At 36.6% G+C, this 144,179-nt stretch overlaps 1 protein-coding gene across 1 annotated transcript; it reads left to right on the top strand.

Annotated features, from left to right (window-relative positions):
- Nucleotides 1-54,153: 54,153 nt before the first annotated feature.
- ankrd50 (ankyrin repeat domain 50) lies at nt 54,154-120,134 on the top strand. The gene is made up of 5 exons (XM_030145536.1): nt 54,154-54,397; nt 55,720-56,842; nt 86,392-86,624; nt 114,578-118,110; nt 118,414-120,134. The coding sequence occupies exons 2-4, from the start codon at nt 56,337-56,339 to the stop codon at nt 118,105-118,107; spliced, it is 4,269 nt and encodes a 1,422-aa protein (XP_030001396.1). The 5' UTR covers nt 54,154-54,397; nt 55,720-56,336; the 3' UTR covers nt 118,108-118,110; nt 118,414-120,134.
- The last annotated feature ends 24,045 nt before the right edge of the window (nt 120,135-144,179 follow it).

The raw sequence follows: 144,179 nt of genomic DNA, 5'->3' as shown, positions 1-144,179 counted from the left end.
TAAGTCTATATATTATTGTAAGCCTCAGAGTAGTGACCATAAAATAGAGATGGTTTTTCCTTTCAAACCTATGAGTAGTGCTTTGTACGTACTAGTCTCTGTCATGTCAGGCCTTGTAATTAAATATTTAAGCCGTGTTCCAAGTCCAGCATGACTCTGTGTCATTAATGTTTCATTTTTATGGGATTTTGGGCTGTCCACACTAGACCAATCCATGCTTTCAAGTGAGACTTCAAAATTTTATAAGTGTAACTTTGTGAAATCAGATAAAATTGCAAGTCTGTGTTAGGCAACTTTAAGACTAAAAATGCAACTTCATTTGTAAGAAACATTTACATTCATAAATATATTGATAAATAGTCGCGGAAAAAATTATTAGACCATCCTTGTTTTCTTCAGTTTCTTGTTAATTTTAATGCCTGGTACAACTAAAGGTACATTTGTTTGGACAAATATGATGATAACAACAAAAATAGCTCATAAGAGTTTAATTTCAGAGCTGATATCTATCCATTTTCCATGTTTTTTTTTTGTTTTTTTTCATAATAACCAAAATCACTTCAGTTCTTCCATCAATATCTATGGCATTGTACTGACAAAAACAGTGCTTTTAGGCATTCCATGTTTTCTTTTCTGTCTGTTTTAGTCACATGATACACACAGGAGTTAGTACTTGATTGCATAACCATTGTTTTTGACGACTTCTGATGGTCTGATAATTTTTTCCGTAACGGTATTAACCCATAAAGACTCAAACAACCACTGGTGACCAAAATCATCTAACAACCTAAAATATTTAATACCCATTGATCCACTAATCTCATCAATACCTGTAAATAATTGGTGTAAAATACAGTTTGTCATCTTTTCATGGTCATCAGATATGACCCATTCGGATGTTCAGAGGCTCCGTAGTTACTGTGGATACACTGTCATCTTCTACAACATTGATTCACCAGTAAAACCCATGGAGTTTGACAAATGAAAGTGGTTGGAGACACTTGTTTTATGGCCAATTATTGATATATTCATTGAAAAAGTCACTTTTTATTCAGTTTTCTCTGTTCTTGATTTAATAACCTTTGATTTTACTCTGAGCTTTAATGAACATCAACATTATCAATGGATTAAATATAGGAAACTATCTAATTTACACTGAAAAAATGCTAAATACAGAGGATAATATTATAATAAATGATGATAAATCACTTAAGAAAGGTTAAATAGGGAGAAAAATTAATTTATCTGCCACCAAAGAAGCGTTGGGTCTTTATGGGTTAATGCGTACATGGAGCTAAGCAGATGTAATAAACATCTTATTTAGATTTTTATTTCTGTTGATGAACAGATGTTGCATAGTTTCTATATGATGTCCACACACTTGTTTCCCTCGTAAATGGAACAACATGGCTCAAAACCTTTTTCATGTCTATTTTTTTATACTTATATCCAAGCCTTTAGCTGATTCCTTCTTATTTTTATACACTGATTCAAACGACTGCATTAAACCGCAGTTATCAGGGCTAAATATATGACCAAACACCCTGAACTACAATGATCTCATGCAGCAGAAAAATAAAATAAAATAAAAAGCTGAGGAGAGAAAGACTGGAGGGGATTAACTGCATCAGTGTTTTGATTGATTTTCGCTTCACTTACATCTCACACATTTTTCTCCCAGTATGTGGTTCTTTAAAATGTTAAAGAAAATAAAAAACATTTCACTTTTCACTGTCCCTGATTTTGTTTAATTACATTTTTTTTTTCTTTTACCCGCAAAGAGTTTCTTTATGGTGCATTTAATAGCATCTGTAGACTTTACCTAACATTTATGGGAAACTTTATTGCATGTGACTGCTGCCTCTTACAACCTTCTGCAAGTCAATTCCTTTTGCAAAGCATTAAGTCACCAATTAGTCCATGTGGAAAGAAAAAAAGGAGGCTCTGCTCAGGGTGCGATGACCTTTGAACTTCTCGGCCACTGCACACTTGGGTGAGTGTGTGACTGTGTGTGACAACAAGGGGTTAACCAAAGAATGCATGAAGTCTGCTGGTGCCTTGGATAATTGAGCCATTTGTTGCAAGGTCACTGCAGAACAACCCCCCCCCCCCAAAAAAACCCCTCTATCAACAGCCTTGACCAAAGAGCAAAGAGAGCCAAGCATTTGTCCCAGATAATGTGTATTAAAATAGTAAACTGCATTTTTCCAGCTCTGTCTCCACACTTTTGGATTATAATTCTTGTGTAAGTCCATGTCACAAATGTCACATAAGTTAAAAAAAATAAATAAAAATTCATCCTGTTGAGAATCATTTACAAAAATATGCAAGAAGGTTTTTTCACAGAGCAGTTCTGCACTTAAAAACAAAATGTGCATGTTTTATGATCACTGGACAATATGAAAAGGCAAGGCAAGGCAGATTTATTTGTATAGCACAATTCATACACAGGGCAATTCACAGCGCTTTACAAAAATGGAAAAGAGACAGATTAAAAACACACAATTACAATTAAAACATAATCAATGAAACATAAATAATAATTAATTAAAACAAAGTAAAAGGTCAGAGTGCAGATAGAACCCTTTCAGTTGTTCTGTGCACAGGTGAACAGAGCTGTTTTCAGTCTGGACTTAAACATTGTCACAGTAGAGGTCTGTCTCATGTCATCAGGAAGACTGTTCCAGACTTTAGCTGCATAGAACTGAAACGCAGCTTCACCCTGTTTAGTCCTGACTCTGGGCTCCAGCAAAAGACCAGTCCATGAGGTTCTCAGACTAGTCCATGAGGTTCTCAGGGTCCGACATGGTTCATACGGGACCAACATGTCACTGATGTACTTTGGTGCTAGACCATGGAGAGACTTATAAACAAGCAGAGCTGTTTTAAAGTCTATTCTCTGAGCCACAGGAAGCTAGTCGACAGATCTGAGCACAGGACTGATATGGTCATACTTCCTGCTTCTAGTCAGGACTCAAGCAGCAGCGTTCTGGATGGACTGCAGCTGTCTGACAGCTTGTTTAGAGAGTCCAGCGAGAAGGCCATTACAGTAGTCTAACCTGCTTAGGGATGGGAATCAAGAACCGGTTCTTTTTGAGAACTGGTTCCCAGTAGCTAGATTCCTTGGAATCGTTTGCCTGCCTGCTTAACAATTCTGCTTATCGATTCCGCCTTCGTTGTGCATGCGTGATGACGTCACACGTACGCATTGTATGCATTGTTTTGGTCAGAACGTGACCAACATGGTGTTGAGGCAGAAACGGTCTAAACAGACGACACCAGGTCCACTTACTTGGAACACTGTCAAAGCTTCCATGTCTTCAAAAGGGTGGAATCCCTCCAATATCCTCAAACATTTGTCCACAGCATGTGATTCATTTACAGGAATGTCACGTATTTGATACGCTACCTAGCGGAGCTTGTGAATGTAGCGGCAGAGTGAACGCCGGGCCGGTTCCAGTTCCGGTGTGGGCAACAAACGTCGTAACTCCTCAAATACAAGTTTCCAAAGGTAAGAAGGGAAAGGAAATGAGGTGCACAACAACAGGAGACGAGATGAGCTGGGCCAAACCGGTTCCAGGTAGTAGAAATGCGGCCATAGAGGAATTAGTAAAGAGCCTTTAGTTTCACTTTCACTATAGCCCCCCCACCCCCCCAAACCGGCCTGGCGTCATCTGTTATTATTTGTTTGTTATTATTTATTCATACTGTATATGTTATATTTTCTGAGCAGAGATGGAAATATAAAAGACAGTTAATGCAAACACACCCGTTTGTACTCTTTTATTCCCTCACCCAATGAGAATCGATAAGGAATTGGATCGATAAGCAATATCGATAATGGAATTGGAATCGTTAAATTCTTATCGATTCCCATCCCTAAACTTGCTAGAGATAAATGCGTGGATAAGTCTCTCTAAGTCTGGTTTAGATAGCAAACCTTTGATTCTGGCAATGTTTTTGAGAGGGTAAAAGGCTGATGATGTCATTGATTTAATGTGGCTAAAAACAGAACAGATCTACAAAAGGGTTTGTCTGTCTGTTAAATCGATTTTCCTTTATATCAGATGGTAACACAGAAAAGCAAAGCAGATACTTATCTATCATACGCTGTTTTATAGTGTATGTTTAGTACCAAAGTCTAAGAAAATCTGTATTTAGAACTGATAAGATGTAGAATAACCAAATCCATTGTATAATTAGCTACACTGGCTATTTGTTGTAAAAGATTATATGTCTAATAAGCATGTTATTGGTTGATAAAATATTCCAGATTAACATTCCTATATGGAGAAAACTGATTGTCCAGGTTTAGTTAGTATGAACTACTTGTATTGATTTATTATATTGGATAATGTATAGATGTTTCTTGTAATTACATATGCTAAACATATATTTTTCTACCCATGGAGAGATTTTTCTACTGATCAATTTAAATTTAAGCTAAAGGCTAAAGACTAACTAGATACAAGCTTGCCTTATACTCCTGCTGCTATACCACTGGTGATCTGCTTAATACCAATGGATCTGTGCCTCTGAACTTTAATAAAATGAAAAAAAAAAAAAAAAGAAAAGAAAAGAAACGAGGAAGCAAATCCTTCTTGTGAAGTCTTTGAGTGAATTCCAATTATCCAAACCTCCGTCAGATGTCAATTCCTTTATTCAAATTGAGGAAATAGCACAAGCCAACACAACAAAAACAACACAATTTGACAATGGTAATTCTAATAATTCCTGTCTTGGATTTTAATTCACTAGAAAGAAGCTCTGATGGTTAACTATTAAATATTCCTGTGTTTTTGTATTTGTTTATTTATTTTATTTGACCAGGAAAGTCTCAGGAGGCAGCAGCATAAATGATATGTCAGTTACAGTGTCAGTGTTGAACCAAACACACAACCAAAATAATACTGAAAAATGAGGCTTACGCTGTTGGGGGCCGACAGCAAGGATATATCCCTGAAATTCCCCCAGTCTTCCGCTATATATAAATCTATCCACAGTAATTGTTACACAATCGATATGAACTCAGTTTTAGCTACATTGACCTGATAGTGGCAGAATAATGGCAAGAGAACCAATTTTTCCCCACAAAACTCCACCTAGTGAATGAAAATGACACCATATGAACTCTGAATGGCAGACAGAAAATTAGACATTTGTAAGACGATCGATATGAACCAAATTTTATCTCAATCGGCCTATTATTGCTTGATTTATGTCCAAAAAACTGCTTTTCAACTACAGCGCCCCCATTTGAATGACATATAATACTGATAGAGAAGCTGAAATCGATAGGGTTCTTCCACTAGGGGTCCCCTATGTTGGTTATCAAGAGAGAAGAAATCCAACCAAATCTGTCCTAGTTATCGCGTTCACATGAAGGATATCCGGCAGCTGTGGCGGAGATGGTTGGGGTAAAACCATTATATCCCTAAAACTGGATTTTGGGGATATAATTACTGCACTGATAAATATGTGTCAACTGGAAATATGTTCTTTAACAATAACTGATAGCATAAAGATTGGAATGTGTTCCATTGTAAACAGGTCATGTGGTCTGATGACTCCAGGCTGACCCTGTTCCAGATTACCATCATGCCTAGCACCTACAGTACAAGCCTATGGGGGCAGTGTTATGTTAGAGAAGCTGAAATTTATAGGGTTCTTTCACTAGGGGTCCACTATGTTGGTTATCAAGAGATAAGAAATCCAACCAAATCTGTCCTAATTATCACGTTCACATGAAGGATATTCGGTAGTGGCGGTCTGGGTAAAACCATTATATCCCCAAAACTGGATTTTGGGGATATATTTACTGGATGGGTTCTTCCACCACGGGTCCCCTATGTTGGTTATTAAGTGAGAAGAAATCCAACCAAATCTGTCTTAGTTATAGCGGTGACATGAAGGATATCTGGTGGCGGTGGCGGTCAGGGCAAAAAAAAAAAAGAACATTATATCCCCAAAACTTGATTTCAGGGATATAAAAATCTAAAGGTTCTGAAATGAAGGATTCTCCGTTTAAGGAAAAGTGTCTACATGTTCTCTAATCTAAACTGTCTGACATAAGATGCAGTTTTTCTGAGCAGTTACACACGAATTAAAACGGACTCAGATCTCATCATAGTCTTTTTACAACAGTCAAACTCTCTCCGTCCGAGGAAGAGGATGTGCAATAAACAAGAAAGCCTGAGTGAAACCTCACTCTAATTGACTTTATGGCCTCAGCAAACACAAACTGCCGCTTCAGCTGAGAGTGTGTGTCCTTCAAACAACCAGTATCGCCGCTGTAAAAGCACACAGCACAGCTTTTCACAAACTACTCCCTAAACACAGCAACAAAATGCTGCTTGGAGGTCAACAAACTGTAAAAAGCCCACAACAAAAGTCCATTTCTATTGTTTAACAGGATGTAATTTGACGTTGCGTTAGTGCGTTACAAGCAGCAGTGCAGATTATAGCGTAGAGCAAAAAGGAAAGGACAGTCCTTGTTATTAGCATTTTGTTTTAACATCTGAACTACCTTTTTTTTGCATCAGTGTTTTGTTTTTCATGAAGTACTTTATAATTAGTGTAGGTGAGACATTAGTTACAATTACTGGTATTTGGTAAAATTATAACAAAGTGTCAAATTACCAACTACAATAATAATGTAGTTTCTTGTGATAAAATACTGTATGTTATTGAATTAAGGTCAAGTTTATTTATACAGCACATATTGAGAATTTCAGTGGTTTGGTGCATACATACAGTTGTGGAAAAAATTATTAGACCACCCCTTGTTTTCTTCAATTTCTTGTTCATTTTAATGCCTGGTACAACTAAAGGTACATTTGTTTGGACAAATATAATGATAACAACAAAAATAGCTCATAAGAGTTTAATTTCAGAGCTGATATGTATACATTTTCCATGTTTTCTTGATAATAACCAAAATCACTTCAGTTCTTACATCAATAGCTATGGCATTGTACTGACAAAAACAGTGCTTTTAGGCATTCCATGTTTTCTTTTCTGTCTGTTTTAGTCACATGATACACACAGGAGTTAGTACTTGATTACATAACCATTGTTTTTGATGACTTTTGATGGTCTAATAATTTTTTCCGCAAGTGTAATAGTTTTACCCCGACCACCTCTGCCACCACTGGATATATCCTCCATGTGAACACAATAGCTAGGACAGATTTGGTTGGATTTCTTCTGTCTTGATAACCAACATAGGGGACCCCTAGTGGACAAACCCTATCAATTTCAGACTCTCTTTGAGTATTATAAGTCATCCAAATGGGGGTGCTTTAGTTGAAAATCAGTTTTTTGGACATAAATCAAGCAGTAATTGGCCAATTGAGATCAAATTTGGTTCCTATTGATCGTCTTACAAATGTCCATTTTCTGGCTACCATTCAGAATTCATATGGTGTCATTTTCATTCACTAGGTGGAGTTTTGTGGGGAAAAATTGCTTCTCTTACCATTATTCTGCCACTATCAGGTTGCTGTAGCTCAAAGTGAGTTCATATCGATTGTCTAACAATTATCGGGGATAGATTTATATTTAGCTAGCAGAGGATTGGGGGGATTTCTAGGATATAAGCCTTGTTACTCAATGGACCTGCCTTAGACTAGACCAGACAAAACAAACCCTGACTTTTTGTTCGCATTGCTGTTATAACTTCATCCTTCGCAGGGTTAGACTCAGTTCTTGATGCTGTGGGCAGAGGTGGAGGCCACTAGATATTCCACACTGAACTTACCAGGACAACACCGATAAATCAAAGACTAAAGTAGCTTTTTATTTCACACTTATTGTCTAAAACTTGTCAAGGCGAATACTTCTGCTTTGACCAACAGCCCCTCTGATCTACTCCTCCTCACGGATCATCTGACAGTAAAGTGTGTCTTTCTAAAACATAAAAGAAAGGTTGACCTGAAGGACAAAAAGTTTTAAGAGCCTCACGATGTGTCGGCTTTATGTAAAGTTGAATATGTCATCTCTGTTTCTTATCTGCGAGGAGAACGCTTCCAGTCTGAAGGAATGGAATCTCAAGCAGCATAGCAGCTACTAAACATGTAGTCTGTAATGGACGGTGTTGAGGGGGCTGGGGCACCGCTAGCAATTTTGGGCCCCCTGAAACATAGCCTAGGCCTACTCATTGCGGGCCCTCTGCAACAAGGAATTCACTGGTAACTATCTTTTCTGTTTTTTCTTTTTTTTGAACCAACCACCACCTCTTCGGAGGACAACTATTTTTAATTACAGCGTGTTCTTAACAAGTGACAAGTAACAAATTCAAGTTTTGCACTCATATTGTCATCCATTCCTTGCTAGTATACATATACATAGAGGGAGGGGTTTGTATAGACCAGTGGTTCTTAACCTGGGTTCGATCGAACCCTAGGGGTTCGGTGAGTCAGTCTCAGGGGTTCGGCGGAGGTCAAGACACACACAAGACACTCATTAGTCGGGTGTGTGTGTCGGGCTAGGTCCGTGTATGTAAACAAACGGCTTCGGAGACTCTTTCTCTGATTGACATCCAATATACGCGGTGTATTGTTGTTGCTTATGGCACTACAACCCATCTGGAAGTGTTTATAATCTCTTCCACTCGTCTGACGATGAATTATTTGAGTATTTTCCACATCGTTGTTATGACTTTTGCTACTTCCTGTTAACCACGGAGGCAGCCATGTGTAGCGTTTGTTTACATTTTTCGGTCACCGCACTGGTCAGTTACAATCATGCGACGACCGACGCACCGTCGCGGATGGAGAAATTGTATTACGCTAAAGCCGTCAGTCACACTGATTTGCAGTAAATATTCATTATTATTGTAGCCTGATGGACATTAGGTGATGGGTGTGTGTTAAAATGTTAAAATGATAAATAGCATAAATACAATAAGTTCATTATTGGAATACATAAGGTTAAAAATTGAAACCATTTTAGTATGTTAGTAAAAAAGGTCATGTCTTTGTGAAAAGGTATGTAATTTGTTGCGAGTTCATGCACTGTATTGGTTTTGTTCTTTGAACACAGTGATGTTAATGCACAGTTCATTTTGTGCACCAGTAAAACATATACCTGTGTCTTGAATTTGAAAAAAATCACATTTTATTTTTTAATAAAGAAGGGTTCGGTGAATGCGCATATGAAACTGGTGGGGTTCAGTACCTCCAACAAGGTTAAGAACCACTGGTATAGACAAAAGTATACAGGGACAGGACGTAACAAAGTGACAGATTGACACAAGACAGTGGACAGAACAGACGTAAGATAAGACAGTGGGACGGACAAACTAAGTGGTTGCTGTTGGACACTGGTAACTATCTGTCGAAGCGGGGTGGGGCTGATACTACTAACAAAACCGAAAATGAAACTTAACATGCTTTACTAATTCCTCAAAGTCTCCCACTATTGTGCTCTTCCGTACCTTTCGACACTTCGCAAACTTTTAGTTCAAGGGCCACTTTGGACATTCAGATTGTGACGGTTTGAGTTTGATGCTTTAATTTATTTATTTTATATTATTTTATTATATTGATTTTTAGGGGTGCCAGCCAGGTCCCTCTCCTGACATTTAAGATGTTAAGTTAGTCAGTTTAAGTCAGTACTCGAGTCTCAAACCACACAAAGGATGTGAGTTTTAATTAAACTCACACCCCACACATTAAATGACAAAAAAAAAGAAAGCACACATTCAAACCACGTAAAATTCAAAATAATATATTAAACAATGAATGCACAATTTAAATTTCAAACACAGTTCAATGCCCAGTTTCCCCCCCAAAGTCCAAACTCAAAAAAATCCACCAAACAAGCAAAAATACAACTTAAATTTTTCACAATTTAACCAGTCTTTTGAAAGAAGAAAGTAACAAAAAAAAAAAAAAAAAAACAGTTCAGTCCATTTAAACAAAATATTCCATTCCGGGTTTTCAGTTTCAGTTGATCAAAAAGAGAAAAAAAAAAAAAAATTCAATTCATTTCAGTTCGTTTCAGTTGGTTAGTAAAAAAAAACAAGAGCACAGTTCAGTTCAAGGTTTTTTTCAAGAAAACAAGAGGGCAGAAAAAAAAAACTTAATTTACTCACACGCTCCAATGGTCGTAGTCAGTCAGTCCGTCAGTCAGTCCAGTCCAGTCAGTCGGTAATCCATTCCTGGTTATTGCTGCTGGTTTGCTGGGAAGTGAGGGAGACTGTCTTTCACTGCAGTGAGATGGACGGTTGTGATGCGCCAGAGGGAGAAACGGACGGAGATGAACAGAGTTGTTATCAGGATTAACTGCCGTACTTTTTGTCTCTACAAATGAGCTGTTGCTCCGACGCTTCCGTGTCGTGCCGACTTGAACGCACCACCGCACCGCCGAATGCGGATATGGGGGGGTATTTAAAAACTGCTGCCAACTCTGGGTGAATCAGGTGTTGATGCCATGGAGACAATTTCCGGGGTGGATCCGGAGGCTAATAGGCATGTTACGGGTGTGTGTGTGTGTGTGTGTGTGGTGCAACTTCCAGGTTATCACAAGATGCTTTACGGAACCTGACCCAGCTTCTTTGCCTCTAGTATATGTTGGAGCTGGGCCCACACCACTGCTGTATGGCCCCCCAAGAATGCCGGGCCCCATGAATTTGTCATGTTTACTCCATGTTTACCCCCTCTCCAGGTTAGGAGTAACATGTTACAAAGTAAAGCATTACAGTAACAGATTGCTTTTTACTGTAACGCAGTAGTGTAAGGCTTTACTAATCAATTTTCAGTAATATTTTACTTGGTAAATGTTCAGTAGCACTTGCACTACACCATAATTCAATTGCTCAAATGAAAAAAAAAAGAAAACAGCAAGACCATAAGATCTTAAGGAATCAAAAATACAGCTGGAAAGTTCTATTTCCTGTTGTGTTCAGCCAATGGGTGAAGACGGCAGAAGACAGTACACTGGCCGCATGGACGTATGCTCATTACTAACCCTAACTCTGCTTTAAGAAGCTAGTTAGCATTAACATGATCCCTGTGATCAGCAATGACAAAGTAAGCTAACGCTTCTATGACTAGTTAGAATTCTTTAACAATTCCAGATTTATCTACCGGTGTCCTCAGCAAGGTTATTATCGTTAACGAAAACTAATGAAATGACGAAAACTAGAATTGAATAAACATTTTTGTTAACTGAAATAAACTATGACTAAAAGAAAAAACGCTAACTAACTGAAACTGTATTGTGTGTTTACAAAACTAACTAAAATATATAAAAATTATGGATAAAATTCCCTTCGTTTTCGTCTTTGTCAATATCGGATTGATACGAAATCGATTTATTTCCCTCGGATAATTTTAGCTGCTGGCACCGTACGATATTTAACGGTCCGTCACTTGTGGCTTCCAGTCGTCTTCTGGTCCCCACTCTACCTGGAAACATGGAGACTAAAGTTGGAAGAAAGCAGCAGAGTCCTGTCTGGGATTTATTTGAATACGACGGAGAAGAAAAGATATGAAAAAAACTACAACTAAACTAAAACTAAGCATTTAGAAAATAACAAAACTAATAAAAACTAGCAAACCTGCTCTGAAAACTAATTAAAACTAATAGAATTAGAGAAAAAAAAAAGTCCAAACTAAATAAAACTGTTTTAACTGTTTGCCCTGTTTGAACATGTAAAACGTTGAAGAAAATGCAAGCGTTCCTACTGGGATTCGACCATTGTAGACATTAGCGCTACTTACTGAGCTATCCGTTCACATGTCCTTTTCGAATGTCTTCTTTTTTTATATAGATTTTTGTAGTTGTATTGGTTGTAAATGTTGATATTCGAAATAATTAATCAATTGCGTGTACTTCAGGGCACAAATGTATGCATCCCAAGGTTCTCGTATTGGGGCGGGGGGGGGGGGGGGATTCTACAGTGCACATGCCATTTATAAGAAGAGTCTGTATGTAACTCAATAATAATACTGGAGTCATGTAACGCTTTACAATTGTAAGTTAAGGAATTACTTTTAAATAACTGTAACAAGTAATCTGTAATGTATTACAGTTTGGATGTAACTTGCTGACACTGGCGATGGAAGAGAGATGTAATACATAAAGTAGCTGAACATTTTTGATGTTGCTGGAGAGAAACATAGAAAGAAAAAAATGTGTGTGAACGGTAGTGGAATATCGACTGAACATGCGGTTTTTTTTTTTCACTCCGTGCATCTCAGCCTTGATCAAATCAGACCAGTTTCCACTGAAATAAGATTTAAGTCAAAAATAACATGATGTATGCCTCGTCCTGAAGGCTGATGAAACCTGTGCGCACATATTACCTTCACCTTTTCATTGAGTGTTTATTGGGTCAAACCTGAGGGCTGCTGCATAAAAAGCAGCATTCGGAATAAAACTGAGTCCTTACACTGAAGAGCAGAACTCAGAAAAGAAAGGAGAGGGAAGGAAAAAAGGACGGCTGTAAGTCGTTCTGTAGCGTTATGTAACAGGAACACAACAGGGGGGATATTTTTACACTCGTTCCTGCGTTGAGGTAGAGGAACAAACATCACAGACCTCATTCACCTCCATCATCTCCTGCAGATTTGTCATTAATGAAGCACAAGCTATAGGAAGTGTTCTACAGCGCTCACTGTTCTGCTTCCACGTCCTGGATTTCTGGAGTTGCAGCAACATGCCTTCTCTTTTTTTTAAATTTTTTTTTATTTTAGGATAAATTATTCAAAGAGGTTATGAATTCGCAATGATTTTGTCTTGTATTGAAAATGAGAAACTGTAACACCTCATTGTAACGTGTCGGAATGTATCAGCTTTAGATAAGTTGTGTTGCAGCTTATTCATCTTAATTTGTGGTTTAATTATTTTTGGTGTTTTGCTTAGAATTTCATATCATTTCCTGTGTTATCAATAAGCTAGCATAAAAATGACAACAGCAGCTGTCACATCAAGTCAAATCTTAGGTGATCAAACCATCATGAAGACAAATTTCTGCTCTTTTGTTTTGTATTTGTTAACACAAGCACATTTATTAATAGGCGCTAAATACAGCATATTAGTGTGGAATCACATTTTGCAGATGATTTGGATCTAATGGCATTTGAATGTAGGGCTGTGCAATTAATCGAAATTCAATTACGATTTCGATTATTACACGCAACGATTACAAAAATTATGTAATCGAGAAATAACGATTATTAATTTGGAGTTGTTTTAATTCACGCGCACGCAAGCTACCATGAGCTGCTCTGCCCCGCCCCCCTCTAAGCTACTACTGCCAGCTAGCCGACAGGTCCACCCCAAGAGGAAAGTTGTACCTAGCGGTCTGGAAAAACGGCAGGAGAATCACAGCAGAAGTGCTTGGTAAACAAAAAAGGCAAGTCCAATTCAATTGTATGGAATCACTTTGGGTTTGATGAAGAAGACGAAGAGCAAAAACACATCACGTGCAAAAAGTGTTTCGTAGTTGTGTCCGCACCGACCGGTAACACAACAAACCTTTGTAACCATCTAAAGTTGAACCACCGCCACCTTTATCATAATCTTATGAAAAACTAAAACACATAAAAACAACTCCGTCTACAACTTCGTCCGCAATGCAATCTTCAGTCTCCGAATCTCTTTACGCTGCAACTCCCGTATTAACCTAACCCTAACCCGTGTAACCCTGATGTATACAGAAGGCCTGAACTGAAACCTCACGGCACGCCACTAAATTTACTATGTTTCATACTACATTGAACATACTTGAATTTATAATTTGCACTTTACGTGAGTTTTTTTTTTTTTTTTTTTTATTGCAACAGTTCTATGGCAAGTCTATAGCAGTTTAATTCCAGTGCACTATTTATTTACAAAAGGAAACATACTTGAATTTACAGTACACTTATTTGCATTCAAAGATTTTTTTGTTTCGTACAAAAGTGAACATACTTTGTTTTAGTGGTTAAAAGCTTTATTAATGTTTAAAGAGTATATTTTACATTGTTTTGCAAGAAAAAAATAAACAACTTTAAGGTTAACAAATAATCATTTTTAATAATCGTGATTTCAATTATTGCTAAAATAATCGTGATTTTTTTTTTTTTCTATAATCGAGCAGCCCTATTTGAATGATCATCAAAATTTGTCAAATTAATTGAATCTCAACTGTGATGGAATTCTTAAACCTTCAGTTGGAAAAATAATTCACTTTTTTGTGTTTTCATTTGCCTCAATAAATGATTTGCATATTTTCACAACCTCTAAATATGAATATTCTCAAATTTCTACAGGAGTTAAGACGTAAACTGGGCTCTCTGGTGTTACACTCCTGGATCTTGTAAATCAACCGCGTGCCTCAACATCCTCTTGTCTTTTGAAAAATGTCAACAAGGAGCAAAACCTTCAATGAGAAATAACAATGGAAATCTGTGGTTCACACAAACATATGCAACTTTTTATTGTAGAGTCATGGAGACAAAACGGACTTATCTGTGAGACGAAGCAAGGACAGACTGTACAGGACTATTATCAACAAACTGGTTTACCTTGGATACTTCATATATTACTCTACTGCAGTTGTATGCTTCTTTCTCCTACTTTTTAGTGAGAGGGAAATTAGAAAGAAAAAAAACAATTTATTTAAAAACACAATGGGAAAGAAATATAGACAATTATTGTTTTTTGTTTTTTTTTTTTACTAATTTCCATTAAGTTAGTGTGATTTTTAAAAGACAAAACAGTCTATAAAAAGTGTAACTTTTTTACTCCTTTACTCATATCAAGCAAAAGTCATAAAAAGAAGAAAATAACATAGCAAACTATAGTCTAATAATGCATGGTGATTGACAAGATTATTATTATTATTTCCCTGCCCACAAAGGGGAGGCAAGGGATATTGTTTTTGGTTTGGTTTGTTTCTTTTTTTTCTTTGTTTACACTCTAGCAGAAAAACTATTAGTTGAATTCATACCAAATTATGTTTATAGATTGCCAGTGACCCAGAATAGATGCCATTACATTTTGGGAAAAGTAGGTCAAAGTTCAAATTTTTTATGAATATTTATTTATTTATTTATTTATTTCGCATTTACTTATAATGGGAGAAATTTCACGTCTATAAAAACATTAATTTTGTTTCAATTTACCTCAAACTTGGCACATATATAGAGGCAATTGATATGCTGTTATCAGCACACACATAAACATGATGACATCAGCTGGATCGATGCCAAAATAAGCTACAATATGTGCGAGGGGCGGGGTTTGTTGTGCCTGGAACCACTTGTTGTGATTACACTGGTCAACAACAAATTTATTGTTTAAGTTTTTTGAGCTGATTTAGGATAATTTTGGTGTGCTGAATCCAAAAATCACATTCATTTTGCTCAATCAGGTCAACTTTCTGAACTATGCTACATATTGGCTTTTTAACATTTTTGCTTACATTTATGGGCATTTTCACATCATATGATACAAAATTCTTTCATATTTCTTGCAATAAACGAGTTCTGAAGATTTTACTTTTGCCAATTTATGATTAATGTTTTTTTTTTAATATTACAGGTGAATGAAATGGCTTCGACTAGAAGATCTTGCAAAAATAAGCCTGACGTATTCTGCTACATCTGCGGTGAATACACCATTGTACCTAACAGGAATACTGTTAGAAAATGATTTTTTTTCTCTTAAAACCTATTTTGGGTGTGAACTATATAAAAAATCAACTGATAAAGTCACAAAAATGTAATCAATTTTGTGAGAAGATCAAATTTTTCAAAATCAAATGAGCAAAAAAACCTGACCTGATTGAGAAAAACAGATGTCATTTTTGGATTTAGCGGTGCAAAATGGTCCTAATTCAGTTGAAAAAACCTAGACAACTTGCAAAAAACATTTTTTGTAACCCAGTGTTATTATCATTATTATTGCTTAAAAAAAGAAAGGAAACAGTTCTACCACTAGAACCCGTGGGCCATATTTACCTGTGCCTGTTCACTCTATTTAAAAAAGAAAATTACATTGAAGTTTGTTTATTTATTTATTTATTTGCACATCATAAAACAGCAAAAAAAACAAACAAACAAAAAAAAAACATTCAAACAAGTAACATCATTGTGCAGGAGAGGTTAGAAGCCAAAAAAGGCTTATATGAATACCCCCCCAGAAATGAACAATGCACAAGAAAAAAGAATTAAAAATACAATATAACTGAATTAATAAAGTAAAGTAAAAACAATAAAAATGCAAATCACATTACAATTCATCAAATACAAATCAAACGATATATAGCCTTACATTTTTTCCATGAATTAAAGTCCTTTTCAGATACTTTTTAAACAATGATAAAGAAGATATCAAAGTTCCTTTACTTTAAAATGTAATCAAAATAAAATGAGGTTATTATGATTTTACAAAAGATTATTAGAAATATAGGCATTTATACCCATAACACCACAGCGTTAATTGGATTGATTTCCACTGTGTTTATGTATAAACACTGTTGCTGATAACACTGTAATCATTTTGTTTATTCCTATTTCTACACATCAGTAATCCCCTTTGACCAAGCACAATGATACATGCCGAGTCCCACTTACACTTTATTTATCAAGAATAAATCACGTTGTCACAATCATTTCAGGAGAAGAGTAAAAAAATATTTGATTCCAACTTTATGGGTAACTGTGCACCAGTCCTGCCCACATTAACCCTTTCATGCATACTGGTCACCATGGTGGACAGCTATTCTACAGCTGCTCTCTTGTATATTCATGGATTTTGTTGTTCTTTTCGGATTTTTTGTTTGTTTGTTTGTTTGTTTTGTGTTTTTTACACACATCTTTATTAAAGTTTTAAGACACTACATATCTTTTCTGACATGAATTGGTAACGTTATGTAGATCTCTCCTGAGCATAAACCCCCTCCCCATAGTTTTCACACAATTTATCAGTAAATACATGTTTCTGTGTGTCAAAAATTAAACACATGGTGTCCAGTTGAGTGGACATTTTGGCAACTTGATGAAAAATAGGTCCATAAGATTTTTTTTTTTTTTTTTTTTTTTCCATTATTGTTTTTTATGTTGTTGTTGTTTGTTTTTTTTTTTTTAAATTTTTTTTATTTATTTATTTATTTTTATTTATTTTTCAGAAGAAAATTTTCAATCGCATTGTTTTTTTCATGCCTAAAGAGGAATAAAAACACTCAGGAAAAAATTTTGATTAAGGTTCTCATAATTTGTGCATGACAGGGTTAATTCAGACCTTTTACTAGTTATTAAACACCCACTTATGCAGCTGTTTGACCCATATTTGATGTTTCCTGGAACTACAGACTGTATGTAATCACTGGATGGAGAAAGCATGATGTCAACCATTGCTTGGTGAACTGCCACTTTGAATTGTCAACTGCCATATTGCCATGTTGCAGCAGGAAGTGATCATATTTGGGCAAAATGGGCGGAGCTGTGGTAGTGAGAGGGTCAGAGCCATTTCCAAGGATGAACTAATGATATTCACTTGCTTACAGATTTGGAAAAACTAAAATCTTCATCAAGAACTGTGTCATTTTACAGTCTTGTTAGTGGAGCTGTCTGTCAGCAAAAAAAAATGTGTTCTATTACATAAACCAGAACTCCCAAAGTCGGACTGGGCAGGTGGACATGCTGTCATACAAACCTGTCAATCAAAGTCTAACATAGCAGATGTCAGTGTCTTCTGTTCACACTTACATCTGATTGACGGAGGAAAAAGTTAAAGATGGATCGGAGAACAGAATGACTCCTGGACAAAATGTACTAGTGTATTAAAACATCAAATGGCTCGTTGGTCTGAGGATATGATTCTCACTGAGGGTGCAGGGTTCAAATCCTGAAGGAACCCTTTAATTCCCAGAGGGTCACAGGATCAGTAAAGTTCTACCGAATTACTATTTCCAGAAAGAAGTTGAACGTAAGTGTGTTGGAATCAGGGCCTTTGGGTTTGATTTTGGAGCTGAGGTCCTTTCCACCCCAGACATTCAAAACAGAGACTTTTTTTTGGCTAAAATTTGCGAGAGAGAAAAAAAAAAAAAAAAAAAGGCAGCCAATGAGAGTGAAGCATCACAGAACATCAGCCAATGAGATCGCAGCGTCACAAAACGTCAGCCAATGAGAACGCAGCGTCACAGAGGGTCAGCCAATGAGATGGCAGCATCACAAAACATCAGCCGATGAGAACGAAGCGTCACAGAATGTCAGTCAATCAGAGCGCAGCGTCACAGAATGTCAGCCAGTGAGAATGCAGCGTCACAGAACGCCAGCCAATCAGAGCACAGCGTCACAGAATGTCAGCCAATGAGAATGCAGCGTCACAGAACGCCAGCCAATCAGAGCGCAGCGTCACAGAACGCCAGCCAATCAGAGCACAGCGTCACAGAACGTCAACCAATTTCTTGTTCATTTTAATGCCTGGTATAACTAAAGGTACATTTGTTTTGACAAATATAATCATCTTGATGATGACCTTGATCTTCTGCCTGAAAATGAAACATTTTGAAGCATTTCACAAAAGTCATAAAGTCTTGTTATGTCCTCCAATAACACACTCAGGTTTAAATTTAGAATTTCAGAGCATTTTAATGGCTGCCCTTTAAAGGGTTAACAAACTCATTATGATTTGATAATTTCGTAAAACAATGACAGACTGTGTTCTCGTGCAGAGGTACATTTGCTTTTCCATGCAGTATATAGTGACTTGTACCCGTTGGGCTGTTTGTGGAACTCAACTCAACCCCATCCTGCCGAAAATCCTGAAAAAGTCTGCAAGGATTCCAGATCTGTGTCCATGACAAACTTGGTAGAAAAGTGTAGTGAAGGTATCGTTAACAGTGACAGAGAAAGAAAGCGCCTGGAGGCACACAGGGAAGAACCTTTGCTTTAATGCAGTTCACACAAGGCTTGGATGTTATGTTCTGCCACTTTTCCACACACACCCACTCGCACAGACCCACACAGACTCTCACCAGGGACATAAATATTTCAGAGAGTTGTTGTTAGTTCCAGTCTGTTGGGCCTAGACGAGCCCTTAGCAAAGGAGCAAACACCAGTTTCTACAGTAGAGGGACACCAGTTCACGACCCGTAGAGATGAAATAAAGTCGATGACAGCAATCTGCCCTAATGATTTTATAGTTTGTTTCATCTGGCGGAAGTATTTTGTGGCGAAATTCAATTTTAGAAAATAAATCAGAACCTCGATAAAGCAATAAAGGTGTGTTTGTGCTTGTGATAACTTCATTTATGCTGTGCTCTGGTGTGTGTTCTGTTAGTCGACTCAGATTGGCTTCAGTTTGACTCCCGTGTTGAACTCCAGTTTGTCTCATTAATGTTGTGAAAATGCTGAAAGAACAACTTGAGTTGAAGAGCTCAGCGAACAAAAGTGGTCCTTTGTGTTTTCAAAGTGTCTCACAAAAGAAAACCACACAGTAAAGACACTCCATACACACATTCATCATGTGATAACAGATGGTTAGGGCTGTGCAATTAATCGAAATTCAATTACAATTTCGATTATTACACTCAGCGATTACAAAAATTATGTAATTGAGAAAAAATGATTATTAACCATCTAAAGTTGAACCATCGCGACCTTTATGATAATCTGATGAAAAACCAAAACACACAAAAAACCCAACTCCGTCTACAACTTCGTCCGCAACGCAATCTTCAATCTCCAAATCTCTTTAGCTGCAGCTTCCTACTCATCAACATCAGAGAGACACCAAAAGAAAAACAGACTCCATTGAACATTACCTGGTTAAAGGTATGTGCTCCATTAACACCACTGACAGCTGGGGCTTCAGACAAATGGTGAATACACTGGACAAACGCTAGGTTTTGCCTTCAAGACATCATTTTACACGAGCTGCTACTACGTTGAACATAGTTGAATTTATAATTTGCACTTTATGTGAGTTGGGTTTTTTTTATTGCTACAGTTTTATGGCAAGTCTATAGCAGTTTAATTCCAGTGCACTATTTGTTTACAAAGGGAACATACTTGAATTTACAGTATACTTATTTGCATTCAAAGATTTTTTTGTTTCGTACAAAAGTGAACATACTTTGTTTTAGTGTTTAAAAGCTTTATTTATGTTTAACCCTGCGGTATCTGGGTGCGCCTTTTAGACACACTTTGCACTTCATGTTAAAAAACTTCATATTATTTTTCACAATTTAAATAAGGTTAGAATTCAAAAGTTGTTCATTTTTGCATGATCTTTAAAATTCTGGCCACCAACTAAAATTTGCACATTGTAAACAAAAGAAAATTACAAGACTAGCATCTGTCTCCCAAGTGTGCCTAAAACGCACTATTCCTTCCATTTGATATGTATGATTAGGGCTGACCTTGATTTACAAAAATGAAATCAAATTAGAGCAGAAAAATAAATCAATATACAATATGTAATAGTTTGATTTATAGGTGTGCCTTTTTCGCACACTTAGTGACAGATGCTAGTATTTTTGAACATTTGACCTAGCGCCAAAAATAAAAATGCAAATTAACCAGTGTTGGAGTTAATCATTGACATATGCCAGGATGAAAAAAATCAAATAATATGTGATCCACTTTTTATGTAGTATATTGAAAAAAAAGATTTTTTTGGGTGTTTTTTGCATTAAAAAAAATGGCTTGTTTACAATACAAACACAGGATTTAAAGGGTTAAAAAAAGGTGACAATTATTGAGTATTTGGCATTTTTATTTACGGCTCAAGTTGATGAAATAGAAAAAAGTGTAAAAGAATTAAAAACAAACTGTATGAAACATTTTTTGACATTCCACAAATGTGCCAAAAAGGCACACTTGGTGCTTAGTAAGGGCCTCACTGGACGGGATACTGGAGGGTTAAAGAGTATATTTTACATTGTTTTGCAAGAAAAAAATAAACAACTTTAAGGTTAACAAATAATCGTTTTTAATAATTGTGATTTCAATTGTTGCTAAAATAATCGTGATTATTATTTTTTTCTAGAATCGAGCAGCCCTACAGGTGGTGACAGAACAGATTCTTTACCAATTCCTGATTTGCTTTTCTGAGTACAGAAACAGTCGGTGTTCTGACAGAACAGGACAATATGCTGTGGTTATATAAAATAAACACACATTTGTGGGCCATGACTGCAGACACATGTCTTAAAGTTATCATACTGTTCAACAACACACACATCTGTTTGTTTTCTTGAGGTGGCAAGAACAAGAACAGAATGAGCTCTGGTTAGGACATATCATGTTTCATGAGTCCTGAACAAATCCTTCAAAAGTCATGAATCATTTAAAATCCGTGTATTATCCGTTCATTTGTTTTTCAATTTAAAACCAAGTTTGCCTTTTGTATATTTCAGTATTTCTTTTGGTTATAAATATGACTTAGGCAATTATGCTATGAGGCTAATGAAATGTTTTAGGTTTTTTTCTTTTCTTTTTTTTGCACATTATGTATGCCAGTGTTTCTCAAACTTCTTTTATGTTTAGTTAATATATTTGCTGGAAAAGTTACTTTTTCTTCATTTTTCTCTGTTTCTGATATTATGATAATTAACTTTAATCGGAGCTTTTAAGAACATCTACATGATCAGTCAATTAAATATGGGAAAATATCTGATTTTTATTGAAGAAGCACAAAAAACAGAGGATGCTATTATAAAAAATGGTAATAAATCACTTAAGAAAGGTTAAATTGAGAGAAAAATTCATTTGGGAACTGCCAGAAAAGTAGCAGTGTGTGTTTATGGGTTCAAACTCACCATATGGACACTGGTCTGATAAGTGATGCCAGCTGCGTCTGTGTCTGCTTGGCTTCAATAATGTCAAACTCATCTCAGTTTGACCTTTGACTCCCATCGAATCAATTCACCTCATTACCGTCATTAAGACAGACGATCATATACAGCTGTGACGGGTAGTGATTAATTTCCAAATGTCAACCACTAACTTCCTGGATCGTATTAAAACTCATCTTACCAAATGTTTGGAGGATTCGATTTACAGTTTGCATTTTAAAACAACTGCCAAAAATGAAATGCAATTAAATCCAAATGGAGCGAGCTGTCATTCATGTTTTAAGTGAAATAAGATTTTAAAAGTCAACATTAGATTGATGAATATCGGATTTTTTTTTTTTTTTTCCTGCAGTGCAATTCGTCAATTAGATGTAAAATATCAAATCTAAAAAGATTCAAACTGTCTTTCAAAAAGTATGACATTTTAATTTCTTCCTCCTCTTCTTAGCAGACGGCTCACGTTTCCCCCCCAAAGTAAATACCTAAACATTGTACCAAACTTCTGACACATTTATCACCACATCTCTTGGATCTGTGCTGGGAAACACAACATAATTTTCTGCTTTCAAACCCTGTGCAGCTCAGTAGCCTTGAAACTGCCAAGTGTGTTCCCTCATTTTCCGAGGGGTCACTCATCTGAATCATGCAGTTTGCCTGTCAACTGTTTGTGTATGGGCCCGAGGATACGGCACAAGGAAGACTTGTCCAATCTGACAAGGAGGAAAAAGAAAATATCCATTTACTCCAAAGGGCTTTGGGCTCCACAGCTGCTGTATTTCAAAAACTGACAGAAGAAAAAATATATATATATTCATAGGAGGACCATCTTCTGACAGAAATATATCAATTTACAGATGAAGTAAATAGTGTTGCAGCTGTATTTGTTTTCATCATTACTAAAGTGGAATGCATTCAGCGAAGGGAAAAACACAACAGACCCCAACCTCATAATTCTGACATCTGTATTAATTATCAGATATCGCTGTGGTCGTCAGGGACATACGGTCGTCCTCAAAATTATTGTGAATTCTTTGTATGAATGAGTTTCGTCAAGTTTGTTTGTAACTTCTATGTGATACACAACAAATAATACTTGAAGAGATCATTTATGTCAGGAGTATTTTATTCATGGATTACCAAAAAATACTATGTTCAAAATTATTCGTACCCAACATCCCACAGGAGACATGAGAGCCTGTGGACACAAACACGAACCATCATCAAGAACAAAGGCTACTCTATTGACGATTAAAGGAGTGATATTTTGCTTTCTTTAAATGGAATTATGCATTTTAAAACATTTCCCTGTGGTCTACATAAACTGTAAATGCTATGCTTGGGTCTGAATTCTTCATTAATTCAACTCCACAGGTCCATCTTCAGCCCTATTTCTGAGTAATGACACCAGAAAGGTCGTTTTGAGCGCTGGCCCTTTAAATTCAAATGAGCCACTTCATGCCCCACCCCTTCCAGGTTGTTGACTGTGCTGCTCTGTCCTGTTCAACAAACAACTGAACATTTTAGGTAATCGGCTCAAAGTTTGGACATATTTTCAGTTTTTACGACAACCGCTGCTGCTGACAAACAATTATGGCGTACTTGGAGAAATGTTTATCAAAAGTCTTGACCTTATATGTGCAAATGTTGTGACGTAACTAGTTATAAAATGTAACAAATTAAGCAGGAACTGAAACGGGTTGTAGAAATCCACACAATTTTGGCCAAAAATGAATATAAAGATAGCTTAGCAGCACCTGGAGGGTTCAAATTCCAACTTTATGAACCATTAAGGTCCAAATACACAAATAAATGAACCAAAGACTAATAAAAGTGGGTTTAGCAAAATATGACCCCTTTAAGACAGACTGATTTCATGAAATTGCATTGTATGTGTTGCCACTTTATTGCATTTGGCATGCTATATGTACGCATTTTCATCCTTTCGCGTGTTATTTAACGTCATTTGATGGCATTTCAATGCGCTAGCCACTAATCATGCTAGCTGCTAATCACACTAATCGCTAACCCTAACCCTTACCGTAACTTTAAAACTAACCCTAACTGCTAATCGCACTAGCCACTAATCGCGCTAATGGCATGCTATTTTACGCAGCGTAAATATACATGCTAAAAGCTTATAATGCGTACAGATAACACACCACTTAAAAGTGGCATTTTATCTGTACGCAATTCATAATATCACATTGTTTAAGAAAAAACATCGGATTTAGTAAACCTAGGGTATGAATAATTTTGAAGATGGTGTTTTTTTGGAAATCCATGAATAAAATACTCCTGGAATAAAGTCTTTCTTCAAGAATCATTTGTTGTTATTTACTCTAAACACTCAACTTTGTGTACACATGGCCTAAGAAACATTAATATTCTGCTGTGTCTCCATCCAACTAATAAATAAAAGCAGATTAAATCTGACATTGTCATATTCCCTACTGTCTGTAGCATGGGAGGGATTATTGAAAGACTTAACTTTTCTCATAATTACGAGATAAGGAGTCTAAAAATATATTTGTGCAATGAGTTGTCATAGCTAATACTTCTCTATGAGGACTCACACAGTGTTCTTGTCTGGTTAATACTGGTTAAAAGTCTGTCTCTAATGTTATAAAACCAAAATCCTGCCCTTGCTTGGTTACTTTTGTAAGAAATGAGAGAATTCTGCAGAAGTCGACTGAGGCCTGCAGTTCTGATCATATTAAAAAAAAAAAAAAAACTCAACAACGTAAACAAAAGGGATTTATGTTATGAAATGATGAAAAATGTTTGTATCTGCATTGCCATAATCATTGTTTTTGGTTTAACTTTAAAGTCAGTCAATAAGTTATAAGGAAGAAAAGTTCATTTTGAGCATAAGCGAACACCCACTGAAGCATAAATATTGTTTATATTATCACTGGACGTATGCCAATGTTGGAACCAACGTTCAGGCAGGTTGGCAGCACTTAAACAAACTGCAGTAGATGCATGTTTCAAGTCCCTGGGTTTAAGAAAATTGAATTTTAAGGAAACAATTATATAACCAAACACTCAAGAAAAAACACATGGCATGGCGCAACAAACCCCGCCCCTCACACGTATTTCACCCTTTATAAGTAAATGGGAAGATTTTTAAAAATCATAAAAAATTTGAACTTTGACCTACTTTTCCCAAAATGTAACGACATCTTTTCTGGGTCACTGGCAGTCTATCAACCAAATTTAGTATGAATTCAACCAATAGTTTTGCTGCTAGAGTTAACAAACAAATAAACCAAACAAAAACAATACCCCTTGCCTCCCCTGTGTGTGTGTGGGGGGGGTGATAAATAACAAATCCACGAAATTTACTTCATGGAAGTCTGACAGCTGCATGGTTATTATTAAATTAAACAAGTGGTTCCAGGCACAACAAATCCCCGCCCCTCGCACGTATTGTATCTTATTTTGGCATCGATCCAGCTGATGTCATCATGTCTATGTGTGTGCTGATGTCAGTATATCAACTGCCTCTATATATGTGCCAAGGTCGAAGTAAATTAAAACAAAATTGATGTTTTTATAGACATGTGAAATTTCGCCCATTATAAGTAAATGGAAAAAAAAAAGATTTAAAAAAATTCATAAAAATTTTAACTTTGGCCTACCTTTCCAAAAATATAAGGACATGTATTCTGGGTCACTGGCAATCTATAAACCCAGTTTGGTATGATTTCAACCAATAGTTTGGCTGCTAGAGTGTTAACCAACAAACAAACAAACAAACAAACTGAACCAAAAACTAACTTTTCTTTCTTTCTTTCTTTCTTTTTCTTTCTTTCTTTCTTTCTTTCTTTCTTTCTTTCTTTCTTTCTGTCTGTCTGTCTGTCTGTCTGTCTGTCTGTCTTTCTCTCTTTCTTTCTTTCTTTCTTTCTTTCTTTCTTTCTTAGCTGTTTTGCAGTGAAACTGTTTACCATTCTTTTGGGAGTGCATGAACCTGTCAAAAAGGTATAGGTGTCACCTTTTTTCAGTATCCACTATATATTTGTGTAAAAAAGATTCTGGCAGAAGTAAAAGACCGATTCAACTTCTTTTTTAAAGTAAAAGTGAAAAAGTACAGACTCTAAAATGTACAAAGTAAAAGAAAATCTGTTTACAGCAGCTGTGCAAAGCTGGGAGAAAGTGAACCTCACATGTATTAACAGAAATTGTAGGCTATTAAAACTTAACTTGAAATTAAAAAAAAAAAATAGTGGAAATAATGACTATTAACTTTGATCCAATGTGCAAATCAGGTTTAATATCAGCATAAGTCAAAACACAATGATGCCTTTTGTCACTTGTCTTTACTTTATTATAGTTTTATTGTGTTTTTATGTGTGAAATGCACTTAGGGATCACCTCTTCTATGTGTTATTATCTATTTTAGTGTAAATCAGTCTCAGAAGCTGTACCATTTGGCAAACTACAAATAATAATTGCACTTACATGCATCAAAACCTAACTTGTTTTGAAGTGCAGATATAAGAGTTGAAATGTAAGAAGTACAAGAGAAAAGTAAAGTACAAATAAGTGAAAACTCTGTGCACTGTAATAAAGTATTCATACTTTGCTACCTCCCACCTCTGCACTTCTTTTCATCGTGCCTTTAGTCGCTGCGTGATGTTCTGAGCCTTACATCTAAGTGGGACTGTATTATGGTTTATGAAAGCATGTGTGTGCCACCGTGAATCACTTCAATGAACTATGATTCTATAAATAAATGGACACACTAATCAGCAGCGAATGGTACCAAGGTACATGCCAGGTTTAATCTGTTTTCCCACAGCTTATCATCGCCTACAGTTTCAGAAATTGATCATGCATTTGAATTATTTCTTCACTTTCTGAGTCACACACTCATAGCCTCACACACACACCCATATATATATATTTATACCAAATGCATATCACACACATTACAAGCCAAGTCTTAGATTTTCAGTGCTGCCCCATCCTGTGATTGCAAATTAGAGCTTATAGGCCTGTAGCTTCAGGTTCCGTGATTGCCAATTATGTTTTACTCAGCTTCTATTCAGAGTCTGAGTGAAGTGCTGTTGTATGAGTTATCATGGTCAGCATCCTAATTGTTTATTATTGCCACATTATCATTCTGGGTGGTGAAATATTGATTTTGCTTGTCATTGTTTCGGAGTCATATTATGATGCAGAATTTGTTCTGCAGGGACGTGCAGGGACATGTTAAGGGGCTACTGAATCTAAAAAGGAGGGGCCCCCCCACCCCCCCCTTAGCCCTGTCTGGTGTTATTATTAAAGTGTCTGTGCCCTGTCAGGACACTTATCTGTCATATGTATGTGTACGCACACACACAGCAACACAACATTATACAACATGATGTCCACTGCAAATCTCTCCCAAATACCATACAGTATTTCCTCCAATAGTGGCCCAGGCCTTTATTACCTCAGCTACAGGACGTACCAGGCCTTTATTTGTATTAGAGCCATGCCTTTGTTTCAGTAATTCCCCTTTTAAGACTGCCATTAGGTGTCTTCATGTTTTCTTTCTAATAAAAGTGTCAGAAAATGTCTATTTTGCCCATTTTTTGCACCTTTGTTGGCTGATATAGTGATTTTTTTCAGTTATCGGCCCTAATTTTTTTGAAAGCAAATATTTGATCAGTAGTAAAAATGTTATAAGATATTTGATCAGGCACCTGTGTGGGCAGCACTTGAAGTTCAATAAATGTTAAAAGGCTACCATGTGTATGTTTTTTAATAATTTCATTTATATTGATGCATAAAAATCTTAATTATCAGAGTGTTTCAGCTGTATTTTACTGTCAATGTGCTTAAAAAAAATCTGCCTTAAATATCGGCCTCAAAAATCGGCTGGAGATATCGGCCATCAGCTGACCAAATTTTTAAAGATTGGCATCGGTCTTAGAAAAACCCATATCAGTTGACCTTTAAACATGACAGGCAGTTTATTCATGTTATTATTATTATTTTTTTAATCATGTCACAGGGAAATAAAGTATACTGTATGAACAAAATTAGTGGAAAAATTATATAGATAGATAGATAGATAGATAGATAGATAGATAGATAGATAGATAGATAGATAGATAGATAGATAGATAGATAGATAGATAGATAGATATACATATAGATATAGATATAGATATATAAATATATGGTTTATGTGAATGTTAAAAGAAGTTTCTTCATCATCATAATCTAAATCAACATGATTTCAAACTGTGGCAGTGGAATTATTTCTCATAATACTATTAAAATTAGAATCTGATAAAGTCATTTCTCTGGACATTTTGTCAAAAAACCTGAAAAGTTGTTGCTTCTCAAACTGTTTTTCCAAACACTTCCACTGTTTGTCTAACATTTGCTTCTGCAGTGACATACAGTGACACATGTTGCTGTCGTTTCCATCCAATATGACGTTTATATATTTATGTTTCTTGTGTAAATTCAGTGATGGTTACAGTCTCCTTATTGATCCACACATGAAGACACAGTTTCCTACATTTCCCAAGTACAAAACTCTTACACGGTTGATGTTTTTTGTTGGAAATTTTAGCATTTCCATGTGTTTTCTTAAGCCATAAAGACCCGGTGATTCTTCTGTGGCAGTTTCCAAATGATTTTTCTTTCTATTTATCCATTCTTAATTGATTTATTATCATTTATTATAATATTATCCTCTGTATTTTGTGTTTTTTCAGTATAAATCATGTATTTAATTTTCCTATCATGTAGATGTTCATAAAAGCTCAGATTAAAGTTGTGTTTTGTTTGATCAGAAACAGAGAAAACTGAAGAAAAGGTGAGTTTTTCTGACAAAAAGCTATCATTAATTGAACATAAAACAAGTGTGTCCATCCACTGTCATTGATCCAACTCCATGGGTTTTACCGGCGAATCAATGTTGCACAAGATGATGGTGTTTCCACGTTCACTACAGAACCTCTGAACATCCAAATGGGTCATATCTGATGACCGTGAAAAGATGACAAACTGTATTTTACACCAATTATTTACATGTAATGATACGATTAACGGATTATTAGTGTTTGGGTCTTTATGGGTTAAGCAAAAATTGAATAGGCAAATGAAACAATTACATGAAAGTATGCCTGGCTTAGTTAGTGTTAGGAAAAGATTGTGAAAAGGGCTGAAATAAAACCATGACATGATGAATATTGCAACACTTTCCTTTAATTGAAAATAGGATGCAGTCCACAGATTTTTAATTAATCATAAGCATTCCTACTTACCTCCTTTAACTACAGTTTTGCACTTAAAAACAAACAAACAAAAAAACGCATATATTCATGTAAGTACAAAACGTTGAATACATGAACACTGGTCATTTTTATCTCTATGAAATTGACCGGTACATTGTTTTCCTGGTGAGATCAGGCTGCATAGAAATACAAGCTTGCATACCCATTCCAAATGATTAATAATTCATCAGTTAATAACAACAACCATAAACCCCAGCCCTATCCACTGCAGTGCTCTTAGTGCCATTTATCTGAGTAATAAAACCAATTAAATAAAAGCCCTTAGTTTCAGCAATCGTACATCCACATTTGCAACCACAATAGCTGCCATCCATAGTTTTCCTGTTACACTGTCTGGAGCAGCAGCCAAGTCCGAGGGAAGAAGAGACGCAAAACAGAAAAGACACGGACCGCTCCAACTCAATTCTGAAAAGCAAACCTAGCGTTCCTCAAGCCAAACCCCAATCACCATACGTGCGTCATCACGCTGTTAATAACAAGGTGGAGAATATTTCTGCATATTCACAAAAGAAGGAATAATCACTACAACTCATGCTGATCCAGCCTCCTGGGGACTATGACTTGGAATAGTTGGTATTTAGTCGGCAGAGAAACAAACAAAAATAAATAAATAAAGCCATAATCATGAGAATTCATCAGATTTGTGAGAGTAGCTATGAGTGGAAATACACATTAAGCCTGGTGCGAAAAACTGGAATGAACAGAAACATGAGGCTTTGCAGGTTTCCTGCAGGGAGGACTGAGCTTGTAACTCGGCTCCTGCTGATACTGGAATGGCAGCCAGATTGAAGAGTACTCATGTTTTTCCGGACAAGAACTGGCAACATAAAGTACAAAGTGTGTTTGTGTACAATATTGGAATATAAATGTGACTGGAGATCTGGAGATGAGCACGTTTGTATAGACATGAAACCAAACTAAAAGTAAGAGTTTAACCCATAAAGACCCAAACGTCCACTGGCGACCAAAAGCATTCACTAATATAAAATGTTTAATACACAGTAAAAAAAAAAAAAAACAGTGGCAATTTACCTCTTATAGAGTTGAATTAACTCATATAACAATTTCAGATCATGTTTGGCCCCACTCAAAATTAGAGTAAAATTTACTCTATGACCAGTGTCAAATTTTTTGAGTTAATTCTACTCAATTCATTGTCAAAATTAACAATGAAATGTGTAAAAATATTTAACACTATGGTGTTTTCACACTGTTAAGGGTAATATGATTACACTTTATAGAGCCATTTTTACTAAGATTTTGTTTAAAAAGGACTCTGTGATGTTTTCATATTAATTTCTGCAGTGTTCTTTTCAATAACAGTTTGCACCCTCCACTAACATTGAAACAATGTAGAATTGCAGAAGTTCGTAAGGTGGGGGTCATGAAGGGCAATAGTTTGCTCTATGAGTTTCAATCACCCCAGGAAAGGCTTTCCCAATGTTACACATAAGCTCTCCCCACTTGTAACACACTGATAGCGTCACAACAACAATCAGGGTCAGCGTTGTTCTGCCAACAGGTTTGACTATTGGTGTCACATTAATTTAAAAAATAATAATAATAAAAAGGCTAATAAATGTGGTAAAACAGACACATTAACCTAAATAAACATTAACACAACCCCCCCCCCCCCCCCCCCCGTTGAACCCCTGCAGATAAAATATAAACACAATGAGTAAAATGTCTAGTACCCACAATGCATCACTCTGTAGAGTTGAATTTTACACTGCATCTGTGCAGAACTTTACACTGACTTTTAACTCTAGCGTTACAGCTGGTTTACTCTCCATAGAGCTATAAATACTCTGTCTAGGTTAAAATAGCTTGACTCTGAAATATTGACACTGCATTTTTTACTGTGTATCTGTTGATCCAGTAATTCTATCAATACATGTAAGAAACTGGTGTAAAATACAGTTTGTCATCGTTTCATGGTCATCAGATATGACCCATTTGGACGTTCAGAGGCTCTGTAGTTACCGTGGAAACACTGTCTTCTTCTATAACATTGATTCAGCAGTAAAACCCATGGAGTTGGATCAATGACAGTGGATGGACACACTTATTTTATGTTGAGTTAACAAAATATTTTGGAGATAAAATCATCTTTTTCTTCAGTTTTCTCTGTTTTGGATATAATAAACCTCAACTGTAATCTGAGTTTTAATGAACATCTACATAATCAGTACATTATATATAGGAAAATACCAGATTTTCACTTATAAATGCAAAATACAGAGCATAATATAAGAGTAAATCACTTAAGAAAGGTTAAAAATAGAGTAAAATTCATTTGGGAACTGCCACACTGAGTCTATTAAGTTAAGTTTCACACTGACCAACCTCTTGTCAGAGTATTTATCTAAAAAACATCCTGTCTGCAAGGAGTCGTGTCCAGTGAATAATTAAAAACCTCAAGATTTACAACAGTGTCAATATCTAGCACCAGGAAAGGAGGAGATGTACACTTTATATGTTACCTGTGAAACAGAACTTCATGTTTCCACCTGTGGACACATGTATTTAGAGGATTCTTTACAGACATCTGTTATGGATTTACCTTTTATTACCAGACCTTTTCCTGCTCCCAAGTCAATGAATCTGCACTGATACGAATATCAATGCAACTACTATCATGTAATATTGGAAAATACATGTTAAACTGTAGATGTCATTACATTCTGTGAACAGTAGGTCAAAGTTTACATTTTTTAAGAATTTTTAAAATCTTTTTTTTTTTTCCCATTTACTGATAATGGGTGAAATTTCTCATATCGGTAGCAGCAAAACTCTTGGTTGAATTCATACCAAACCAGGTTTATAGACTTCCAGTGACAGAATAGATGTGGTTACATATCAGGAAAAGCAGGTCAAAATTTCAATTTTTATGAATTTTTAACCCTTTCATGCATAGTGGTCAGTACAGTGGACAGCTATTCTACAGCTGTTCTCTTGTATATTCATGAGTTTTGTTGTTTTACTTACATATTACCCAACACAGTGGACGCTTAGGCACCATCCCATACACTGCAATTCATACCATTACTGTAACTTTGCTGTTCTTGATAATCCTGATCTGCACTAACATGTTTGAGTGTAAATTAATTGCTAATTGTTATTAGACTGTAATTAACAGTTTTCACAAGCAAAAAGTTTTTTTTTTTGTACAATATCTCCATGAAGTGAGTAATAACTAGTATTAGAGTATGATAAAATGTGAGGAAAAAGATTAGCTGCATCAAAAATGTTTTTATTTCATAGTTTTCGCAGTTTATCACTTTCTGATATTGTGTTTTAAATTCATGTTTCTTTGCTTCAGAAATTAAACGCATGGTGTCCAGATGAGTGGACATTTTTGTAACTACATGAAAAATAGGTTCATTTAAAAAAAAGTCAATCAGATTGTTTTTTTTGTGCCTAAAGAGGAATAAAAAGACTCAGGAAAAAAATGTTGACTAAGGTTCTCATAATTCATGCATGAAAGGGTTAAAATCTTTTTTCGTCTCCCATTTACTTATAATGGGCAAAATTTGAAATGTCTCTAAAAACATCCATTTTGTTTAAATTTACTTCAAACTCGGCACATATATAGAGGTAATTGATATGCTGACATCAGCACATGCATAGACATGATGACATCAGTTGGATCGATGCCAAAATAAGCTACAATACGTGTGAGGGGCGGGGTTTGTTGTGCCTGGCACCACTTGTTGTTGGCTGTTTTACCACTGATGCCAAAAACCTACCAAGCACTGCAGCTTTTACACTTTCCAAGCTCCCTGCACTGATCCTCAACTCTTTCATCTTTTTCTGTGCTGATCTTGAGTCTCATCCATGGCCCTTTATGCTGGAAGTAAGAGCAATGTGTGGGTGGCAAGTGGGTGTCGAGTACATCTGACTTTCATGCATGAGGCATTTGGAGTTCTTGTCTTGTGACAGAATTAACAATGACAATTTTTCATTACATTCAACTGCAGTTTTTCCTGTTTTCTGCTCTTCTATGGGTGCCATGAGCTGATACTGTAGGAAATCAGAATAATAGAAACACTGTCAAAGACCTTACATCTACTGATCTAAAATGATAACTTTTTAAGTATTAATCCCATGAATACATTGAAATAATTCTGGTAAAATGTAGTTTCTCAGCTTTTCACTGACATCAGATATGACACATCTGGACGTTCAGACGCTCTGTAGTGAACATGGAAACACCATTATCTTCTGCAATATTAACCCATTAAGACCCAGACCTACTTTTGTGGCATTTTCCAAATACATTTTTCTCCATATTTAACCTATTTTAAGAGATTTATCACCATTTATTATAATATTATCTGTATTTTGTGTTTTTTCAGTGAAAATCAGTTATTTTCCTATATTTAATTTGCAGATCATGTAGATGTTCATAAAAGCTCAGTTTAAAGTAAAGAGTTATTATATCAAAAACAGAGACAACTTAAGAAAATGGGACTTTCTCAATAAATTTATCATTAACTGAACATAAACCCAGTGTCTCCATTCACTGTCATTGAGCCAACTCCATGGGTTTTACTGGTGAATCAATGTTGTAGAAGATGACGGTGTTTCCACGGTAACTATGGAGCCTCTGAACGTCCAAATGGGTCATATCTGATGACCATGAAAAGACGAAAAACTGTATTTTACACCAGTTATTTACACGTATTGATAGAATTAGTGGATTAACAGGTATTAAACAGTTTAGATCAGTAGATGTTCTTGGTCACCAGTGGCTGTTTGGGTCTTTATGAGTTAATTCGCCAATAAAACAGACACAGTTTGATAAATGAGAGTGGCTGTAGGCACTTGTTTTTATGTTCAGTTAATGATCTACTTTGCTGAGAAACTCCCTTTTCTTCAGTTTTCTCTGTTGTGATTTAATAACCATTGAATTTACTCTGAGCTTTTATGAACATCTACATGATCTGTGAATTAAATATGAGAAAATATCAGATTTTGCACTGAAAATGCAGAATGCAGAGGGTAATGTTATAATAAATGGAGTTAAATCATTTAGTAAAGGTTAAATGTAGATGTATGTCACCACAACGGTAGCTGTAGATGCTTAATGGATATGGATTGGATGTAAAAGAGAAAAGCCTGAGGTGCTTTTACTACCTTTGTTAGCAGGTGAAAGATGTTTTCTATGTTGTCATGATTGCTGTAAAAATACATCTCAAACAAAACAGCATACGTCTAAAGTGATAAGCACTTGCTGCAGTGTAGTAGTAGTGACAGGAGTGTATATTATTGTATTACTATAATTGTATAACTGTAATTGTGAGTTGTATTACTATTATTGTATTGCTGTATGGTATTGTATAGTAGTGTAGTGATGTAATGCCTGCAAATGGCTGCCTGTTCATATAAAAGCACTTGTTTTTAATTGAACATTGAAGGGTTTCTGGACCTTCATTACCCAGTTATTGTTGTAAACAGTAAAAACAAGTGGTGCCAGGCACAACAAACCCCGCCCCTTGCACGTTTTGTAGTTTTTTTTGGCATCGATTTGGCTGATGTCATCATGTCTACGCATGTGCTGATGTCAGCATATCACAAGTAAATTGAAACAAAATTGATGTTTTTACTGACATTTGAAATTTCGCCCATTATGAGTAAATGGGAGGGGAAAAAATGTTTAAAAAAATCATTAAAAATGTGATCAATGATTTAGAAGAACTCAAGTGTACTAAGAGTGATAAATGGTTATTTAGATTACTCTTAGTGGCAAGTAAGAAGACTGACTAGAAAATGGCTGAAAAGAGACATACCCACTATAAATGACTGGATTGATGTAGTGTACAATATATATGTCATGGAGAGAATCACATTTAATTTAAGATGTAAAACTGATATTTTTACTGAAAATTGGCCAAAGTGGCTCACTTATATTGTAACTTTGAGACCGGACTTTGTATAATTTCATAGGATCCTCAAACTTTACTGTAAAGGGAAAAAAAAAAAAAAATAATAATATGGGTATATGAGTATATTGATACGTGTGTGATATATGTATATGTGGACTAGATGCTGCTCTAAAGCTGCCCACCCCCGTTGTTTGTTTGTTCTGTTTTGTTCTGTTAGTGTAACTATTTGTGTTATGTTCTTCCCAAAAACAAAATAAAAAGTAAATTAAAAAAAAAAAAAGTGATCTCATTTTCCCAAAATGTAATACCATCTATTCTGGGTCACTGGCAATCTATAAACCCAATTTGGTATGAATTCAACCAATAGTTTTGCTGCTACAGACATGTGAAATTTCACCCATTAAAAGTAAATGGGGAAAAAAAAAAAAGATTTGAAAAATTCATAAAAATATTTGAACTTTGACCTGCTGTTCCCAAAATGCAATCAGATCTGTTCTGGATCAGTGGCAATCTATAAACCCAATTTGGTATGAATTCAACCAGTAGTTTTGCTGCTAGAGTGTACATACATACATACATACATACATACATACATACATACATACATATATACGAGGGCCGTTCAATAAGTTCATGGCCTCACCCAGAACAGAACAACACAGACTGATAATTTATATTTTATTTTTAAACATAATCTCCATTTACAGCAATGCACTTGGTCCATCGATGTTCAAGCATCACTGTCCCATCACGAAAGAATGTAACATCCTGTATTATAACAACCAGTATTTCTGGGTGAGGCCACGAACTTATTGAACAGCCCTCGTACATACATACATACATACATACATACATACATACATACATACATACATACATACATACATACAGAAAGAAAGAAAGAAAGAAAGAAAGAAAGAAAGAAAGAAAGAAAGAAAGAAAGAAAGATCCATCCAACCAACCAACCAAACAAACAAACAAACAAACAAACAAACAAACCAAACCAAACCAAACCAAACCAAACCAAACCAAACCAAACCAAAACCAATACTCCTTGCCTCTCCTTCAGGGGGTGGAGTAATAAAATGAACTACCTTGTGCAAAGATGCTCTTTATGCACATTCTGCATAAACAGAAACACATGGGCTAATGAGTTACACTAAATATAAATGAAGTGGTATTTAACTAATTAACCTTTAAGATAACCAAATAATTGATGTGCGTGGCCAACACTGCGCTGCCTGTTGACGGCGTGGGCAGCCATCTATTCACCATCATGTTGAGTAAACAAAGGAGTTCAGACCTGCATCTTGAAGGGCAGTTTTAGTTTGTTTTTTGCGGTCAGACGCAGGAAATCCAGAGTTTTACACACATTTACCACATACAAACAAACTGCAGATGTTATGAGCATTTGTGTACAACCGAACATTCTTACTAGGAAATAAGTACCAGGCAAGAAATGTTGAGAGAAACAAATGTCAAAGCTCAACTAGTGGTGCATTTTTTTTTTTTTTACAAGTTAGGTCATTACATTCTGAATGATCGAATTATTTGGCTGATATTTTTAACCCATTCATGCATGAAGTGGTATTTTTGACCTTAAAAAAATATCCACTTTCATTTTTTTTAACCCATAAAAACCCAAATATTCACTGGTGACCAAAACCATTTACTCATATAAAAAGTTTAATACCTGTTGATCCACTAATCCTATCAATACATGTAAATAATTGGTGTAAAATGCTGTTTGTCGTCTTTTCATGATCATCAGATATGACCCATTAGGATGTTCAGAGGCTCCGTAGTTACCATGGAAACATCGTCATCTTCTACAACACTGATTCACCAGTAAAACCTATGGAGTTGGATCAGTGACAGCGGATGGAAACACTGGGTTTATGTTTAGTTTGTTGAAAAAGTCACTTTTTCTTCCATTTTCACTCTTTCTGATATAATAACCTTCAACTTGAATTTGCGCTTTTATGAACATGTACATGATCAGTACATTAGATATAGGAAAATACCTGATATTCACATGAAGAATGCAAAATACTGAGCATAATATTAGAATAAATAGTAATAGGAAAAGTTAAAAGTAGAGAAAAATTTATTTAGGAACCGCCACAAAAGTAAGGGTTAAATATCATATTTCTTTAACACAATACACTGCTGTTCATTGTAGTGGATTTTATGCATCAACAGTTCAACATGTAATATAAATATTTTAAGTACACACACATCCATAAAACATGTTGCTGCTTTCAGAAAACCAACCATTTCAGTGTAAAATGTAACCGTTAACTGTGGTAAATGAAACAAAATGACAAAAACCATAAGGATTAACCTGTGAACAAAGTATTCCCTGAACTGTAGGTAATTATTTCTTTGTAACCACAGGTTTTTGATTCATTAAACTATATATCAGGGAAAAATGTAACTGTATTTGGTAACACTTTACTTGAAGGTCTAGTTTATAATGCATTAAGCATACATTCATAAGACATTATAATGCATTTATAATGTATTATAAAAGTCATTACAACAGTTTATGATCATGTACAACAACTTATACCAAGGCTAATACAGTATTATAAGTGTAGGCATAATGTTTTATAAATTCAGCTTTCATAATGTTTTATACATCCACACCAAAGCAGTGTGAAGGAATTTAGTTTTTTAGGTGGGGAACTTTTATTAGGTTTTGTCACTGGTCCCTATATCCATTTATTTTAGGGATTTCATATTTATTAAAAAAAAAAAAAAAAGTATGTGTTTGAATTAACAAAGATTTAGAGCTGCCACATTATTTTTTATTTATGTACAAAGCTACATGTAACACTTCTATTTACAGTCTCTGTTCTTTTAATGTTTTTTTGTTTTTGCAAAATAAAGAGTTATTAAGAACACTGTGATGTATAATTTTTTGACTTACACTTTACTTAGAGCCAGCAGATACTGCTCATACGTCATCATACTTGTGTTATAATATCATACAATTGATCATGTGTTCTGTAACCCAGGACTTGAGATTCTTCCTTCAAACACTGTTGTCACTTTGGTATGGAGGTATAAAACATTATGAAAGCTGAATTTATAATACATTAGGCCTACACTTATAATACTTTACTAACCTTGGTATAAGTTGTTTTACATAATCATAAACTGTTGTAATGACTTTTATAATGCATTATAAATGCATTATAATGTCTTATGAATGTGCGCTTAATGCATTATAAACTAGACCTTCAAGTAAAGTGTTACCCTTTAGTTATCCCACAGTGGGGAAATGAATGTGTCACGGCAGTATTTATACACTGAACAAAAATATAAACGCACCACTTTTGTTTTTGCTCCCATTTTTCATGAGCTGAACTCAAAGATCTAAAACTTTTTCTACGTACACAAAAGGCCTATTTCTCTCAAATATTGTTCATAAATTTGTCTAAATCTGTGTTAGTGAGCACTTCTCCTTTGTCCTTTGCTGAGATAATCCATCCACCTCACAGGTGTGGCATATCAAGATGCTGATTAGACAGCAGGATTATTGCACAGGTGTGACTTTAGGCTGGCCACAATAAAAGGCCACTCTAAAATGTGCAGTTTTACTGTATTGGGTGGTCCAGGGGGGTCAGAAAACCAGTCAGTATTTGGTGTGACCACCATTTTCCTCACACAGTCTTCTTCATGAATTCTCTGAAACAGCTTTGGAGATGGTTTATGGCAGAGAAATGAACATTCAGTTCACAGGCAAAAGCTCTGGTGGAGATTCCTGAAGTCAGCATGCCGATTGCATATTCCCTCAAAACTTGTGACATCTGTGGTATTGTGCTGTGTGATACAACTGCACATTTTGGAGTGGCCTTTTATTGTGGCCAGCCTAAGGCACACCTGTGCAAAAATCCTGCTGTCTAATCAGCATCTTGATATGCCACACCTGTGAGGTGGATGGATTATCTCAGCAAAGAAGAAGTGTTCACTAACACAAATTTAGACAGATTTGTGAACAATATTTGAGAGAAATAAACCTTGTGTGTACACAGAAAAAGTTTTAGATCTTTGAGTTCAGCTCATGAAAAATGGGAGCAAAAACAAAAGTGGTGCGTTTATATTTTTGTTCAGTGTAGTAAAGTGAATGTAACAAATGATAGAAAACACAATGGTACAAGTAAGAGTTGGAGTCATTAGTAGTAATGTTGTGCAGGAAAGGGTTAATAATCAGATGTTTTTGTGATTCATGAAGCAAAACAGATGCATTCATAAATAAGGATTTCTTCATTTAGCTGCAGCTGTATGATAATAGATCCATAAATGAAGTAATTACAGCCTTTTTTTTTGACCTGAGCTGTGGTTGAAATACAGGAGTTCATCCGTTCGTCTTGTATATTCGGAGTGAAGAAAGCATTAGCAGATGAAGTATCATGTAAGGTCGATGGGTGTTTGTGATTACTCTGGAGGGCAGCTCGATATATGGATTTGTTTATCTGCTCTTTGCATCCACAGGGGACGCCTCCCTGCTCTGAATGGTTAAGATTAGCACAACAGGTTACGCATCAGACAGAGCGCAAACCGAATCAAACACTAACCTCTACATGTTTTCATTAATGGGCGCCTTCTGAAAACTCAATAATGTCAGTCCTTGATGTAATATTTACTGTTTTTAAGAGCTCTGCGGGGAATCCAGCGTGATTTGTTGCTGAATTGACAGCAGACAGACGCTAAGTACCGAGTGTTTTGTTTTCCTCAATCAGTGGGCGTCCTACCGTTATAATAGTGTACTGTGATTATCTTGATGGACTGCTTGTTAGCCTTACGATAAACGATTACCATTATTTCCCGATGATATTAGAAATAGGGACTAATATATTTGTGCCACATGCTTTTGAGAGACCTTATTAGGCTTTGGAGTTGTTCTTACAGACTGTTGGGTTTTCAGAGGTGAAGTGTTTGTTGAACAGGGCGCTGATTTCACACCTTTTGAACACAGGCACGGGGAGGTGTTGTCATGTTTTCATGGCCGGCTGAAGGCCTAAAGGTGTTGTTGCACAGCTGGGGTGAGGATTGTTGAAATCAATCAGAGGAAAAAGTAGTGTTTTACTGGCTGCTGGTGCCATTTAAGGTCCATTGTGTTAAAACTGGGAACATATAATTGTGAAATTGGAAAATAATATTCAAAGTTCTGTTTATTAGTTAGTATAGTTAGTGTTTGTTAGTGCAGCATTGCCGGAAAATAAGAGCCATTGTGGGGTTTTTTTTGTTTTGATAATAATAATAATAATAACACTGGTCAACAACAAATTTATTGTTTAAGTTTTTTGAGCTGATTTAGGATAATTTTGGTGTGCTGAATCCAAAAATCACATTCATTTTGCTCAATCAGGTCAACTTTCTGAACTATGCTACATATTGGCTTTTTAACGTTTTTGCTTACATTTATGGGCATTTTCACATCATATGATATAAAATTATTTCATATTTCTTGCAATAAACGAGTTCTGAAGATTTTACTTTTGCCAATTTATGATTAATGTTTTTTTTTAATATTACAGGTGAATGAAATGGCTTCGACTAGAAGATCTTGCAAAAATGAGCCTGACGTATTCTGCTACATCTGCGGTGAATACACCATTGTACCTAACAGGAATCCTGTTAGAAAATGATTTTTTTTTCTCTTAAAACCTATTTTGGGTGAGAACTATATAAAAAATCAACTGATAAAGTCACAAAAATGTAATCAATTTTGTGAGAAGATCCAATTTTTCAAAATCAAATTAGCAAAAAAACCTGACCTGATTGAGAAAAACAGATGTCATTTTTGGATTTAGCGGTGCAAAATGGTCCTAATTCAGTTGAAAAAACCTAGACAACTTGCAAAAAACATTTTTTTGGAACCCAGTGTAATGGATTAGATTTATATAGCACTTTTCTATGAATGCAAAGCGTGTACAGAGGATCCATTATTCATTCGCTCTCACATCCTCCCTCTGCTGGTGGTAAACTACATCTGTATCCACAGCTGCCCTGGGGCAGACTGACAGAAGCGTGGCTGCCAATTCGTGCCTACGGCCCCTCCGACCACCACCGAACATTCACACACATTCATACACCAGTGTCAGTAGCAGCACTGGAGGCAAGAGGGGTGAAGTGTCTTGCCCAAGGACACAACAGCACATGGACTGAGTGGGATTCGAACCGCCAACCCTTCGGTTATCTGAGCCATGGCCATCCGCTTTTTAGCACAAAATGAGACATTTATAGTCTCTTCTACTTCTCTTCTGTAGAAGGATGGGGTAAGGGGGTGGGAGTATACAAGTTAGCTAAACTTCATAATGCTCCTTTTCAAATACGTTTTTTATATAAATTTTTCTTGTTGTATTGGTTTGAAATGTTGATATTCGAAATAAATAATCAATTACAAAGTCACACATCGCTCAGTCTTCACATGTTGCATTGTTGTGTTTTTGCTGTAGTTCGGAACAACATTCATCTTCTTCTTTTATTCTGTTTCATAGCAGGTGGATGTTCAATGTTAGAATGCCTTACTGTCAGAAAAAGAACACAAAACAGACAAAACAAATAGAGTGATGGGGATGTACACATGACTGTAATCTGAAATATCACCACTAAATATTACACTTTGAACCTTTAAGATGTACTGTGTAATTTCAATTAAATGTATTTATACATAGGTCTTTTTCTTTTATTATACAAATGTATTTTTTATGTATATATTGTTTATTATATAGATTTTTATCAATGATTGTTTGTGTGAGAGGAGTGGTTTGTTGTATTGGTTTGACATGTTGATATTCAAAATAAATAATCAATTACAAAGTCACACATCACTCAATCTTCACATGTTGCATTGTTGTGTTTTTGCTGTAGTTCGGAACAACATTCATCTTCTTCTTTTATTCTGTTTCATAGCAGGTGGAAGTTCAGTGTTTAGAATGCTTTACTGTCAGAAAAAGAACATAAAACAGACAAAACAAATAGAGTGATGGGGATTTTCACATGATTGTAATCTGAAATATCACCACTAAATATTACACTCTGAACCTTTAAGATGTACTGTGTAATTTCAATTAAATGTATATTTATACATAGGTCTTTTTCTTTTATTATACTAATGTATTTTTTATGTATATATTGTTTATTATATAGATTTTATCGATGATTGTTTGTTGAGAGGAGTGTTTTGTTGTATTGTCCAAAACGTTGTTTAGTTTTATTGTCCACCAGTTCCATCGACCTGTTCCACGGACGTTTTGTCTTAGCTCGGTGTCTTGCTACTTTTCTCAGAGGGGTAGACTGTAAGCCTGGATAAGTTGACCTTAAACGATTGAGAAAAGTAGATTCAGTAATTCAATAATGATTAACAAACTTTTTAAGAACATTTAACTTAAAATCTTAGTTAAATTAAGTTAAACGTAAGTAAAAAGTTTATTAATCATTACTTAATTTTTTTTTAAAGCAACCACTTTTGTCAAATTTCTTTAAGCAAACTCAGCTTATCCAGGCGTACACTGAACAAATATGAACAAGCTGAAATGTCTTAAGAGAAATAAATGCAATTTTAACAATAGTCTGCCTGTTATTAAATGTTTTGTTTTTATTGATCCACTGTGATCTGTAAGTTGAAATGTGCACATGTAAATGATAAACTGAGGAATAATATTGTTAAAATTGCACTTTTTTTTCTTAAGAAATTTTAGGTTGTTCATGTTATTCAGATTTTTAAGGAAACTTTGTAGATGCAAACATTTTCATAATGTAATTTTATTTTTTAGCTGTTAATATTTCACTTATCCATTTGACATCATACTGGGCTGAACTAAAATGAGTTTGACACCCCTGCTGAAGGGTCACCATCACCAACATAATTCAACTACACTGAGTCTTAACCAGACCATAATAAAAAAGACATGGTCAATTTTAAAACCTCATTGCATCATGGGAAGCTCCTCATGTTGATCATGTGACCACAACTGAACTTTAACCCTTTCATGCATGAATTATGAGAACCTTAATCAAGATTTTTTTTTTTTCCTGAGTGTTTTTATTCCTCTTTAGGCATGAAAAAAAAAAAAACAATGCGATTGAATTTTTTTTTTTTTTTTTTTTTTTAATCAACCTGTTTTTCATGGAGTTACAAAAATGTCCACTCAGCTACACCATGAATTTTATTCTTGAAGCAAAGAAACATATATTTAAAACCCAATATCATAAAGTGATATGACAACAGTGAAATGAAACCATGTTTAATGCAGCTAATCTGATGTTTTCTCACATTTTAACATATTCTAATACTAGTTATTACTCACTTCAGTGGAGATAATATGCAAAAAATAATATTAACAATTGATGTCCACTCAAGAACCAATCAAGAACAGCAAAGTTACAATAATGGTATGAATTGCAGTTTATGAGATGATGCATAAGTGTCCACTGTGTTGGTTGATATGGAACTAAAACAACAAAGCCCATGAATATACAAGAGTAAAGCTGTAGAGTAACTGTCCACTGTAGTGACCACTATGCATGAAAGGGTTAATAATGACTGATTAAGTGGCAGAAAAAAAAGGAAGAGAAATGTAGCTATTAAACTAAGATGAAGAAAAGAAAAGAAAAAACAGAAAATAGTTAATATGTTTAAAAAAAGAAACATGTTAGTCATATCCTGTTGGATCCAATGTTCTGTAACGCAATATCCTAGAAACACAAGTCTTCCTTCTGCTGTTTCCTCCTATTGATCTGTAAAACACTAGAGTTAAGCAGCTGAAATTGACACTAATGATAAGTGATGGAGAGTTTAACGACAATACTAACGACCATGTAGTCACTCATTCCATCGTCAGTGTTTGTGTGTACAAGTGTCCTTCAGGTTGTTTTCATCTCCATTTCCTGTTTCCAGTACAAGCATTTTCTACTCTATGATGATAACCAGCTAATTTATTATGTATTCATTTCCGTCTGTTTTTTAGTTAAAGATGACTTTTATCGCTTTAGTTTGGCTTTAATCATCAGTTTCAAACTCTGAGCTATAATGTTACTGATCTTATTTATTTCTCTACATGTTCTGTTGTTTTATCTGTCGTCTTTTATTATTCACTTTCACCATCTTACTGTTTTATGATGCTTTAAACTCCGCCGCCGTCTCTTGTCTGTGATGATTTAATCTTTCAGTGCTGCGTTTTCTGTGAGCTGTGTTTATGAATAAAGCTGATTTGGGACTCGAGTTGAGTTATCAAATCAATCTCAGTGGCACGATTCTACTGCGTCGCCCTCACATTACGCTATGATGTTATGTGACTAGTGCACATGATGTTGTTTTGCAGATCCACCCTGTTCCTTCTATGAGTCACGGTCGTCTTTCTCACAGAGTCCAGTCCGATGTCAGTCATCTTCATGAAACACCTCTGTGACACTTTTCATTTAGGAGAAGTGAACAAGGTAAAGGGTTACACAGTCTTTCTATTTGCTGCCATTTTAACCCTTTCATGCATGAATTGTTGATAAATCAGTGTATTTTTGACATAAAAAAAATATCCAATTGGATTTTATTTTTAACATCTTATTTCTTTAACATAATACACTATTTATTGTAGTAGATTCCATGTATCAACACTTTCACATGTAATGGTATTGATGTTTTTAAGCATAAACACATTCAAAAAAATAGCAACATATTGTCACATTCCTGAAATAACTGCCCTAAGAGTTTTTTTTTTTTTTTTTGGGTTTTTTTTTTTTTTTTTTTAGCCAAATATGACTTTTTTTGGCCTAAATCATCACATACTCAAATTATTCTTAAGTTCATTGTGTTTCCTGAAAAAAAAACGAAAAAACAAAACAAAACAAAACACAAACAAATAACCAAACAAACAAAAAACTTAATCGACCCATAGAGACCCAGCGTTATCACCATTTATTTCTAATATTATCCTCTGTATGTTGTATTTTATCAGTATAAATCAGATATTTTCCTATATTTAATTTACTGATCATGCAGATGTTCATAAAAGCTCAGACTAAGGTTGTAGATTATTTTGTAAAAAACAGAGAAAACTGCAGAAAAAGTGACTTTTTCAGTAAAATATCTCAATAACTAAACATAACACAAGCATTTCCATCCACTGTCATTGATTCAACTCTATGGGTATGATTGGTGAATCAATGTTGTAGAAGATGACAGTGTTTCCATGGTAACTAGGGAGCCTCTGAACATCCCAATGGGTCGCATCTGATGACCATGAAAAGCTGACAAACTGTCGTTTACAGCAATTATTTACATGTATTGATAAGATTAGTGGTTCAACAGGTATTAAACATTTTAGATCAATAGATGCTTTTGGTCAGCGGTTGAGGTTTGGGTCTTTATGGGTTAATTATAATAGGAAGGTGATGATGTTGCTGCTTTAAGAAAACCTACCATTTTAGTGTAAAATGAATCAACTGAGGAGAATGAAACAAAATGACAAAAACCATGAGGATTAAACTGTGAACTAAGTATTCCCAAAACTCTTGGTAATTCCACAGTTTCTTTGGATTCATTAAACAATATATCAGTGTTAGAATAAGACTTTATTTATCCCACTGTGGGGAAATTAAAGTGTCACAGCAGCAGGAGCATAACAAATAATATTAGAAAACATGCATACATGTCATGCATGAAAGAGTTAATCTCCTGGCCTTTGCTGATATTAAACCCTTTGTAGACTACTGTTACAAAAAAACCAGCTTGTATAATGAGATGCTGCTCAACACTCGTTGTGAACATACATATGTTACCTGGTCATATATGATCCTGATGTTCATGGATCAATTTCAATGACCTGTTTCTGTAACGTTGTTATTAAATTCATGACATTCTACTGATTTTTTGGATTATTATTATTTTTTGTTTGGATTTTTGACTCAAATAACTGATCAATAAAATAATCTCCATACCTGAGATTGGAAAATGTGTTTAACCCTTAGATCTACGAGTTACACTCCTCCATAAATAGGTAAAAAATGATCCATGTCAGAATCAATGTGTTTTAATGCAACTTTTGTCATTTTGTCATGCTGAAATAAACATTTGCATTATATTTTGGTCCACAAAACAACGATTTCAAGTTTGAAATGTTGTTTTTATTTTTAATTTTTTAACATTTTTCAAATATTTTTGAAAACTTGAAAAGCAAAGTATATATAATATATAATTTGTAGCTAGTATGTAACCTTAATGGGTGCTTCTATGAAACTGGTCCCTAAAAACAGGACATGGGGGCTAAAAATTCTAACCAGATGCAGACTAATGTTATGAAGCAAGTTTGGAAGCTCTTTGGGTCTATTTTAAAATATATATTTACTGAGATAAAAGAGAAACAATTTTCAGATTTTTATATAATTTTTATACAAGAATCCGCGTGTAACATGGTAAAAACAAAAACAAAAAAAAGGACACGAAAACTCCACTCTACGTTTTAAATATCTTTTTATTCTCTCACAGGTACATTTTGGGAATCAAACTAATTATGCAAGGCAGAGTGTTTCACAAAAATGACCGCTGTTGCAAAATCCCTCGTGATTTATTTGTGTTTAAATGGGCAGGTTCTGCATGTAACATGAGTGGACACGATGGGTTATGCACGAAACCTGGAATGAGAATGAGATTCATGAAAAACCTGCATGTTTGGGTTAGAAAAACCACTAGGATTGTCAAATTTAATAGTGTCTTTATTTATAGCAGTATATAAGACCATTTACAGCCATGTTTTCCAGATCACATGCACTGACACCTAGGTAGCTTTTCCTGTCCCAGTTTTGGTCCTATTTTTGGCCCCAATATTTTATTAAAAATTCATTCATTCTGGGATGGCTCAGAGCAAGAGTATAATTTTTTTTGTATTTATCTGAGGTCATCATTAGGTACATCCTGGGGGAAAATATGTCTAAATTCCTCTTTTATTATTGGGTCTAACAAGCTGTCAAAGTGCCAGATACCAAAATAAACCCAGTTTCATAGAAGCACTCAAATAGAACAATGTCAACATCCATTTTTGTGAGTGAGTGAGTGAGTGAGTTCTTTGGTTTTGCTATATGAATGAATCAAAGGTTCAGATTAAATTCCATTGAAAATGAATACAGATAATTTTTTACCCAAATATGGAAGCTTGGGTTAGTAATACAAAAACTACAATTTCATAAAATCTATAAAACGTAAGTTAAAAATTTAAATACCATCATGTCAGTAGCAGGTTTTTGGAGGAAGACCTGGAATATGAAATAATAACATTTTTTTATTACGAGGATATTGGAAGAAATAACCTCATCGTGTCATTTTTGACCCACTTATGCGCCTAAAGGTTAATTACTAGTATCCCAATTATGCCAATATTTTATTTTATTTATTTTATTTTACCTTTATTTAACCAAGAAGTACCATTGAGATTAGGAATCTCTTTTGCAAGGGAGACCTGGCCAAGGTAGCAGCCATACAAAGCCCAAACAATATAAAACACATACATGATACACAATCAACAGTAAAACACAATAACTATAATAATATAATAACAATACTGTCAGTAATTTGCATCATAGTTATTGTAGATGTTAGATTCAGATTAACAATTTCAACTTAATTTAGCATCTGCGTCAAAGTGACAACACAACTATTTAGATTTTTTTCTATGATTGTAAGTAAATGTAGGCTGTAAGGGCTTGTGTCAGAATGTTCTTACAGCAACTTGTGTTTACCTCCACCGAATCTTAATCCTATAACCCCAACTTGTACTTTTTTTTTCTGCTTTTCTCAGCCTCAACCAGGGCAGAACTCTGTGAAAACATGAGAGGGAAACAGATTTTGACACTGGGCTGTTGTTTTTTTTTTTTTTATCTTCATGTGAGCTCTGAACATCAACGCGGTCAGCGATTACAACCTGCTGCAGCTATACCTGAAAGACAACTCTGTGAAGCAACTCCTGAGGGAGCGATAAATAAGTTGTACCATCAGCAGCTCTCAGTTTGATCAAAACACATCAGCCTACAAGCCCCATGTGTACTGGTGCTGGAGGGGGAAAAAAATCACTTTACAAAATGAAAAAGGAAAAAAAAACAAACTTTGCTACAACTGCTACAACTTGCTCACTTTTTTCATACACAGTCAAGTGGTTCAGCTGCTGTAGCATTAAATGTGAGTCAGATTTAACAAGCAGGGTGTGAGTATCTGATTGGAATTACAGCAACACGGTGACATTTATGTTTCCTGCAGCATCAGCCAAATTGTCTGACTCTGCACCAACCCAAAGAATGGAGATTTTTTTTGGAATTATTATTAACAAAAGTCACTTTTTAAGCTGTGAGACAGTGGAGCGTCATCTTCTATTTTCTGTCAAAAATACAATCTAATTCCACAGCACATACCTGCCTGCTGCTGTGACTCACAATGACAACATCTGGTGCATCAGCTGTACACTTTGAAACATATCACCGTTAACAGATTGACTGTAGATAGAACAAACTGGTTTTTATAACACAGTACTGACCTGGACTGTATTTTCCAGCTGGGGGGGGGGGGGGGTGTTACATGAGGGGAGTGTGTACCTCACACTGAGTACGTACACACCACCATACAACCGTAGAAAGTGAAACTGAAACAAGACGCTTTACTAATTCCTTTAAGTCTTTCGCTGTTGTGCACCTCATTTTCCTTTTCCCAACCTTCGGAAACCTTCATTTGAGGGGGCAGGATGTTTGTTTAAGGGGACATTGCCCACTCTTGCCCCCACGGGACCTGCGATTAACCCCCCGATCCGGGTTTTCTTTCAACCTGCGGGTCCCACTTTTGTGGAATTATTTGACTTGCCCTGCAAGTAAAGTGATACTGAAGGATTCTGTTGGGTCTCTGTAAACTTGATTTGATTCTGATTTGAATTGGTAAAGCACTTTGTGACTCTGAATGTGAAAAGTGCTCTATAAATAAAATTTACTTACTTACTTACTTACTTACTCTTTTGACCCAACCCACGGGTAACCCACTGATCCGTGCATGCTCTCCAAAGCATGCAGAAGTTGTGAATTCATAAATGGTGTAAATCAGGGGCGCCGCTATCAATTGTGGGCCCCATGAAAGCTATGTATCTTGTCGATCTGTCGGAGCAGGTGGGGGGGTACACGCGATCCACACATAATGTCACTTGCGCTAGCGTGAAAATGAAACTGAAATTGAACATGCTTTGAACGTCTGATTCTCGACTTCTATGTCTCTCTTAAGATGAAGACACACCAACCTGACTGCTGACGGTCACTAGAAAAGGTAGCCCCACTGATCACTCAGTGCCAGTCTCCCCGACACGGTCAAAAAAGTGTGAAGAACACACCAAATCGACTACCGACTCGAACGTACATTCTGCACTTGCGCAAGACTTAAACCCGGAAATGACGGAACATCCCTGTCAACCAAAACCCAGAGCTCGTTGTTGTCAGTGATTGTTGTCAGCAGAGAGTGTTGAGTAGTCCAGAAGGGTTGTTGTTGTTGTACTCGTTGAATGGATGGCTAGTGATAAGAAGATACTGGTGTTGTCAGCTCTCGGGCTTCTTCCTGTGGAAGAAGAAAAGTGTCGCACGCAAAAACTATGGAGAAATAGCACTATGCTAACAATGCTAACAGTGTTCACGTCATGGAATGAATGAAGTCCATAAAAGACACTGACTGGCACTCATTCAGATACGATATGAACAGTGAATGGCCTATTATAGAAGACAGTGATCGTGTAAAGTACCTTGGCATAGCTGGATTCACATATAAACTTCTCGTTCACTGTTATGGCCAGCTGGTTTACCACTGGTCAGGGCCATCACATTCACTGATTCACTAGACAAGGGCTATCCCTCCACCAATCAGACTGGTCCGACTGAACGATGGGTATTAGCCAATTACACATGTTGAATCGGCTGAAAAGACTGGCGATGGCATCAACAATGGCCGATCGAACTGAACACACCATGCAGACTCATGTCACTGACCTTGCCAGACTGCCTGACGACGTCTGACTGCCGAAAATCGGGTTGGTGTGTCTTCGCCTTTATACAGTGGAACTTACAGGACATTTTCACAATTTCTAGCCTGTATCCACTGGACCCCCACCCCACCCCTGCTCTATGGGCCCCCCACAAATGCTGGGCCCCATGAATTTGTCATGTTAATCAGGTCCATTCAGTGCAAGGGTTCATCCTGGGCTCCACATATGTAGAGACGCTTGCTTTTTTCCAAGGTTCTATTAGATTATTTTAAAGTAAAACTGGGTTGCAGCGTGTAATATGTACGGTCTATGATCATGTGTTACTAAAGCAGGTGGTCTGAGCCATGTCACAATAAAAATTGGGAGGGTATGATAATTTTCCTTCAAATATGATAATTTTCAGCTGCTAGTATGATATGGGACTCACTAAAAAACAGGTGTTTCAATCAATGCACCTGTTTTCATACACAAAACCTGGCAAATTTTTGCCCACTTTTCTTCTATTTCTAAAATAAATGTTCTAATGGGAAAGTTACGTTGCAATGTCTTGTGTGTTGTGTTTGCAAAAAAATGAGATTGAAATCAGCCAAAACTGGTGTCAGCCGTCCAAGCACCCTGCAAATCAGAAATCGGCATCGGCCGAAAAAATTATAATTGGTGCAAGTCTTCTCACAACATATTTTGTAATCATTTTATAGTCAAAATAAGACAAAAAGTCCAGATGGACCATTTTAGGCTTAGCGTTAATGACAGCATTAATCATTTTTCCATCACTGGATTGATTGACAAGCAGAACTACTGCCTGTAAACTAATCACAAAAGAGGGGGAAGATTTTACTGTGCTCAGCAAATACGGAATTCAACCTAGTTTTTTTATGGCAACAAAGTTATGTTGACATTTAATCTTTACAAAGTGATTTATCATCATTTATTATAATATCACAGTCTGTATATGCATTTTTAAAAAAAAATGAGAATCAGTATTTTTCCTAAATTTAATCAATTGACCATGTATATGTTCATAAAAGCTCAGCAAAAACCAAAGCTTATTATATCAAAACGGCAAAAACTGAGGGAAAAGTGATATTTTTGAGCAAAATATATAATTAAAAACAACCACTTAAAAGCACTCTCATTGTAAAACTACTTGGGTTTTATTAGTGAATTAATATTAGAGAAGATGACAGTGTTTCCATGTTCGCTATGAATCCTCTGAACGTCCAAATGTGTCATATCTGATTCTGTTGAAAAGGTGAGAAACTGCATTTAATCTGAATTATTTAACAGTATTGATAAAATTATAGTGGTCCAAAAGTTATTAATGATTTTAAATCAGTATTTGAGTTTGGTCATCTGAAGCTGTTTAGGTCTTTTAGGGTTAAACCATGAACCAAAAGAAGAATCATAATCAGAATTCAGTTTATTACATATATTATATATAATTGTAACAATATGAGGAATTTCTCTCCATATATTAGTGTAAAAAATAAACAGAAAAAAAGAGGAGAAGAGGAGACAGTAACAAACTCAATAACAGAGTAATATAGGAGTGAAAATTAATTAAGTAATTATAAGGTCTTCAAGGATCAGAAGGTTCAGCACAAAAACATTGTAAGACTAATAAACAAATTTACAACTCTGGCTTATTTTCAGTTTCTTAATTTTCTGTTAATTTTGATAAACACTGTCCCTTTCAAATAAGTCAATGAATACAAATCTTTTCAATTAAAAATCACCAAGTCATGCTATTTATTAAGGTGTTCCTAAATTTTACTGTGCAGCTGTATTTATAGATTATAAAATGTTCCAATAAAAATGCAGAATTCTTCTTCAGTATGGATTGGGCCTATTACATTGCATTTTGATGTATTTTTCCCTATTGTTTTATTAATGTCTTGGATCAATGACGACATTATCCCTCAGTTCTAGTTTCGTGTTTTTAGGTTGGCAAACTGTTGCTCATTTACAGTTTTTTTTTTTTTTTTTTTTTTTTTAAATTTCTGTTGAGTATTGTAAAGAGAATTTATTATTTTGTTATTTTTATTTTGTTGTTTTTTGGATGATGTTTTCTTTTGTTTAATAGGTTTGTTTTGTAATTTGGTCTTTAGTATTGTATTTGTATGGTTGTTTATGTCTAAGTACATGTTTATGTAAATGTATCATCTAATTTTTATTTTATTTTTTTTATTCTGTTGATTCTAATAAACACTGTCCCTTTCAAATAAGTCCATGAATACAAAGAATCAACAAGTTATGTTATTTATTAAGATGTTCCCAAATTTTATTGTGCAACTGTATTTATAGTTTGCTAAATGTTTCAATAAATACAGACAATATGTAAATTCAAAATGTTTTTCACAGGGTTATTGAACTTTTGTGGGAAAAATACATTCAAATGAAATAAAGTGGAGTATACTTATAACTGGAGTGAAGGGTTTTTTAAGGTAATTTTCTGTTATTATCAGTCTTGTCTATGCACCTCTAATCACAGATGATTTCATTGCAAAGGTATAACACTGGTCTACAAGGAAAATGCTTCCAGAATAAAAGTAATGAAATTTTACCACATGAGAGTCACTGATTAAGAAAATTCAAGTCAAAAATGCTGGTTGGCTAAACTTTCCAAGATACAGCCTTGGGTCAAAATGTGAAACTCTAGAATTAACAAGAGAATGGGTTTGACTCAAAAGGAATATTTGTCTCAGAGCTACAAGATCTACTTCAAAACACTGTCTGCACATTAGAATACATTCACTTTACAGCGCAGGTGTCAAACATGCGGCCCGGGGGCCAAATCTGGCCCGCCAAAGGTTTCGGTTTCGGTTTCGGCCCGCGGGATGAAAGTGCAAAAATTAACCTTAACAGTGGAGGTTGTCAAAAATCATTTTGGTTCAGGTTCCGCATACAGACCAATGTGATCTCAAGTAAAAATAACAACACAATAACCCATAAATAATGACAACTACAAATTTTCTTTGTGAAAAATTATGTGGAAAAAATTTAAGTGAAAAAAACAAAACATTACACTGTGAAAATATTTACATTTACAAAACTATTCTTTCATAATAAAATGCAAATAAATACATAAATAAAAACAAAGATGAACAACCTGAAATGTGCAATTTGAACAATATTCGGCCTGTTACTAAATGCTTTGTGCATTTATGGATCCACTGTGATCTGGAGTTGTGTTAATAATAAAAGATGGAATATTGTAGAAATTGTTCACATTTTAGTTCCAAACTCCAAAATTTTAACAATATTCTGCCTGTTACCAAATGTTTATGTAACATTATGTATAATGTATATGTATAAATAATAAGTCGAGGCATAACATTGTTAAAATTGCACTAATTTTTCAAATTAAATTTCTGTTTTTTCAGGTTATTCACATCTTTTTTGTAAAATGTAAACATTTTCATAATTTAATTGGGATTTTTTTGTTCTAAAACAAAAAGAAAAACTTGGATTTGTCATTATTTATAGCTTATTAAGTCATTATTTTACTGATCTGGCCCGCTTGAGATCAAATTGGGCTAAATATGGCCCCTGAACCAAAATGAGTTTGACACCCCTGCTTTACAGGTTCTATTTAGTGGAAGATTTCTAAAACTATTATATAAATGTACATAAACCAATATATATGTGTATAACACTTAATCATATACCTTGAAAACATTAGCAAACTGGCACTTTTGTCATTTATTTTCCAATTAATCTTATTAAAATACGTAACATTTTGCACATTTAATGTCTGAAGCAAATCATTTGTAAAAAAAAATTGTAGACCAGTGTAATTAAGGGGTACAGCTGTAAAAAAAAAAAAAAAAAAAAAACCTAATCTAATCTAATATGCACATTTCCCCCCCTTTTTCCATTTCATAAAAATGGTCAGCTCCTCTCTAGGCAGCTTGAATTAAATCTTCTCATGTAAGCACCATGCTGCCACTCCTGATTAAATGATAACGAGTAATTAAAAATCATTTTGACACCCCTTATCAAGCTAATAATAGGGGCAGCAGCAGATCAAAACACCTCAGCTCTGATTAATGGCCACGGAGGGTTAAACTACATATCCCAGAAGGCCTTGCGTCGCTCCGTGGTTCTGCGCTCTGAATGCAGCGGAGAGAAATGTTCGGTGTTTGTAGGCGGAGAGTCAGTCGGCTCGATGTGGAGCTGTGTCGGGCAGCAGGAGGAGCCGACGGCAACAGAAAAAGAGCGATTCAAAGAAAGACATGAACGCCGCTCAAATGCACGAATTCGGGATTTGACTTTTCACCGGCCTCTGCGGGCTAATGTTTAGCCGGACGTGTTTGATTTTAACGGAGACGCAAAGGGTGTTGACTACGGAAACTGCAACACCTAAAAAAAAAAAAAAAAAAACACAACACCAAGAGGAATCGGCAAAAGGTGAGAGGAAAACCGTTTGGGTGCCGAGAGAGACACTGGAAACTGTAACGAAAATGTAAAAACGCTCCAGAATTAGCTTAAATGAAGTTAAGGAACAGTTACATTTAGCTAGGATCGCGCGCATGGATGCATTTAAGTGTCTTTTTTTTGGCTTTGTTAGTTTCTACTCTGAATGCCTGCAAGTGGTAGCTAGTCTGTTTTTTTTTTTTTTTTTTTTTTTTTTTAAAGCCCCCATAGGTGTAAATTGTATCCCATCTGAAATGGGTGAGGTTTGTCTGACCATACAAAAGACTTGCTGCCTCAGTCACCGAGGTGAATTCATGTCGTTTGCTCTGATAGATTTGTCTCCTACCACCTCTAAACACAACTGAGAATTCATATATTTCGTTCTGGATGCGTTTTTATTTTGGAGCCAGAAAACACAAAGGTGAAAATGTATTGCAACCCGGTTTTTTTTTTTTTTTTTGGTTTTTTTTTAAACCTTGTTTTTTGGCAGCGTTGCAAAGTAATCAGCAAGACTATGTGCATGTGTATGAGTGAGAGTGTATGAGTGTGTGTTTTCTTGGCTTGGAGAGGTTTTGTGGAATATTTGCATTGCTTGCTGTGGGAGAGAAGCAGTAGTAAGCATTGATGAAGGACCAAATAAAAAGGTAGTTAAACTGTTATAAGTCAGAAAGCATCATGGAACCTTAAATCTTAAAAAGCATCATCCCATTTCCAAATCACTGACAGTCATACATGCATATATACAGATCCAGGTCTGCAAGGTTTGTGTTACCCCCAGAAGCTGTTAAAGACATTTTTAGGTTGTGCTGGCTACCACTTCCACACATGTAAATGACCCTGTGAGTGCAGGAAGGGGGTCCTCTTATTTGGACTTTTTTTTTTTTTTTTCCCCTACAGTTCAGGACGGATGTGGACTGTTTGGGATTTAAAGCCACATAGGAAGGAAGGGGGATCAGTGGATAGACTAGAGAAACTGGACGAGCTCCCTGCCAAGAATTTAGTTGCAGGGCAGGCAGTGATGTGGGTAGTGTAGGATAAAAGACAACCGACATACACTCCTGTTTAGCAGCCGCAGGGTTGGGACTCTTAGTGGATTAACAACATGTAAATTAGGAATGTGCATGTAGGAAGATGTCAAACTGTTGCATTTCTCATGTGAGCATGCTTCCAAAGACATTGATTTGTTTACTTTATTCTTGGCTTTTAACAGTACAGAATATTACTGCAGGCGCTTTCCTTTTGTATTTAATATGGGAAAGCGTGATTGAGCATAAACTTGTTTAATTTTGTTTCGTTTCTGTTTCTTTTATTTCCAGGGACAGAGCCAGGCTTAGGATGGTTCTGGAGAAACTGACTCTGCACTGGCAGCCTCTTCCATGTTAATGTAATGGAAACACGCTATGGTCACCCCGGTAGCATCTGAAATGCATCAGCGGAAATATATCAGCAACTCCCATGGCTAATTGTATCAAGCGGTGGCTTGAGTTTGCCAGTGGATGCTCTCAAGAGCCGGCTGCCCTGCCATGCCCAGCGCCATGCTAAAGCAGCACACTCATAATAACAAGGAGCACTCAGTACAACCAGTGGGAAAGCTGTGGAAAAAGTTGGTGGAAAATCTATGGTTTGAGCCTCAATTTTGATTTCCTTTTTTTATTTTGACCTAGATATTCAGTAGCGCACTACACCAAGGCTGCTTTTTTTGCCATCTGCAGCTCTGCTTTCTCTGCTTTCACTGCCTTCATCCTGGCCTCTTCCTGACATAAACACCAAGGACGGCTGAACTGTGATCAGCTTTCTCAAAGGCACGTTTGCAGCCGACATAATGGATGTTCAGATTTATAGCTGGGCTTTGTTGGAGTTGAAAATGTGATGGGTAGGATGAAGGGACCCCTATGAAGAGGAGGAATAGGTGGAACAGCAGCACTACATCAAAATGGCCCAAACCAGTTTGCTGCAAGGGAAACGTTTTTACTGCCGGGAGTGGGTCTTCCACAAGATCCAGCATTGCCTCCAGGAGAAAACTAACAACCTCAGTGGAGTGACCAGCACTCCATGTAAGCAGCCCCCACTGGCGCCCAGTGGGGGTGCGTCCAATCCCGGTACCCTCACAGCGGGGTCCTCCAAAGCGGGTAACTCCTGGGGAGTGCTGCTGGTGGGGGGACCGGGAAGTGGGAAAACTGCACTAAGCACGGAGCTCCTGTGGCCCACCTCAGCCCAGGGAACCCACCGCGGTCTGCATCAGCAGAGCCTGGCCTTCCACTTCTGCCGGGCGGACGACTCGGACACGCTGTGTGTCGGCGGGTTCATCCGAGGTCTGGTGGCTCAGATCTGCCACAGCGGGCTGGTTCCGGGATACGAGGAGAAGGTGCGTGACCCAGCTGTGCAGAGCACTTTGCAGCCTGGGGAGTGTGAGAGGAACCCCACAGAGGCTTTTAAGAGGTAAGCACACACACACGCACACGCACACACACACACACACACACACACACACACACACACGCTCTTGTCTTCACCACAACAGCCGACATCACTGATGACTTTCAGATAAAGAAAAATCAATGAATTGAAGCTGCAATAATTAGTTAATCAGCTGAAAACTCATTCATAACCATTGTCACAGTGCATTACTTAAAGGGAATCATCGAATAAAGCAAAACAACATCCAAAATGTAATGGTTTAGTGATGTCGAGAATGTCATCTGTTTTGACTGAATGTCTTTTAGTTCTGGACTAATGGTCTGATAGAATAAGCTGTTTGGTCTGTGTGTGTGTGTCTTTAAAATGCCTTCAGTTCAGTTTTACAAACATGAGGACGTAGGAGTCATTAAATGGTGTTAGGACTTAGATGCCACAAACCAGGGATTATTTTTAGATTTGTAGATGGTTTATGTGGTGTCATGGCAATTTGTTCTTGTTGTTCCACTAAAACTAGGCATTTAGACATACTTTTAGATTTGTATTATTTCAATATTTTGCCATGATTGATTAATTTGTTGTCAGCATTATTCCAGTTTTGATAACTTGTTATAAAATATGACTGTTGGGTGAAAATTTGATTTTTCTCTCTGGAGTTGTAGATAAATCTCATCAATTTTTTATTTTGTACAGCTAAGGTGCTGCTCTATCTTTTTCCCAAAGTGATTCAAGCTCTTCTGTGTGAATATTAATATTTCTGATGTTCCAAAATCTTAAAACCTACCAGTGACCCACTTACCTGTTGGAAAAATGTGGCTTGCTCTAATATTCTTACATCAGACCTTAGCTTTCCACAAATAAACTACTCACTCAGTATTAGAATGCAATGCTTGAATAAGACAAACATAAATTGTCCAAACATCAATCTTAAATGTGGTCAAAAATGATCTGTGATGACTGTGTGTCCTGGATTTGAATATGTTACAGGAGAATCTCCTTTTTGAGTAAAACGTCCAACAATTGATTTTTGTACCTTTACATGAAACCACCTGGTGTATTTGTTAAGGAAAAAGCCTGTTTTCAGAGGATTTTTAAAGATAATCCTGCAATTTTGACTCCATTGTCTGATGGATCCAGGTGTGTGTTGGACATCGAGGAATTTGGTTTGCCTGGAAATGTAAAATGCAAAGCCAGCCCCTCCCCCCTCCCCTTCCCATCTCCACCTCCTGACCCTGATGCACCCCTCCCCCCCTCTTTTTTTTTACTGCTCACACTCATCGCATAGCTCCGCCTCAGCAGCCTCTCCACTTATTTGATGTCATGGTTTTGTTGGTTTTCCCCCCTGGTGTGGCATGCTGGGTGGGACTGTCCCTGCTTGGCTTCTGATTCAAGAAAGGTCAGATATTTTTAAGTTAAGTTGCTGCTGAGCTCAGGTGGCCAGAGACTCATGAGGAAGGAGCATTGAACTACGACTGACTCACTGACTGAGTGACTGACTTACCGCCTGACCTGAGTGACTGTGCAGCAGAAAGATAATGTGAAACTGAAGTACAGTAGACCCGTGCACTTCCAGCTCCCTGTCCGGGCATGTAACGTGATCAAGATGGACTGTTTTTGTAGGCACCGGCTGCGTGTTTGTATATGGGTTACTTGCACGACTTGTCTACTCTGTATAGGTCAGGCAGTGCAGGCAGGAATGCAGCACTGAAAACACACGCTCACGTTTCTTGTCTGGCCATCTGGTGACGCTTATTGCACCATCTCAACATCACACACGTGGGGAAAAACTGGGTCAAATGTTCAGCAAGGTAAATCATCTTTTAAACGCTCACCACAGTCAACTGCTCAGAATGTTAATTCCCAAGGAAGTGAGCGTTCCTCTTGTCATCTGCTCGTAATCATGCAGCCTCCACCGGCGACTCTGACTTCAGTTTGACCCTCGGAGATAAAAGGCAGGTTATTGTAGGGACGTAAACAGAGAATGAAGTCAGAGAGGTCGGCGTTCTCACCTCAGCTCTGTTTTGTGTCAGGGTGGTTGGTGAAGACCTTTATAGCAGTGTCACATTTGCTCAAATACATGTCATCGGGGTCTTTCTAAGGCTTCAGAGGACTTTGGAGCTGCTCGGGTTCCAGTATTTGCTCTAAAATTGTTGAAAAATTGAGTTTCAAAGCATTTTGGATGATTATTATGCTTATATCTGTGTATTCAGAAATATTGAACCAGATAATTTTAATAATAATAATAACAATCTGTGTAAATACACTAAGGCATCTGCACCATTTGGTGAAGAGCTGTAATTAGTGGATTAGTTATCACAATCAGAATAATCAGAATATTTTATTAATCCATAAAGCCCAAACATCCGCTATCGACCAAAACCATTAACTGATCTGAACTGTTTAATACCTGTTAATCCACTAATCCTATCAATACATGTAAGTAATTGGTGTAAAATACAGTTTGTCATCTTTTCATGGTCATCAGATTTGACCCGTTTGGATGTTCAGAGGTTCTGTAGTTACCGTGGAAACATCGTCATCTTCTACAACATTGATTCACCAGTAAAACCCATGGAGTTGGATCAATGACAGTGGATGGAGACACTGGGTTTATGTTTAGTTAATGACATCTTTACGAACCTTTACTGAAAAAGTCACTTGTTCTTCAGCTTTCTGTGTTTTAGATATAATAACCCTAAACTGTAATCTGAGTTTTTATGAACATCTACATGATCAGTGAATTAAATATAAGAAAGTACTTGATTTTCACTGAAAATGCACAACGTACCTTTTAGTAAAAATAAATAATGATAAATCACTTTAGAAAAGTTAAATAGAGAGAAAAATTCATTTGGGATCTACCACAAAAGTCACACTTGGTCTTTATGGGTTAATCTTGGGGGGAAATTATTGGGTGTTACAGTTGCCTCATTCAAGTATAATAAAAAGTAGCTGGAAAGAATTATCAATACAACAGAAAAAGAAAAATGTGTGTGTATATATATATATATATATAGGTATATATATATATATATATAGGTATATATATATATATATATATATATATATATGTATATATATATATATATATATATATACCAAGCTCTAAATATATACAGTACTGTTTAAAAGTTTTAGGCGACCTTTAGATTTGTTTTTGCAGTGTTGAAATGAACATGCATATTTATTTCTCAATCTCTTTCCTTCAGATCCAACAAGAAAATATAGGAAATATGTGCACAACCTTAAATACCCCCACAAAAAACCAAACTAAATAGGTTCTGAAGGTTAAAGTTAATATTTAGTGTGACCCTTGACCCCATGACAAGAAGCAGCAAAAAACCGTTAGAAACATCTGGCATGTTGTTGAATGAAACTAGGAATAAAAAAATCAGAAAGTGAATGAGAAAAAATGTCATATTGTCTGAACAAAAGGATTAAAGACATGTTAAGTGTAAAAGGAAGGTCATGCTAAATATGACCACTTTGGTTTATAGAAGCAGTTTTTTTCTTTGAAATTTTTGTTTTTACTGCTTTTAAAGTATGAACAGCAGTAAAAAGAAAAGTTGCAGTGAAAAAAAAAACAGCTTCTATAAACCAAAGTGGTCGTATTTAGTGTGACCTTCCTCTGAATATCTATATATACCAAATATCGGCTATTAAATTATGCACAAAATATGTTCATTAGAAATTGGTTTTAATAATCATTTCAGAAAAAGCCCCACATTTCTCTGATTTCACCTTTGTTTCTAGTTTCTTCCTCTGTTCATTCTTCATATTAAGGAGTAAGTGAGGCATTTAAGGACATCATGTTGGGCTTTCTGAACATTTCCCCCATTTTCTGACTAATTCAGTAGGAATGATTAACAATAAAACTGACCTGTAGTTGCAGCGCTACAGTATTTTAAAGATCTAAAGTGAAGAGCACATTATAATGGAGGCATATGGTGAGGCCAGTCTGCTTTTAAAGCCTCTATATTCTGTTTTTCTAAGGTTTCTGTTTTGGTTTGGTGGATCACACAGATATTGGTATTAAAAAGATGGAGCTGTGCATATTAGAGGTCTTTCTGTCTTCCAAGTTTACCTCACTGCTCGTGTTAACTGATAAAAGTGAAGCTCATTCAAGACATTAATCAGTGAGTCTTAATCAAATTTAAATGTGAGGCCAGTGAAGATTCATAGCTCTACTCCTACCTGATTTTACATTAATTCATCTTACATGGTTCCAAAAAAGCTTAAATGCTGCCTGAAAGCCTTTATAATAGTAGAGAAGAGCCTGGTTCATGAAACAAATACTCTGAAGCAGCTAAAAACTGGATCCTAATTCTCTGGACAACAAAGACACAAGCTTGTTTCTGAGCCGTACAAACACTTTGCTGAATGTGCGATCGTCCTCTCGAGTGTAAAAGCATCCCAGGGAGTGTTGTACACAAATAATGTTTAAATCTGACCGATGTTCAAGATGCTAGATTTCAGGTACAGTCTGGCATTGACAACCGAGGGGAAAAAAATGAAATGGTGTAAGGAATGAAAAGGCTGTAAAACTTTATTATTCCTGTATTATGACCCCTCATTTGCATCAAGGTTAAAGCTTCACTGTGGGGTGCATCATCCAACTGAGCCAAATATATTCAAGCCAGTTTCTAACTCAATAAAAGTTATGGTTTTCATTTAGTTCATTTAGCTTTTGAACACCCCTTCCAGCTGAGTTTTTTTTTTTTTTTTTTTTTTTTACACGTTGGTTAGTGAATGAATGCAACAAACCCTGCCAAATTCTTTAGCCAAGTCAAAGACAAACAGCTCTGTTTGATGATAGTACTCGCCAGTCGTGTGTTAATACATTGGAGCTGGTTCAGACATGGGTTTACATCCTCTCTGTGCAATTTCACCATGTGTCTGCACAGATTTAACCAGGCTTTTGGCATTTAAATTTTAAAAAAATTATCATCGGTTCACATTATTTTTACTTCTGTGTCTTGGCACTTGGGGTTTATTTTTTTTATCAGTTGGATGATAAATGAAGAGAGAACTTCAGTGGTCTCTTCAGTGATGACAAACCCAATCTATAGGACGCAACGGCTCGCTGAACGGTACTGAGGATGGAAAGTTTGTCAATATTTTTTTGTTAGAATGGTGTTCTTCCCTTCAGTGGAGTTCACAGGCTGGAGAATCAATGCTGAGGAGCTCTGAAGCTGTTCTTGGTGGATGTGGTGGAATGACATACTATGTATAAGTCTAAACTGATACAGGGCCTGTCTGTAGTAGATTAAATGGATGTAGTTGGACAGTTGGTTATAGTGAAGGCCTGCACGATAGGAGGAAATCTTAGGTCAGTGGACTTGGTTCAGGATGAATGATATGAACTAAAGCTGGGTACACATGTAACGGATATCTGGCTGTTTTTGTCCTGATTTTCCCCCTTCCTGACCAAGGATAGCAAACGCCAAATTATTTTATGTCTTATAAGATTATCCTGTGGTCTGAGGTGTGTTAAGAGTGAATTTGACCCGGGCCGACAATCGTAAATATTCAACAAGTTGAATATTTACGACCAAAAATCTTCGTGTGTGTGGAAAGCCGACGACTCCTGAGTCATCACTCTGTGAACTGTGACATGGAATGGAATGTAGCCAATCAACAAGTGAGCTGACTGAAAAACAAGGAAGTACGCATAAATAAAAACAAGCATGGCCGACCTGAAACATAAAGTTCCGTGGACCAGCTTGTGGAACAGTGGGAAGCCTGAGAATGTCTATTCAACGTCTCCGCCAAGTCCTACCACAACCGATACAACATGTTGCGTGTTATGTTTTCCGGTTGTTGCTGTGTTTCTTCTTCGTTTTTGTTGATTTCTGGCTTGGAGGATTAGATTCTAGATCGGTGGTGGGACAGAATCGTTTTGTGTCTTGTTTGCTATGTTGGGATAATCGGAGCACACCACACACAGTATGCTCAAAACTGTTCATTGTCTGATTTTTTATCTTCATGTGTGGGGTCTGTAACAGATAAAAAAATCTCTTCAGATTTCGAAAATCCTTATGTGTATACCCTGCTTAAACTAACAGATTCAGATTCTTTATTTGTCATTTAAACATTACCTTCATAGATGGAATGTAAAAATGAAAAGGCGAAGCAGATACAACACTTGTAGACAGAATAAAATAGTCAGTATAAAAATCCTTAATAAATAATGCACATAATAAAATCTGTGATGACCATACCATTATCATTTCTTTCTCCATATTAATATTATTATATTGGGCTTTTAAATGTTCAGTATGTTTAGATGGGTGTTTGTGTTGGAGTCTGGTCTAGAGTTTTTATTGAATCCTGACCTCTACAGAGAAATCACTATACAGAAAGAATCAGCGTTTTAATTACCTTTTTTAAGGTGAATAATCAAACTAGCCTAAGTCTATTACCTGGTTAGTTGTAACATCATCATTAAATTGTGCCCTCCACCCAAATCAAAATAAAGATGAAGATGATGATAATAATGCAGTGAGTGAACCACAAGTGTACTGTTTTAATTTTTTTTTTTTTTTTAACACTGTTAAAAGAAGGATATATTCAGCTCTCTGGTAGAAAATTGGGCCATAAACATTAGGCTAGTTCCATGTCTCTATGAAGTAAAAGGCAAGTTAATTCATATAGAATAGTTTCATACACAAAGGCAGTTCATTGTAGTTCACCTAAGTTAAAGGAATATAGAGAGGAAATAAACAACAGAAGATCAAAATAGAATTAGAGAAGAGTAGAGGATATAAAATCATAATAAAAAAGATTTATCATTGTTGGAAAATCTTTATTAAAAGGATTAGAAGAATATTCAGACCTTCAAACTTGCATAGAATAAGAATTAATGAAGACTTACAGCATGATAAGAAAAGAGTGTAAGTGTAAGAGCTCATTCATACACATGAAAAGAAAAATATTCTCAACTTCGATTTGTTAATGTGTACATTTGGGTTAAATGTAAGCTTTGCTGATAGTTTGTTCTAGTTGTGTTTAACAGTCTAGACTATTAGTACGAGGAGCTGACCTGATCCATAAATCCGACAGTCCTACTGGTTTATATTCCTTTTATGTCTCACATACACACTTGTCAGAAATCACATGCTGCCATAAATAGAAATGATTCAACTCTTAAAAGACATTGATTAGGCCTTGATGTTTTGCTTCTACAAATGGACTATTAGATTATTTGTGCATGTCCCTTGTGCATAAGATGTTATCACTGATATAAGATACTTAGGCAGTTGTTGGAAAAGGAATGGACTTTGCTTTACTTTCATTCTTGGGGTCTGGCTTATTTTAACGTGGTCTTAATGTAATTATCATTTGTTGTCCCTTGTATTATATTGTGTTATGTTTTTTATCATGCATTTAACAAGTTTTCTATCGGCATTTTTAGCGATATCTAATGACTTATTTATTTTAGTTTGTTTTGATTATTTATTTTAGTCTTTTTTAACCATGATCAATGAGCTGCTGGGGGTATCTACCTGTCAGCGTCTTTGGTCTGTGCTGTGCTATGACATTGTCATTTAGAGAAGTTGCGGTTTGGTCGTACAGACAAAGACGTGAAACCGGTGTTTTCAGATGTATTCACTCTGGGACCTGGTTTCAAAATGTTGTGGTTTCAGTCACTGAAAACGCTAATTTCGTGTGGACTTTTGCGAATACAACCGAAACTGTCTTCGTATGGACAGGGCCAAAGTCACCTTGAACCTTCATTTCACTACCATCACCAAATGCCGCCAGCAGAAAACAGACTCAAACACAAACTTTATGAAAGCACATGAGCAAGAGGGAATCTTCTATAACGCACCTTTTTATGAAGTAATTATTGTTGAATCTCTTTTATATTCTGTTGTTACTCTACCAACTAGCTGGTATTTTAGGAATATCAAAGCCGTAAGTGAAGATTTCATTGTCTTTACTCCATATATCCAACAAAAGATTGAGAAAACAAAAAACTGTGTTAAACTACTTTATATTTAATCACAAGTGGAAGCATAATTCATTGTTTACATTCATTGTCTCTCTCAGAAACATATCGTGGCTTATTCTTAAATCTTAACAAACATGCTGAATTTATTTCCGTCCATAGAAGTACACATTCAAATCACTGCTTACTGCCAGATTTGCCAGATTTACCAGTTGTTCTTCGTTCAGTGCATGTGTAATGTGATGCATCAGTAAAGTACATCCCTGCCAGCAAAGGTCATGAGCCACAGTTCTCCAGATAAAAGCCAGTTTCACCTTTCAGTTTGCCTTTCTCCTGTGTGAAGCCCACCAGTTCAAGCCTCTGTCTTGTTCAGACAAACTTGATACTCGTAGTTTTTTTTCATCTGCCCGGACTGGGTCAAATTCAATACCATCAGAGGGGTTTAACACTTTAGATGTGGCGTATCATCAAGGATTTAGTGTCTAGACAAACATGCACGTTCCTCTTACTTTCTCTCTTCCTCTATCGAAGGTTGCTGCTCTGTTTTGTCTGCAGTCCTTTACTTTTTTTTGTGATTTTTGTGCATTTTAAACAACCAGTCGGCCTCCTGCCCTCCTACATGCCTCCCTTTCTGCCTTCAGGACAAAAGAGCTTGCTTTAAATAGGTGGAATTAACCCAGTCATGTGGGTCAAACCAAACACAAACCAAACAGCGTTTTTTTGCTGACGGGACAAACAACCTTTTAGCCTAGGTGTGACTTTATGTGGATCTGCTGTTGGCCTGATCTCCACCGAGGACTCACTTATTCTTCAGTTGCCTCTGGACAAGTTTCTATTTCTTTTCAAAGGGCAAAGACTTCAGGAATGATGAATGGCGGTGGATTAAATTTGGAAACAAGATTTGAAGTTTCTTGGCAGTGTTTTATTCTCGCAGCATGTCAGCGGAAGAAATTGATACTGCTGCTTGGATATTTCCTAGTAGACAAACGAAAATTGTGATTTTTCTGATGGCTCTATCAAACGGTTGTTTAGAACGTAGCCTCTATAGTTTATTGAGAAGGATTGTTGATAACTTTTGTAAGTAGTGGCATAAATCAAGGCCGAGACATAATTAGATTTAGGACGGCAGCTTTCATTGAACATAAGTATTGTTGGGTTCTTAAAGTCATCATTTTACATGACAGTGTAACATTACCAGCTGTCCACTAAATTTTAATGTCTATTTTATGTAAATTACAGTCACTGGCCTTTGGTAATGTTGTAAATTGTGAGAGACAAAGCTAGATATACAGAAAAATGAAGATGTTTGTCAAGACGCTGTAAAACGATGGTTGTGGAAGACAGTAATTTGTGTTTTTTGCTTGTGTCACCGTATGATTTCACAGAGATTTCAAAGCTGAACACATTTAACTCTCAAGTAAAAACCAACCAAGACATTTTATTCCTTCAGCCATGGAGCTTTGTGGGTTTTTCTTCTCCTTTGTGTTGACTTTCTGACTGTTGCACATTGGGCGGCCGTGCTTATTGGGGTTAAGGGACGCTAAATGAAAGCGACCCATGCTTTTCATGTGGTGCACGGCTGTGGAAAACTCACTGCAGATTAGGGCCACGTTTTTAGAAACAAAAAAAAAAAAAAAAAAGAAGAGAAAAAGGGGGGGAAAGCCTCCCAGTGTGACGCATCAAGTCCAGTTGAGCAGATGAAGAGAAACAGCAGCACTAGTGGGGCTGCAAAGATGACTCAGCAATCTGAGGCCAGTCTTTGTCTCCACATCACAGGCTGGTTGTGTGTTTATGCAAGGGTTTATTTGTGTGTGGACGTGCCTACGTGCTCATGTGGGCATATATAACTCATTCATATTACTGCATCCCACTTAAGACATTTAGTGGTAGTGGTAGATAGTGGAATTTTGGCCCCCCCCATCCACCCACAACCCTCCTTCCTGCGAGAAATGAATGTCTTTGGCTGTTTTTTACACTGGATAACAGTTGAACTAAGCATCAAACTCCAAGTAATTAATCAATAAACTGGAACTGGAGTTCAGACTAGCCATAGAAAGTAGTTAAGTGGGATTGATTTTAGTTTTTTGAGCTACTGTTTACCGTGAAAGTCAGTAATTCCAGTTGAGAAGCCTGATAGTAGCTTCCAGAGCCAAGATCTGCTAATACTGATGTCCACATGGGCAAAAGTAAGACTTAATTTTGTGTTAATAAATCTGCAAAACATTATAAATTTATACAAAACTAAAACAATAAAGCCTGTCGAGAGGTTTTATTGCCCCAGCTTAAGTGCAAAATAGTGTTTTTAACTTCCCAGGTTTAACAACCTTGACCATAAAATACTTTTCATTTCATCTTTTTGCAACATTCCGTCAAGCTTTTTTACAATATGATGTTGTCAACATAATAGGGTCAGACAGATCTTATTAAAATCTACTGTGAACACATTGCAAAATACAGACATTTTTATCCCCAAAGACGTTAAATTGAGACAAAAAGACTGCAATATTCCTGTCCAATAGCTGATTCTGTTTCTTTATTTTATTTTTGTTGTTATTTCTCAACCCATTAACAAAGATTTATTCATTATAAACATAAAAAAATGGTCACCATTTTTGACCCTTCAGCACATTATTCTTGAATGAACAGATTTTAACATGAAAAAACACTTAATATACCTGGACGGATAAATACCTGCCACCACCATTGGGTAAACATGTCTTTTAAGCTGAGACCTATATTAGTTGATGCAAGCAAATGTCAGCCGATACTGATGTATATCTGGCTGATATATTGGTACATCCTTAAAAGCAGGAAGTCGCATTTAATACACGAGCCTGATACTCAGTCAGATGGTAAGTACATCTTTAATCTTGTTTTGCAGTTTCACCAAATTGGGATTGGTTCCATTCTCAGTGGGATGACTTGTTTTTAAGGATTATTATAATAAATGTATACTGAAAAAATAGTCAAAAACGTAATATTCAACCTATGAACTGCTTAAATACTGTCTTTCTTATATGTAAATGGATCATTAGATAAAATGAGCCTCCCCAGATTGTAGTACATCAAGGATGTCAAACTCGTTTTATTTTGCGGGCAATATACAGCCCTATTTGACCTGAAGTGGGCCGGACCAGTAAAATAATAACTTATGAATAACTCCAAATTCTTCTTTTTTTATGCAAAAAATGGAAATTATGAAAATGTTTACATTGACAGAGTTTGTTTTCATAAAAATGTGAATAACCTGAACAAGGAAAACAAATTAAAATGTAAGAATATTATTCCTAAAGTTATCATTCATAACCATTAGCCTCATAGCATCATTGCCCAAGTCGTATTTTTGGCCAAACTGTCATATCTGCCTAACTTAAGCCTCATTTTATGCAGATATCACAATTTGGCCAAAAATATGATTTCTGCAATGATGGTATGAGGCTAATGATGCACCTGATGGATCACAGTGGATCTATAAACGCACAAAGCATTTAGTAACGGGCATAATATTGTTAAAAGTTTGGAAATAAAATTAATTTAACACCATTGACTGTTAATATGTTAAGTGTAATTTTTAGATTGGAGCCTTTGGTGGGGCAGTTTTGGCTAGCGGACCGTATGTTTGACACCCCTAATATACAGTCACGTAAAAAATTATTAGACCAAGCCATCAAAAACAATGGTTATGCAATCAAGTACTAACTCCAGTGTGTATCATGTGACTAAAACAGGCAGAAAAGAAAACATGGAATGCCTAAAAGCACTGTTTTTGTCAGTACAATTTCATAGCTGTTGATGTAAAAACTGAAGTGATTTTGGTTATTATCAAGAAAACCATGGTAAATGGCGAGATATGAGCTCTGAAATTAAACTACTATGAGCTATTTATGTTGTTATCATTATATTTGTCCAAACAAATGTACATTTAGTTGTACCAGGCATTAAAATTAATAAGAAATTGAAGAAAACAAGGGTGGTTTTTTCGGTGACTGTAATAACCACAATTATATGATGATTTCTATGTTGAGAGGGCAGGTTGCTTTCAAGTTCCTATTTGATTTTCTTGGTGAAAGCTATCAAAAATTAAAATAAAACATACAAGACTATAACATAATACCACTTACACAACAAACAAAAAATAGTTTAGGAAACCCAATCCATCTTTACCGATACTACTACATTTCTCCTCTTCTTACTATATCACACAACCTTCCACTGCATGGTAACGTGTCAAAAATTCCGAATTCTTATGTTTGAAAGTAAATCTTTCCTCAAGTTCTTTATTGCATCCCTTCTGCTCCTCTACAGCAGCAGCAGTGTGTAAATCTAACTCCCATTAGCGAAAAAAAAACAAACCTGAAAGACTAAAACTACAACAACAGTACCTATTGTCGTATATGTTTATCTATGCTGTGCTGTCATCGCTCACTGGACACATTTACCTGTTTTCGTTGAAATCCAGGTGATCTGTGGACACGTGCGTCGAGGTTTATGCGCATGTTGACGGACAATCGTGTTTCCATGTGTGAGGACTGAGGCGGCAGAGTGAGCTCTGGAGGCCTGAGTGGTGGCGTGGGGAAGAGGGAGGGTGTTGAAAAGGATGAAATTTCAGATTCCTTTGTAAGTATTGGATAGCTGGCCAGGAATGCACACCTCGTCTGGGTTGGGAAGAGCTTTGGGGATTTGGAATAGTTATCTGAGGTATGTGTGCAAGCCAGAAAACAAGTGTGCGGTGTTTACACTTTTGCAAATCATTAATAGATTGTGGTGCAGAGTAAACCAGGCCGATTGAAGCCTGATTGACCAGACAGACGACATTTTACCTCCTTATTTATAGGATCGTGGTTGACATTGAAACGTTTTTAGACGTAAATGCTTTGTTTTGTTATGTGGCTTTCATCAGGGTGACTGTATGGTCATATACCCAGATCTGAACGGACAGTATGTATGTGGTTGTATATGTCTGGGAGAAGCATTTTTAGATGCTTCCACAGCGTTTCTATAAGAGTCGTCTCCATTATCTTGAAAATATGATATCTCAGGAAGGCCTCAAGGGAACTTCTGGGAATTTGGTACAAACGCTCACTTGAACTCTGAGATAAACTGGTTTTATTTTGATGCCGGAAGGTTAAAAATCAAGGTCGTTGCTATCAGTTCTTGGCCACAACTTGTAGTAATTGAGAGAAATGCATGAACTGAATATGATGCGAAAATAATGGACTTGTCAATATATTTTAGCACTTTATTGATGGAAATGAATTGTATAACAGCTTCAGCTTTTCATATATAGAAAGTCAGGGTAAAGAAAGGAAACAAGATAATTAGATATTAAGTTTAAAAAAGGGGAAAAAAAGAAAATATAAGTCAGATAAAGTACAAACACCATTGATTGACATTAGATTTTTTTTTAAGGTAAATATTAGGATGTGCATGAATAATGAATTAGTTGATTAGTTAAAAAGGTAAGCAGAGTTCAGATTGTTTTTAAGAGTTGACTTTTTTTTAATTTGGGGTAGGTTTTCTGTTATCCTTCATTGAGATGCAGATCTAATGTTTATGGCACTGTTTATACCAATGTTAAGTAAGAGGAAAGTGTTTTAAAAAATTAAATACTATATTGTGATTCACTCTCTCCTTGGCTGACAGTTTTTAAAAAAAAAAAAATTCTAAGATACAAAATATTATAAGACATGCATATGAACATGTATGTATTGCATGTGTAAAGTATTAATATACATGAAACCGTTTGCGTTAGACCTATACATTGTTTATTTGTTTAAGCTGAACAGATGTAAAGGGACACTCTTGACTCGTGCGTCCCTGTGCTCAAACAGACAAAGAAACATCAAACAGAGTGGAATAAAGAGGATTTTGACCAAATAAGAGAAGTGGATAAGTAGGATTTTGACACATTGAAAGGAGCTCAAAGAAATGTTTTTGTGTGAATGAGGCTCGATAATTATTGAATGAACTTAAAGAACTGTGTTTAATATTGTTCTATATGTAAGTTAAAATACTGTTTTTACAATAGTCCAGTTTAAGGCCACAGCCTGAAACATGGTGATCTGACCCTGTAGTCATTCTATATACAGTGGTGGAATAACGTTTTTGAACACCCAATGCATTTGTGATATCTTACGTTAAGAATCACTCGTAAGTCATTGAACTCTGACACAATACTTCAGTCTGAACAATAACCTACTTTTGTTCCTCTCTCCAAACCCACTCCCTTCTGCATGCGCTCTGTTCCATGAGGTCAAAAGTGGATGTTTCAGCAAAATAATGAAACACATCCAGGGCATGACATGTTGGAACAGTCAAGAATTTTTTTTTTTTTTTGAACTTGTTAAACAAAAACAAGTCGTGTGCATTTGTTTGCATCTGTCTGATGCTGCCATACCTTTTGAAACACAAAAAAAAGATTTTACTGCAAATATTTGACATTTTACAGTGTGTATGATTTTTATAGTGTTCTTAATCAGACAAAAAAAATATGAATGCATCTGGATCACTCATCTTATGTGGTCCATGCCCGGTTATATTTAAAAAAGGGGATCCATGTGTGGACCACGGCTGATGCCTGTTACTGACTTACATTGGCATCACTTCTGTGGGCCCATCACGGAATTTTCGCCGATTCCATAATACCACCACAGATTTTGAGGTAGGGTTCTGTGGTCTTTACACGGAATTCTGTGAGACCAGGTTGATGGAAGTGATGACAGACAAGTTGAGGTGCTTTCTATTTTGGCAGGCTGTGGAAATGAAGTAATCGAAAATGTGAAAGATACATCCAATGCTTTTTGTCTCAAACTGCTAGCCATTAGCTAAGCACAACACCGGAACAGAGAAATCGCACTGTCTTTGCATTGATTCAGGTATTTGCTGCCACCTAGGGTATGGGAGTTACACACTGTAGCTTTAAGGGTGTCTGAAGCCTTTTTTCCACTGCTGTACTACAGGTTCTGGTTGGGTTTTGGCCTGTTTCAGTTTTTACCTTCTCCATGTGCCTTGGAAGTGAGTTTAGTGCCAGACACTCCTACTTTTGAAGCCTTGGAAAAGTGACAACCTATTAACAAGAGTTGCCTTGCTGAATTATAAATTTCAAAAAGTATGGCAGCAGTGTGGTGTGACCCAGTTGACGGGTAGTAAAAGGATTCAGTTTCAGATTCGGTCCTTTATAAAAACAGTGTGGTGAGTGTATGTGACCAGTCCCATGACGGGGTGTTGAAAGTCAACAGCATCATAAGACTGTCCCAGATCATCAGATAATAACATAAGTGTGTCATTTTAAGGGCGTTAGCAAAGCTTGATTATGGGTTTCCTTTTAATAATGATGTTTTTTGCGTGCGGGTCAAACAGATTTGGCTTTCCCCACCTCCCCCTGATCCAGTAGACTGCAGGACATTGTTTCTCAGACAGCTGGAGGCATTTGTCTGCCTGGTATCCAGCACAGAATTGATTCCTCAGTTCCATTAAACCAAGATCAGATTCTCTCACTGTCCAGAATGTTTAAAGAAATAAGCACTTCTCTGATACTTACCAGACTTCTCGAACATGGTCGGAGTGTTTTGCTGATGTACTGATGTCATTATATGATGCAATGTATGCAAAACACCTGCTTTGACATCAGTGATTGAGGTGTGGTCGTATGTGAACCACGCCACAGTCTCAGCTTGGAACGGTTGGAAATGTTGGAAACTGGATATGTGAGTTTTGCTGCCAGTATGAAAACAGCCAACGCATTTTTTAGGATCTTTGAGGAGTGTTATTGTGTCTTTTTGCAAACCAGAAATGCACAGAATCCTCCAAGTTTTCACTCTTTACAACCAATTTTGGATGTATTTTTAATAGAATTCAATAGAATTTGCTGCTGTACAGAAATCTTGTTTCATGATGTAGTGAAAATTCAATAATTACATACTTAACATAGAATTGACCTTGGGATCACAATTTCACATTACATTTGGAATTATATCATCTACAAGAGAAGGTACTTACTCATACTTCATTATATTTCTTCTCTTATTTAATACCTTTTTGCAAATTTTCAATTTGATAAAATTAAAGAGCTTAATTTGTTCTCTCAGGCTATTTCTAATTGACGAGGTTATCAATACACTATAAGACAAGACTTTATTCATCCCACTGTGGGTAAATTTCACAGTTAATAGCAGCAACATACAACAAGTGAATGCGGAGAAAAAGATGGTTAGAACCCCCCCACAAATGAGAAAAAATAGAAGGAGATAAATTTGGTACTTGTGCAAGTATTTGTATCAATACAAAATTAGATTTAAAAATTAAGTATTATTTACATATTTACATCATGGCTGCAAGTGTACATGGTGTGATATGGGAGGGGGGACGTCGGGAGGAATGACCTATATAAGATTAAATTAAGTAAAATACAGTGATGTAAAATTAAATGAATTAAAATTTAATGAGTAATCTATTATTTACAAGGAAATAGGGCTGTAGCTATTGATTCTTTTTGAAGTTGAGGATTCTACCTAATATTTCAGCAATTAATCAAATTTCATCATCAAGCTGTCATTGAAGCCATCATGGAGACTCATTATTATAGACTACAACAAAATTAGCCTACGTTTTAACCAGCGCTGCTGTGTTTCTCAGTTAGCAATCACGTTAAATTGGTTAATCCTAGGCTACTGTTGAGTGGAAGAAGGGCATTTACCGTGTGCTGCCTTGAGTTTCTGTGTTTTTTAAAGTTTGAAACTTTGGACATCTTTTGCCTTTTCCGGATGGTCCCCTCGCTCTCTTCTATAGCATCAACTTTTTGACTTTGAGTCGCATACATCACTGTTTACAGTCCCTGTAGAACACGGTCTCTGGGGCAGATCGCAAGTGACTTCTAAATCGAAATTAATAATTAAACGAATTCTCGAAGCAAGAAAAAAGGATTCGAGGATTTTTTGTACTTTAATTACTCAAGTACTCATAGTTCTACAGGTAAATACTTATAGTAGGAAGAAGTAAATATTATGGTAAGTCTTATTAGGTGCGGTACTGTACAGTGTTAAAGATAATTTCATGTGTTTTGTCAGTTTGTAACAAAACATAAAATGGATAAAAAGCTGAATATACAACAAAATACCGCCTCCGTCTGAACACAATGCATTCGAGGTTTAAGGTACTTTATTATCCCCTGGGGGCAAATTATTGCACAGCCAGCAGTTACGCACACATCAACAACAAATGACACATACAATTGTCCAAATGATAATAAATAGAGTACAAAGAAATAAACAACAGAGAATAATGAGAAACAAGACATTTTTCCTATTGTCACATAATCTATTTTGTCTGAAAGAAATGACCTGTAAAAGTACTGCCTTCCTCTTCTGGTAGATCATTGCTCTTTAACTTCAAGACGACCTGGATGTTTGGTACTTTTTGCTTTCTGTGACAAACAATTACTTTAAAAGCTGCCTCAGAATTAGAGCCTCCAGACTGCAACAATCTTCCAGAGCCTAAACCTACCCATGTAGCACAAAAACTCAGTGAGATGTGAAATACGGGCAGAGCAACTTCATGTCACAGGAGATGCTGATAAACTGCGTGTTAATGAAGAAACGTCAGACCTGGTTTGATGCTCATTTGTGTCTGGAGGAAATGCAGTTGTTGAAGCATAAAAAGCAGGGGTTTAGAAACGCTTCCTAATTCTCTACTCAGCCATTTTGAGCAAATGATTATAATGGGTTTTTCAGTATTTTTGAGAAGTAACTAATTCACTGCTGCTAGTTGGAAGTCCTCTGTGGGTTATCTGTCTAATGAAAGGCTCTCAGTACAAATTAATGTAAATATATCTGTCTGCAGCTTACATAACTGTGGTTCTGCTGCTGGGTAACCACTCTGCATCGCACTCTTGATTTGTTAAAAGCTTTAGAAATCAAGCTTTATTCAGTAAATGCCCATTTTGCAGAAACTACATCGAAGCCTCAGATTGGGAGTTTATATCCAATCAGTTAAAGCGCGAGTGAGATGATAACAGACTGAGTAGGGAACTCAATAACAGACTAAACGCGGAACAAGAGCATATGGTCGATGCTACAGGAAGAACACAGTGAAAGTGGCGGAGCTGTTCCGAATGTTTGCTCTCAGCACCAGTCGCTCTTATTGTCCTCATCAGTGTGATTACTCTGAACAAGATGAGAAGCAGCAACCCTTATGCATAATGCACAAATCAGAAAGGGAAAAGTGCGGGGTAGAATCCCTGACTGTGGATGGGGTCGGGGGGGTGCATGGGTGCATGAGTCAGCTGTTGTCGTTCAGCTCTGTGGCTCTAAACTCTCCTGACTGTGCAAAGACGCTGAGCAGGCTGCCTCCAAATTGACTGGATGCTAAATGAAAAGATGGGGGGTCTAATAATGAAAAGACGTCTGTGGTTTTTTTTTCGACTGATCATTGTGGAAAGCTTTGTCACAGTCGCTCTCTGATGCGATCTGTCTGAGTCCTCCGGCTCCACTCACCTGCCAACTACAGTAGCCAAGCACTGCATTTCCATTTTCCACGTCTTAGTACTTGTACTCACTACATCTCACAGTCAGATATATACTGTTTAGTCCACTACATTTGTCTGACAACTTTAGATACTTTGTAAGTAATTTTTTTTCTCCCCTTGTTGATTTTTAACCCTGTATAGGACACTCATAGAAATACTCTGAAATTCTAAATTTCAACCCTAGTCTGTTTTTGGAGCACATAACAAAACTTTATTACCCCGCCCCCCAAAAGGGAGGCAAGGGGTACTGTTTTTGGTTTGGTTTGTTTGTTTAACACCCTGGCACCAAAACTATTGATTGAATTCATACAAAATTGGGATTATAGATTGCCAGTGACCCAGAATAGATCTCATTACATTTTGGGAACAGAAGGTCAAAGTTTAAATTTTTTATGAATTTTTTAAAATCTTTTTTCCCCATTTACTTACAATGGGTGAAATTTCAAATGTCTATAAAAACATCCATTTTGTTTCAATTTACTTCACACTTGGCACATATATAGAGGCAGCTGATATGCTGACAGCAGCACATGCATAGACACATCCACATTCTCCCTTTGAACATCATTCCTTACATTAGTACCATTACTTCATGGTACCTAACAAAGCACTGTTCATGCAGAGGTGGACCTTACAGACCCTGTAGACCACATTGGACGTGAAATTATTGCCTCACTGTCCTCACTGGAACTGTTGCTGTCACTGTCTTGTAATACATTTGGAAATGACCAACAATAGTCACTTGCCCAATAAAGGTTTAGAAGATGAGGGTAAATTATCCCCTCATAAACTGTCTTAAAAGCATCGCCACAACGTTGAAAACTCTGTTTCTAAGCTCATTAAAAGCGGACTTTTGACAGTCTTACCCATTATGATGCATTGCTGTGGATTAAATAACTCAATTCTGTATAAATTGGTCCAAATGGGTTCAGCCTTGAACATCGACATCAGTAATATGATGTGCAGCAGTAATATGATTTTAGAAACATAAATACTGACAGGGACCATTTTACTGCATTTTAGCCTAGAATATTTTTATAATACCTGTGTAGTATATAGTTCTGGGCCAGTGAATGATGCTATAATCCATGTGTTATCACAATTTTGACACAAACTCCTTGACAGACAAATGCAAAAACCCCCCAAAAAACAAACAGACTGGGGGGGGGGGGGGGGGGGGTTGTGCTGTGGAGATTACACCCCCATGACGCCTCAGTTTAGGCTAATTACAGTTATTTTCATACAGGTAGCATACAGGCAGCTATATCAATCACTGATCAGATGCAACCCAGATGTGAGTCTGCTGCTCTACTCTGTGTCTTGGCATGGAAGCTTGGAAAAGTGGCATCACTTTTCCATAACGGCATGAAGTGGCATCTGTATTTATATTTGGTATTTTGGATTGGACCAGTAGGACAGAGCTGCAGGAGCAAGGTGTGTATTTTCAGACTCTGGTTGGATTTTTTTGTCTCTGATTTCAGCTCCTACACCTTTAAATCAAAATATGATGCTGCTCAAAAACACATAAGCGTATTTATGATTTCATAATACTCGTTCTTTACTAAAACTTTTTGGCTTTATATGACTGGAGAAGCACACTCACAATTAATTTATTTCCAGACACAAACTTTTGACAGAAGAATTCCAATTTTGTGACTGGCATTTTTCATGATTTTCTGAATTAACCTATATTATGTTACTGGAAGGTCTCAGAGCAGGGGTCACCAATCCCGGTCCTCGAGGGCTGGTGTCCTGCATGTTTTAGATATAGCCCTCTTCCAACACACCTGATTCAAATGATAAGCCTATCATCAAAGCTCTGCAGAAACCTGATAAAGACCAAAGGTGAGCTGGAAGAGGGAAACATCTAAAACATGCAGGATACCGGCCCTCGAGGACCGGGATTGGTGACCCCTGGTCTCAAAGCGTCTGTGTGTGTGTATCTGCACAGTTCTGAGAAATTGAGATGTTTTTAACTGACATATTTGGTACCTACAATTGAGGAATAGACCCATCTCCACATTAAATATCTCGGCAAGTTAATAGGACCAATATTTTGGCAGATATTTGTAATTTTGGAATACAACAGCCTTACAATCACATTCCGTTGCCCATGATGGTTGACCAGAAGCACAGTACCATGCTGCATGATAGGAAATGAAGTTAAAAACAAGAACGGCGCATTTACTAACTTCAGTCTCTAGATATTGGTATCAATTAGGGCTGCACGATTAATTGATTTTAAATCGAAATCGGATTTTTTAATTAGGACAATTTTTAAAAAAGGGAAATCGTAAAATCGATTTCATCTCTCTCATGCCTCCGGGCCGTGCGCCTCCGCGTGCCCGCGGGCTCCCGTAGGCTCTTCCTGTGACAGCGGTCTTTCACAGAAGTCCGTGTAATGACCGGACGTTAAATCTGTTCATGAACCCGCAGTACTTATACCAATATAAGCCGTGGCTTCACGCACGGATCCCGCAATTGAAATATAACTGCAAGCAGATCACTCATCTTCCGTTGTCCCGGATCCGTACCGTACTGTCTTCTTCCGAACCGGGTCCGGGTCTCGGGGTCATCAGCCTCAGCAGAGGAGCCCACACAGCCCTGTGCCCACACACATCCACCAGCTCCACACATAGAATCCCTCCAGTGTGTCCTGGGTCGGTCTATTCCATGCACGGATCCCCCAGTTTAAATAGAACCGCATGGGGAACACTCATATTAACCTGGTCCACGCACACACGCACGACTGATGCCTGTCACTGACTGACACTGGTATCACTTCTGTGGGCCAGATACCCAGAAAAGAAAGAAAAAAAAACTTTTTTTTTTTTTTTTAATAATTAATTTAGTCCTCTTACTTGCTAAATTTTTCATTCACAAATGTAAGTTCTGTAACACAAAACCAAATATTATTTATGTTTTGTAAGATGTTGAAATTTATTTAAAGCTGTTAGATAAATGTGGAAACAAAAAGGTTGTAACAACTATCAGTATTTGCTCTGATTTGGACATTTTCTTATAGTGTATTCCCCCTGACAAACTTATGTTATTTTCTTGTTGTATACATTGTTTGTATACTCTACTTCATTTCAAAGATTTAATGAAGAGACAAAACAAAACAAAACTGTAGGTTCATCACGTGATCCCATCACAGCTTTGAGGTCAGAGCAGTGGCTTGCATTGTGGGCTGCTCACGAAAACGACATGTTGACTGCTGTTGCCTTTTCTAGTTATACCCAAAATCGAAATCGAAATCGAAAATCGAGTTTTTAGAGGAAAAAATCGGGATTTTTTTTTTTGCCAAAATCGTGCAGCCCTAGTATCAATATGACCCATGGTTCCCCACGGGTCAGCGTGTTAGTTTCATATATTGGCCAACCCTAAAAGACAGTGTTAAAACCCCTTGTACAGGAGTAACCCATAAGACACGTCATAGCCATGATATTTCACTGTAGGCATCGTCATATGTCAGTCATGTAAACACCACCCATCCCTATAGTTGGTGACGTTGGTGCCTTAGTGAAGTATCCGGAGACTTTCTCGTTCACTGCTCATTCTCCATTATTGTGTCAATGTAAAGGGCGGACACGGGTAGTAAACAGTACTTCATTCTGTGACCTCTGGAGCTAATGCAGTATCTCTGCTTCGTGTTTATTATGTATATAAGTGTGTAGTCGTGTTTGGCATGTGGCACACATCTCAGGCTGTGCGTCCGCTCTAAAATGAGCTGTGTAAATTTGTAAGGCTCTGGCTCGGCGCCCGGTGCTGCCCTGTCGGCCCAGACATCTTCACTTAACGTCACACTGGAAGCATCACTTTGCACATTGTGGTGGGTGCTGTGGCAGCCACAGTCATGGACACAACATGGCAGATGGTGAGTGCATTTGATGCATTCCATCCCCCTCTTCCCACCCCCAGTTTTTGTCTTAAATAGCAATTGGCATCAACTTTAGCATATGTTGTGGACTTGAGCGAGGACCAGAATAGTTGGAACAAAGGTCCAACACCGCAGTGTGTGGCTGAATTACCTTTTAATTTTCTGGCTCAGGTATGCTGCAGCTTGTCTGACAAAGTGAATCAACTTTTCCTGGGCCTATTTTGTCTCCATGTACTATATCCTGTGGAGTTTTCTTTGTGTGCAGCTCTCATCTTTTGACTCTTCAACAGCCTGAAACTGGCTGAATTGTGGGAGTAGAATGGCTCTTTGTTTTGCCCACTTGCTGTCACCGTGGATTTGATTGTCTCAGTGGGCAACATGGCCTCAGACACAGCTATTCACACACAGTCACCCCTGTGGATGGACATTTCTTTTGGCAGGGATCCCAGATGGCGCTGCAGGTTCTCTGTGGGCTGCATCCATCAGAGGGAGTGATTGAGTGTGTTTCTGAGAGACTGAACGCCATCACGGGGGAGCGTGAACGTTCCGAAACCTTCCCTCTGCCAAATTTCACTTCTGGTGAGACATCAAACTGTTAGAGGTTTTGTGTAGTCGCTAAGGTTTGTCGGAGCTTTGGATAATCAGATTTAACTCTCCATCTGAGGAGAAATTACTTTTCAAAGATGTTGGATCAACTAGGCACTGAATACATGGAATAATAATTAGACAATCACTCATTTCATTTCAAGCGTCGTGTGAGGATTTGCTGTGTTTCTGTTTTCTACAGTACAATCATCACTTTTGGATTGTGAATGAGACAAAACAAGCAACTGAAGATGCCGCCACTGGTGTTGTAGTATTTTAGAATATTTACAGACTTTTAGCAGATTAAAATGAATAATAAATACAGAAAATCAAGTATCTGCTAATCTTTAGTTGGTTTAATTGAGTATCTGTCTTGGAGTCGTAGATTTTTGGGGGGGGTAAGTTGCTTTTAAAAGGGGGGTTGGATATCCAGTGTTTCATTTTGATACACAGATTTACATGTGTGAGCTGCACAATGGAGCAACATTTAATTTAGCTTAATTCATTTGTCTCAAGCTTTGAAGTAAAAAACAAAAAAACAAAACAAAAGCAAGTAATCAATTACATATGCACCCATCAACAGTCATTAATCACAGAAAAAGTAACAAAATACAATAAATTTAACATAAATGTACATATGTTTCAACTCATAATACACAGTTTAAGAAGGAACAGAAAGAAGCAAAAGCTTATCTAGTCCTGCCCCTTCCTTACGTTTATGTCAGATTCTTAACCGAATAAATTTCCTTCATTGGCTGTCACATTAAAATATTCATTCATTCATTCATTCATTTTCTGAAACTGCTTTATCCTCATTACAGTCATGAGGGTTGCTGGAGCCTATCCCAGCTACCTATGGGCAAAGGCGGAATGCATCCTGGACATGTCACCAGTTCATCACAGGGCTGACATAGAGAGACAAACAAATCACTCTCACATTCACACCTATGGGCAATTTAGATAAACCGATTAACTTATCATTGCATGTCTTTGCATGGTGGGAGGAAGCCGGAGTACCCGGAGAGAATCCATGAGGACGAGGGGGGGCATGCAAACTCCACACATCGACTGGTGTTGGAATCGAGCCCCCCAGGACCTCCTTGCTGTGAGGCATGAGTGCTATCCACTACACCACCATGTCGCCCTTAAAATAGTTAAAATAAATAATAAATAAGTAGTCATAGCACCTTTATATTGGTTGTATCACCAGTGCGCAACCATTCTGCCAAGAAATAAAAAATAAACAGAGAACTAAACTATGCAGGGTCTAATATGTTCACACATACTAACATATCATCCCATAGACCATAAATGAATGTCATTTCTTTGCATTAATGGTACCAAGCTGCTAAATCCATGAATAATTGGGCATCTGCTGCTGAGTTTGTGTAGCCAACGCATATAGAAGGAAACGTATCTTCACCATATTCAATAATTGAACCAAACCCCATATAAAAATGAGTGTTTTTCACTGCACTTTTTTAATAGACCTGCACCAAAATGCATTGTGGGTTTATTAGGGCTACGTCCTTGACCTATGTCCTACCCCATCCCAAGTTTCATAAAAATCTGATTTAGACTGATTCTAATAAAATCAGTTATTTTAGTGTACTCCTCCTAACAGACGGACGGACAGACAGATGAATGACCTTTGGTGGAGGTAATGGAGTGGGATTTAGTGGCGCTCATATTCATTTAGGTTTTATTCATACGCAATAGCTCTGTCAAGTAATGTTGGAGGTTTGTTTGAGTGGGACTAAGCGAAGGTTCTCTAATGTGGTGCAGTTTGGAAGTGAATATGAATATATGTAATACCATAATAAGTGTTTTATTATGAACATACAATTGAATTTTCCATTAAAAAAAGATTTGTACGCTGTGTAGCCCAGTCTGAATCAGGAGGTCAGGCTTTAGAATGAGCACATCTCTTCTGCAAATGTGACTTATATGAATATAATTTAAGTGTTTATCACATTTAGGTAATTACACAAATGAAACCTGAAAAACTGCATTTTCCTACCACGCGCCATGGTCATGGAATAATCTGCAAAAAACTCTTAAACTACAAACATTCATCTCCGTTAATAATTTTAAAAGTATCATGAAGAATGCAGTGAAAGAGGAATGTCACTGTTTGTCTAGAGGCTGTTACAGTTAAATAATTGTTCTTCTATTTTATTGTTATACTTATTTATTGTTATACTTTTGACTTTGTATGGCTGCTACCTTGGCCAGGTCTCCCTTACAAAAGAGATTTCTAATCTAAATGGGACTTTCTGGTTAAATAAAGGTAAATAAAAAGAAAAAATATTGTTATCACAGATGTCATTCAGAGAAATTTAGTCAGTGAAATACTAGTACTTTTCACTACAAACCAAAGGAATAACTCAGGAAAATGGCCTCCTGTGCGTTTTCCAGTACTTACAACTAGAAACACACACCTTCACTCCAGCCATTTCTGTCCTTGTGTGCTTAAGGATAATGAACTTGGGGTAAAATGTGAGCTTAAAATGGTCGATGCTTAAAAATGAAATGACTCTGTAGCCGCAGGGTTAGTCGGAGGCTGTTGAGCCAAAGGATGTCTCATTAAAACTGTATTTTAGTGTTTTATGACAACGCTTACAAGCAATGTCAGTTCCATTAAGGTAGAGTGGTAGTTAAAAAGACCGTCCCATCATCCGGAAGGTGACCGATTTCATCTGTGTGACACCTACCGTGAAAAACCTCAGACGCCCCAAAGCCATCTCCTCCGTTCAACCAAGTTTTCACATGGATTAATTGATTTGTTCAACCCCTTTTAAATGTTTAATTAACCTAGACCCAGATTAAAATGTCACTAACATGAAAACCTCAGATCCTTTATCTTGGCCTGTTGAGCTGGAAGTAATTTTACGAGTCTTGGGAAATGACATTTTCTCCAAAGGATATCTTATGGCTGGATTCAATCTGTTGGTGGCAGTCACACTGGAACAGAGTTCTTGCCAGTACAAACAAAACTCTGCAGAACAAAAAAAAAAAAAAAAAACTGCTTGGCTTTCTCCCTTGAGATAAGAATTCGTGTGACGTTACACATCAGCTCTGTCTGCAGTTTTGCATTGATAAAAGGTTAATGTAGCATTTAGACCGTTAGATTTCCATGCCCGACTGAGTATTGATGCAATGTTTAACCCATTAAGACCCAGCGTTACATTTCTGGAAGCTCCCAAGTGATTTCTTTCTCTCTATTTAACCTTTATTAACTCATAAAGACCCAGTGGTAATTTAGTGGCAGTTCCTGAATGATTGTTTTTCTGTAGATTTAACCTTTCTTAAATGATTTATCACCATTTATTACAATATTACCGTCTGTGTTCTGCATTTTTTTTCAGTGAAAATCATGTATTTTCCTATATTTAATTTGCTGATCATGTAAATGTTTATCGAAGCACCAGAGTAAAGTTGAGGGTTATTGTTTCAAAAAGAGAAAAAACTGCAGAAAAAGCGACTTTTTCAGTATAATCTATCATTAACTGAACATAAACAAAGTGTGTCCATCCACTGCCACTGATACAACTCCATGGGTTTTACTGGTGAATCAATGTTGTAGAAGATAACAGTGTTTCCATTTTCACTATGGAGCATCTGAATGTCCAAATGGGTCACATCTGATGACCATGAAAAGATGACAAACTGTATTTTACACCAATTATTTACATGGATTAATATAATTAGTGGATTACCAGGTATTAAACATTTTATATCAGTAGATGATTTTGGTCGCTGGTGGCTGTTTGGGTCTTTATGGGTTAAATGATTTATCACCATTTATTATAATATTATCCTCTGTATTTTGCATTTTTCACTGTAAATCATGCATTTTCCTGTACTTAATTTCCTATATTTAATTTAGATGTTCATGAAAACTCAGTAAATTCAAAGGTCATTATATCAAAACAGAGAAAACTGAAGAAAAAGTGACATTTTCAGCAAAGATCTCAATGATTAAACATAAACCAGATGTCTCCACCCACTGTCATAGGTCAAACTCCATGGGTTTTACTGGGGAATCAATGTTGTAGAAGATGACAGTGTTGCCATGGTAACTATGGAGCCTCTGAATGTCCAAATGGGTCATATCTGATGACCATGAAAAGATGACAAACTGTATTTTATACCAATTATTTACATGTATTGATAGGATTAGTGGATGAGCAGGTATTAAATATTTTAGGTCAGTAGATGCTCGTGCTGGTGGATGTTTGGGTCTTTATGGGTTAATGCAGAATGCTACCCAACATTTTTTGTTTTATTGCTGTATGCCATGGGGCTGGTTATAATGTGTTTTCATACTTAGATGCAGAGAGATTTGTTAAAATTTTTCCCTAAGACAAGCTCCGGAAAAAAAAATGTTAAGTTGTCATGATAGCTGCTAAACACGTTTTTCTCCATGTCTTTGATGTCATCTCAAGGCCAAACATTTAGCTCACAGGCAAAGTTTTTTTTGTCGAACAAAACTTCTCACTGAATTATAAATGAGCGTATCAGCTCTGGATGTGTCTGCTGCTCAGATCATCTGCAGCGGGGCCTCCTAATAGATGCAGTTTGGATTGAATGGAGACACATTTAAAGGCCCACACTTTGTCCCAATTGAGACTGATGAACTGACATCGGTTCGCCTCCAGAAACTCACTCTGTTTTCGCTGATACTGTGTGGTGTTGTAGTGGCACTGTTGCATCAAACTAAACAAACCTCAGGAAACAATAGGGCTTCTGTCAACGTTTCAATTCAGAACAGAGCTCAGTTTTGTCAGAGGCAGAAAAAAACCCAGTTACATTTCACTGATATACAAATTACTTATGATTTTAGCCCTAAAGAGGAATTAATCAGCTTTAATATACTGCAGTAAATCTAAGTTAAGACAGGCAATAATACAAAAAAAAACCTAAAACACACACAGATTTTACAAATGAACTGCTCATACAAATGATTATGTCATTGACAAGACTTATTAGAGTATATCCATATATTTTAAAGGAGTGATATTTAGCTTTTTTTTTAAAAATGGAATTATGTATTTTAAAACATTTCCCTGTGGTCTACATAAACTGTAAATGATATGTTTGGGTCTGAATTCTTCATTAATTCAACTCCACAGGTCCATCTTCAACCCTATTTCCGAGTAATGACACCAGAAATTTCATTTTGAGCGCTGGCCCTTTAAATGCAAATGAGCCACGTCATGCCCCACCCCCTCCAGGTTGTTGGCTGTGCTGCTCTGTCCCGTTCAACTAACAACTGAACATTTTAGGTAATCTGCTTGAAGTTTGGACATATTTTCAGTATGGACTACAACTGCTGTTGCTGATAAACAATTTTGTTGTACTTGGAGAAATGTCCGTCAGAAGTATTGACCTTATATATGCAAATGTCGTGACATAACAAATTAAGGAGGAATTAAAACAAGTTGTAGAAATCCACTCAATTTTTGCCAAAATGAATATAAAGATAGCTTTTCAGCACCTGGAGAGTTCAAATTCAAACTTTTTGACCCATTAAGGTCCCCAAATACATAAATAAATGTACCAAAGACTAACACAAGTGGGTTTAGCAAAATATGACCCCTTTAAAGAAGCTATTAAAATTAAATTATATGTTTATCAATGTAGTTTTATGGTATATTCCTTAACCTGTTTCTTCCACGTCTTGCTACTGTTTGCAGTGTTTCTCTTCTCATTGCAACCTATCATAGTTACATAATGAAGGGAAAACATTTTTATTACCTCTGCCAAGGAGGTTATGTTTTTGCTGCCGTTGGTTTTTCTGTCTGTCTGTCCATGTGCAAGATAACTCAAGAAGTTATGGATGGATTTGGATGAAAATTTCAGGATGATGCTAGCACAAGGAACAAATTATTAAATTTTGGTGGTGATGGGGGGGGGGGGCGGCTCTGATCTGCCTTGGTGGAGTTCTGTGCTCTCCCAGTGCTTTTCTAGTTTTGTTAATATATTTATATTTTTGTATTTTGTGCTCTGTGTAAAACCAGGATTACTGTCAGGAGTCTACAGCCAACTGTCAACCACCATCAGTTCTCTGAATTTGTTAAACGGCCAGCTTTATTTACTTTATTTCATCACTGACACACAATGAAACCTGTCATACAATCTCCAGCAGGTTTACATGGACTAATAATATTCCAAACTCCAAAGAATCATTAGAACCTCTGTAAAATGCCATGTACCTGAGCCCTGTTAGTTCATATTACCTCGTTCTACAGCTGTACATGTTCAAATGAAGACAGAAATGCTTTATCTATCTGTTTTAATAAAAATGCATTCGCTTTAATAAAAAAAAAAAAAAAAAAAAAAAATCACTCGTAGCTTTGATTTATGCATGAAAATTTATTGCATTTAATTGAAAATACACAGATGTATATCTTGAGTATCACCATTCATTGTAAAAATAGTGAGATGTTATTCTTGGTCTGTATCATCCAGCCCTCCTTGTTACCTCAAGCGACTGATAAATTAAATCAGCCACTGGTAGTTGCTTATTTTTAGCTTGACTCTAAACGTCTTTCTGCAGTGATTTGTTTCTAGTAGATTTATCCCGACGACAGAACAGTTCAGTAACATTTCCCTCACTGTTTTCTCGTCAGATGTGTCCTGTTGCCTCTGCTGAGTGTGAAGCCTCCCCAGCAGGCTCTGTTCCTGCTGGTCGACTCCATCGATGAGGGCTGTCAGCTGGGGGAGGGGGAGCAGAGGTCATCCCCCGGCTCCCCCAGGACCATCGCTGAGCTCCTGGCCAGTCATCATGAGTTCCTGCCTCCGTGGCTGTTGCTCATCTGCTCCGCACGCAGGCAGAACAAGGCCATCACCAAACTCTTCACAGGTAAATACTGAGCTGTTGTTTGGGCATTAACACCAGTTTTGGTCCGTTTACAGTATATTTATCCATCTGAACGGCAACATCTGAAACTGAATGGAATAATACGAGATCTTCCATAAGGGAAACCACCAGAAATAATGAGTTCAACAGTGTAAATATAGTAAATGTGTGTCCAAATTCTCCTTTGTGTATTTAGATACTTTTAGGATGAGGTCTCGGGCTAATTGAGTTTTCCATGGATATATGTAGTTTCCATTATTCCATTTTTACATATTTGATTTGGATTCTTGACATAGAAATGGGCCAGGAATGATGTCAGGTCAGGCAGCATTTTTCAGCCAATATATAAATTATATGCCTTATGCAGTATAGTAATGCATATATAACCTCAACCTAGTATCTTTCCTGAGCTAAATTTTATATCCACAGTTAATTAAACACTAGAAATGTAATTTCTGCCACTAAACACCTCTAAATTGAAACAATAATAAGACATTAACTGCTGCACATTGTGAATTCACCACTTTTGCCAAAACATACACACTTTTGTGACTGAATTCAGTGCATTTCACTAAGAAATATTCATGTTATGACATTTAATTCTGCTGAAATTAGGCTTAAAACTATAAATTAACACAGTAAAAAGGATATGATCCCAAATGAAACCAACAGTTACACTAGATAAATCATAAATGATCCAAATCTGAAAATCTTTGGAAAGATTTGAACACACGCCAACCTGCAGGGTTCCATTTATATATTTATATGCTGACATGCTGCATCCTGTACATTTAGATTAGATTAAATAGAACTTTATTGATCCTTTGGATAGAGCCCTCAGGAAATTGAGGTTCCAAAAACACAACACAACACTGGATATACACACAAGAAATACTACAACAAAATAGCAAAACAATAATTCTAAAAAAGAAAACAGTATTTAAAAAAAACAAATCAGGCAATTGCACATTGTAAAGTATTGTAGAAACAACAAGTAGCAAGGTGGATAGATAGATAGATAGATAATCACAGCATAGAAGTTATAATAAGGTGGTAACAGTAATAGTTATAATGATATATAATAATGCTAATATTAAGCAGCGGTAAGAAAACTAAATTACCAGCAACAAGAAAAAAGACATTGCCCAGTGGAATAAACGATAAACAACCTAACCAACATTAAGGTCTTGTGACATTTTAAAACCCATATGTAAAAATAATGCGTGACCTGAATTGCTTGTGAAGTGATCTGATTTCATGAGACACTGATTTATGGGACACCATTTGCACTCGTCAGTACCATTTAGAGGTTGTTTTCACTCAAAGGAAGCGGTTTTTCAGTCGTAATACGATACATTTCACCTGAGAATGCAGTTAAAAATAAATCCTGCAGCGTTGCTCCTTTCCCATCCTGGATGTTCAGATTTTAGACATTCAAAAGGTTTTCTAACATTGCCCAGAGAGATTAGGGTCAGCGCTGCAGACCCCTGCGAGTATTGAAGCGCTGCGTTGACGTCCTGTGACACGGTGCCATACCAGCTGTTATTATCTGGTTGTCAGGCGGGCGGCCCACTCTGTGGCGATGAGCTGGCATCACATTAATCAAGAACCTGACTGTGTGGGAGGAAGGCTCCTCCGCAGGCCCAAACTGCTATGTGTTCCCCCTCTACCTTTCCAAAACCACTGATTGTGGGAGCTTCGCTTGCCCTTGGCTCGCCTTGCAAAGCATTACGTAATAATATCCCAGCAGTCAAAGCAGCCCCCGTGCTCAGGAGATGTATGATGTCAGGTTCGAAGCTGAACAGCTTCACATTTCTTTCCTTCCTTTCAGTATTACTGTGCTGTGGTACAGTATCCAAACATTATTGGAGGTTTTTCTTGTAAACAGAATTTACAGCTTTAAAAACTCTTTCTACTTTACATCCACAGTCTGTTATTTTTATGGAAATAAAGTAAAACTGCCATACGGGGGGAAAAAACCCTTCTACTTTGCCTTATGTGTAAAATAAATCAGCAGTTAAATGAAGAGCTTATATAATTCACTGTGATATTGTTCTGTTTTCATTTAAGGGTGATTCATGGACGGTAAACTGGCAAAAAAAAATCATATCTTGATGCTTCTTTTGTTTTGGAATACAGACAGATTGTAAACTGGTCTGGATTTCTCTGTTTGCATAAATTAAATTATAGTATTTGATGGGTTTTTTGCATAAATTGACAAAAATTCCACAATTACCTTTATTTTTAAATTTAAAAAAATGTCCAAAAAATGTGGGATTATTATTATTATTATTATTATTATTGTTGTTGTTAATTAATTAATTTATTTTTTAATTAGCAAAAAGTGACACATTCACATATTTACACAACCAACATTTCACACAACAATAGCGGACACCACATAACATGTAACATATACAAAGATTATTGGACATATGACGATGTAGAAAACACACAGATCTCTGTATCCATAATTACCTTTCAACATATTGTAATCCAGGTGATCTGACAGGACATGAGACTTTCCCTGTTTCCATACTGTAGAATGTTTCTGGCAATTTCCAACAGATAGAAGGGTTAAATATGTGACTGACAGCAGTAATTACAGATCGCTGATTAGATTCTGTCAGATGGGATTCTATTGCTCTACTTTGTGTCTCAACAGGGGATTTTGGTAAAGTGGTTTCACATTTCCATATTAGCATGAACTAAGTCAAGTGGTTTGTATTTATAGTCAGTTATTTGATTTGGACAGAGAAGAGAGAGTTGCAAAAGGAAAGAAGAACATTTTTCCTTCTGATTTCAGCTGCTGCAACTTAAAAGTATAATATTACAGATTAGAATACTTCCACTATGTGTAGTAATTATTTGGCGAAATAAAATTAGTACCTGGGTTTGAAGACTGTGTGTAGTTGAAACCCTATAAGCGTTAAAGGACTGTTATTTTTACCTGTATGACTCTTGTGTTTTTGCACTATTTACTTTGACATTTATTGTGTTTTTTGTTAGTCATTTCTGTCCTTTTTGTTTTTAATCCCGAGGTTTGTTGGATGAGGAGAATTAGCTGAGTTTGTCATTAGCAGTGAACATTAACTCAATAAAACAGCAAAAATGCACATATTTGTCTTTAAATTACATTCCACTGTGCACTTGTCAGATTGGCTTCTTTATTTGTCTTTGTGTTGAGGAAATCATCTTCGACTTTGTGAAATGCTGAATATTTTTCCCAATTTAATAGCCTTTGACTAATAGAATCATATAATCAGTAGGTTTAATAATAGTTGTAGCTGTAATCATAATAATGATATTGTCAGATTGTCTGTTTCTACTTTGATTCATTTGACCCTTTGATGCATGAATTACGAGACCCTAAGTCAAGATTTTTTTCCTCAGTGTTTTTATTCCTCTTTAGGCATGAAAAAACAATGTGAGTGAAATTTTTTTAATGAACCTATTTTTTTATTCAGTTACAAAAATCTCCACTCAGCTGGACCCCATGCGTTTAATTTTTTAAGTAAAGAAACATGAAAGTGTAAATGATTTACTGTGTGAAAACTATGAAATAAAAACATTTTTAATGCAGCTAATCTGATGTTTTCTCTCAATTTACCATACTCGTAATGCTAGTTATTACTCACTTCATGGAGATAATATGCAAAAAAAACAAACAAACAAACCTTTTTGTCTTAGAAAACTGTTAATTACAGTTTAATAACAAATAGCAATTGATTTACACTCAAACATGTTACTGCAGATCAGGTTTATCTATAACAGCAAAGTTACAGTAATGGTATGAATTGTAGTGTATGGGATGATGCATAAGCGTCCACTGTGTTGGCTGATATGGAACTAAAACAACAAAAGCCATGAATATACAAGAGAACAGCTGTAGAATAGATGTCCACTGTAGTGAACGCTATGCATGAAAGGGTTAAGGATGACTTATATAGTCCTTGTAAGATAAGAGGTCTTTGACTGTGCACTAAACAGACGCTTCATATTATACCTTCAGCTGAATTAGCACGAGAAAAGCATTGTTATTGGACTGAGTGTAATGAGCCACATGGACTTGGACAACAACCAAGGCTTTTAGACTCATGTTCTCTTTCAGAATGGCTGTTATTTGTGTATTGATTGAGTATAATTTCATGATTCAGCTCCGTGTCCCATTATCAGAGCACCTGTCTCTCATTATTGTCGCTGCTTGCGTGTTTACCTGAGCTCACGCTGTAGTCTGAAAGTAGGCTGGAAATGATCGGGTACAGCGCCAGGGATTTAGTGAAATCTTAAGTGTGGGTATGGCAGAGGTGTAAGTGCAGTTTTAGATCTGATCGCTGTTGACGGTGGCGTGGACAGGGGACCGGAGGTACGGGACACCAGAACCGGCTTCGGAGTGTGTTGTGGGTGTCATGCATCTAATTCAACAAACCAACTGTGATGCAAGCTGCCCACTTCATAATTGCAAAGATATGCCCACCCACTCTTTCCTGTCACATCAAAGCTTGTGCGTAGGTGCCTGTGGTGGATTAGATTCTGGATGGGTATCAGAGTGGAGTATAAAGCATCCTCAGTATTTTCCAGAACTTTGAGTCTATAGACAACAGCTGGAGACCAAGTTTGAGTTGATTTCCAGTTGAACAGCGGTTTGCATTAAATTCTGTTTTCTGATGCAGTGTAGACCTGAATCGTCGGGTTTTTTGTGGAGCAAGTTGCCTGTTTCACTAGTGACGGACAGATTGAACACTGCTTTGCCAGTGATTATTTCAGTTTGTAAAGAAAATGTCGACAAATCTATACACTTTTGTCCTCTCTCAAAAATAATGGGATCTTGCTATCTGCTGATAATTTTCATTCATAACTTTTTTTTTTTTTTTTTTAAATCACCAGTGGGCATTGATGTAATTTGTACATTTTTTAATGCAAAATAGATGCACTGACAGAACTGTAGTACAGTACTGTGCACAAGTCCTAGTCCAACATTAGGTTTATTTTAATAAAGTTTAAATGACCACACATATGCATTTGATTGCATATGTGAAGTATGAACAGCAGTAAAAACAAAGGTTTCAGTGGAAAAAACAGCATCTATAAACCAAAGTGGTCGTATTTAGTGTGACCTCCCTTTGTACTTAACATGTCTTTAACCTTTTTGTTCAGACAATATGAGATTTATTGCATTAATTTTCTGACGTTTTATACCAGGTTTCATTCAACACATGACAGATGTTTGTAATTGTTTGTGCAGCTTCTTGTCATGGGGTCAGAGGTCACACTAAATAGTCATTTTAACCTTTACACCCCATTTAATTCAGTTTTTGTGCGTCTGTCAAGGCTGTGCACATATTTCTTGTATTTTCTTGTTGTATGGGACAAAAAGAGAATGAGACATGAATGTAGCCTATTCACTTCAATCTTAAAAAACACCAAAGCTATAGGTGGCTTAAGACTTGTGCACAGTGCTGTATATATCTAATTACTCGATACAAATATAGTAGTGTTAGAAACATTTTCAAGGTCAGGAATTTTGCATCTCCTTTTATCAAATGCAAAAAGCAAGAACTTGACACTGGCATTATTCACCAGCCATGTCTTGAAAAACCTGTATCTGTCGCCCACTAGAACATACTGCGTTTTCCTTTGTAGCATTTCATTTGATCCTTTTGAGTTTGTGCAGTGAGATGCTCCGGCAGATCTACAATAAGCCTTGGTGTTCCTCCCTTTTCTGATGCTTTTAGCAGCAGCGTCTTTGTTTTGTCTACATTCAGTCTTCCGCTTTTAGTTCAACGCTGGAAATTCTTCTGCAAGACTGACCTTTTTTCCCTCTCGCAGACGGACGTAGACACACAAACACACTCACCCCATTACCGCGTCCTCCATTAGCTTGTGTGACTTATGATAAAGACGACAGGTCAATTCCTCCTTATTCATGCGGCACTGGACCTAAAATAGACCAAAGGATTTCAGGGTATTACACTGAGGCCAAGTGTCCCCTAAAAATACCTTCAGTATTGTTTACAAGTCACAGATGGCAGTGACCTGCCAAACGACTGCACTTTCATGCTCCATGCAAAGCCAACTCTTATTTTATATGAACGGCCTATTTTGTCTGGGGTGGAGGTTGTGTGGGTTTCCCAGTATACTCTGGTCTGCGGTGATGGGAACTCTGTGGTTCTGTGAATATAGTGTCGATAAAGTTTGAGGAATGACCTTTAACCATGAGGCCATTTTGCAGAAAAGTTGCAAGACTGGATATTTTTATTGTTTTTGAGCTTTGCAGAAAACTTTGGGAGCTTCTGAAGACAGAAACTGAAGAGTTAAACGAGTGATATTTTGTTTTTGTTTTTTTTTAAAAATGGAATTATTTATTTGAAAGCATTTTCCTGTAGTCTATATAAACTGTAAATGGTATGCTTGGGTCTGAATTCTTCATTAATTCAACTCCACAGGTCCATCTTCAACCCTATTTCTGAGTAATGACACCAGAAAGGTCATTTTGAACGCTGGCCCTTTAAATGCAAGTGAGCCACTTCACACCCCGCCCCCTCCAGGTTGTTGGCTGTGCTGCTCTGTCCCATTCAACAAACAACTGAACATTTTAGGTAATCAGCTCGAAGTTTGGACATATTTTCAGTATGAGCTACAACTACTGCTGCTGACAAACAATTATGGCATACTCGGAGAAATGTTCATCGGAAATCTTGACCTTATATGTGCAAATGTGGTGACATAACTAGTTATAAAATGTAACAAATTAAGCAGGAAGTGAAACGGGTTGTAGAGATCCACTTGATTTTTGCCAAAATGAATATAAAGATACCTTAACTCTCTCATTAACTATTAGGGTCCAAATACACAAATAAATGAACCAAAGACTAAATAAGTTGCCTTTGATTGCTGACACATAGTCTGACACACAATATGTTCATCAGTTGGAATGTTTTTTCCTTTTTTTCTACAAGAGATTACCCCCCCCCCCCCCCCCCCCAAAAAAAAAAAAGAGCAAAACTATGAATTCCTCTTTCCTTGCTCAACTGTTATTCCTTGTGTCTGTCTCAGAGAGGAATGTGCTTTGGGAAGTTTTCAACACCTCTGAGACCAAGCAGGAAGAAGGAGGCATTCTGACTTGTGCAGCAGAAAGCCTCACTCGCATCCGCTCGACTAATGCCTCACAAACAAAGACTGTTCTGTTTGTGAGGAGGAGTACAAGAATTTTGCAGAGTATCTCAGGCTGACTCACATTATTTGATCACTCAGTTCTGATTAACCCCACTCCTCCTCTTTCATCACGAACCAGAACTTCAGTCTGGAGATACTAATGAGCGCAGGTCGGACTAAAAACTCAAGAGATCATCTGTAGTATCGGTGCTTCTTCGTGTCCCGAGGAAAAAAAACAGCCTTTTTTTTTTTTTTTCCTGTTTTACCCCCTCTGTGTGCTCTGCTACTGTAAGGCCATGATAGGGGTAGTGGAGTGGAAACACTTAGGCAGCGATTTTGGTTGGATGCCGGGTAGAATCTGTGCCAATTTAACGAGGCCTCCAGCAGAAGGGAGGGCGAAAGAGAGGGGAATGAGGGCGGAGTGGAGGTGGGAGATGGGGGGGGGGGGATGCAGTGCTTTTAAACAGAAACAGCCTCTCAGATATCTACTTTTTACTGCACTAAGATATCTAGATGATTTAAGATCATTCACTGTAACTTAATAAATGCATAACAAACAAGAAATATGTCTTTAATACGTATAAATTAAACACCTTATTATGTGTTTATGAATGGTTTCTGTCACTACAGTGCCCTTATTATAAAAATGTCCCATTAATTCTTTTTGTAAATCGCTCACAGCATTCGATCCAGCCTTGTGTGTGATCTTTTAATCATGTGGAAACATCACTCAACTGTAATGTGTACCATCTGCCCCATATTGTTTATGGGGCATGCTTGTCAAAGTCAGTGTTTCAGTAGTATTAAGTATTGAAACATGCACATGAGGACATATATTAAAGGAAATTAACAATATACTCATAAATAATTGTATGATAAGGGAAGAACGGTGTTTTACCTGACTTTCTATTAACATTGTATGTGTTGCATTGTTAAAAGTGCATCTTTTTTTAAGTACTTTATCAAAGTAGTGCAACTCATTATCATTGGTTTCCTCCTGATTTATTTTAAACTGTGCTGTAAACGTGGAAAAACCTCAATTTAACACAAACCAGACTGTCAAACTTTTATTGCAACTGTCAAACTTGAGTACAACTTTGAGACTGGACACTCCTTACCACTTTATCTTGTCATGAATGTTAACGGACGAAGACTCTACCATGATCAAATACAGGAGTTTAGTATAGTTTATGCATGTATTTGACTAGGAGATAAAAGAGGGAATTTATGGTGTCACCGATCAGAGATAACTTGCTGACAGTCAAAGCGGGGTTAATGTTGATTATCTCATTCCAATGGGTCCTGTCAGTGGGTTGGATACTTGGCAGCAAGTGAACAATAAGCTCTCAAAGTCGAGCAAAATGGCAAGAGTATGAATATGAGGCCAGATCATCTCCAGAAGGTGTTGTTCATTCCCAGTGTAAAGTGCTTCGTATCTACTGAAAGTATCAAATGAACAACAACCAGATCTCAACCAATCCAGCGTCTATGGGAGCAGAACGTTATTACCACCTGTCTAATTTTGTGTAGGTTCCCCTTTTTCCTCAAAAACGTCTCTGAACTGAGGCCTAGACTCCACCAGACCTCTGAAGATCTGCTGTGGTATCTGGACCAAGACATAATCAGCAGATCCCCGAAGTCCAGGAAGTAGAGAGGTGGACCTCCATGGATCAGATTTCTTTGTCCAACACCTCCCACAGATGATCAATGGTCCTGGGATTGAGACGTCCTTCCTGAGTCCATTTTTTAGTCAGTACTAACCACTGCAGACCAGGAACACCCAACAAGACCTGCAGTTGTGGAGATTCTCTGACTGTTATCATTGTTACCATATCAACCTGGTGACTCAGTTCCTTATGTTGATCATTTTGCTGCTTCAATGATTAAATGTTCGCTTTCTGTCTAATATATCCAACCCAATGAAAGGCACCATTGTAATAAAACAATCAATGTTATTACTAGTTCTTCTGTCAGTGGTTATAATGTTACAGCTGATTGGTGTATTTAGTGAATTTCTTTCTATAATCCCTGGACACAACAGGAAACATTAAATACAAATGCATATGGTCACCTTCTTAACCCTTATTTAAAAAAAAAAAAACAAAAACAAGAAAAACACATATAATGTGAAAGGACATGTTCCTTGGACCTGAGATTGTTGACTCACTGTCTTCACTGGAACTGTTGCTGTCACTGTGTTGTAATTTATGTGAAAATGACCAAAAATAGTCACTTGCCCAAGAAAGGATTAAAATAATGATCTAAGGTATAATATTCAAATTTTTCAAAAAACAGAAGAAACTGAACCAAATGTACAGTTTATGATAACTTTTGTTATTTGTTGAAAAACTTGAAAATGATGACTTTTGTTATTATTTTAAGGTGACAATATGAAAGCTAAACCTCAATAGTGGTTTTCTTTCTTCCAGATAAAGGATATCTAAGATAACAAACTCCCTGCAAAGAACAGAGATTAAAGAAAATGATTGTTTTTTGTTTTTTTTGTATCTTTTTACCCGCTTCCTACCTTTGGGGAGAGGTAAAAAAATATATAAATAATAAAATAAAAAAATTAATGAAAATGGAAAAAAAAGAAAGGAAATTTAATAATATTCCAGTTTTTAAATCTAGTCAAAATCCATCTATTTTACTAACTGAATCCAAACTAAAACCAACTGTCAGTAAAATACATTTGTGTTAAGATCTGAGATTATCGGAGTGAACAGAAAATTGCGACTCAAATCTCCGCTCCACTGTGGAAGCGTCTTGCAACTAATCCACAAATACTGAAGTAGATGACTGAGTAGATGACAATGATACAGCCCAGTTTAAAGGAAACACAAAGTGCAATCTCGTGCAAGCTGTATTTAGGATTTTGAGAAAAATGCCAACACGAGCAAGGGATGAGGAAGAACGGAGGAGGCATGGATTTGTTGGCGGCGGTGCCAGTACTTGTAATAATATAGTAACACTGTGTGATTGGAGCCTTGAAAGATAATGGCTGCCATAAACAACCACATTCCTGCTCAGTGTTACAGCAACTCAGGGTAACGGCGAGTTCAAATAGGTTGATTTTCACTGTCGTAAAGTGCATTATTTTTTGCATTTTCTTCCCAGTTTTATGCTGATTTCTCGCAGTAAGTTGTAGGGGGCACTTGGCATCCAAAAACGTATCCACTCACAACCACACATAAAAGCCCCTCGTAGTTATGAATCACAGCTGTAATTAAGATGGTTATATTCCTGGCTCAGTCTGAGGAATGTTATAGCAGAGTGTGGCGACTTTAAGAAGACACTCATCCTGTGAAGCATTTCATGGTGGAGGTTTATTCATTTCCTTCCTAAGATGACACATTGGCTCATTTACATTTACAGAGGTGGCAAAAGTACACACAGTCTTCATACAAGCAGAAGATTTAGAGCATCTTTACAAATATAGACTCTGAAAATTTATTTATAAAAAACTGACTCATACTTTGCAAAGATGCCTGAACATCACATTAAATCATGTGAAGACAATTTAAAGCATTCTAAATAAATAAAATTAAATTAAAAAACACCCTGAAAATATTAACTTCATGCCAGTGTGTAAATTCTTGTTTGGTGTCGGCAACAGAACTTGAACCGTGATGGTTCTATTTGTTTTTTTTTTTTTTTTTTTTTTTTTTTACATTATTGTCACCTTGCTTTTGTCATTTTTCTCTTATGCTTGGGTATGGTATAGTGATGTCCCAATCTGGAATTTTTTGGTTTCAGATCCAATTTTTTTTTTTTTTTTTAGGATTAGTTTTGTCGATGCTGATCTGATACCGTTCCGATACCGACTTTTTACAATGAAATTTTTATTTAAATTTGGAGTCATAATTTATAGGTTATATTATTTTACTTTGTTTTATTTTACGTTATTGCAGCACTAGTGCAGACAGTGTTTTGTAGTAGATTTGGTAGCTCTGAGATAAATATAAGTCAGAAGTCTGAGTCTCTTATTTTTCATACACAAACAGACTTTCAAGGACTCACCACATATAAGCATTTAACCCCCCCACACACACACATCTCCATCTGCCTCACAACATTCTTCTTCTCTGCCTGTCCCCCTCCCAGAACCAAATCCATTGAAAAAGTTCCATCACGTGACCACGTGTACTATGTTTATAATGTCTTATGTATGTGATGTATGTGCTTGCATTATCTTCACTGTAATTCTTTCGAAGGATTTGTGTTGGGCGTGTGCACACACAGCGACTGGCAGTGAGCGAGAGCCTGCTGCAAAACAAATCTACCCACGGGTACAAATAAAGTCACCTTGAACCTTGGTATTCCTTTTGAGTAAAACCCATTCTCTTATTAATCCTCGAATTTCATATTTTGACCCAAGACTGTATCTTGGAAACTTCAGCCAACCATCATTTTTGACTTGATTTTTCTTTATCAGTGACTCACACGTAGTAAAATGTCACTACTTTTATTCTGGAAGCATTTTACTTGTAGACCAGTGTTATTTGACAGTGAAAATACGGTCTGAAATGTGGACCATGATGCAAAATGAAAATACTCAGTTTTGAGAATATGATGACTAAAAAGTGGTGCAGAAATTTGTTAGAAATGTAAGGGAAAGTAAAAAGTTGTCAGATGAATTAACACTCACATGTGGCTGAAACGTATTAACTTCAGCCCAAAACTAATCAGTGAGTCTGCCCGCATGCCCTCAAAGTTTATAGATTCAGTCACTACAAATTCCACAGACACTGTATAATAAAAGCTACACTTTCAGGAAATTATGCGACTCTGAGGTGGGTCTGTGTTTTTGTTTCCTACTCTGTCCCTTTGGAGAGCGAGTATCCCCTCTTCAAGGACCCAGACCACATCTTCCACCTCCACTTTGCCCATGAATAGAGCTTTCTTTGCCCACCTACCAAGAGCGCAAGTTGATTTACCACCAGTGATCACAAATGAAAAGAGCAGCCCTGTTTAAAGTGTGCAGCCTCCTCCACCTCTCAGAGCAGCTCTTTGTCCAGGAGCCCAGGGCTGAATATGACACAGGCCTCGCTCGCCCCTCCGCTAAAGGTCAACTAAACCCTTAACATCTCTCTGGATGTGCTGCATGTGTCTGTATTTTTTTTTATTTTTTTTTTTTTCGGTCAAATGTAAGACCTCAGTGGAGGCACCGCGAGAACTTCTGGCCAACTGACAACACAAACACGGCCGTAAAGCTGCAGAGACAGTTTATTTCTTCTAGGCTGTGGAATGCTCGCTTAACGAAAGACAAAGATGGCTCTTCTTACAGACTCTCCAGTAAATGACATATTGTGACATCATTCAGTTTCTGTGATTCTCAAAGTTTTATTCCACTTTTTAAAGATAATAAACTGCTGCAGAAGAGGAAGCTCGAGTATAAATAATCATGTTTACTGACGTTATCTTATCTTTAGTCTGGAAGAAAATGCTTAATATCAAAGAGATGCGTGTTTGATTACAACTTAAATGCAGGTTATTGAATACACATGAAATACTTAAAAAAAATCAGATCAGATAAATGCATTTAGGCAGCAGTAAGAGACTGATGTCATTGTTTTTATTTTCTCTCATCAGTAAAACAAAGAATGTATACTAGTCCTTCATTCTAGATTAAATTTTATGTACTGTGTCAACAAAAGGTATAAAATGCATTTAGGTGTTTCATTTCTAACTGTTAAAATATATATTTTACATTGGGATAAATGTTGTTTTATTCAAAATTGTAATATTCCATTGTCATTTATGCTTACAAACTGCTTCAGCATTTAGTTTTACTTAATTTTACGTAACATAGCATACATGGCAACATACATAACAGCAAATATTCTCGTCTTGTTCTGACGATAAATAAGAAAAAAAAAAACAGCCTGTAGACCTTAAAGAAATATCAATTTGACATCTGACATGAACATTTTTATATTATAATAATGTAATATTCCGAATCAGCAGGAATGGGAAGTCAATGTCCAATTATTTTGATTAATTGCGGTTTTGCACTGAAAATCAACCCCATATCCCTAAAAACTAGATTATTTCTCTTTCTGCATAAATACAGTACATATATTAATTGTAACAGTGAATTTCCAGTTATTTATGGCAGATAGTTTTAATAAAGAAAGTGCTTTTATTTATCATGTTTTGTCTGCAGTTATCATAAATCATCCTTAACACTGGGAAAAAAAAAAGAGATTGAATTTTTTGGCCGTATTACCCACAACACAGACTTCAACACAAACCTTTTCTTTGTTTTGACCCAAATGAAATCTGTGACCAATTGGAATTCCGTGATTTTGAAGACTATAAGCAAAGTCACAAATTCGGATGAATTTGGAAATTTTGCTAAAACGAAAAGCAGACATAGAATATTTCTCAAACAGAAAATTGAAAAGCCCCTCATTTTTACTTTTGGGTTCAATCAAGCAGTAACACATGGATACATTTTGTGTTCAGCAGTCTCTGTCATGTAATCAGAGGAACTTATATGCATGTATTATACATATTTGAGTAGGTATTTATAAGCACTTTAACATTATGTATAACAAAATTTGGGGAGATAAAATTTTTAGGTGAAATATGTCAAATTACTGCTCGGTAAGACGTGGACTTGAAACAGACATCAGTTTTTTTAAGCTTTACGCAAACATTCAAAACATGCGGTTCTCGACAGAAATTGATACCAAGTAGGACAAAACCTTTTAGATATTATGTTCAACTATGCTGAAAATAAAATTTTGGAGTAAAATACTGAAAAGTCTCTGTTTTATTGCCATGAGAATGTGGTTACATGTGGACCGGCTGCCATAGTAACACGTGGATGGCTCTTTACCATTGTATGCATCACCCAAAATGTTGACTAATTTTTTTAAAACAACAAGCCATATATAATCACAACACTTTATTTGATGTATTTAATACTAACACAGTGTTATTTACAACTTGTGGTGGTCCATACTGATATAGGTAAATTACAAATAAGAGTAATTTCTGGGTAACAGTTCACAGATAGTCTTTTTAAAAGTGATCAGTGTATGAATTCACCAGCTTCATCATTCAGAATTTTAGTTTCTCAAAGTAATAGACAGTCTTTTGCGTGTTTTTTTTGTCAATTTAATGCAGCCTAGCAGAAGGTTCAGAACTTCTCCTGTACTGTGTCAGTATTTTAAAAAGGATAACAGTTCCATAAAATAAAGATCTTGAGCTAAAAAATGAGTCCAGTTGACAAATGATGTGTGAAAATGTACTTTTTCATGTTGATGTTCACTTTTGCTTGATCGGACCCTTTCGAAGAACTCAACTCTAGCCTGTTTTGTCCAAACAGTGTCCGTCACCAGGCTGATGCATATTAAACTGCACAGTATTAAACCAAAGAGTGCATCCAGCTAAAGGCCCCTGATACAAAAACATAATGAAAGCCCTCGCTGTCCTCTCTTCTTAGAGTTTTTTGGTATTGATTGTCTCTCTCTTTGCCTCGATGGCTGAGTAACAAGAGCAAGGACGACATATTTAATTAGCCCCCTCCCTTCCCCCCTCCTTCCCCCACGGGTCTAGAAATTGGCTTACACAGACAAGCTGATTTATGTCCATATTCATGTATAAGATGTCGTCTGTGAGGCTGCATGTTGAGCCTCACTTTGGATGAGCTGAAGACCATAATCCTTGCTGAACACTATAATTTACCACCGTGCAGTCTGACAGCCGGGCAAATTACAGGTCTACCGTGTCTGTATCTATAACACCTTGGGTGCTGTACTGCAGTAACATGAGTCTGACTATGGCGGACCAACACGCTGGCCTCTTTCATTCTGAGGTGATGCCCTTTGGTATGTGGCATGCCCCTGCCACATTTTTATGGACTCGAGATCTTTTTCTCAAAGCGGCAGCACAGAGCAGGACTTGTCAGTTTTTGCTTTAATTGACAGGTGGTTTAATGAAGTACTAATTTGACTTTAGTTACATTAAATGCAGTGGAATTCCTGGCACGTTTTTGTCTGGGTTTGCTGCAGGGGTGAAGGACTTTTCAGGGTAGGTTTTTTTCTTCTTCTCTAAATACCGAACTCTTGACTTGCATGCCAGGGATGACTTTGCAAAGACCTGATTCCACTTGAGTTTTCTAGTGCCAAATCGGTTGCGTGGACATTACTCTGTGAAGTCAAAACATTTCCAGACGTTTCTGGCGCTGCACGTCGATGGCAGATAACGGCTTGTTTGACTTGATGGCTAATAAAACGTGACTGACATGCTAGACTTAGTCGTCAGTTGCGCAGGTGAATGGAAACATGTGGTAGTACGGTTCAGGGAAGTCATCGAGAGGTCAGACAGTGTAATGACGAAGAAAAAAAACATGAGAAGACATTTTGGGAAACTTGAACCTTGTTCAGGCAGGAACTCTGAGCGCTACAGGGGTTTAATGCAACCATGAGGACCAAAATTTGGCCTCTTTGAAAACCATTAGCCACTTAATTTTTTTTTCTCACAAAAAAGACTAGTTTTATAAAAAATCTCAGATGTTCACTAAGATCCTTTATCTATTGAAATCCAACATAGTAATTTTGCAAAATCACAAAACGAGTGTTACCAACAGCAAATTCAACATTTATAACCAGCTCCAGACTTTTTATTTGTTTCATTAGTTGTAGAAGAACCATCTGGACTTGAAGCTGCTTGTCCAATTACAGTTGAGCTTCTGAAAATAGAAGGACTATGTATAAAATCTGTGTAATTCCTAAACAGTTGATGCAGTATTAAACCATTGAATTCAAGCTTAATCAAAATCAGATTTATTGGCCACGTTTGTGCACAAAAACAGGGAATTTTACTCTGGCCTAACCTTCACTTTCATTTTTATTATTATTAAGTAGATGTACAAAAATATTGAGTAAAGAATAAGAATTTTTCCAAAACTCTGCAAATAGTGCAACACTAAACAGTAAACAGTACAATAATGCAAGTCTAAAAATCAATAGTACAGTGTAGAAGGGCACATCTTGCTTATTTCATTTCCAATCCACTGTAGTGGTGTACAGAAGAAAAAGTTCTGTACATAGTTTTCAGAAGTGATGTTTTAAAAAAATAAATCATGTAGCCTATTTCCTATTTTCTTTGTAAATCGCTTTCTTTCGTAGCAGCATGGTAAGCAGACGGGCACCATAATTTTCATTAAATGTATTCAAAACTAAAAATTAGTCTTTAGTTTCAAGGAACATCTGTATCAAACTCATATTTTCTCCAATTATGCAAACTTTTTTGAGATGTTATTAAAAAAAGTGTCTCATGGAGCCTCAAAAGACAGGGTTACAAGTCTCAGTAGCAACAGAGATAAGATAGAACTTTGTTCATACCAAAGGGAATCCTAGGGCCGTAAGTTACAGTTCATGTATGCGAATTAAAAAAACAACATACAAATGGTAACAAACAGGTAAAATAAGTAATATTATGAGTAGCATATGTGAAAATGCTAAGTTATGATTGACACTACGATCATTGTTTTGGATAGTATTTGGGTTTGAATAATTAATAGAAGGATCTTAAAAAACATTAAATACTAGCTTATGCAATTGCATCTGTGTAGAACAGTTTGAATGAATGAAATGTCTTTTTTTTAAATTATTTGTAAAGAAGAATAATCTTATAAACAAATGGGAACAGAAGTGGGGAATAAATGCATAATGCAATAATGAAAAGTAACTCTCAATCACATAAGGCCTTCATTTACATATTTGTTTACAACTTATTTATCCCCACTCGTCTCCATAAGTTACATTACTATCCATCTAGCTTCATTAATAACATCCTAATTAAAATAGTTCTCCTTAGTTGACACCAGTTCAGTAGAATGTCCCTTTTAACCCATAAAGACCCAAACATCCACTGTCGACCAAAAGCATCTATTGATCTAAACTGTTGATCCATTAATCCTATCAGCACATGTAAATATTTGGTGTAAAGTACAGTTTGTCATCTTTTCACAGTCATCAGATATGACCCATTTGGACGTACAGAGGCTCTACAGTGAACGTGGAAACACTGTCATCTTCTACAACATTGATTCACCAGTAAAACCCATGGAGTTGGGTCAATGACAGTAAATGAAGACACTTGGTTTATGTTCGGTTATTGGTATATTTTACTGAAAAAGTCACTATTTCTTTAGGTTTTTTTTTTTTTTTTCTGTTTTGATATAATAACCTTTGACTTTGCTTAGAGGTTTCATGGACATCTACATGATCAGTCAATCAAACATAGGAAAACTGGGAAAAATACTTGTTCCCCTTTAACTCTGTTTTGGGTTGCTGCGTATATTTTTACTATTTCTGTCAATGCTCCCCTGTATGAGTATGTTTTTGTTTTTTGTTTATTTTTCTTTCCATACATAGAAGTTGTGTACATGATGTAAAATGCTGATAAGATAATGCAGACTGAAAAAAAGATAATTACAAAAAAAATGTAGGAAAACATGATTGTCACTGGAAAAAATGCTAAATTCAGAGGATAATATTATAATAAATGGTGATAAATCACTTAGGAAAGGTTAAATAGAGAGAAAAATTCATTTGATAACTGCCACAAAAGTCACACTGGGTCCTTATGGGTTAAACTCTCAAACTGACGGAATAATAGTAAATATGACCAAATCTATTGGTAAATGGAGTATATACTATTTACGTACTGTTGGTCCCGTTTAATCTTTTTTTCCTGGCGCGGGGTGGAAAAAGCTTAACACGCTGTTATTTCAGTTCTCTTGGAATTTTTCACTTGGATGAAATTTCCAGTCATCTGTGCAGCTGCGAGAAGCTCCCTGATATATAGTGACAACTCCTGGGTCTGGCCATCCATTATGCGATGCAGTGAGTGAAGGCGCACACATGTGACCAGGTGCAGCGTCTTATGACTCAGCCTCTTGTCACCGGCGTAATGAGCTTCTGTCAGTCACAATCGCAAGCAACTCAACTTTTTCTCTGAAGTCGACGGAGAGAAAGTAAATAATTTCGGCGTCGTTCTACAGAGATGGTAATGTGATGGATGTTTCATATATTTTAATACAGGTGGCTTGATAGCTCTGTCTGAACGCACCTTTAAAGCCCAGCCAGGTCGTTGAGTGTTTTCCCTTTCTTTTTTTTTTTCTTTTCTTTTTCTGTTTTTTTTTTTTTTTTTGCCCTGCCCCCCCTTCCCTCCCGTCAATGCCGCCGCCTTATCTACCCACCACAACAGGTTTGACTGGAAGCATTCTCACATCCCGTCTGAGATTCAACAACAGGCATGTTTGGGCTTGGGTGTTGTCTTGCATTTGGCCTCTAGCTCAACATAAATTAATTATTATAGAGTAATCATTTCAGCGTCTTGCTCGGTGGTCGTTTAGCACGGTGGGAAGTAAACGCGACACTTAAAATGCAGCTGTTAATCTGAAATGATTTTCTGTTGCAGGAGTTTTCTCTGCACAGTTGAATTAGTGTCCTTTTGGAGACAAAGCTCCTCAGTCCATTTCTTTGTCCTCTCTGTGAATGAGATCATGATGAAAATAGGAGGTATTTTCTCTGTTCGCTGTAAAAGTTTGTTTGTATAATCAAACAACACTTGTATAGAGTACATTTGCACAGATAAATTAGCATCCTATTGAAACCAAAGCTCCTCTGTCTTTTTTCTGTCTGTGAATGAGATCATGATAAGACATGTTTTGTTTTGTTCATTTAATCAACAGTATTTTTGCATAGTTTTGCATTGTAGTATCTTTACAGTTTTATTAGCGCCTCATTAAAATCAAAGCTTCTCACTCTTTTTTTTTTCAGTCTGATGAGAATGAGATAATCATAAAACAATGTGTTTCTCTGTTCACATTAGAAATTAGCCCATTTATGTACTCCAACAATAGTATCTTTGCACAGTTTAATTAGCGCTTCATCCAAGCCAGATCAGTTGTTTTTATTTTTTGCTCTTACGTGAATGCAATCATCATAAAACAATGTGTTTTCTCTGTTCACAGTACAAAATTAGAGTATTTATATTACACAGCAACAGTATTTTTGCATAGTAGTATCTTCAAAGTTAAATTATTTTGTCATCCAGACCAAAACTCCTCTCTTTTGTTTTTCAGTCTGATGTGAATGAGATCATAAAATGTGGTTTCTCCATTCAAAGTAAAAATTAGAATATTTCTGTTATACAACAGTATTTTTGCATAGTAGTATCTTTTCAAAGTTAAATTAGTGCTTCATTCAGACCAAAGCTCCTCAGTCTTTTTTTCAGTATGATGAGAATGAGATCACAATAAAATATGTTTTCTCTGTTCACATGATTAATTACTGTCTATATTATCCAACAACAGTATTTTTTGCATTGTATTTTGCTGTTAAATTTGCACCTCATCCAAACCAAACCTACTTATTTCACTCCTTTGTAAATGATAAAACATGATAAATCTACTCTGCTCCATTTAAAGTAGAAATTAGCGTTTATATCGTCAACTTGCAGTATTTTCCAATGCTAAAATGGCAGCACACTGACTGTTATTTGCAGACCATTGGAGCTGACTCTCATCCACATACTTGTGTTGGCGCTCTCATGTTTTTTGGAGCAGGGAACTCTGCAGCTGTCGAACAGACGTTTGTCGAGCACGGGTTTACTGGAGAGCTTGAGGAGAGGGCAGCGCGGCTTGGATTTCTGTTTTCTTTACGGATCCGATGACTTAAGATGGTGTCTCTGCAGAAAAAGAAGGCACTGAATCTGATTCTGAGGCTGAAGCCCAGACACCGATATGCGGGAAAAGCCCTGTCGACGAGCTCGGACCCGGGCTTGTTCGACACATGCACGCACGCACGCCTCGTTTGTCATCTGAAAAATTAATCTCGAAGGCAAACAGTCCCTCTTTTGTACGCGGGTCTCTGTCTCTGGTGGCTGGTGTCCAGTTCCGTAACGAGCAGCAGCTGGCTCAGAGGCCTGTACTCGGGAGCTGCATCCCTCATCCTGATGAATGTGTCATTTGTTGCTTGTTTAGCCGTCGCTTTTGTTCAAACTCTGAACTATCCTCTCACACTCGCATTAATACTTTGAACACAATACTCAGCCTCGGCGTGCGGAGCCAACCCTTAAAATGGTGCAAAAACCCTCGGCCTCCTTGAATGTCGCGGTTTGAAAAAGAAAGAAAATTGTTCTTGGAAGGAATCGGAGTGTTTGTAGCCAACCAGAGTCATTGCATTCTTGTTTGGTGCTTAATAGTAGTTCCTGTTACACCACAATCATCAAATGCAGGTTGGATGACTTTACCCCTGTGGTTGTTTTAGTGCTTTATCTGCAGGAATGATGCCATGACCTCACATTTGACATCCAAGCCTTATGAAGTGATGTCTACTGATGACTAAAGTGGAAATTGTAGGTCATCTCTTACCATGAGCACTAACTGAAGGAAAAGGTCTTTTTTGGCATGTTCTGACTGGAGGCTCTGGCTGCTTCTGTCTCTCCCCCCGCCCCCCTTTGCCCGTAGACATAGGTTTTTAAAAAGCTTTTTTAGATTCAGACTTTATTTCACGGAACTGCAGTCGAATGTTGTGTCTCCTCCTTCCTCCTCCGGCCTTTTCTACTCACTGTATCTTCATAATTGGCGTGTCAGCGACCATGGAATGTAGAAGAAACTGTTTATCATAAACTCCAGCACAGAAGCATTTTTCTTTTGTTCCCCTGAGAAAATATTCATGATAGAGTAACATCTACAGAAGTGGCCCGTAACGCAAACTGTGTTTTCCTCAGTGAAATGAACAATTTAAAATCAACTTCATGAAAAGATATTAAATGTCACACTTTGCAGGGGTCGCACGCTGGGTGAAAAATAGTTTATCTTTTCGGTCTCCTGAAGAGTGTTAGTCCTGGTTATTCCCCTCTAATGGCCTCTTCCCCCCTCTCAGCAAGTGGGTTTCCTGTCCCAGCTGGAGCAAAACCAGAATGTCCAAAGAAGGACTGGGTCCTGGAGGAGGAGGACCAGGAGCACTCAGTGACATGAGAACCTCAGAAAAGCACAAACCCAGGCTGGGATCCCAACAGACATACAGATGTTTAGATTATTTTTGGTTATTTTCAGCATCTGCAACTCAACAGACATGTAAACAAATGAATAATCACTGGCAAAATGACAAACTAGAAACAAAGCAATGACATTTGTACTGCTGATAGCAAAGTTGTACGCGTCTACACCACTAAGGTGATGTTCACACTGGTGGCTTTTCCATTGGACATCGGCACAAAACTTTACCAATATTTACTAAATGTCGAAAGAACAGAAGTGCGTAATGTCGGTTTTTCTATTAAATCACAAGTGCAATGATTTGTTTATTTAAAATCACAAGATGACTCGAGAAGTCATTCCATAAACATGGTGATGAATGTAAATATTGTGTCAATTTACAGATATTTCTTATTATATATTACCCGTCTATCCTGTACTAATTTAAAAAATGATTTGGTTTACTGGTGTGTCCACACATACCGTGCCATGTTTCTCTGAAAACTCGTCTTCGCTTGTTGTCACGCCCATCAGCATCCGTTTTTTTTTTTAATCACGTGACTCTAGTTGCAGAAAAAGGTCTTACCATTGCAGTTTTGCGTGCACTGCGTCTGAAAAACCACCTCTTGCCAGCCTTCTCCTTTAATTTCTAAACTTTTTGCTATTATGAAACATAATTTTAGATGTTAATAGCATAATACAGTGTACATCATTGTGGAAAAAAGTAACAAAAATAATCATGAGTATATGTATTTTACCCTAGTGGTAAGGTGCTTTGCCGGAAAAATTTGAAAATGATCCTTAAAAGTGCCTGAAAAGTGCTTGAATTTGAACTTGCAAAATGTGTACGAACCCTGACTGGGGTTGTGTTGTCTTCTGGATGGACAGAAACATAGACTTTTGGAAGTGATGACAGATATTCATGTTTGTGGACTGACTGGATGTCTTCAGTCATTATGTGTCCTAATCTGATTCGTCGCAGCTCTGTCACTAGATCAGCTTTTGAAGATGCCAAGACATCGGCCTCGGGTATCAGCTGTTAAACATGAATTGCATGTCTGTCATTGTCATCTCCATCAGCAGCTGTTGTGTGGCTAAATTCTGCGTATTTTCATGCTGCTACTGACGACATTCACATGAGGCAACCTGTTTTGAGCAGTTTGACAGAGTTCTTGTATCTAGGGATGTTACCAGACCAATGACTCCGTGATGCACATTATAATGTACACAGACTACACAGACAGAGAGTTTTACAAAAACACTCATGTAGGCTTTTAGATTATTATAGTATAATGTACAGTTGTAAAATAATATTTAAACATAGACTTTCTCTAAAATAGGAGAATGAATGAAGCAGTATTTAATATTCCTGTTTGCCTTTGTGCTTAGATCAGTAATAATGGTGCAACAGTGCATAGCACCATAGAATTTCTCATTTAGCTGAGAAAAGTGTTGGCTAATGTCAACAAGTGACCAGATTCAACACAGCACAAATGTCATGTCAGGGTTCCCACGCATCCTGGAAAACCTGGAAAATGATTGACCAATTTTCCAGTCATGGAAAATAACAAAAAAAAGGTCAAATGTCCTGGAAACGGTGAAGTTATCCTGGAAAATTATTTATATACCCCACCCCCCCACCCCACCCCGCCTTGTGACCTTGTGTGCCTAAACTGAGATGAAACAAGGAAATAGTTTTTCAGTGATTTATTGAAAATGTACAAATATTTTTGGAGGAAGTGCAGGAGAGAAGAGAAACCTGAGTTGGGAATTGCACATTTTGGACGGTCAGAGGGGGGTTTCCGTCTTACTTATAATACTATGGGGGTACGGGGCAGTGCAGTCCGTGCTGCCTGCAGAATTGAAAGTGAAACTTAATGCTCATTTATCTTTTCCCTACATCCTGAAGCTTTGCAAAGTTTCATTTGAGGGGGCAGGACGTTTGTCCTGGCCTATTATATGTTATACATTTGTATAATAAGTCTAATGCGACAGTTATGATTTTTTTGTATGAAATGTATGGTGTGGTGGCAAGGATTTTGCTGTGGCGCTGTGCCATGGCAAAACCTTACCAGCAGAACCGCTGGTTGTAAAAGAATTGAATTTTTGTATTAAAACCTAATTTGACAAGTTAAAATTATGAATTTTATTGTAGAGTAATGCTTCTGACTGTAGCTTGAAAAGCAAAAGACAGAGAAAGTAAAGGGTGAGAAAAAAAGGGCGACGATGAGCGAAGGGTTGAAAACTGATAAAAGCACAATAGACTGAAATTTGACCTTTAATGCTTGAAATTGGAGTGAGAGAAGTGCACAGAGAACAGAAATGCACATTAGAGTCATGTAGTGCCTTCAAGTGTTTGATTTTCTGACACCTCAAAGAAATCATCTATTAACACATGGAGAGCCATTATAGTTATTTTCTACATTGTGTGAAAGAGTTACCTGTCAAGTATTTGGGGCAAAGCTCTTAAAATACTAAATCTTCAGTGGATTTTTTAGCAGCGCCTCTGTGCTTTTACATCTCCAGTACGACTGTTGCTGTTCTGTGTGCTTCTCACGTGGGTCTGGCCCTTGTGAAGTGGTGACTCCTCCAGTTCTGTGGGAGCTGAAACAGGAGGTCATGAAGCTGCAGAGAGAAAAAAGGGTGAAGGGGAGGGTAAAAAACACAGACTGAGAACAATGACAGACTGGAAGCGGGTTGGGGTCATTGAGTTGTTGTAACGACTGGGCAATTATGCAATAGATTGTAGGAGAGTGATGCTCTACGGTTTTATTAGTTGAACTCTTTGTACAGCTGCTCTTTTGTCGTGCATTAAATAACACCTGGAGGCATTAATACGCAGAATGAATCAAACATTAGGTCTGTTTTCAGAGGGAGTTTTATGATTCTTCACAAACTTGTTGCAGGGTTTTGTCTCAGTGTCAAAGCCAAATAAGACACTGTATTTGCAGATGAACAGCTCACACATGTTAAAATGAAACTGTAATCTGAGTCTTTCAGTACTTTTTCAACACGACACTCCTGCAAAAACGATACGCACATGCAGCACTTGAGTTACTTCTGTCTTTAGTATATTGTTTTACGTTTTCCTTTTCTCACACAGATTATTCCAGTTTAGTGCACATATTCATAGTTCAGTGAAGACAAAAATGCAAGGCGACAAATGTTTTTGCACTTTTTTGTAGATTTTTTTTAAATAAATAAATGAATGTTTTATTAAGGATGTATAAAAGCACAATACACCACCAATAAAAGCAAATGCCTGAAGTAAATTTAAAAAATCTTTAAAAACAGGTACAAAAATTCCTTTATTCCTCTTTCTATCCACGCACTGAACGCACACATCAGAAGATAGCCTTGCCCATTTAGTGAACCCCTCAGCCCCATCCCACTACCTCTTTTTATATCTATCTTACATTTATTGTAACTATACCTTGATTTTAAATGACTTAGTTTTTAGTGCATTGCCAATATGTATATTTATTACAACTGACCTGTTTATTAAGTTTTTTGTGCAGATCTGTTTGTCGGTCTGTATTGTTATGCCTTTTTTTTGTTGTGTGTGGTCCTGCTGCAAACAAATTGCCCTTTTTGGACAAGGAATAAAACTGATTCTGATTCTGACAATCAAAAAAAAAAATGATACTATTATACAAAAGAATATAATTTTTAGTGTTAGTTACACATGCGAAAAGGTGTGGGAAAAAGTTAAATACATATTTAATCCCACCCTTTTTTTTGTCTTAGCATTTGCTTTTAGCGTGTTAGCTGTACTCTTTAAGTCATTGTTTTTACATTTATTTTGTTGTCACTAAACTACTTAAAAATTCATGGGATTTAGTTTAGTTATGTAGAAAGCAGTTTTATGTACTTTTTTCGTCCTTCTTCCTTAGACCACCCCTTGTTTTCTTCAGTTTGTTGTTCATTTTAATGCTTGGTACAACTAAAGGTACATTTGTTTGGACAAATATAATGATAACAAAAATAGCTCATAAGAGTTTAATTTCATAGCTGATATCTGTCCATTTTCCGTGGTTTTCTTGATAATAACCAAAATCACTTCACTTCTTCCATCAATAGGTATGGCATTGTACTGACAAAAACAGTGCTTTTAGGCATTCCATGTTTTCTTTTCTGTCTGTTTTAGTCATATGATACACACAGGAGTTAGTACTTGATTGCATAACCATTGTTTTTCATGACTTATAATGGTCTAATAATTTAATATAATATATTCATATAAATAAATCTAATGATTTTTTTCTGCGACTCTCCATGTAGTAGAAGGAAGACTGCTCTAATTCCTTCATTTTTATCACACCGTTAGATATGTTCCAAAGCCCTCAAGGACATAGTAGAAGAGATTACCATGTGTGGCAGCGAGTGGAGGTGTGTTTATCTAAAACAAACCCAGAAGCACATGATAAAGGAAGCGCATCGCTCCTTCTGTTTACCAGAATCTGTTGTCCAAACTGTCAGTGCCTGTTTGAGAACTCTCGTTAAACTCATCAGGATTGTTATCTGGCTTCCAGGTGTGGTTACTTACCACCGCGCCTGTGTGGAATACAATTTCACAGCCTTTTCTACCCACATAATAGCAGTCAGATGAACGCAGCACCGCCGCAGGCTAAGAGACAAAGTGTGGTTCGTATTATGTACAGGGAAACGTAATATATAATCAAAGCACTCGCGTTTGACTTAAGCATTAAAGTACAGGCACTGAGCTTTGTAGATACGTTTTTTTTTTAAGTGTCTGAGAATTATTACCCATCAGTAATTAAATAATGAGTCAGTGGGAAGTCTACTTGACCTAACAAAATTAGTACGAAAGGTAGAAGCCGTTTTTGAGAGTAAAATGCAACTTCCTTTTCCTTAATTAGAAGCTTGATAGTCATTGAGAAAAGCAGCACATCAATAGCACTGTGAGAGCCTTTGGTGACTTTTTTTTTTTTCTCTCTCTTGCTGTCCTAGTAACCCTGAGAAGCATGAAGTGTAAATAAAAGTATGCAAAAATGCTCTCCTTGCCCTTGGGCTGCAGACTACACAGACCATGAACAGACTGTCGTAACATGGAGGAAAGTCACCGAATGCCCATTAGGGGAGGCCAACACGGAGACATTTTTCCACGTCTCGGCGAGGAATTCCCATTAAAGATCATTCATTAAGACCCACTGTGATAATTTATTTTTTGCAAGGCGATTTTCTAAAGGTCTGCGCTGGGAGCATGTAGCACCATAATAAGAGGCACTGGAGAGATGTTGTACAGACCATTGATGTGCTACAGGCATGGAAATGATGGCTCCCCCGCTCTTCAACATTTTGATTCTTGTTCGTCTTTGGCCTTTAACACTGCTTCGCTCCTGCTGATGCTAATAACCTTTATAGCCAGTCAGTGGATTGAATGAGCCAACAATTAATCAGGCTACAATGCTGAAAGAAAGTGCACTTTGGATACCATTAGAAGTTCTTTACGTTTGGTTGCATCTTGTTTTGGTACATTCAACTGAAGATATTTTAACTTCCTGCTTTTTCATTGTCAGATACATATTGACGCACCGTAGTCCACTAATAGCCTTTATTTTGTTTTTTTGTCATGCTTCATGGCCTGAACTGATACAAATTCCTGCAGATAATATATGCTCCCAGCAGCCAAAGGGGTTATGCTCTCAATTCCTGTGAAGGTATTTTAACAACATGGATTTCCTGTTAATTATCATATGTCTAAGGAAATGAAAGGTCGATTACCCAGAGAAACAAGATCAGTGGTTAAATACTAGATAATTTTAAGGTTAAGTTTAGGTTAAGATAGTGGCTCAGTGGGGAAACAAAACAATGCTCATCCTGCTCTCTCAGTTTTTCCGTAACATAATTATCTAGATAACATACTAAAATTTTTATATACTATCAGACCTGTCACAGTTGGGCGAAGTCAAGGGAAGGTTAACATGTAGTCAAAAAAATTAAATTATAATAACCTACACCAAACTTATATAATAACATAATACGTTTTTTTTCTCCTCTAACCAATTATTAGGTTGTAAAATAGAGGGTTGAAGGTATACACTGAATACATTTTAGGATGAAACCATCATAGGAACTTCACTTTTGAGAATTTTGTAATTCTTGCAAAAAATACACGTTCATTTTTTGTCCATCCGTGACGCAGTAGTTTTTGATATTTTCCATTTAAAAATATTTGAAATTAAATGTTGCCATTGGAGTACGTTTAAGATGGCATTTAGACCTTTACAATTATGTGTAATATTTGTCCTAAATTTGTCTGGTTCAAAAGTTACGAATCAAAAAGTGGTGGGCTGTCCATCTGTGATGCCCTTGACCTTGCCCAGTTATATAATTGACTTGTCTTAGTTATTTGTTCTAACAGCAGTTGTTTTACATAATCTCAATAATCATTTCCTGTATAAAAACATAAATGTCATATTTCATCAGTATCTCCACATCATTTTCCACTGTTTGAGATTTGACTGCTGCTGTTTTAATGACAAAACCCCCTTGTCCTGTTATGTACTTATCACTATATCGCTACCTATCATTATTAGTACTTTGCATTTATGTGTCACTATTATTGCCCTGTGTGATTTTTGTTTTTAAACGCTCTTTTTCGTTATTAAGCATATACTGCACTGGGATAAAATAACAGATCAGATAAAGCACTCAACTGCAATATTTATTTTCATAATTAATCCTTCACTACAATGTCATTACTGTGCCAGCTCTACCACAGTCCTCATTTGTCTTCAGACCTTCTAATCTGTTTTTCTTTGTGTTCCTTTAGGATTCCGCAAAATCAGCCTTGATGATCTGCGCAAAGCCTACATCGTCAAAGACGTACAGCAGTACATCCTTCACCGGCTGGACCAGGAGGAGGCCCTGAGGCAGCATCTGACCAAGGAGACGGCAGAAATGCTCAATCAGCTCCACATCAAAAGCAGCGGCTGCTTCCTTTACCTGGAGCGTGTACTGGACGGAGTGGTAGAGAACTTCATCATGCTTCGTGAGATCCGTGACATCCCCGGGACACTGAATGGCCTTTACCTGTGGCTCTGCCAGAGACTATTTGTCAGAAAACAGTTTGCCAAAGTCCAGCCCATCCTCAATGTTATTCTGGCAACCTGCAGGCCACTCACTGTCAAGGAACTGTACCATGCAGTCTGGACCAAAAACATGACTCTGACTATGGAGGAGTTTCAGAAAAAGATGGATATTTTGTCCAAATTGTTGGTTGACGGTCTTGGAAGTACTAAAATCCTTTTTCACTACAGTTTTGCTGAGTGGTTGCTGGATGTTAAGCATTGCACCCAGAAGTACTTATGCAATGCAGCCGAGGGACATCGAATGCTGGCGATGAGTTACACTTGCCGGGCAAAACAACTCAAACCACTCGAAGTGCAGGAATTCGCACTGCACCTTGTCAATTCCAACCTGCAGATCGAACCATTTAATCTGGCTCTTTGGATGGTTTGGAATGGAACCCCCGCTAAAGACTCTCTGACCACCTCAATACCAAAAGAACAGGAGGTTTTGCAACTTTTGGTCAAAGCTGGAGCTCATGTTAACAATGAGGATGACCATGCCTCGTGTATTGTACAGCAGGCCCTGGAAAGAGAGGACTCGATACGGACATTACTTGACAATGGGGCATCTGTGAATCAGTGCGACTCCAGCGGGAGAACTTTGTTGGCCAACGCTGCATACAGTGGAAACCTCGATGTGGTCAACTTGCTCATTTCTAGAGGAGCAAACATGGAACTAGAAGACAACCATGGACAAACGGCACTTACTCTTGCTGCGAGGCAGGGTCATACAAAAGTGGTCAACTGTCTCATTGGCTGTGAGGCCAACATAAACCACACTGATCATGACGGATGGACCGCACTCCGTTCAGCTGCCTGGGGTGGGCATTCAGAAGTTGTATCTGCTCTGCTTTATGCTGGAGCCAAAGTGGACTGTGCAGATGCTGATGGTCGAACTGCTTTGAGAGCTGCTGCTTGGGGAGGCCATGAAGACATAGTGTTGAACCTTCTTCAGCATGGGGCCGAGGTCAACAAGGCAGACAATGAAGGAAGAACAGCTCTAATTGCTGCAGCGTATATGGGACACAGAGAGATCGTCGAGCACCTGTTGGATCACGGAGCTGAAGTTAATCATGAAGATGTGGATGGGAGGACTGCGCTGTCAGTCGCTGCTCTCTGCGTTCCCGCGAGCAAAGGCCATGCTTCTGTAGTAAGCCTTCTTATCGACAGGGGGGCAGAGGTAGACCACTGTGACAAAGACTGTATGACTCCTCTCCTTGTGGCTGGCTATGAAGGACATGTCGATGTAGTCGATCTGCTTTTGGAAGGTGGAGCTGATGTGGATCACACGGACAACAACGGTCGTACCCCTCTTCTTGCTGCTGCATCAATGGGCCACGCCTCTGTTGTCAACACATTACTTTTCTGGGGAGCTGCTGTTGATAGCATTGACAGTGAGGGAAGGACTGTCCTGAGTATTGCTTCTGCTCAGGGAAATGTGGAGGTGGTCAGAACTCTGCTGGACAGAGGTCTGGATGAGAATCACAGGGATGACGCAGGATGGACTCCACTACATATGGCTTCATTTGAAGGGCACCGCCAAGTTTGCGATGCCCTCATCGAGCAAGGAGCTCGTTGCACAGAAGTAGATAATGATGGTAGAATACCGCTGATATTAGCTGCACAAGAAGGACATTATGACTGTGTGCAAATTCTTCTGGAAAATAAATCATGCATTGACCAGAGGGGATATGATGGGAGGAACGCTATCAGGGTGGCTGCACTGGAAAGCCACAGGGACATTGTTGAGCTGCTGCTGAGCCACGGAGCTGATATCGACTTCAAAGATGCAGACGGACGGCCAACACTCTACATACTGGCACTTGAAAATCAGCTGGCCATGACAGAGTATTTTCTTGAAAACGGAGCCAATGTGGAAGCTTGTGACACTGAGGGCAGAACGGCCCTCCACGTGTCCTGCTGGCAAGGGCATGTTGAGATGGTGCGGCTGCTGATTAACTACCACGCTGATGTGAACGCCTGTGACAATGAGAAGCGATCGGCCCTCCAGTCTGCTGCATGGCAAGGCCACACAAAAGTCGTTCAGTTTTTGATAGAAAATGGGACACATGTGGATCACACATGTAACCAGGGAGCAACAGCATTAGGCATAGCTGCCCAGGAGGGTCACATTGATGTTGTGCAAATACTCCTTGAAAATGGTGCGGACCCTAACCACGCTGACCAGTTTGGACGCACAGCAATGAGAGTGGCAGCAAAAGGGGGCCATTCAATGATCATAAAACTGCTAGAAAAATACGGAGCCACAACTTTAAATGGCTGCAATCCCTCTCCAGTGCATACCATGGAAGAAAAAACACCTTTAGCTGTGACTGGTAAAATGCAGTCCCTCACCATCAAATCAAGTAGCTCTGGCAGCACTGGAGCAGGAGATATGCAGTCGTCCGGACGTTGTCTACCCAACGGACCTGTCCATGCATTCAGCTCACCTTCAGAATCTCCAGACTCAACTGTAGATAGGCAGAAATCCTCTTTGTCAAATAACTCTCTCAAGAGTTCAAAGAACTCCTCACTGAGAACCACATCGTCCACGGCCACAGCTCAGACTGTGCCAATTGACAGTTTCCATGGACTGACTTTCACAGAACAGATTCAGCAGCACTCACTGCCTCGCAGCAGAAGCAGACAGTCTATCGTGTCCCCTTCATCTACAACAAAGTCCATCGGCCAGCAGCCGTCATCTCCATCCAACGATTTTGACTGGTCTCAGTTAAAACCAGGCCTCAAGGTGACAAAGGGAAATAAGACCGGGGCGTCGAATGGTAAAGCACAGGGAGACAAGAAGAAAACAAAGAACGGATCAAACCAAGGTCAGGTTTTGGAGTACGAGATGACCCAGTTCGACAAGCGCATCGCTATCAACAAAACAGTTGCAAACATCGCAGTGAAGGATCCCCACTGTAAGATCATGATCGGCGGTTCTATTCAACAGGACCGAGGACAGAGCCAAGACCAGTTCTTTATCCAGCAGCAGAGCTGTTCTGACAAGAAGAGGAATGGCATCATGACAAACCCTAACTATCATTTGCAGGGTAATCAGGTTTTCCTGGGTAGGGTATCAGTTCCTCGGACTGTGCAAAACAGAGGCCACCAGGATGTTCTAGAGAACTATCCCATAGGGGAAACCGAGCTCAGCCTTAAACAAGCTCTGAAACTACAGATTGAAGGATCCGACCCTGGGTTTAACTACAAAAAGGAGACTCCATTATAGCTGGTAAGATGTACTTTCAGAATAATCCACCACTGTGTGATCTTGTTGAAAATACATAAAGCAATTGTGTCAGAGTTGAAAGTAAGGTCAGAGTGACGGCACATTTACACTTAGTCTGGTTTGCCTGTTCGTTTTAGCGAACACAGGCTAATGTCAGACTTTGAGTAGTTATTGGATCACACTCAACACAACTATCATTAGTTTGGTTACGCAGATATTACTGCATGGGCTCATTTGAAATAAGGAAACTTTTTTTTTTTTGTCAGAAGCAAAATATTAACCCAAATCATTCCTATACAATTTCAGATGTCTTGAATGCCATCCGTCATGCAGACATTGGAGGGAATGTGCCAAAGCAACTGTTTTCATCTGCATAAAAATACTGCATTTGTTCTCATCAGTGGGAGACCTCAAAACAATACGTAGGGAAGATTGTTGATCGCTGCCTAAGGCTTATTGTGAACTGATACTTCGATGTGCCTACATCTGTTACAGCCTTCTTCATGTATTCATGCAAACTATCATTTTTAATTTAATGTAATGCTATTTAATAAACAGTGTATGCACTTTTAAAAGAGTAAAATGACAGACATGCATTTGTTCTATTCACTTTGTATCCATCCAAGTAATTGTTTGAGAGAAACATACCAATGCTTTTTTTTTTTAATTTTGTCGGTTCCGCATACTTTTTTTTTTTTTCACACTGACAGCAATGTACGACTGAGTACATTGTCACAAACCAGAGGACATAACAATAACTGATGTCACGGTATGAGTTTGATAGTCTGCCTTCCTAGAGACCCCAAATAATCTGTGTTAACCTTATCAGTGTGCTAAACCTATGTTGTGTGTAATATGTTGATAGCTATGGCAACTTACTTCAACAAGTATGTACAAGCATATTTATTTTTTTGGAAAAAAGCCACTTTTTGCTGCATTTTGTGTTGCATTACACTCTACCATGGTGCTCTGTTCAGAGGTTGCCTGCAATTATTTTGGTCTCCCTGTTTTCTGGCTTTGTGTGTCGTGTATTATTACAAATATCTAAGAGCGAGAGAGAGAGGTTCATCGAAAACAAAAGTCATTTCGTCCCTGTGGGATTTTTGAGTTGTGTGTTCTGTTTTTGTGTGTAAAAAAAACAAAAAAAAATATTTAAATAATCCATTGTGTACCGTCAGCAAAAGTCTGGTGCTAAACGCAGCGGTTTCAAGTGAAAGCAGTGATTTAAAAAATGCATTTGTCCGCAGACTTAAATGTATAACCTACTGCAATGCAAGAAACAAAATTCAAGCTTTCTTTTGTTCTGGTCATTTTCAGTTATTCCTGTTGGATTTTTCAGGGGGCATGACACAAAGACGGCTCAAAAAAGGGTTCAGCCATAAAGACAACTCATAGCTGTCAATGATAGTTTGAAATGCGGAGTTGTAAAGCCAAAGTTGAAACAACACACTGTCCCACCTCCTTCCTGTGAGAAGCTGGAAATCAGTTGAACAGGACTTAACCCTATGGGAGACGGAGGGGAGGAGGTGCTCGACTGTGACGCTGAGGGAACAGAAACATCTGTTTCTCATGAACTGTTTGGAGCTGCGTTAGCGTTTACAGGCTGTGTCATATTTTTGCAGGCTTTTCATAATGTTAACAGTGAGCTATTTTTTGCCAAGATCTGGGATTGGGGGAGTAGAAGCCTATCGCATGCACAAACACTTATAAGCCCTAGTGAAAGCTCTCAGCTCTTCAGTACAACAGCAGCTCAAAGGTGTACCATGAAGTGTCAATAGAAGGAAACGAGACGGGATCGGGTCTAGAAACAGTGTTGGAAAACATACTGTATAGTCTTATTAAGCAGATATCTTGTTTGTCTTGACTGTGTTTTGTCATCTTTGAGTTGACTGTCAGTGATTGGATTGTAAATAGCTTACCATGTACATTGAACTTTCATTTAAAAAGAATTCCTGTATTATATGAAGTGGAATTTTCTGATGTATATTAAAGTGCTTAATAAACATATTTGCTTTACTGCTGGAAAATCATGTGTTCTCCTTTTTCATCTGTCAATAACTTTAATCAAAAATTTACAGAGAATGGAATGGTGGAAACTGCTTTTCTGTGTAATTCTTAACACAAACATTTCAACTATATAAACTTTAATTAACTGGTCATTAATTTATATTAATAGTACACTGTACCTGATGATAAAAGGGTATTATAGTGTTGATTCAGTTTATAATTAATGTTTTTCAGCAATTACTGCATCGTTTAATGTGTGATATTCAACTCTTTTTCTTATTAGAGAGTAAGATTTATTTAAGTTTTAGCCTCATCAACATGTTCTTAACCCTTTATTAAATGGTTATATGCTCCGGACTAATTGTAAACAGTGGCAAAGTTAACCATTAACCAACATACCTTATTTTATCTTGTAGGAAAACTTAGCATTTTTATCAAATGGTTACATTCAATAGGTAATTGGAAGGAAAAATGGACAAATCTACAGTGCAGTACAGGTATTTATTCCTCTCTTACCTCATGTTTTAGCTGAATTTAAGTCTAAGAACTGAGGCCTTTTAGTTCACTGACATGTTAAACAGACTGTAAATACTATAAACACACACTACAAACAAAAAAATTAAGGATATTTGAAATTTTTTGGCTATTTTTTTCCAGTTGGGATTCTTGCACAGCACTTTTTACTATTTTGTGTGTGAATTGAATTGAAACACATTTTTTAAATGACCAGACATAGTTTTATTTACAAATGGCAAAAATTTAAAAAATAAATAAATAAATAAATATCCTTAACTTTTTGTTTGTAGTGTATGTGTGATCATTAGAACTTTACTAAACTAACAAACCTAATGTTGGTCTAGGACTTCAGTACAGTACTGTATATCAAAATCTCCAAAACAAGTAGTTCCAGGCCCAACAAACCCCGCCCATCGCACGTATTGTAGTTTATTTTGGCTTCGATCCAGCTGATTTCATCATGTCTATGCATGTGCTGATGTCAGTGCATAAATTCCCTCTATATATGTGCCAAGTTTGAAGAAAATTGAAACAAAATTCATGTTTTTATAGACATGAAATTTTGCCCATTATGAGTAAATTAGCGGCATTGTACCCGTGGTGCCATAACGCCCTCCTGTGGTGCAACAGCAGCATTGCACCCAAACGCCCTCCCGTGTTCCGTGCTGCAACATCGATGGGACAGACACAGGGCGGGGCCGAAACGTGCATTATACAGGGTGGGGAAGCAAAATTTACAATGAACATTTAGTTGTTTTTTCTCAGCAGGCACTACGTCAATTGTTTTGAAACCAAACATATATTGATGTCATAATCATACCTAACACTATTATCCATACCTTTTCACAAACTTTTGCCCATATGAGTAATCAGGAAAGCAAACGTCAAAGAGTGTGTGATTTGCTGAATGCACTCGTCACACCAAAGGAGATTTCAAAAATAGTTGGAATGTCCATAAAGACTGTTTATAATGGAAAGAAGAGAATGACTATGAGCAAAACTATTACGAGAAAGTCTGGAAGATACTATTAAAGAAGAATGGGAGAAGTTGTCACCCGAATATTTGAGGAACACTTGCACAAGTTTCAGGAAGCGTGTGAAGGCAGTTATTGAGAAAGAAGGAGGACACATAGAATAAAAACATTTTCTATTATGTACATTTTCTTGTGACAAATAAATTCTCATGACTTTCAATAAACTAACTGGTCATACACTGTCTTTCAATCCCTGCCTCAAAATATTGTAAATTTTGCTTCCCCATCCTGTATAGTAGAATGGGAGAATTTTAAAATTTTTAATAAAAAATGTTTAATAAAAAAATTCAGAAAATTTTTTTGACTTTGACCAATTTTTCCTAAAATGCATTAAAATCTATTCTGGGTCGTTGGCAATCTATAAACCAAGTTTGGTATGAATTCAAACAACAGTTTTGCTGCTACAGACATTTGAAATTCCATCCATTATATGTAAATAGGGGGAAAAAAAAATCATAAAAAATGTGAACTTTGACTTACTGTTCCCAAAATGTAATCACATCTATTCTGGATCACTGGCAATCTATAAACCAAATTTGGTATGAATTCAACCAATAGTTTTGCTGCTAGAGTGTTAACAAACAAACAAACCGAACCAAAACAATACCCCTTACCTCCCTTTTGGGGGAGGCAAAGTCTTATTATGTCCTCTAATAACACCCTAACATTGAAATTTTGAATGTCAGAGTATTTCTATAAAGGGTTAATATTTCAAGCGACAGGCTGACGTTTTTCAGTGGGAGTCTGTCGTAACCAGGGTTTTTTGGGTCCTACCCCCAGTGGCCGTCCGTGGTATGACATTTTCAGACATGTGTGCACTGGCTTCAGTTTCCAGCCGTGGCGGTTGCCCTTTGTGTGTGTGTTTTTTTTCCTGTATTGTGGCTGTAAAACCACAGGCTCTGCTGTTAATACCTACTTGTGTGTTGGTCAGTTGATAGTGGAAGGCCAAATCAGGACACTGCACACATCACAGCAAATGGATCAAACTGAAGTGGAACAGACAAGCGTGCCAAGTGCTACCACGGCCCCCGTTCCTCCAGTTCAATGGGTTCATCTCAGGCTGAAGAGAGCTGTAACAGAAAACAAACACACATCAAAATAGGACGGGATTTTTCCTCATGTCACGTGTCCAAATACACTCGTTTCTACTCTTTAACCCTTTACAGGTCACTCATACAAATACTCTGAAATTCAAAATGTCAGCCTTAGTGTGTTATCGGAGGACATAACAAGACTTTATTACTTTTGTGAAATAAAAAAATAATTATTGTGGCAGAAAATCGAAGTCAATGAAGTTACCATATTTGGTTCCTCGCACAGGCAAAAAACCAAAACCAAGACGTACAGAGTGGGGAAGCAAAATTTACAATATTTTGAGGCAGGGATTGAAAGACAGTGTATGACTAATTAGTTTATTGAAAGTCATGAGAATTTATTTGCCACAAGAAAATGTACATAATAGAAAATGTTTGTTTTTATTCTATGTGTCCTCCTTCTTTCTCAATAACTGCCTTCACACGCTTCCTGAAACTTGCGCAAGTGTTCCTCAAATATTCGGGTGACAACTTCTCCCATTCTTCTTTAATAGTATCTTTAAGAAAGTTGACATTGCTGTGTGATGTTCTATTGGTAGCATGTTCTTAAACACCCCAAACAGCATAATCCAGAGGGTTTAGATCTGGTCTAGAAGGCAGCCAAAAACATGATTGAAGTGTTTTGGTGTTCTTGTGTAAGATTTAAACTTCAAATCATATTTTACTGCATTTCTAACGGTCTTGTTGTCTACCTCAAGTTCAATTGCCATTTTTCTCATGGATTTGGTTGGATCCTTTAGGATTTTGGATTTGAGAGCTTTAATAAAAGCTTTGGTACGTTTTTTGTTGCTTCCTCCACTTCCAGACTTTCTAGTAATATACAGGGTGGGGAAGCAAAATTTACAATGAACATTTAGTTGTTTTTTCTCAGCAGGCACTACGTCAATTGTTTTGAAACCAAACATATATTGATGTCATAATCATACCTAACACTATTATCCATACCTTTTCACAAACTTTTGCCCATATGAGTAATCAGGAAAGCAAACGTCAAAGAGTGTGTGATTTGCTGAATGCACTCGTCACACCAAAGGAGATTTCAAACATAGTTGGAGTGTCCATAAAGACTGTTTATAATGGAAAGAAGAGAATGACTATGAGCAAAACTATTACGAGAAAGTCTGGAAGATACTATTAAAGAAGAATGGGAGAAGTTGTCACCCGAATATTTGAGGAACACTTGCGCAAGTTTCAGGAAGCGTGTGAAGGCAGTTATTGAGAAAGAAGGAGGACACATAGAATAAAAACATTTTCTATTATGTACATTTTCTTGTGGCAAATAAATTCTCATGACTTTCAATAAACTAATTGGTCATACACTGTCTTTCAATCCCTGCCTCAAAATATTGTCAATTTTGCTTCCCCACCCTGTATATATATATATATATATATATATATATATATATATATATATAGTTATATATATATATAGTTATATAGATATAATAGTTTTGCTCATAGTCATTCTCTTCTTTCCATTATAAACAGTCTTTATGGACACTCCAACTATTTTTGAAATCTCCTTTGGTGTGACGAGTGCATTCAGCAAATCACACACTCTTTGACGTTTGCTTTCCTGATTACTCATATGGGCAAAAGTTTCTGAAAAGGTATGGATAATAGTGTTAGGTATGATTATGACATCAATATATGTTTGGTTTCAAAACAATTGACGTAGTGTCTGCTGAGAAAAAACAACTAAATGTTCATTGTAAATTTTGCTTCCCCACCCTGTATGTATAAAAAATACAAGAAAAACGCTTGTAAAGTGAAAAGAACATGTAATTTTAGAACATTAGACCACCATAAGTGCTGATCCAGACCCCTGTCCACATCCACATTCTCCCTTTGAACATCATTCCTTACATTAGTACCATTACTTCATGGTACCGAACAAAGCAGGTCCACTCACTGTTCATGCCGAGGTGGACCTTACAGACCCTGGAGACCACATTGGACCTGAGATTGTTCCCTCACTGTCCTCACTGCAACTGTTAATGTCACTGCCTTGTAATGTGTGTAGAAATTACCAAAAAATAGTCACTTGCCCCACTAAGGGTTAAGCTTTTAACCCAGGTGTGTCAAACTCATTTTAGTTCAGGGGCCACATTAAGCCCAAATCGATCTCTAGTGGGCCGGACCAGTAAAACAATAGCATAATAACCTGTAAATAATGACGACTCCAAATTTTTCTTTTTTTTTTTTTTTTTAGTGCAATCAAAATTAAATTATAAAAATATGTACATTTGCAAACTATCCAAACAAAAATGATGTGAACAAGCTGAAAAAAACCCTGGAATTTCTTGAGAAAAATTAGTGCAATTTTAACAATATTACACCTCAAATTACCACTTATACATGTATTATACAGATTGGATCTACAAAGGTGTAAAATATTTAAAAACAGGAAGAATAGTGTTAAAATTTCTCTTTCAAAATTTCAGGGGTTTGCATTTTATTGTGAAAGGATAGTTTGTAAATGTTAATATTTTCATCATTTAATGTAAGCTTTTACACTAAAACAAAGAGAAAAATTTGGAGTTGTCCTTACTTATTTATAAATGTAATGTAATATTACGTTTTTCTCATTAAACTAAGAAAATTTGGAGTCATTACTTATCGGTTATTATGCTATTATTTTAGTTGAGGTCACATTGGTCTGTATGTGGAACCTGAACAAAAACGACATCCTTAATATCTTAGTGTAATTTTTGCACTTTCATCCCGCGGGCCAGACTGGACCCTTTGGCGGGCCGCATTTGGCCCCCGGGCCGCATGTTTGACCCCTGCTTTAACCCCTGATGTGTCTGTGGTGAGTATTCCGAATGTATGATTTATTTTGAATATTCATAAAAATTGAACCATTTGCTCCATAAAAACATTTCCAAGTATGTTGATAGAATAGACCTTGTTCTTTCCATAGAGATCTGAGCATGCTCAGTTCACCCCCCACCACCTGTGGTATGGGGGGTAAAACCCAGAGCAGTGAACGAGACTGACGATAAAAACAGATGTTTTTTTTGTTTTGTTTTCCTTGTGGTTTTTGGTTTTTATTGTTGTTTCCAGTGTTGTGGTGATTTTCCTTTTTTTTTTTTTTTTTTTTTTTTTTTTACTGTGTTTTTACCCAGTTTTGTCCGTCTAACTACTTCTTGGAGTTCAACCAGGTGTCATAAAGCAGCTGGACTGATTTTATTAAAAAAAAAGAGTCCAAAAAAAATGACTGGACCAAAATTCAAATCCTTGTTGTTCGGTGTGTTCCAGTTCACAGTTCATGTTCAACCTCCTAAATCTCTTATTGATGGACATTCTGAGTGGAATATTTAGTAAAAACCTGTCAAACTGCAGTTCCTCCCTTTGTCTTTTTCTGTTATTCCACCCTGTTTTGACCTAAAACAGTAAAACAAAACCACTGAAGGAAAGGAACTCAAGCACATACTCACAGCAGCTTTTATGACACTAGTCGCTTTTCCATTGGACATCTGCGAAAAACTTTACCGATATTTACTAAATGTCGAAAAAAAACAAGTGCATAATGTCGTTTTTTCCATTAAATCACAAATGCGATGATTAATTTATTTATTATCGCGAGATGACACAAGAAGTCATTCCATAAACATGGTGACAAACATAAGTATAGTGTTGATTTACAGATATATTCATTATTATTATTATTATTATTATTATTATTATATATTACCCCTCTATCCCGTACAAAATTTAAAAATCATTAAATTTCCTGGTGTGTCCACATTTACAGCACTATGTTTGTTTTAAAACTCCTCTTCTTTGCTTGTTGTAATGTCCGTCAACATCCATTTTTTTTATTCACCTGACTCTAGTTGCAGAAAAAGGTCTTTCCATTACAGTTTTCCGTGATATACCAATTGCGCTACGCCCAAAAAAAACCACCTCAAGAAAAGCTCAAACCCAGGCTGGGACCCCAACAGACATACAGATGTTTGGATTATTTTTGGTTATTTTCAGCACCTGCAACTCAGCAGACATGTAAACAAATGAATAATCATTAGCAAAATGACAAAAAAGAAACAAAGCAATGACATTTGTACTGCTGATAGCAAAGGTGTACGATGGTGTTCACACTGGTCACTTTTCCATTGGACATCTGCGCAAAACTTTACCGATATTTACCAAATGTCAAAAAAACAGAAGTGCGTAATGTCGATTTGTCCATTAAATCAAAAATGCGATGATTTATTTATTTATCACAAGATGACACGAGAAGTCATTCCATAAACATGGCAAAAAACATAAATATTGTGTTGATTTACAGATATATTCATTATTATTATATATTACCCCTCTATCCTGTACTAAACTAAAAAATTATTTGTTTTCCTGGTGTGTCCACACATACCGCACCACGTTTCTTTTAAAATTCTTCTTCTTTGCTTGTTGTAACGTCCGTCAACATCTGTTTTTTTTTTTTTAATTCACCTGACTGCAGAAAAAGGTCTTTCCATTGCAGTTTTGCGTGACATATCATTTATGCTACGCCCGAAAAACCACCTCAAGAAAAGCTCAAACCCAGGCTGGGATCCCAACAGACATACAGATGTTTAGATGATTTTTGGTTATTTTCAGCATCTGCAACTCAGCAGACATGTAAACAAACGAATAATCATTGGGAAAATGACAAAAAAGAAAAAAAGCAATGACATTTGTACTGCTGATAGCAAAGGTGTACGATGGTGTTCACACTGGTCGCTTTTCCATTGGACAAAACTTAACTGGTATTTACTAAATGTCGAAAAAACAGAAGTGCGTAATGTCGATTTTTCCATTAAATCAAAAATGCGATAATTTATTTATTATTGTGCGATGAAACGAGAAGTCATTCCATAAACATGGCGACAAACGTAAATATCGTGTTGATTTAACCCTTTCATGCACAAATTCTGAGAACCTTAATCAAGATTTTTTTTCCTGAGTGTTTTTATTTCTCTTTAGGCATGAAAAAAACAATGCGATTGAAAATTTTCTTATGAAACTTATGAAATTTTCTTATGAGACACAATTTTTCAGAGGTACAGGGATGAGGGCTTGGGGGATCACTGGGTGTTCTAAAGATGTACAAGTATGTGGTAAGTGTGTGTAAATGTATGTATAAGTGTGTATGTGTGTCTGTATATATGTGTGTATAGATCTGTGTATGAATATGTATTTACATATATGTGTTATTGTTTTATGTGTTTATGTAAATCATATTATATTTCTTCATAATAATATAAAGCCAGAAACCTAATTATTTACTAGTAAGTATCAGTCAAATTATGGCATAGTGTAGAGATATGATTAGACGAGGAAGGTTATTATTGTTATTAATTATATAAGGAGAAGGGGTGGGAGTTTATAAGTTGTACTTCTCACTCCTTTTCGAATATGTATTACATGTCTTATGTTTAAGTGTTTTGTTTATTTATTTTCTTCTGTTTGACGTTCATGTTCGAAATAAATACATCAATCAATCAAAAAAAAAAAAAAAAAGTGAAAAAAAAAATTAAAAAATAGTAATAATAATAACTAAAAAAAATTCTTATGAACCTATTTTTCATGAAGTTGCAAAAATATCCACTCAGCTGGACACCATGCGTTTAAGTTTTTGAGGCAAAGAAACATGTATTTACTGATAAATTGCGTGAAAACTATAACTATTACGCTCAGGAGAGATCTACACAATGTTACCAATTCATGCCAGAAAACATATGTAATGTGTTAAAACTTTAATAAAGATGCGTGCAAAAAAACCCAAAACAACAAAATCCATGAATATACAAGAGAAGAGCTGTCCACTGTAGTGACCAGTGTGCATGAAAGGGTTAAAGGTATATTTATTATTATTGCATATTACCCTTCTATCCCGTACAAAACTAAACAATTTTTCAGTTTCCTCATATTTCCACACATCCCACACCATGTTTCTTTTAAAACTCTTTTTTGCTTGTTGCAACATCTGTCAACATCTTTTTTTTTTTATTCACGTGATTCCAGTTGCAGAAAAAGGTCTTTCCATTGCAGTTTTGCACTGTGCCCAAAAAAAAAAAAAAAAACCTCAAGATCCAAATTCACAGCAGCACATTTACCTGAAATGATCTATCAGGGGTTAAAGGGTTAATTACCTCTTTGTATTGAAGACTGATAACAGCGCAAGACATTCAGTTTTTGGAGCTGCTTTTAACTAAACGGGAAGCATTTTTGTTTTTGGCTGGAAAATATAGACCGGACTGAAGTGAAAGCTGTTCTACTAAATAGACTTAATTGCCACCGTCTGACATTTCCTGCAAAAACGTGAAACTACATCTGTATTTAGACTTTTGGACGTATAGCCCGATCATTTCTGTATGTTTTGAGAGTGTTGGTGTAAATGACTAAACCATCTGGTACTGATGTCATGTACAATGCAGTGTCCAGGCTTTGGAGGATCTCCCTGTGAACCATCTGCCAGTGGCCACATCTGGTTCTTCTCCTCCCATGCCCTTGTTTTGGATACAGCGCTAACAAGCTCCCACGCAAGACACACACACACACACACATATAACATGGCGACGGTTGTGGCCGTTTCATTCCATAAGCAACTGTAAACCTAACGGCCTCCAAGTATGTGCCATCAAAAGCTCCCGGTGCAGGTTTCGCTCCAGTAAAAACACTTGAGCAGATGATTCTTCTGATTGCCTTAAAAGAACTGAACTACTGAGTGAAATCAGCTGTTTTGTTGTCTTTTCGGCGCGCTGAAAAATTGCACACATATGGCTCAAAGCTGGCTAATGTTATTTAATTGGAACCAAAAATGCTGTTGATTCGCGTGTCCTTGTGTGGAGCATTTTCCCAGCTTGTCTACAAGAAAAAAAAAAAAGGGGGGGGGGGGGGGGGGGTCAGAAAAATGCAAACACTGAAAGGATGTTTTTTTTTTTTTTTTTTTCTTGTGTGTGTTCGGCAGAGCTCTGTGTCTGGCATCTTCCTTCCAACGTTCTCTATGTTGTGTTTTAGCGTCGATGATCACAGGGTACGTGTTGTCACAAGGCAAAAGCTTGAGACTTAAATTTTGGTAATTATCCATTTGGAGAAAGGTTCGCACAAAACATTGTTTACTCCACTGTCTTCTTGCAGTTGACCGAAACATGAGTGACAAAAAAGATTCATTAAATAGACAGACGCAAAACAAAGCACTGCCAAGAAAATAAAAACAGCATATGCACTTCAGTGGAGCACAAGGAATGTTCAAACATAAGACAATTCAAAAACGCTTATAAGAACATGTTTTTCACAAGATATAGGGATGAGGGTTATTACTTGTCACCATATATTCACTGTTGTTTATGTACAGGGTGGGGAAGCAAAATTGACAATATTTTGAGGCAGGGATTGAAAGACAGTGTATGACCAATTAGTTTATTGAAAGTCATGACAATTTATTTGCCACAAGAAAATTGACATCATAGAAAATGTTTTTATTCTATGTGTCCTCCTTCTTTCTCAATAACTGCCTTCACACGCTTCCTGAAACTTGCGCAAGTGTTCCTCAAATATTCGGGTGACAACTTCTCCCATTCTTCTTTAATAGTATCTTCCAGACTTTCTCGTAATAGTTTTGCTCATAGTCATTCTCTTCTTTACATTATAAACAGTCTTTATGGACACTCCAACTATTTTTGAAATCTCCTTTGGTGTGACGAGTGCATTCAGCAAATCACACACTCTTTGACGTTTGCTTTCCTGATTACTCATATGGGCAAAAGTTTCTGAAAAGGTATGGATAATAGTGTTAGGTATGATTATGACATCAATATATGTTTGGTTTCAAAACAATTGACGTAGTGCCTGCTGAGAAAAAACAACTAAATGTTCATTGTAAATTTTGCTTCCCCACCCTGTATATATTTCCTTCCTTGAGTTAGTTATTATTTGTTTATTTATTCGCTAGCACAACTAAGAAAGGCATCGGTAAAAAATTACACTGGGTAACAAAAAAATGTTTTTTGCAAGTTGTCTAGGTTTTTTCAACTGAATTAGGACCATTTTGCACCGCTAAATCCAAAAAATGACATCTGTTTTTCTCAATCAGGTCAGGTTTTTTTGCTAATTTGATTTTGAAAAATTTGATCTTCTCACAAAATATAATAATTAATACCAAAATAAGATTGGTAAGCACACTTTATGAAACTTGTGACTTGATTCCTGTTAGGTACAATGGTGTATCCACCGCAGATGTAGCAGAATACGTCAGGCTTATTTTTGCAAGATCTTCTAGTCAAAGCCATTTCATTCACCTGTAATATTGAAAAAAAAAACATTAATCATAAATTGGCAAAAGTAAAATCTTCAGAACTCGTTTATTGCAAGAAATAGGAAAGAATTTTGTATCATGATGTGAAAATGCCCATAAATGTAAGCAAAAATGTTAAAAAGCCAATATGTAGCATAGTTCAGAAAGTTGACCTGATGGAGCAAAATTAATGTGATTTTTGGATTCAGCACACCAAAATTATCCTAAATCAGCTCAAAAAACTTAAACAATAAATTTGTTGTTGGCCAGTGTTATATGTGTATTTGTATGTGTGTATATGTATAAATATACAGGGTGGGGAAGCAAAATTTACAATGAACATTTAGTTGTTTTTTCTCAGCAGGCACTACGTCAGTTGTTTTGAAACCAAACATATATTGATGTCATAATCATACCTAACACTATTATCCATACCTTTTCAGAAACTTTTGCCCATATGAGTAATCAGGAAAGCAAACGTCAAAGAGTGTGTGATTTGCTGAATGCACTCGTCACACCAAAGGAGATTTCAAAAATAGTTGGAGTGTCCATAAAGACTGTTTATAATGTAAAGAAGAGAATGACTATGAGCAAAACTATTACGAGAAAGTCTGGAAGATACTATTAAAGAAGAATGGGAGAAGTTGTCACCCGAATATTTGAGGAACACTTGCGCAAGTTTCAGGAAGCGTGTGAAGGCAGTTATTGAGAAAGAAGGAGGACACATAGAATAAAAACATTTTCTATTATGTACATTTTCTTGTGGCAAATAAATTGTCATGACTTTCAATAAACTAATTGGTCATACACTGTCTTTCAATCCCTGCCTCAAAATATTGTAAATTTTGCTTCCCCACCCTGTATATATGTGTATATAGATGAATGAGTGTGTGCGTATGTGTGTTTGTGTGTGTGTGAATAGATATAGAAATATAGAAGAGTAATGTAAAAGGAAGAGGGACATATATTATTAATAATATTGTAGGGAGAGGGGGTGGGATTAAATAAGTTATACTTCTTCCCACCCCTTTTCGGGCATGCAAATGGAATTATTGTGCTTTTCTTCTGACTAAGATTGTTATGATTCTTGATATTTGTATTATTATGTATGTTTTGCAAGTGCATATATGTTAAATTTCATTGCATGTTCGGAATAAATCACTAAATCACAAATCAATGTTTTCTGACAGATTACAGTTTTCATGCTGGTTTTATCGTCGTGGACCCTGATTTACACTGGGATTTTAATTTGGGTTTGACGTCACAGACTTAATTTCATGTAATGAAGTGTTTTGTTTTCCGTTGGACTGTTTAGAAAAGGGATGTGACAGGGTGAAGTCAAGCGCTGGTTTGTACTGAAGCTAATTTAAAGCATGAAATACCGGTACGGATATCAAACATGAGGCACGTGGGCCATAACCGGCGTGTCAGAGAGTTCAATCTGGCCGATGGGATGAGTTTGTGAAACGCAAAAATGACACTAAAGATCTTAATAATCATTTTAATTCGGGGGCCACATTCAGAATCAATTCAATTTCCAGTGGGTCGGAGCAGTAAAATGCTCTGAGAATAATGTAAATATAATGTAAACTCCCAATTCTTCTCTTTGTTTTAGTGTTTTAAAATAAAGTAAATTTACATGAAAATTTTTACATTTACAAACTATCCTTTCACAAAAAATGTGAAAAACCTGAACAAATATGAACAACCTGAAATGTCTTAAGAGAAATAAGTGCAATTTTACCAATATTCTGCCTGTTACTAAATGTTTTGTGGATTTATAGATCCGCTGTGATCTGGAAGTTGTAATGTACATGTGTAAATGAGAAGCTGAGGCAGAATATTGTTAAAATTATACTTGTTTTTCTTACAAAATTGCAGTTTTTTCATGTTTATTCAAAAACTTTTAAAGGTTAGTTTGTGGATGTAAACATTTTCATCAGGTAATTTTCCTTTTTTCACTCTCAAACATAGAGAAATGTTGGGAGTTGACATTATTTATGTATTGATATGTTATTATTTTACAGGTTTGGCCCACTTCAGATCATATTCAGATGAATGTGGCCCCTGAACTAAAATGATTTTGACACTCCTGAATTAGAGCATCACAGAAAAAAATCTGTAATACTTAATTAATGCTTTAGAGATTAGGTAAAACACTTCAGGAATATACCGAAACTAGGGATGTCGATAATGTCGGCCCGATATTGGCATAAAAATGTAATATCGGTGAATATCATTATCGATTTTTTTTGCCTATCATTAACCCTTTCATGCATAGTGGTCACTACAGTGGACAGTTACTCTACAGCTTTAATCTTGTATGTTAATGGGTTTTGTTGTTTTAGTTCCATATCAACCAACACAATGGACGCTTATGCATCATCTCATAAACTGCAATTCATACCATTATTGTAACTTTGCTGTTCTTGATTGGTTCTTGAGTGGAAATCAATTGTTAATATTTATTTTTTGCATATTATCTCCATGAAGTGAGTAATAACTAGTATTAGAATATGTTAAAATGTGAGAAAACATCAGATTAGCTGCATTAAACATGGTTTCATTTCACTGTTTTCATATCATTTTATGATATTGGGTTTTAAATACATGTTTCTTTGCTTCAAGAATAAAATTCATGGTGTAGCTGAGTGGACATTTTTGTAACTCCATGAAAAACAGGTTGATTAAAAAAAAAAAAAAAAAAAAAATTCAATCAAATTGTTTTTTTTTTCTTGCCTAAAGAGGAATAAAAACACTCAGGAAAAAAAATCTTGATTAAGGTTCTCATAATTCATGCATGAAAGGGTTAAAACTGATTAAAATAATGCCTTGATTTCACTGGCATTTAATATCTTAGTTTAATTTTCGCATTTCACAAATTCATCCCAAGGGCCGGACTGGACCCTTTGGCGGGCCGGATTTGGCCCCCGGGCCGCATGTTTGACACCTGTGATCCAGAGGAAAGGAGCTGAAATTCACCTCGTAAAGGATGGGAGTCATTGTTAAGAACTGATGAAGCCATCCTCTGGACCTGTTTAGTGTACAGGGAGGCGGGACAAGACTGGGACTCACCAATCAGGCGACTGGACCGTCTGACTATTTGATTTAGTGAGTTATAAAAACTGTAGTCAAAATATATACGTATAAGGATGTACGCTGGCAAACATGACCCCTACTCCAACTCGTACAGTTTAGATAACATAGTTAAATATCTCATCAGACTCATTGTTCAAATGTTAAATGCTGCTCGGGGAAATTGGCATCCGTATGAGCATAAATAGTCAACTTCTGCGGATCACTGCCAGCAGTGATTTCCCGAACAGGCAGCCAAGTGGCAGACTCATGGAGGAATTTGACAAAGGTTTATTTAAATCTGTCCATTTTTATAATGACACAAGTGCAGCCATGCAGCTCTTCATCATACCAGGTTTCAAATTAGATTGACTGGAGCTGCCAGTGTAGCAGTAAAGCTCCAACTGGGCTGAAAAGGCTGATTTTTTTATTTTATTTTTCCAAACTCACGGCAATTACATGACAATCAAGAAGAGGAAATGGCTGCAATTTGAGTATTTAATCAGAATTCATATGTGGTTAGAGGGCCAATGTCACTGGGAGTCACATGAAATATATTAAAGTGTTACGTTGTTTTCACATCATTCAGAGGTTCGGGTCAGTTGGAATGTCATCTGTCTTTCCTGTACTATATTAATGAGATGCTGTTTCTACCGTGGATTTATCCCAGAATAGCGTTTGCTGACCACACTGGTTCTAAGGTAACAGCTGCCATTACAGTTAAACTATGCAGAGGATACAGGACTTTAATACACAATTAAAAAAAAAAAAAAAATGGGATGTAAACCCTGAGAGATGAAAAACAGTTCATGTACAGTTCAGTTCAGTTTGTACAAGCAGACGATCTAGAACAGGGAAAAAAATAAAAGAAAAAAAAAATACCAGGAAAAAAATTTAGTGGGGAAAAAATAACAGGGAAAAAAAATTAGTGGGGAAAAAAGTACTAGGAAAAAAATGTAGTGGGAAAATAAAAACCATAAAAAGACTTAGTGGGGAAAAAAAACAGGAAAGAAATTTAGTGGGGAAAAAAAATACCAGAACAAAAATTTAGTGTCAAGAAAAAAAATACCAGGAAAAAAATTTAGTGGGGGAAAAAAAACAGGGAAAAAAATGTAGTGGGTAAAAAATACCAGGAAAAAAATTTAGTGGGGGAAAAAAAAACAGGGAAAAAAATGTAGTGGGTAAAAAATACCAGGAAAAAAATTTAGTGGAAAAAATAAAAACCATAAAAAGACTTAGTAGGAAAAAATAAACAGGGAAAAATATTAGTGGGGAAAAAAAAAACAGGAAAAAAATTCAGTGGGGAAAAAATATCAGGAAAAGATTTAGAGGAGAAGGAAATACCAGGAAGAAAGTTTAGTGGGGAAAAAAATTTGGAAAAAATTGTGTGTGTGTGTGTGTGTGTGGGGGGGGGGGGGGGGGGTTTATACAGTCCTAAATCCCCTCCCCTCCCAAGCACTCTAAGTGCAAGGAAATGTATGTGCAAATTAGAAAAACTTAGTTGGAAAAATAAAAACCAGGAAAAATTTTTTGTGGGAAATGAAACAGGAAAAAAATAGTGGACAAAAATGTTGTGGGGGAAAAAATACCAGGAAAAAATTAGTGGGGAAAAACAATACCAGGAAAAAAAATGAGTGGGGAAAAAAGTACTAGGAAAAAAATTTAGTAAGGAAAAAAATACCAGGAAAAATTGAGTGGGGAAAAGAATATCAAGAAAAAAAAATACCAGGAAAAAAAAATTAGCGGGGAAAAACAATACCAGGAAAAAAATTAGCGGGGAAAAAAGTACTAGGAAAAAAATTTAGTAAGGAAAAAAATACCAGGAAAAAATTTAGTGGGGAAAAAAACCCAGGAAAAAAATAGTGGGAAAAAAACCCAGGAAAAAAAATAGTGGGGAAAAAAAACCCAGGAAAAAAAATTAGTGGGGAAAAACAATACCAGGGAAAACAATTTAGCGGGGAAAAAAATACCAGGAAAAAAATTAGTGGGGAAAAGACTATCAGGAAAAAAAAATTAGTGGGGGAAAAAAATACCAGGAAAAAAAGTTGAGTGTAGATAGTTTGCGTCGCTGGTGGCTGTTTGGGTCTCTGTGAGTTAAAGAACATTTGGGTGGTCATTCTTTTTTCCCTCATTTACAACCAAAGGACATGAATAAAAACAATACCCTGTCCACAAATAAAACCCTTTTCCGTTGGTAACAGTACATACAATACATGACACAATGGACGAATAAGTCGACCATTTATTAGTCAATTAAAACAATCACAGGTAGGTACATTTTGTGTGTTGCAGTTCTGTTGGCTGCAGGTTTTAACTTGTGTTTTAGTTGCACTACCCTCCAAAGTGTATTTGAAAGCCAGAAATCATAAAACCTCCTGAACTATTGATAAAAAACAAAAAAACTCATTTGCAGATACATCATGATTGCATTGTGCCGTGGGGCTGAATAAATCTGAGTTATCGCCTGCTATAAACTTTTGGGCTCCCACAATGACAACAAATAGTAATCCCAGAGTTCGTTTCAGATGCTCTTTGGACAGCCTGCCTGCTTAGTTTTAGAGGTTTACTGGCAGTAAGTTCACACACACACACACACACAGTGTTTTAGTTGAACAAGAGCGTTTTAGACTGGATTTGTCAACAAAGCAGGTGGGAACGGGGACATAATGGGGCTTAGATGAATGCAAATGAACAAAAAGAACATTCACACAAAGCCTTTAAAAGACCTCTATCTCCTGCATACCGGCGACGTCTCCAAAGTTGAATTCAGAATTTCGATGAAAAACACGGGCGTTTAAAAAGTCGTCCTCAAAAGCGTCACAACAAAGTAGAGACGCACGGTCAACGAAGCCGGAGAATGAGAGATTACACGTACTGTACTGGTCTTTGTTGCCTGTTTACATAATCGCTACAGTCTCTCATCAAGGAGCGTGGATGAAAAGCTTTCATCGACTCCCTGTGGAAAACCTGCGTCTGCTTTGAAGCTCAACACAGTGGACCGACATGCACACAGGTGTTCTACTTTCACTAAACACCAAACAACATAAGACCCCCTCCTGAAGGTAAAATCTACAGACCAAACAAGTACGAGGGTCTTCGAAGAAACCGTCACGCTACACTGTAACAAGTTTCTGTAGTTTTCACAGCATTATTATGTATAATGACCAAATGCTTACTGTAGAACCTGTATACAGTATGTTCCTGTAGATCTGCAAAGCATCATGGGTAAAATTAATTGGCGGGTGAATTCTACAGGGTGGGGAAGCAAAATTTACAATTAACATTAAGTTGTTTTTTCTCAGCAGACACTACGTCAATTGTTTTGAAACCAAACATACATTGATGTCATAATCATACCTAACACTATTATCCATACCTTTTCAGAAACTTTTGCCCATATGAGTAATCAGGAAAGCAAACGTCAAAGAGTGTGTGATTTGCTGAATGCACTCGTCACACCAAAGGAGATTTCAAAAATAGTTGGAGTGTCCATAAAGACTGTTTATAATGTAAAGAAGAGAATGACTATGAAGAAAACTATTATATATATAACTATATAACTATATAAATATATATATATATATATATATATATATATGTCGAGGCCCAAAACGGAATCTGGCCCGATTCAGAATCGGGCCGGCCCAGAATGGAATTCTATTCTAGGCCGGCCTAGAATGGAATCCTGCTGCTATAATGTTATTTTTATACCATGTTTAATGCAAATGATCTAAATTATTACAAAAATCAATACATGGAATTTGCAAATATGTGGAAAAAAAATGAAACAAACAACATACATCCATCCATCCATTCTCTTCCGCTTATCCGGGGCCGGGTCGCGGGGGTAACAGTCTAAGCAGGGATGCCCATTTAAAACAACATTTTAATTGTAAACTATAATACACTTTATTTACAAATAGAACCTAGTGGTACTCCCCACCAATATATGGTACAGTGAAATCGACTGAAATTGACAATAGTTACTCAGGGTATGTAAGACTGAAAATGTAAAATTATGACAAATTATGGAATTATGGATCATTTGCATTAAACATGGTATAAAAATTACATTATAGCAGCAGGATTCCATTCTAGGCCGGCCTAGAATAGAATTCCATTCTGGGCCGGCCTGATTCTGAATTGGGCCAGATTCTGTTTTGGGCCTCGACTAGAAAGTCTGGAAGTGGAGGAAGCAACAAAAAACATACCAAAGCTTTTATTAAAGCTCTGAAATCCAAAATCCTAAAGGATCCAACCAAATCCATGAGAAAAATGGCAATTGAACTTGAGGTAGACAACAAGACTGTTAGAAATGCAGTAAAATTGATTTGAAGTTTAAATCTTACACAAGAACACCAAAACACTTCAATCATGTTTATGGCCACCTTCCAGCCCAGATCTAAACCCTCTGGATTCTACCATTTGGGGCATTTTAGAACATGCTATTAATAGAACATCACACAGCAATGTCGACTTTCTTAAAGATACTATTAAAGAAGAATGGGAGAAGTTGTCACCCGAATATTTGAGGAACACTTGCGCAAGTTTCAGGAAGCGTGTGAAGGCAGTTATTGAGAAAGAAGGAGGACACATAGAATAAAAACATTTTCTATTATGTAAATTTTCTTGTGGTAAATAAATTGTCATGACTTTCAATAAACTAACTGGTCATACACTGTCTTTCAATCCCTGCCTCAAAATATTGTAAATTTTGCTTCCCCACCCTGTACTGTGAATCAAAATACAGTAATTTTGAGCGGGATTTTTTTTTAGCTGCCTTCTTTGGGTCATACTACATGTTCAACATTGAATATCCAGAAGAGGCAGCCACATCACTGGAATTTCTCCAGAGGTAAGCACGTATTTGTTCTGAATATTCTTCACTAGGGATGGGAGCAAGTATTTGTTATGTGACCATCTACTCCACAAGTAAAATACTACTCAAAATGTATTCAATTTTTACTGATTTTCACCGTTCAAACTTTAATATGTTCAGCTTCTTCAGGACATTAGTGCTTGTATTTTTATTTTTAAATTTTTTTTAAATATTCAGCTTTTTATGCCAAACATTCTAGTAATAATAACAAAGTACAAATGCTTTGTCACATTCCACCACTGCAGTAAACAAACTAGATATTGACAGTGAAATACCTTGAGATCCACAGACCAGAAAACATTTAGTGACAAAACCAAAACCAGCTTCCTCCGAGACCCATGCGAGACCCCGCACCTCTGAAATGTCAGCTTTTTAGGGGCCGAGAAAAACAGCGTTATGTACAGCCAGAAGACAATCCACTTTTGACACCACTCAATTTTGTAAAGGTTTTGTGAGCGCAAGAGGTCAGTGCGATTCTGTCAGTCCCTGGAGCATGTAATCCCCCAATTCAACCATGATGTTCGTACAAGTGAGTACAGAAAATAATGGAAAAAAAGAGCAGTGGTGGAAGAATTATCAGCAAAATGCGCATAAAGGATGCAGAGTAAAAACAGACGTTCATTAAAAATGGTCCATGTTAGTGATGGACAGTTATCTGCAAAATGTGGACACCCATTGAAAAAAAAAAAAAAAAAAAAAAAAAGCACAGTTCGGTGATTTTTAAATTTGAAACGATGTAAAAACTGTCAGTTAAGGATAAAATTGACAATATTACCAACAACATTTATGCATAGCTTCTTTTTGTTTCATAATTGAACAAAAACACACCCAGTACTTAGTAAGACACCCGTTAGTACAGGGGTGTTAAACATAAGGCCCGTGGGCCAAAACGGGCCCGCTAAAGGGTCCAATCTGGCCCTTTTTTATAATTATACTGAAGATATTAACAATCAAGGATGTCAGAATCATTTTAGCTCAGATCTCAAGTGGGTCGGATCAGTAAAATACCATCAAAATAACCTATAAATAATGACAACTCCAATTTGAAAATGCCAATGTTCACATCTACAAACTATCCTTTCACAAAAAATGTATAAAATGCCAAAATGCATATATGTTATATATGGATATGTGTTTTTGTTTGTTTTTTTCGTTTTTATTAATATGTGGTATTAATATCTGGTAGGATAATTTGTAAATGGGTATTATCATATTAGTGTATATAGGAAAAAGGATGTGTGATATTGTATTATTATTATTATTATTATTATTATTATTATTATTATTATTATTATATTGATATTCATATAGAATAATAATTGCTATATTGAGATCATAAGGAATAGAGACTGGGGGTAGGGGTATATAAGTTTTTACTTCTTCCTACTCCATTTTGAGCATGTGTAATTTCATTTTATTTATTTATTTATTTTTCTTTCTTTTGTTTGCTTATCAACTTTTTATGTACCAGTGCTGATATTTTGTTGGTTGATTTTTGTTTTAATTTCACTGTCTACATGTTTGAAATAAAGATTTCAATCAATGTAAATCACCTGTGCAAATATGAACAACCTGAAATGTCTTCATAGAAATAAGTCTAATTTTACCAATATTCTACCTGTTACTAAATGTTTTGTGTATTTGTAGATCCACTGTGTTGTGTAAGTTGTAATGAACAAGCGTAAATGATAAAATGAGACATAACATTTTTAGAATTGCACTTATTTTTCATGACGAAATTCAGGTTGTTTGTGTTATTCACATTTTTTTAATAGACAGTTAGTAGATGTAAACATTTTCATAATGTAATTTTACTTTTTTACTCTAAAATGGAGAGAAAACTTTGGAGTTGACATTATTTATATGTTACTATATATACTTTTTGTTTGTTTGTTTTCCTGGTTCGGCCCACTTTAGGTCATATTGGAGGGTGTATGTGGTCCTTGAACTAAAATGAGTTTGATAAACATGCTTTTTTGCTTCATTTTGTACTCAGTTAAATGCCTTTATTTTCTTCTATTTGGGATTTTTGTCCCGTTCTCTCTTGCAAACTGGGGCCATCTTACTATTTTCAGATCAACCCACATATTTTCACTGATGTTTGAGTCTGGGGACTGTGAAGGCCACTCCCAAACCTTCAGCTGGGGTCTCTTGAAATCATCTATGGTGGGTTTTGAAGTCGGTTTGGGATCATTATTCTGTTGTCGAATCCATTCTCTTTTAAGCTTCAACTTTTTTTTTTTTTTTTTTTTTACAAACTATGATAATTGCTTCCAGAATTTGCAGGTATTTAGAATCCATTCTTCTCTTCAACTGGCAGCAACACAACCCCAGAGATGATGGATCCGCCCCCTGTGCCGAACACTTTGGCAAGGTGTTCTTTTCATGAAATGTTCTTTTTTCTATTTTAGTTTTATTTTAACTTCATCAATCGTCAGTGCATCTTCCCAAAGCACATCAGACTTCTGCAGATGTTCCACTGGGTAAGATGAAGACGACTGAGTAAAGCTTTCTCCTAAACACTCTTCCATAAGAATAGGACAGTCCACCACCACTCCTGAGTTTACTAATCGGCTAAAATTTGCTTAGAGGTCTTATTTATGTCTTCATCCATAAGAAATCAATCTAAGTGAATCCCCAAAGGAACTTTTTGTTGGTAAATCCAAGTTCTGCAAATTGACAGGATTTCAGTTCTGTTGCAACATGTTGATGGTCATATGAACTATGTTTTCAGCTCAAAAATATCCAATTTCATCACAATTAATGCTATATTTTCATGTCACAAATGGTCAAGTTATATTCTAACTGAATTCATCTGAAAAACAAATATTCTATTCTTTTAGATTCCCCAATTTTTCTATACTATAAATCACATGTTTTATTTTTAAAGGTTCAATATGGAGTATGGTGCTGATCCATCCTGCTTATGTTACACCAATACATACATTAAGAATGTCACAGCACTTTTTAAATCAACAGTTTTCTAATAATAAGCATTTTTATAAAGAAATAACAATTCTATATTGTTATTTATTCTTTAGTATGATGATAAACTATGCAATAAATAATTCTGATACTAGTTTTTGCACAGGGATCATTTGTGGAAACGGTGACATGGCTGCCGAGCATCAGTATGATGGGATCTGTAACAACCATGTCACATCTGTCCACTGCCACATTTTGTGTTTTTGTGTCAGCTGTTATTGTTTTAGATTCACAAAACTAACATTTATGAATAAGAGGAGAATTAGCAATAGTAAGTATATAAGTTTATTCCTAATAAAGTCCTGGTACTGACCAGATCATCATGGGTAATGTCACGTCCGTCCACCAGCAAAAGTTTTCACATACACGTGCTATTCAAAATCCAATATTTCTGAAAATAGAGCTTCCACTGTCAAATAATATCAGTAGTCTGTGCACAAAAGTATTAGCATTATTTCAACACAGTTCTATGCATTTCTTACAACTTTTTTTTTTTTTTTTTGACAAAAACGGCCACTCATTTGACCCCCTAAGTAAATTTTAGCCGATATACAAATGGAGGTTTTTACTCACCATTTCAACCAGTTCCATCTGAGGAAACTACAACCTGAAAACTCTTCACTGTCTTCTTACAGACATCTCCCATAGAATGGGCATTAACAATTTTCATTTTTAGAATCGTACACAGCTGCTTAGAGGAACTCAGAGATGTTGAGTCTTTGCAAAAAGGTTTGAAGGGTCAGATTTTTGTCAGAGGGGAAGCATAGTGGTCAGTTCGTCTGTCTGTCTGTCTGTGCTCTAGCGGTCACATTTCAAGTATTATTGGTATCGAACCATGACAAAATGATTTTCCACGGTCTGTAGTCGACTTGATTAGTTTTTGGCAATAGTAGGCCAAAGTACAGCTGAGATATAGGCCAAAGCTGGGGTCAAGCGCCTCATTTGCATATTCAGAAAATGGCTTCAGAAGACAGATAGTGACTTTATCAACTTACAGGAAGTCACTCACACACACTCACACACCAGTGTCTAATGATGAATATGTGATCAGTATCTGTTTTTGTCTTGTCTGGCTTGTCCCACTGTCTTGTCTTATGTCTGTTTTGTTATGGAAGTAAATCTGTCTCATCAGATTTTGAATTATAAAAACTATTGAATTTCTAGCACTGAATTTTTTTGCACTGAAATTAAGTATCTTAATTTTTTTTGCACTGATATTAAGTATCTGAATTTTTTTGCACTGATATTAAGTATCTGAATTTTTTTTTGCACTGATATTAAGTATCTGAATTTTTTTGCGCTGAAATTAAGTATCTTAATTTTTTTTTGCACTGAAATTAAGTATCTGAATTTGTTTTGCACTGAAATTATTAGATTTTTTTACACTGAAATTAAGTTTCTGATTTTTTTTTTTGCGCTGAAATTAAGTATCTGAATTTTTTTTTGCGCTGAAATTAAGTATCTGAATTTTGTTTTGCACTGAAATTATCAGATTTTTTTTACACTGAAATTAAGTATCTGAATTTTTTTTTTTTTGCACTGAAATTAAGTATCTGAATTTTGTTTTGCACTGAAATTAAGTATCTTAATTTTTTTTTTTTTGCACTGAAATAAAGTATCTGATTTTTTTTGCACTGAAATTATCAGATTTTTTTTTTTGCACTGAAATTAAGTATCTGATTTTTTTTGCACTGAAATTATCAGATTTTTTTTTTGCCCTGAAATTAAGTATCTGAATTTTTTTTGCACTGAAATTAAGTATCTTATTTTTTTTTGCACAGAAATTAAATATCTTAATTTTTTTTTTTGCCCTGAAATTAAGTATCTTATTTTTTTTTGCACTGAAATTAAGTATCTTTTTTTTTTTTGTACTGAAATTATCTTTTTTTTTTTTTTTTGCAGTGAAATTAAGTATCTTAATTTTTTTTTTTTTTTGCCCTGAAATTAAGTATCTTAATTTTTTTTTACACTGAAATTAAGTATCTGAATTTTTTTTGCACTGAAATTAAGTATCTAAATTTTTTTGTCTCTGAATTCATCTATGTTCATAAATTTAGAATTAAAAAAATTCACATACAATAAATTCAGATGCAAAAAAATCAACTATCATCTAGTATCAGGTTATGAAATGTGGAGAAAAAAAAGCAGATGATGTATTTTTTCGTTTTTCTGTATCATTTCCTGTTTCAGAGTTGTAGCAG

Source organism: Sphaeramia orbicularis, chromosome 10 (genome assembly GCF_902148855.1).
Source record: "Sphaeramia orbicularis chromosome 10, fSphaOr1.1, whole genome shotgun sequence".
Taxonomy (NCBI): domain Eukaryota; kingdom Metazoa; phylum Chordata; class Actinopteri; order Kurtiformes; family Apogonidae; genus Sphaeramia; species Sphaeramia orbicularis.
The sequence above is the reverse complement of the archived record's forward strand: the minus strand, read 5'-3'. Positions and strand labels throughout refer to the sequence as shown.

Bases quoted from the DNA above. Each gene is read 5' to 3' on its own strand.
- ankrd50 (XM_030145536.1), top strand. From the start codon at position 56,337: ATGGCCCAAACCAGTTTGCTGCAAGGGAAACGTTTTTACTGCCGGGAG. The intron at 56,843-86,391 runs GTAAGCACACAC...TTTTCTCGTCAG, and splicing joins CCCACAGAGGCTTTTAAGAG to ATGTGTCCTGTTGCCTCTGC. The intron at 86,625-114,577 runs GTAAATACTGAG...GTGTTCCTTTAG, and splicing joins CATCACCAAACTCTTCACAG to GATTCCGCAAAATCAGCCTT.